Below are 144,179 nucleotides of genomic sequence, written 5' to 3'. Positions count from 1 at the left end.
GATTTGGCCCACATCTTCTTTGCCAAAACTGAGCCAAAGCAGTGCCATAAGTTTACCAAGCATGATTCAAATGTAATTTATGTGGCCCAAATATGGCACACCACTTCTTTGCCAAAACTGAACCAAAGCAATGCCATAAGTCCACCAAGCATGAGCCAAAATTTAATTTATGTGGCCCAAATATTGCACACCTTTTCTTTGAAAGAACTGAACCAAAGGAGTGCCATAACTCCACCAAACATGAGACAAATAATACAATTTAATGTGGCCCAAATATGAGCCTTATATGCAATTTTAGTATGGTTGAGTTCTGTTAAAATCTATTGGCCCATATGTGCCACACATGCAGCTGACAGTATGTAAAAGTCTTATTAACTTAAGGTAAATGAAACACTCAACAACAAATGTACTCAAAACAATTTACTTCAAAACAAGTGTTAAATAATTACAGCTTTAAGAGTAAACATAAGAATACATTTAAGAATGTATTCAACTCAGAGTATAAATCACAGAAAAAAATACAAAAAAATCAGATTAACTTGTACAGAGAACTTAAATTGAGAAATTGAGTTTTGATGTGCCTAATGAGGGTTGGCAGTGTTTTGTTGGGCCTCGTGTTTCTTCATTCGCTCCCTCCTACCCCCTTCTCGGTCTCTGCAATAAAGATGAATTTAAATAATAGCTAGCAGCAATACAACCTGGAAGTTAGAGCTGGAGGATAATGGGGAAAAAAATTCATTTAATATAAATTTCCTCCTTTAATATATTAATTGCAATAATTAACCACCTCTGATTGACCAAAAAAATATTTTCCAGTATATTTTCGAAAGGAATTGCAAATTGTATTTTTCAATATGTTGGGCCATAATAATACCATAATTTCTTATGACAAATTATTTAGATTTTCTTTTTAGAATACCAACTGGTTAAAATTTACACTGGATGTATTCTGCTTTTAAAAAAGAAATGACTTTCAGTGCATGAGACAGATTCCAAGGGACCATCTGCAAAGTGCAAATCCCGAAAAGCGAATACTGTACTGTCACCAAATTCAGCTCACACATCACTGATGTCCTGATAGTTATACTACAACACTTACTTTGGGGCAAATGTGTTTTACTTTTGGGGGAAATATTTTCATATAAAAAAAACAAAAATTATACAAAAAGACATTTCTCCCAAGTTGACTGTTTAGTATTTGCTTTTCGGGTTTTGCAATTTGCCGACGGTCCCTTGGTTCGCACATAGAGACATGTATTTTGTCCACTGCGGAGGAAAGCTGCATAGCTGCAAAGCTACATTACTACGATAGAAAAGAGGTGTAATTTGTGTAGTAACAGCATTTAGCTCAGGAGTTATTGACTCGGGAAACACCAATCTGTGAGTATGCGGCCAACTTTACTTAAGTATACTGTTGATTTATAGCCAAAACATTGGAATTTAAAATGCCAAACCAACGCAGCCCTAGCGTACATTAAACTGTATTGTTAAAATGAGGAAAATATTAGCTAATTTGACCCCTTCCTCAATTAAACTAATAACTAAACGCTTAATAACATGCAATATTGACACATAATGCTGCATATTTCAATTATATGACTGTAAAGTGCTAATCACTTACCTGAACGTAGCTTACACAGTCGTGAGGAAAGCAGAAATGCCGCCCACTGCCGAGTCTCAGTCACATTCGTGCCGTAGTCTCACTCCACCAATAAGAGGGAAGATGCATAGCAACCTGAGGTGTGGGACGGAGGATGTCTGCCGCTCTTGATTTCAGGATTCCTGTGTTTTTCCACGTATAAGCCAAAAGTTTACCACAAGTCCATGTTTCTCACTGTGTGCCATAGCTCAACCACATATGGTTCTCATGTGTTCGTTGTTATCTGGGCCATATACCTCAAAATGTGTTGTGAACCAAAAGAGCATTTCCCGCCAATTTTAAAGTTATGGCAAAACAAATATGGCCACAATTTGGCCCATATCTGTATAGCCACGCCACATCTAGGCCATATGTGGCAGGTAATACCCACATGTGGCCCAAATGTAATTGCTATCTGGGTTGACGTCACGTGACGTCAAGTAAAAATTAAAAATTTGCACAACAGGGACATGTGACATATCAAAACACTCAGCACAATGAGGAGAACTGCCCCACGGGTATTCTCGTCACGTGACGTCACGTGTAGCCCCGCCGCCAAACAAGCGAAATCAAAAATTTGCACAACATGGACATGTGACATATCAAAACACTCAGCACATTGAGGGGAACTGCCCCACGGGTATTCTGGTCACGTCATGTCACGTCACGGAATTTTCGGTTTTCCCGTAGTCGACGATTGAACATCCCATAGACTTGAATAGGGAATTCCGAAAAGTCCTCTAAGCTCTCTCACACACAATACATCCAACATTAAGAATGCAGTATAATAAGTAGAATCCCATAATGACTGCAGTATTGACATGAAATGTCCAAACCCTCAGTAGCCACTTTTTGCCAAAAGTATTGGCACCCCACCGGGTATTCTGGTGACATCACTCGACACCACGTGACGTCACGTGTAGCCCCGCCCCAAAACAAGCTAAATTAAAAAATTGCACAACAGGAACATGTGACATATCAAAACTCTCAGCACAATGAGGGGAACTGCCCCATGGGTTTTATGCTCACGAACTTTACAAATCTAGCTGTTTTTGTTGCACTTCTTTTTTTTTATACACTTACTGTACTGTTTTATTGTTACACAATTCCCTTTTTAATGATGTCCTTCCTAATGTGTATTTTAAATAAGCCACAAAGGAAACACATTCTTTCTCATAGTACTGTACTTCTCACTCATATCCTGGCTCAGTTATCCACAGCTCATTATGTAATCCACAGCTCATTATGTGACCCATTGTCTACAAAGCTGTCAGTCACACAGCCTCTTCGCATATGGCCTTTCAAAGTAGAAAGTGTCTTTTAAATTTTAAATCAATGTATTGTTTAATTTGAATGAGCAGGCAGGATGATTTTCACGATTACAAAAAAAAAACCTACATTAGCACACCTGTTCTCAAAAAGTCTTGTGAAAACATGTTTACTATAGGTTTTGTTGCCTTATTTTTATTTATTTTTTTTTTTTTTTGCTTTTTCAAAAACCATGCATGAACCTTATTTTGTCAAAAATACAAACACACACACACATAAGTGGTAGACCAGTTTGTGCTGAATACAGTGTAATATGTCTTTTGTCAATAATTTATTTGAAAGCAACTAAAAAGAACCAAAAGTAAGAGCATGTCAAAATCTCTCAAGGGGCCCAAAACACCCTCCGACTCCAGAGGGTTAAAGATGCGTATTTTTACTCTTACTCAAGTAGATTTTTTGTGGAAAAACTTTACTTTTACTTCACTACAATCAGCAGCATTCTTCAGTTACTCAAATGGTAATAAATATGAGATTTAATAAATAATAATTAGTTTATATTACAAGTCTCGGGAGATGTTGGAGAGGCTGCTTTGCGAGAGTATGCTGCGCATCTCCCGCTGAAGTTTAGCACGCCTTTAGTTGAAAGATGATGGCTGAAGTAGGGGAAGACGTTGCGCTTTATCAAAGGCTGACCTGTAAAGGCAGGATGAAGCATCAATATAAAGTGAGAGACTGTTGGACTTGGACAGGGTAGATTTTTATAGGGGTAGAACCTTTGAGAATTTTGAGAAAGTTGGAGGAAACCAAGGGTTTATTTCATTTAAGCAATTGGTGAGAGGAGTATGGAAGAGCAAAGTTTTATGGACATATAAAATACACTGAACGCAAAGATGTAAGACTTTTCCTATGTAAACAAAAAGCCTATTTCTCTCAAATACTGTTCACAAATCTGTCTAAATTTGTGTTAGTGAGCACTTCTCTTTTTGCGAGATAATCTATCCACTTCACATGTGTGGCATATCATGATGCTCATAAGACAGCATGATTATTGTACAGGTGTGCCTTAGGAAAGTCACAATGGGGGCGGGGGGGAGACGAGTCAGTATCTGGTGGAACCAGATTCCATGCAGTGCAACACTTCTTCCTCGCATAGAGTTGATCAGGTTGTTGATTGTGACCTGTGGAATGTTGGTCCACTCCTCTTCAATGGCTGTGCGTAGTTGCTGGATATTTGCAGGAACTGGAACACGCTGTTGTTATATACGCCGATCCAGAGCATCCCAAACATACTCAATGGGTGACCTGTCCGGTAAATATGCTGTCCGGTAAATATGCTGACATGTCCGGTAAATATGCAAGAACCGGGATGTTTTCAGCTTCAGGGAACTGTGTACAGATCCTTGCAACATGGGGCTGTGCATTGTCTTGTTGCAACATGAGGTGATGGTCGTGGATGAATGGCACAACAATGGGCCTCAGGATCTCGTCATGGTATCTCTGTGCATTCAAAATATCATCATTAAAATGCACCTGTGTTCATTGTCCATAATGTACGCCTACCCATACCATAACCCTACCTCAGCAAACCGCTCACCCACATGATGCCATACACGCTGTCTGGCATCTGCCCTGTACAGTAAAAACCGGGATTCATCCGTGAAGAGAACACCTCTCCTAAATGCCAGACCCCATCCAATGTGAGCATTTTTTGCCACTTAAATATGAAGGCGAACTGAGGATGACAAGCAGTTTGTGCAGAGATTATTTGGTTATGCAAACCGATTGTTGCAGCAGCTGTCCAGGTGGCTGGTCTCAGACGATATTGAAGTTGAAGATGCTGGATGTGGAGGTCCTGGGCTGGTGTGGTTACACGTGGTCTGTGGTTTTAAGTCGATTGGATTTACTGCACAATTCTCTGAAATGTCTTTGGAGACAGCTTATGGTAGTGAAATGAACATTCATTTCCCAGTCAACAGCTCTGGTAGACATGCCAATTGCATGCTTCCTCAAAACTTGCAACATCTGTCGCATTGTGCTGTGTTATTCAAAAACTGCACGTGGCCTTTTATTGTGGCAAGCCTAAAGCACACCTGTGCAATAATTATGCTGTCTAATCAGCATCTTGATATGCCACACCTGTGAGGTGGATGGATTTCTCGGCAAAGAAGTGCTCGCTAACACAGATTTAGACAGGTTTGTGAACAATATTTGAGAGAAATTGGCCTTTTGTGTACATAGAAAAAGTCTTAGATCAGCTCATAAAAAATGGGGGCAAAAACAAAAGTGTTGAATTTATAATTTTGTTCAGTGTATATATCAAACTTCCTAAAAATGTGACCTAGAGGGAGGAGGATAGATTAAGAACAGAAGGGGACAAAGGACAGTACCTTGAGGGACACCACTGCTGACAGGGAGTGACTGAGAATGGAGAATTTTTTAGTTGAACAAACTGAGTACAGTTAGAAGGGTATGAGATGAACAAAGACCAGGAGCACCAGTAATGTTTAATAAAACTGTTAATAAAATAATATGTGAAACCGTATCAAAGGCTGCACTCAAATCTAACAGGACAAGAATTGTTAAGGGTTCAGCATCAGCAACCATCAGGAGATCATTAGTGACCTTCAGTAAAGCAGTTTCCATACTGTGTTTAGTACAGAACCGAAACTGAAAGGATTCTAATAGATTATTGTCACTAAGGTAAAAATTAACATTTGTGATAAGCTCATGTCTGATTAGAAAGTGTTCATTTAGCTGAAAAATGCTCCCTTTACTGCTAATCTATAACTCCACAGGATAAGATTTTAGCTAATGTCAGTCTGATTCCTAAACAGAGTTCTCTATAGTTACTTCTGGTCAGATTATAACCAAGTGGCTCATGTTGTGGAAGCTTTGAGAGAATCACAGACAAGAGTAAAAAGATTCACAATTTACTTGTACTGCTGTACAACAGGACCCAACACTCCTCATGAAGTATGAGAGAGGAAGGACCCTGATCATTGTTACACTGAGTTTTTATAAACATGATTCAAACACAGAAACTGAAGAAAAGAAAATATTGTCAATCACTGGCTACATTACAACACATGATCATGTCCCGATCAGTAGAACATTACCAAGATCTGCCTAAGCTGATTCTGAGCCTTCAGTCTCACCATCTGTCTCCATCTCATTCTGACTGTCTAATATTTTAAAAACAACCTCTGGTAACAATTTCTAGTCACGTACAGAGAAGGTCAGTATAACAGTGGAAGTTAATACCATTTTTATTAATAATTGTACCATGAGATAGCATTGTACTGTTATACTTAAATAAAACCTTAAAGCAATAGAGAACAGATTTACTAGTAATAATATATTAAAAGTGTTTTTGTAAAGTGAAATTGTTCCTATAATGATTTGTCCAGTATTGGACGTTTGTTAAGGTCACATCACTTCAGGAATTTCTGGCCATAATGTGAGATCTTTGTCTTTTTCAATACAAGACAATCCCATATTATACAGGACAGTGGGCAACTTCACACTAGATACTAGTTAGTTATCCGTAATTAAACACCTACTTTACCCATTTTAATGACATCAGCATGTAGATGTCGACTGCAGTGTCACTTTAACCATATTGTCTAACTGGTGTTTGTACTTGCAGTATTTAAAAAATGAGAAGGTTCAGTGAAAGCTTTGAGGACGTGTTTGATAATTTGCAATGAGTTCATTATGTTTTATTTTATTTCCTTTAGTATCAGCTGTAATTCACTTGGAGTGGAAACTTTGTCATCTCTGGTCTCAGCGCTCAGATCAGATACCTCCAAACTGAGAGAACTTCATCTGACTGTGAAAACACTGAGTCTGTATGGGAATAAACTAGGAGACTCAGGAGTGAAGATTCTCTCTGCTGTACTGGAGAATCCTCACTGTAAAGTGGAGACACTGAGGTAAGATCATCTCTCTGAGACTCACAATAACTCACTAAAAGCAGCAGTTATATAGAGTGTTTTTCAACTGAAATGTTCTGTAACACAACATTCAGAACAAATAGTCATTAAGTGATAATGATTTCTCTTCAGAATCACTTATGAGTAAAGATATAAATAAATGAGTAAATAAGAGAAAAATTCCAGAAACCCTTGATAGGCAAAAATACTTATTATTTTTGCAGCTCAAGAAAAACTTAGAGAGTGTGTCATTGTGTCTCTCTACAGGTTGTGGGATTGTTGTGTCTCAGATGAAGACTGTGCTGCTCTGACTTCAGCTCTGAGATCAAACCCCTCACACCTGAGAGAACTGGAACTGTCCTGTAATAAACTAGGAGACTCTGGAGTGAAGAGTCTCTCTGCTGTACTGGAGAATCCTCACTGTAAACTGGAGACACTGAGGTAAGATCATATATTAAAACATTAATAATAAATCATGGTCTAATCTTCATCCAGGTCGTAATAATAGATAAACACATTGTGTATAAATAAAACAGCCACAGTTGTTCTTGTCAATACTGAATAAACCATTTATACTTTCACTGTCTGGGTTTAAAAAATACACCAATGGACTAACAACTTCTCCAAACACTAATTAGAGTCTGACCCTGTTTTAGGTCTGATTACTGACAGTCTGATCTTCTCAAGAAAGATCTGTTCATGTGAACTCGGATTAAAACAGAGATTTTCTTGAGATGTGCGGCAGAGAAATGTTACAGAAAACATTTACATTAATATTTTATTTCTCACATACACAACCATACACAGTATGACATGTAGTGAAATGTTTTTAAACTGTCTGTGATTTAAACATAAAATAAAATAGAATAATAAAAAAGAAAATAGAATAGAAATAGAATATATGTAACAAATAGAAATGTAAGAATCAGTTTAATGGAGAGGAAAATAAATAGAAAATAAAATAAAATAGAATAATTAAAAAAATAAAAATAGAATAGACACATCTCTACACCCTCGCCAGGTTTCTGGAGGGTTCATGGGAGTTTGCCAACCAGTCCACATGTGCTTTGTGGATCTGGAGAAGGCATTCGACTGTGTCCCTCATGGTGATCTGTGGGGGGTGCTCTGGGAGTATGGGCTCCGGGGGCCCTCTGCTTAAGGGCTGTCCGGTCCCTTTATGACCGGAGCAGGTGTTTGGTTCGCATTGCCTCTGCAGTGATGCGGTTTATATACCGGTCTGTTGTGGTGAAGAAAGAGCTGAGCTGCAAGGCGAAGCTCTATATTTACCAGTCGATCTACGTTCCTACCCTCACCTATGGTCATGAGCTTTGGGTCATGACCAAAAGGACAAGAGCCCTGATATAGGCGGCCGAAATGAGTTTCCTCCGAAGGGTGGCTGGGCGCTCCCTTAGAGATAGGGTGAGGAGCTCGGTCAATTCGGGAGGAGTTTAGAGTAGAGCCGCTGCTCCTTCACATCGGGAGGAGTCAGCTTAGGTGGCTCGGGCACCTGTTCTGGATGCCTCCTGGACATCTCCCTGGGGAGGTGTTCCGGGCATGTCCAACCGGGAGGAGGCCCCTGGGGAAGACCTAGGACAGGCTGGAGGGATTATGTCTCTCAGCTGGCATGGGAACGCCTCAGTATTCCCCCAGAAGAGCTGGGGGAAGTGTCTGGGGAGAGGGAAGTCTGGGCGTCCCTGCTTAGACTGGTGCCCCCATGACCCGGCCCCGGATAAGCAGTAGAGGATGGATGGATGAGTGGGGAGAATAGATGTAACAAATAGAAATGTAAGAATCAGTTTAATGGAGTGTAAAAATAAATGTGAATATGGATCAGTGGCAGAACAATGTGAGTGTTTTAATAAAGTTCAGATGTGTTAAATGCTGCAATATATGAAATATGTTATGTGTAAAATAAAATCTGTATGATGTATCAGTGTTGTGTATGAAAGTCCAGAAAAAGTCCAAGTTCTAGTCTTATGTGTTGTCCTGGTCTCTAAAGTGTGTGTTACTCAGTCCACAATAATACACACTGTCTACAATCAGGGTCGACACTCGAGCCCCAGTAAAATGTTCCTGATAAATCAGTGTCTGATGATGTAGATTACAGTAGATATGTCTGAAAATAGTCCAAACATTAATTCATCTTCGTCTTCATCAAACATTAATATTTATATCATGATTTAAAACATGAAGACTGATTGTAATGTTAGCTGAAGTCAAAATATCCTGTACCATTCAGTCATAAGCCGCACCCCTCACAATATATGCCCATCACTATGCTCCACACCTCACTTTGACACACCCATGACCCACCACCTTACTGTGCCCCACCCCCACGTTGTGTTCTACCCATCCTCTTCTCATTTCTAAAATCTTCTAAAATTGGATGTGATTTAGTCATCAGTGAAAGCTTTTTGACGTGATTTATTCATTTAGACGACTAGTTAACGTGCTTGCTAAAGCACATTCTTATTCTCTTGCATACTTATTATTATTAATGTGCTTATATATATATATATATATATATATATATATATATATATATATATATATATATATATATATATCTATATATATATACTTCCGGACACTTTTTCGGCGCGTAACTTGTCCCACAGCTTTTGTCCTAGACCCATAAATGAGGTGTCAAATCGACCGGCTCATTGAGGAGAGGTGTGCTATCTATTTTGTAAGCGATCAGAATTCCAGAAATCCCAGTATGGAAGTTCAAAGGGGTGATTTTCCCCATAGACTTGAATGGGGAATCTCTCTGTAGATGTGCTAACATCCAAAAGAGGGCAGCAGACACCAGTGAATCTGTCAGATCACACACTGTTGGAAGAAAAAGATCAAGGACGGAAGTACATTTTTCGGTCAGAAACGCGTTTTGGATTAAAGCGTTTTGGATTAAAAGGCTTACATATTCCAGTTCCTTAGACTCTTGGAGATTTTTTTTTACAAGCATTTGTTTTGGAAAATAAAGTGAGAGCCGAAAACAAAGGACGGAAGTGGATTGTTGTTTACAGATTTCGGCCAGAAACGCGTTTTGGATTAAAGCGTTTTGTATTAAAAGGCTTACATATTCCAGTTCCTTAGACTCTTGGGGATTTATTACAAGCATTTATTTTGGAAAATATTACCCCAGTGACGAAAGGTAAGCGCCGCCTATTTCCGGTGACTATCAACATGGATTAAATTAGTATGATGGCTATAAATCGTATTATGCTTTGTGTGTGGGCTTAATAAAATCCAGAGAGTCTAAGCTTTCAAACAATATAACATTCAACCGTGTATTTAGAGGTTTAATGCTTAAAACGAGTCGTGGCATTCCTTGGACAGCACGGAGGTCACATATGTTGTTGTTTCTGCTATTTGTATAACTTGTTGTTGTTTTCAACTATCAGTGTAGTTTTTATAATTTTTTTATTTCACTTTAAACTAATGTCCTTTTAAGAACAGCAACGGCTCTTTTAAGAGCCACCCATTAATTAAGCGCATTTTTTCTTTGTCTCCTCACATTACATAATTATTTTTTAAACATATGACACGTATATCACAAAGAATGATAAGAATGACTTTAATATAATAAAGCTTGGGTATTGTTAGACGCCATTCTTCACATTAGTGAATTAATACATAAAACCGCAAAGGCTTTCTCTTGCTCCTGGATGGCGTAGTGGATAGCGAATCCGTTGAGCATGCAAACATTCGGGGTTTGAATCCACCTTTGGACAGTTTTTTTTATAATAATGGTTCATTAGTTGACATTAGTTACCACATTACTTAACATGCGCTAATAATGAACTGCACTTCTACAGCATTTATTCATTTTGTTCATGTTAATTTCAACATTTACTAATACATTATTAACACCGTGTTAACATTACTTAATATACTGTGAACTAACATGAACAAAGAATAAACTTCATTTTAACAATGATTACTAAATACAATAATTTATTGCTCATGGTTAGTAAATGTTAGTTAATACATTACATTTGAACTAATGATCCTTATTGATCCTTATTGTAATGTGATTATATTTTTTTTATTTTTATTTTTATTTTTATTTTTTTATTTTTTTATTTTTTTTTATTATTTTTTTTTTTTACATTTGAACTAATGATCCTTATTGTAACGTGATTATATTTTTTCCCAGTAAAATGCACCTTACGAACCATATTGCAATATAAAGAAGCCATATCTCAGTTGCACAACATAAAACACTCAGCACGATTAGGGGAACTGACGCCACGTGTAGCCCCGCCCCCAAAATAAGCGAAATCAAAAATTTAGCACAACATGGACATGTCATATATCAAAACACTCAGCATGATGAGGGGAACTGATGTCACGTGCAAGCACATTCACATTTTCTTTAGGAAATGTACCGTTCTAGTTAGTTAGTTTTCTTACTAGTTGTGGATTTAAGGTTGTTTAGCTAGTTTACAGTTTAAAGTTTACATGTGTAATTGTAGCAAAGATCTTTACAGTGAAATAAAATGTAAAACTGAAATAATAAAATGATCTGCAGCGCAAAGTTACAGTCATGTTTCTTAAGTTATATGATGAAAAACAAACAAACAAAAGAATGAATGAATAAAGGTTTTCTTAATGTTTTTGCAAAAAAAAAAAAAAGTGATTAAACACTAGAAATGTCACCGTGTACAACCAGTGAAGAGTGTGTCATTGTGTCTCTATACAGGTTGTGTGAGTGTGGTGTCTCAGATGTTGGCTGTGCTGCACTGACTTCAGCTCTGAGATCAAACCCCTCACACCTGAGAGAACTGGATCTGTCCTGTAATAAACTAGGAGACTCAGGAAAAAAGCTGCTGTCTGATCTTAAGGATGATAAACATTACAAACTACAGACGCTGATGTGAGTAATGACCTGTTAATAAAAGTGTAACCTCATTATCATTACACATTGATACACATCACATTTCTCTTTAATAACTTTCACATTATCAGGTTAGAAAATGTCACTAGATTCTGTTTAATCTGAATTTTTCTAACGATTCTCTTTAATGCTGTTTAGTGTTCAGTAAAGTGTGTTGATGTAAAATTCATGTGAAGGCAGAAAACAGGGAGATGATAATGTTTCTGTTGGAGCAGAGATGATTACATGCTGTTGATCATGAAGTACCACTGTCCACTTTGTGCTGATTAATTCGTTTTTTTTTTTGTTTTGTTTTTTCATATTCAGGCTCTAATGAATATCTGTGTGTGAGGAAGACTCCAGTGTTCCTGCATTACCATGATGGAGAATAGAGAACATGTTTATTAACACATCACTCATTTAGTTCTAACACATTAAACAGACTCAGAGACGTGAGAAGTGTGTGTTCATTGTGTACAGTGAATCAGACTAAACACAATTCTACACTGAGTTTATAATGACCTCTGATCCCTGGATAAAATTCCCTGGACCTCCATCCCATAAAAACCTAAGGGATTATTTGGAACAGCAAGTGAAAACCCACATGAACTCGAGCTTGTGAATAGAAATTTTAGGAGTGGAGTAACTGCCATATTTACATTTACTTTTACATTTACAGCATTTGGCAGACGCCCTTATCCAGAGCGACGTACATAAGTGCTTATATCTCTAACACTGAATACATTAATGCTGGTTCACTAGGTTACATACTTAAGATACCATGAGTTTAAAACATATGTTCAAAGTTACAATGAAAGTTTTTTTTTTTTTTTTTTTTTTTTTTTTAAATGCAAAGGATAAGGAAAGAAGTGCTAGTTGAAGTGCTTCCTGAATAAGTAGGTCTTCAACCGCCGCTTGAAAATAGCCAGTGACTCGGCTGTCCGGACCTCTATGGGAAGTTCATTCCACCACCTTGGTGCCAGTACAGAGAAGAGTCTTGTAGTATACTTGCCTCTCACCCTGAGAGATGGTGGAACCAGTCGAGCAGTGCTGGTAGATCGGAGGTTACGGGGTGCAGTGCGAGGAATGATGAGGGCTTTGAGGTAAGAGGGGGCTGGTCCATTTTTGGCTTTGTAGGCCAGCATCAGTGTTTTGAACCAGATGCGTGCAGCTACCGGAAGCCAGTGGAGGGATCGCAGTAGCGGGGTGGTATGCGAGAACTTTGGCAGGTTGAAAACAAGCCGGGCAGCTGCATTTTGGATCATTTGCAGAGGACGGATTGCGTTCATAGGTAGACCTGCCAGCAGTGCATTGCAGTAATCCAGTCTAGAAATGACAAGAGACTGAACAAGTACCTGGGCAGTCTGTGTGGACAAAAATGGCCGAATCCTTCTAATGTTGTAGAGAAGAAACCGACATGAGCGAGTCACATTTGCAACATGAGAGGAAAAGGACAGTTGATTGTCCATGGTTACCCCAAGGTTGCGAGCTGTGGCTGAAGGGGAGATCAGATCGTTGTGCAAGGATATAGCAAGATCGTGACCTGGGGATGAATCACCTGGGATGAACAGCAGTTCAGTTTTGCTCGGATTGAGCTTTAACTGATGAGCAGTCATCCATGATGAAATTTCTGCCAGACATGCTGAGATCCGGTCAGAAGCTGTGGCATCTGAGGGTGGGAAAGAGAAGATAAGTTGTGTATCATCAGCATAGCAGTGGTAAGAGAACCCATGTGATGAAATAACTTCACCAAGAGAGTGAGTATACAAGGAGAAAAGAAGAGGACCAAGTACTGAGCCCTGTGGGACGCCAGTGGAGAGTCTGCGTGGAGCAGATGTCACTCCCCTCCATGTTACTTGATATGAGCGTCCTTCCAGGTAGGAGGCAAACCATTCCCAAGCTGATTCGCAAATCCCAAGACTCTTGAGGGAGGATAAGAGAGTCTTGTGGTTGACCGTATCAAACGCTGCTGAAAGGTCAAGGAGGATAAGGACGGATGATAGTTTGGCTGATCTAGCAGTATGTAGCTTCTCAGAGACATCCAAAAGGGCTGTCTCTGTAGAGTGAGCTGCTTTAAAGCCAGACTGTTTGGGATCTTGGAGGTTGTTCTGTGAGAGATAGACAGACAGTTGATTATAGACAATGCGTTCAAGAATTTTTGAAAGAAATGAGAGAAGTGATACCGGTCTGTAGTTACTGATGTCTGATGGATCCAGAGCAGGTTTCTTTAGGATGGGAATAACCCTTGCTCTCTTGAAAGTAGTTGGTACCTGACCAGATGCTATGGATCTATTGACGATAGTGGAAATGAAGGGCAAGAGGTCTTGTGAGATGGTCTGGAGCATAGTGGTAGGGAGTGGATCCAGTGGGCAGGTGGTAGGATTGCAGGACTGGATGAGTTGTAAAATCTCTTCTGCTGACACAGTTGAAAAATGTGACAACGAAGGTGTAGGGGAATCCATACTCTGAGATGTAAGTGCAGTCGGGGCTGAAGTGAAGGTCCGGCAGATTTCCTCAATCTTCTCCTGGTAGAAAGAAGCAAAGTCTTCTGCAGTCAGGGAGGATGAAGAAGGTGGAGCCGGGGGGTTGAGCAGAGAAGAGATGATGTTGTGGAATTTCTGAGGGTCATGTGAGGAAGCTTCAAGCTTTTCCTTGTAGAAGGAAGTCTTGGCAGAAGTCACATCTGAGGAGAACTTGACAAGAAGTGTTCTGTAAAAATCAAGATCTGCATCAAGTTGTGATTTCTTCCACTTTCTCTCTGATGATCTTAGCTCTCTTCGATTGTTGCGCAGCACATCTGAAAGCCAAGGAGCAGAAGAAGAAGTTTTCTTGGGTTTAGTGAACATAGGGCAGAGGGAGTCCATAGTTGAGGAAAGAGATGAGAGGAAAGTATCTGTGGCTGAGTCTAAGGGTAGTGAGGAAAAAGACTTAGTATCAGGAAGGGAAGAAAGAGTGCCAGAGGCTACAGATGAAGGTGAGACAGAGTGAAGGTTGCGGCGAGTAAGAGCAAGGGGGTGAGAGGTAGTTTTAGGTAAGATAGGTAGAGTGATGGTGAAGGATACCAGGTGATGATCAGAGACGTGGAGTGGGGTAGCAGTCACATCTGTAGCTGGAGAAGGACGGGTGAAAACCAGGTCCAGGACATTGCCTCCTTTGTGTGTGGGGATGTAGCTGTTGAGTGTGAGGGAGAAAGAGTCGAGAAGAGACAGGAGGGAAGAAGAATGTAGCTTGTCAGAGGGGAGGTTGAAGTCACCAAGCACTGTCAGGGGGGAGCTATCGGAAGGGAAAGCACTAAGCAGTGAGTCCATTTCTTCCAGGAAGTTTCCTAGGGGACCAGGAGGGCGGTAGACAACAATGATAACAAGGTTGATAGGAGAGGTAACTGAAATGGCATGAAATTCAAAAGAAGAGATGGTTAAATTAGAGAAGAGTAGAGGTGTAAAGCACCATTTCTTTGACAACAATAAACCTGTACCACCACCCCTGCCTGTTTCTCGTGGTGAGTGAGAGAAAGCATAGGCAGAGGATAAAGCAGCTGGTGTAGCAGTGTTCTGTGGGGATATCCAGGTTTCTGTTACAGCAAGAAAATCAAAGGAGTAATGGGAAGTTAAAGCAGAGATAAAATCAGCTTTCTTTATCGCAGACTGACAATTCCAGAGCCCACCTACCACTACTGTTTGAGACTTACACAACAGAGGAGGGTAGATGAGGTTATTGGGATTGTGACCTCTGCTTTGTGGATGAGAGCGTCTGCGAGAGTAGGCCTTGAGTACAGAGATGGGTTTAAGGCACATATTTGTAGTCAAACAAGAGTGAGAATTGAGGTATGGTAGAATATATCAAGACAGTACTAGACACTAATGTTAGAGAGAGAGAGAGATACTAACAAACCTTCAATTTAAATAGGTAAGCCCTGCCCCCAATTCACACCTTAAGGGAGACTGAAACTACTCCTGATTAATCAGCTGAGAGAACAACAAAAACCAACACTATAAAAATCAACAATGCTATAGAATATAACACGATTCAAATCACACTACTCTAGAACAAAGTGAGTTAAGCAGATAGTATACAAAAGACAGGAACCTACTTTACCAGAAGACAATATAATCAAATGTAGAGAGTTAAAGCACACTGAAGAGTAGGCTGGTTCACCTTCAATTTAAATAGGTAAGCCCTGCCCCCAATTCACACCTTAAGGGAGACTGAAACCATATCACGTGTAACTGCCATACAACGTGCACCTGGTTATCCTTAATGTATGTGACAATCTCATCCAATACAATAATGAAACAAAGTGAAATTAATGCAGCAAAAAGAGAGAAACGAAATAAAAGACAGCAGAGACAGAAAGCAAAGAAAAAGGAAGCTATGGAAAATAAACTAAAAGAAATGGGTAAATTGTTGTACATGCACCTGTAAAGAAGAGATCCGAAGGAAGCTGATTCAACAACAGGAGGAACTGACACTGTACTGTAACTAGACAGTTGGATCAAGACCCATCACCTTGCAGAAAGAAGATTATAGAATTATGTTTTCTTTTTCATTTTATAGAATGATAAGTTTCCTTTTATATTAATTTGTATAGCCATTTTGTGATTTGGAAATGATATAATGTTCAATAGTATGTTTAGATATTAGACAGAGAGTAACATTGAAAGCATTAAAAGGAAATTACAAGGTTTTGTGTCAGCAGCTTTGTGCCAGCAGAATAAGAACACACAGTCAGCCGTGCAGCCTAGGAGACTTCTCAGGATGTTTTGCAGAAGCATGAGATCATGAGAGACCTGTCGGTATGCTGACAGGGGCAGAATGACCGTTATGAGATCATACTAATAAATGGTATAAATAGAGTTTTAGAGCCAGTTATTAGTACAGTATGCATTCACCTTCAGGCAAGCTCATTGTGCTAAACTTTGTTATTGCATCAGGAGAACAAACTCAGGCTTACACTTGGAGAGTGTTTCTTGGATTGTTTTATCTTTGCATTTTACTTATTTCTATTACGCTAGAATTGTTTGACTATTTGAAGGAGATTTTTATTTGTAATTTTCTTTTCTTTTACCTTACATATATTACACACATCTATTTGTATTACATTACTTTCAATAAAAACAAGGCCTCCCATTGTGAGGATCCTGAAAAGACAAAAAGGTCTAAGCCTGACTCCTTCATCTAAAGATTCAATCAATAGAATAGGTAGAAGAACTTGGAGCAGAACCTTTGTTAGAAGACCGAGGGGCTTCGAAGGATATCTGCATTCAAGGTAAGAGCAACTCTAATTAATTGTTGATCTTGTGTTTTCAATACTAACCCGTGCAAACTAGGACACATCCTTTAGTGGGATTGTGGCAGGGTTTCCTATGCAATCCGAAAACAAGTGTCACTAGACACGTATGTCAGTATAATTAAAGTATAATATAGTATAATAACGTTGGTTCTTCACATAGAAGTATCCTGCACCTTCTAGTTCTGCCTCACACAGGCAGGGTATCTTCAACTTTCTCTCTCACCAGCAGGGTTGCTGCCCTCTGAAGCACATGTCTGCAATGGGAATTATGTCTTGTGCAGAACTGGCAACATTTATGTCTTTTATGTTGAGAAAGTTGGATCCACGGATTGTTTCCGCATTCAACACAATCTGTGACATGGAAGCTAAATGTAAAATACACAGTCACTGTGTGTGTGTGTGTGTGTGTGTGTGTGTGTGTGTGTTAGTCTCACTCTTTACCTCGTGTGTGACTTCACATGAACGTGTTCACATGATCCACTGGTTATACAACAGAATTACTGTTAACATCAACTCCTGTTTACAACATTTATTCACTGGATAATACAAGGTGCACATTGAGTTCAACCATTTTAACTCTGCAACATTTCTAGTGCAATAACCAACTCACTCACTGTGCTACATAAACAAAGAATTTCTTTTATTTAAATTAATGAGGGCATTTTTTTATGGATAAAGACAAAAATTCATAACTATAATAATTTATCTGCACATTTGTTTGTGTGTTTTCTAGGAGTGTGATCCATTCCATCAGAAGAGATCAGACTCTTCAGGACTCAGCTGTGTGTTTGTGTGTAAACTTTACTAATATTTAAAGATGGAGACTCCTGATCTGGACACAGATAATGTTTCTACACCATCAAACAACTGGTAATCTACAACATCCTTATGTTCTAGTCATTAAATATTCACATCTAAATTATTATTAGTAAATATGAAATGATTTAACCAAATGTTTTACTATTACAGTATATAACTATACACATCTAACAGACACTAATTCACAGTAAAAATGTATTTTATAATGTAAGTAAAATAAAGAGTTAATATAAATGACTAAAGGACTGTGTATAATGTTGTACAGTAAACTCAAGAGAAAGAGATCAGAATCACCAACACACAGCTGTATCTCCATGAAGATTGATCGGTCTATGAATCATCCTCCTGGGTTTAAAGATGGAGACTGATCACTTCTACACAGGTAACGTCTCCTCACTGTTAATGTCACTGCTAAAATCACACTTAAAGGGAAGTTTAACTAGATAAACAGGATGACAAACTAAATACTAAAACACTGATCATGATCTATAATGAAGCCTGTGTCTAAATTCAGTAATTAAATTTTTAATATTTAAGTATATATTTTGGGAAATTATATATTTTTTTGTCTTGAAAAGCGAGCTCGTGGTATCTTTTAAACAATAAGTAAGGCTACAAAATAGATGTGTGAAGCGCTTTTAACTGTGTGTGTGTGTGTGTGTGTGTGTGTGTGTGTGTGTGTGTGTGTGAGAGAGAGAGAGAGAGAGAGAGAGAGAGAGAGAGAGAGAGAGAGAGAGAGTGTGTGTGTGTGTGTGTGTGTGTGTGTGTGTGTGTGTGTGTCTTTGTGTGTGTGACAGAGAGAGAGAGAGAGACTTGAAACACCTTTTATTCCAATATAAAAACATAAATAATCTTACAAATTGTACAACACTCTGAGTGATACATCTTATTGTGTTTGTAGAATTTTTTGTTATTTTTTTTATTTTTTGTTTTTGGAAAAAAGATAAAAATGATAGATAAATAAACAAATAAATAAATAAGAAAAATCAGCAAATCAATAAATGAGGGGGGGGGGGGTAGATAAACACGCACCCTAAAAGAATATCAGAAAAAGAATAGCCCTGTTACAAGGCAGATGAATATACTAACAGTGTGATTAAAAAGCCAGGAGGTGAGTAGTGAGGAAAAATCCCCCATCACTGGGCTTTATACTGGGGAAAGGTACTGTTTGTGGCAACTAACATCACCATACAGTATGAAGACACTGCAACAGCACTGCCCAGAACAGGGAACAGATTCAGGTTCTCATGTAGAAACAGACTGATAGCCCTTCTGGGCCATGTAGGTTTGCATTTTGTTTTCCCATGTTGTGTTTACTTGTGTTATCTTTGACTAATATTTAATTTTTTTGATGCTCTGAAACATTAAAGTGTGACAAACATACCTTGTGTTGTTATGTGTTGTTTTAAATGCCTCAACAAAATAAGGATTCTCTCGGACTTCAGCTGTGTGCCCCACAGGAACAACACTGCTCTGAATAGTCTATATGATCTTGGCTATAACTTCATTTTTAGAAGACATACAATGGATGCTGTTGTACAGACTCCAGCTATCTGATGAGACCTAAAGATGTTATTGTTAGTTCATAAGCCTGTTCCTGCTGAACAGACACACCTAAATATTTTGCCATTGTTGTCCTTTCAAACATATTCCATATAACTAATAACAGAAATGGTGCTCAAAATAACTCATGGTGTCACCTCATCTTTAACAATCACAAAAATTCACATAGGCCTAAAAATATCCCACAGAGGGCTTTTTTTTCAACAAGAACTGCCTGAGTGACAATGACCATTAGCGACTAGATGTAGGTGTATTCAGAAAGACAAAAAAAATTTGACTTTATTTATAAGTTTAACTTTATTCTAATTTGAAGGGACTTGGTCGACCACTGGGAGTAAAGACAGATGATCACATGTGATCTGTAGCCTCCTGTGCTTGCTAGCAGAAGTATTATTATTATTGCAACAATAGCTTAGCTTATGGTCTTATTACATTCAAAGCAAAATCATCATCATCATCATCATCATCGTGAAACCACTCAGTTTTTATTGTAATTAAGCAAAATCCTGGAGTAGCTCCTTTAAGGTGCATTGAGAGGAGATAGGGGTTTATTGAGATAGAGGCTATTCTGCATTGTGGACGATTGCAACAAAAACTAAGTGTGTTACATGATTATTATTATTTTGCATTAACCTTCCTCTTGTGTTAGCTTTCTGTTACCATCTCTTATGTTAACGGGTCGGTTTTGACCCGTGTCTTAAAACAGTCATAAAATAGCCTCAAAACAATTATTTATCATCAGATTTGTTTCCTACCTTTTAGATACCATGTTAGGTTTCCTTATCCATAAAAAGATTGGTTTTAATATTTTTGGTGTGGCCCCTGGGCCTTTCTTTTGACAGCATACTTTTCGTTTTTAATTCCAAAAAGTGGTAAAATTAACCTCAAGAGAATTACATAAATAAATGAAAGATTGTTATGTTTGAGTATTAGGACACATCTCTTAAATAAATTTGTTTTATACATTTTTTGTTTTATATATTTTTTTAATTTTATTAACTATTGTAACATCTATGGTGTTACGGGTCAATTTTGACCCATATATTTTTTTAAAAAATAGAACATTAATACAAATACAAAATGAAAAGCAGAACAAGTAATGATACAAAATATAGATTTGCAAGGTCAAACACAACAACCAATCAAGCAAATCAAACCAATAGAAATCTATTACTGCTAAATCCAAAAAAGTCTTTGTGTGCAAAAACATGCATGAGTATGTGTGTTTTTAGATGCATGTGTGGTCATTCACTGGCATGTCTAGGTGGCAGTCAGCTTGTCCAGGTTGTCCACCTCTACAGTACATTGTTTTTATTATAGTCCAGGATTAATATGGGCTTTTTGTCACTTCGTGATGAGACAGCAGAATCTTTGTGAAAAGTGGACATAGTGTAAGTACAACACTCCGTTTTTTTTGGACAACATGAAACAACAGTGGTGGTGTCTGTAAAAGTGAATTTTGAAGAAAGAGGAGCTCTGTGCTTCACCTGCAAAATTTCAACGGGCAACTCAGGTTTATTCACTCACTCACTCTCATTTTCTACCGTTTACCCAACTACCTTGGGTCACGGGGAGCCTGTGCCTATTCCAGGCGTCATCGAGCATCAAGGCAGGATACACCCTGGATGGAGTGCCAATCCATCACAGGGCACACACACACACACTACGGACAATTTTCAAGAGATGCCAATCAACCTACCATGCATGTCTTTGGACCGGGGGAGGAAACCGGTGTACCCGGAGGAAACCCTGGAGGCCTGGGGAGAACATGCAAACTCCACAGGTGTGAGGCGAACGTGCTAACCACTAAGCTACCATGCCCCAACTCAGGTTTTTTTTTTTTTTTTATTGTGCCCACCATGGTAAGTTTCCTTCTAAGAAGTTCTTGTCCAAGGTCATAGCTGGTAAAAAATTGTCACACGTGATATTGTGATTCCGCAGTCCAGTAGTCATTTCAAGGACTACACATTTTCGTTGTTTTTTCTCAGGGATGCCACTCACAGTGTAAATCTGTAGATTTTTAAGACGTTTGCTGCCATGAAAATCAGGAGGTACTGAGCTTCAATATATGTTACTTCAGCACTGGCAGCCACCTCATCAGACTCATTAGATGTGTCTGTGTCTTCCGTTGATACTTTACATCATCTTCATCATCAGAAACATGCTTGTCCATATCACTATGCTGTTCTCTGTCCTCTGCCTCATTTTCAGCAAAGATATGATCCAGAGCTTGGCTTGTTGTAAATTGTCTTTTCATTTTCGCATGCTCCAAGATGGCGATGTGTACTCTGCAAGTCACTAACTCCAAACTGAATTAGTCTTATGCATGCCTTAGGTGTCTGGACGTATACGTCTTTGTTTGTTTCTTTTGTTTGTTCAGGGAAGGGGACAAACGGGCAAAGAGAGAAGCCCCTAACTAAAGCTCACAGGTTTGGAAAAGAAGATGGCTGTCAGTGGGCTGTTGGCTGACATTGTTAGTGAGCTGACAGCTTGTTTATGATTTCAGATTTGACAATATTTATAGTATTATAATATTATATTATAACTGGGTCAAAACTGACCCTAACTACACAAAGGTCATAATTTTCACCAGAGCATTTTAAAATTTAGTTAAAAAAAAAATTTTTTTTTAATTTTGTTTAAATTGAGGTTCCTGACAAAGTCAAAAAGCCTTGATGCAATTAACAAATTTATGTGGTACTTTTAAGCATTTAAAACCTAAAAACGGGTCACTGCTGACCCTAACACAAGAGGAAGGTTAAACACGCTAAGGCCATATGCTGAGCTAAGCTAATAAGAGGTTTTTAGTGTAGGTTGCCACAATGGCAAAGAGTGCACACTGTTTCTCCTTCACCTGGTGAAATTTATATACAATCACTCTCTTTCTGGAATATTTCATTTTAGCAGCAAAAAAAAAACTGATTCGTTGTCAAAAGTAAAATGTAGGCTAATAGTGCCATCATAGTACAGTGACTAGCAACATGTGATAAAATCGCTACATGTGAACATACTGTACCTACAGGATTTATTATAGTATGAAAAGTGTGTGTACGTGTAAGAGAACAAGACTTGGGTGGCCTAGTGTATTTATCTAACACTACCAACTTTGCCACTGGCCTGATAAGAGTGGAATAACCAATGGAATTATTTCATTATTACATTATTAAAAAGGACAAAGTTTTGCCCTCTGGGATCAAGTTATGAGCTAAGCACAGCATTCGCATGTGAAGAGTAAACAAACTATTTGAATTCCAATTAACTTCATGTACACAATGAAAAACTTTTGTGTTTGTGCCTATAGCATAATTTTTCACTATTAACTTTATTAAACACACTAATTTGCTGAGTTTAATGTAATTCTTTTTAAACATTTACAATTGTTAATTAATCTCTTTTTTGTTTAGATATTCATTAGTCTAAACTTAAATGTTTTTAGTCTGGGCTACATAAATTAAAGACTGGAACAAAAAATATTACTTTAGGTTGTTACAGAATATAACATAGGACATTTTTTTTTCTTACCTGATATCAACAATCTTGGCAGGACCTAAATTTACCAAATTTTACTTAAATGAGCGAACAGATCCCTCCTGACTGTTCTTCTTTGTCTTTATTCTTAGTTACTTTTGTTCTCTGTTGAGATCCCAAAAATCTAATTAAAATTTAGTAGGCAGATGTAAAATAATCCTGGTAAGACCCTTATTGCCGAGTGACCAACTAAGAAGGCACAAATAACCAGCAGCACACACCAAAACAGATATATTTTAACATTTGACTAAGGTAAGGCAGGAATAAATAAAAAATTATTTCTTTTAAAATAAAAATAATAAAAAAAGAAATCTGTCTACATGTAATCTGTTATATTTAATTCGTCAAAGGTTATTAACAGCTTGAATATGTTTTCAGGGCAATGGTTTGAATAGTTATTCCGTTCTCATGTAGGATTTTTTTTTCAGTTTGTTTTCCATCAGAACTCCAACACACTGATCCATATTGTGACAGCAGCACATGCATGCAGCAAGAGGGAGTCTCTAGCTAGTCTCTAGTCTTCGACTGCCTGCATCGCCTGTGCCACACTTCTTGGCCTTTATCTCACCGTTGCTGGCTGGACTCCCAACCACCCCTCGGCTGTGGACCTCCTGAAGGGCCTTCACTGAGGCCTAAACCCTCACCGCAAGTTTGCTACTCCAAGATTGCTGCAACTTTTGTGCCCTCTATTTGCACAGTAAATTAAGACTGTTTTGGACCCTAATCCCTACTCTGTGCTGTTTTTTTTTTTTGGTGTTCACCCTACTAGAGTGCCCTACAATATGCATTGTAGGCCCAGTGTGTACTGATGGTTATTTAAATATTATTAAGTGCCTGACTGATGAAACAATCAACAAAAAATCTCCTACAGCCACCACTGCTAGAAAACAGCTACAGAGTAAACACTGCTGTATCATATTGTTATGTCATATGCATGTAAGCCTATATATATATATATATATATATATATATATATATATATATATATATATATATATATATATATATATATATTAAAAAAAAAGCTCTTGAATTTTAACAAATCTTTCACCTTTCCTTTAGAACTTTGCACACAAGACAATGACATTTGACTTTTTATTGTGTTGCGGTGTTACATGACAAGTTAGTTTAAGGTTATACCTCTGTACAAAGCAGCATTAATTGGCCATCATAGCTATTTGGACGTGTGTTTACTTCCATGGAGTGAGTTAGTCTATTGCAAATCCATCTGTTGTCTTTATCGTTCTGCATAGCTCTGGGTTGACCAGGTCCAAGGTGTTGACTGCAGTCTTTAGGCCATTAGCCATCCCTGATATGGAACAATATAAGCAGTAATTGTTAAACTTCTCACTATAAAAAGCGACAGTCTCTAATGTATTTCAGTTAATGATGTAAGCAAAGATAATTTTTGTATAGATTTGTCAAAAGCTAGACTAAATTTGTATCCAGATTTGCAAAGTCTAAATGTAAAAGTACACATAGATATAAAATTAACAAGAGTTACCTTAAGATTACAAGGAAAAATGTTAAATTGTTAGAGTGAAAAAAGTCAAAAAAGTATACAATGAGTATCACTCAATGGTGAAAAACCAAAAGTACAAAGATCACTCCGGAGAGCAGGGGTGTGGCAGCCAATTTCAGACTTTGTATAAGATAAAATGTATGTATGCTATTTTCCTCCCAATAAAGGTTTAGACTGATTGTATCCTTAGTCTGTGACTTATTGAACCGGTATTGATCTGTTCATTGATAGACTTCAAATCACTTTTAAATAATACTCTGGATATGTCAGGACTCTGCTTCAACATTCCCTGCTGGAACTTTAGTGTTCCTTCGTGGAGCGTGTTGTGTCGTGTGTTTTACATCTGGACTCACCTGTTCCTAATAGCCTGTTAATCATCATGTAACCGCATTGTTTAGCCATGTTTCTTGTTTTTGTGATTTTTTCCCTGTCAATGTTTTTTTTTTTATTATTATTTATTTAATTATTATTTTGTTTTGGTTATCCTTGCATTTGGGTTGTTTTTTATCCTTGCCATGTCAAATGCATCTCTGACAGGATAAGGGAATCTGCCAAATGCCGTAAATGTACTTTATTCTTTTCAGAATACAGGCTTGAGCAGCTCTACAATTGAGAAAGCTTTCATCTCTTCTAATTTCCTTACATAAATAATTTAAAAGAACAATTTCACCATCTTGTTGCCAGCAATAGCCAATGCACCCATACATGTGTTTTCTGTGTACAAGAAGACTCCCAAACATTTGCATCCTACCTGGTAACTCAGGACAGAATGTTTTTGGCCAGTCTGTAAGATGCAGTGTCTTTATATCTTAAAGCAGCATTATGGATTGTTCACAGTGAGTGGACATCTCGAGGAGTTTGTGCTGCTATCAAATGCTGCTGTAACACTGAAGATTTTCCCATTTCCCATTGTGTTGATTCAACATTCATTCTCTCCATCATGGACAATTCATCTCACTCAGTAAAGATCCATTAAAGAGACAAATATTGTATCTAATGAAATACTGAAAAAAAAGAAAGAAAAAAATTATACTCAATTTGTTTTTGTTTTTTGTTTTTTATTTTATGGAATCAAACACAAATGAATAGAACAGAAACCATAAGAGTAATGAAAATGAATGAAAATCCTTGGTCTTGGGTTTGACTGAAGATCATATTCAGAATATTTGAAAATATCCTAGAATGATTTTCACACACTGTGTATACATTTTACACTATGTTTTTGCTTTCTTTGTTTAGCCACATCATTATCACAATTGTATACAGACATCCATTAAATCCAGCTCATTATGAGCTTGGATATTATATTACCCTAGGTACAATAGATTATCTGTATAGTTACACAAAATGATAGCAATGATGTCTTTTTGTGACTAATGTGAACAATCTCTTGTGTTTTATTTAAGATATTGTTCCAAGTCTTAAGTCCTGAACTTCATACCAGGTGACTGTGGATCAGCAGAACAAACATGGGGATGTTAGGATAAGAAAAAGGACAGAATAGGACTTTTATGACTAAATCATGTATTTGCATTTTTATTAAAATGTTTTCTTACGTCAGACTTAAAACCAGCAAGAATGTTAAACTGAACATAGACAGCATTTAAAAATGTTATGAATTAGAGTTATAGTGACTGTCGGTAAATTCATTATATTTGTTTATTGGTTATTGAATGTGATTTTTGTTAAATATAATAAACCCCAGACCCTATGATGATTTATGTTTATTTTAAGGGTGAAAAAAACAACAACAACAAAAAGAAATTCTCCCCAAAGGACTTCACTGTTTTATGAAAAAAAAAAAAAAAACAGTAAAGAAGCAGCGCTCCTTCCCCTGAATAATCACCATGCTCAATTACATAGAATTTGTATTAGTATCATTTACTGAAAGTGGACACTTTATTAAAACACAATTAATTATATATACTGAGGTCATATCTATTAATATAAGAGGTGAAAATCATGAAAATTTAGGAGGGGGGAAAGCAGCTATTACTTATTACTTTAGCAATCCAAATGACAAGACATTACAGACAGAACATGAGGACTCAGGACACAAAGGGACAGGGGAGCTAGACTCACAAAAGTAGGGGAACATGGACAGTGTAAAAGAATGAACAGAATTACAAACAGAGCCTCGTGTACTCTTTTTTTAAAATTTATTTTAGCTAAATATATTGACAGCAAAGAAAACCTAGCTGCATACTTTAATCTAAACTACCAAAAGTACAGTGTGTGGCACAGGACTCTTAGCTCTATACCAGGGTCATCTCTCTGCCCACTGGTGCTTTTCTCTCTTTTATTTATGAACTGATCAACAGTGCACTGTCAATTCAGTTGGATTACAGACTTTAACATGAACTGTGAGTAAAAAAATCACTAGATTTCAGTTCAGAATGAGCTCTTATATGAAACGTCACTTCAAATGTTGAAATTGAAAATTTAAGGTGAAAATTTGAAATGAATTTTTGAAAAAAAAATTATAGTCATTTTGAAGATTAATAAGAAATCTGTGAAAAGTTTATTCTTTTTATTCCTTTAATGTTGTAAATTATTTTTAACTACTTTCATGTAATTGATCACTCAAATTAATTAAATAAACAGTGTTTAATTTCTTTACCACTTCCATTCTTTTTATTCTGTTGTTAAAAAAATGAACTACTTTCATGTAATTGATCACTCAAATCAGAGGTAATAATTAATTTTAAAAAAAAGAGGAGAGCAGAGAGCGCTTGTGCCAGGCCAGAGTGTGGAAGACTAGATCATGACAATAATACAGGCACAAACAAGGGAACACAACAACAGCAACAAGTCTAAACAGAAACAAAGACACACGCAACTGGACACCCACAACTCGCTCTGTCTGTCTGTAGTATACATGTGCTTGACGCAGCACAAAAGGAGCTCCGTTACAATTATGACACACAACACTCAGTCGATACAAATACATCAGTGTCATTCACAAGGTTCTCCCGCAACTCAGTAAACACGACTTACAAGCCCCGTGCCTCTTTTTGTCTAGTTTTTACACGCCACATCGCCCCAACTGCGCTGCAAGCCGGAGCGAGTCCCAGACGCGTCATACACTTTTGTGGTCGCTGCACGACATTGTCCTTTTTCCCGAGAACCGACGTGAGCTTGTGGCGAGCAACAAAGTACGTGCTCAACAAACATGTTGCTGAACGCTCGGGATCTTGTCTGCAGCGTCGCATTATCGCCGAGAAACGCCGTGAGAAAACACACTTGTCACTGTGTCTCGGAAGCGCAGGCATTCAGCCACGGCCAGGTTGAGTCTACAACTTTCTCATGCTTACTTTTAAGCCCAGCCCCCCGGTCGAGAAGAGGAAGGTTCCTGTGTTACACAGCGTACAGCGGTACATTCGTTTATTCTACTATTAGCTCCCAGAGAGAGAGGTAGAGATGGCTGAAGTCGCTCCCGCTCCCGCCGCCGTGCCGGCCAAAGCGCCCAAGAAGAAGGCAGCTTCGAGGACCAAGAAAACAGGCCCTAGCGTCGGCGAGCTCATTGTCAAAGCGGTGTCCTCGTCCAAGGAGAGGAGCGGCGTGTCTCTTGCCGCTCTGAAGAAAGCTTTGGCTGCTGGCGGATACGACATAGAGAAGAACAACTCCCGCGTCAAGCTCGCCGTCAAGGGTCTCGTTACTAAAGGCACTCTGGTGCAGACCAAAGGGACCGGCGCGTCTGGATCTTTCAAGCTGAACAAGAAGCAGACCGAAGTTAAGAAGCCCGCAAAGAAAGCCACGCCCAAAGCGACAAAGGCGGCCGCCAAGAAGCCCGCCGCGGCTAAGAAGCCCAAGAAAGTAGCAGCCAAGAAACCCTCAGCCAAGAAGTCTCCCAAGAAGACAAAGAAGCCCGTCACTGCCGTCAAGAAAGCCACCAAAAGCCCCAAGAAGGCCAAAAAGCCGGCGACCCCCAAGAAAGCAGCCAAGAGCCCCAAGAGGGCCAAAAAGCCGGCGACCCCCAAGAAGGTAAAGGCTGTAAAGCCAAAAGCAGCGAAGGCCAAAAAGGCTCCCAAGAAGAAGTAAACTTGTTTCTTATGTATCTTAGGCTAGCGAGGCATACCTGGTCGGTCTGTTCGAGGACACCAACCTGTGCGCCATTCACGCTAAGAGATTGACCATCATGCCTAAGGACATCCAGCTGGCCCGCCGTATTCGCGGAGAGCGCGCTTAAACCTCAATTCTATCTAATGTATACAAAGGCTCTTTTAAGAGCCACCTCATTCTCTCTGATAAATCAGCACTTCTTCATATCTGTGTGTGAGCTCAGAGTTTGTTGTATACACTTTACTTTGTGTGTGTGTTTGTATTTTATATATATATATATATATATATATATATATATATATATATATATATATATATATAATCTCACTTGTATGTAAATGTGAATCTGCTTTAGAGAAATGATTTACAGACAGAGAGTACAGACTGTTTGTGTTAGGAATATAGATAAGGATGTTGTCCTCAAAAAAAAAAAAATAGATGAGGATGTTGTCCTCAAAGACCACATGTAGTCATGTACTCTTAGTATATCTGAATATTTAATGAAGCAGAGTCCAACTGGAGCTGGGAAAATAAGATTATTGCCTTACTTAGTAAAGAAACAGAAGGTTGAATAATTATTATTATTATAATTATCATAATTATTATTATTATTATCTAATTTGTAATTACATAAAATATAGTAGCATAGACAAAAAAAAGTGTTTATTCTTTGTTTTGTGTTTGTGTTTAAACAGAAAGAGAGCAAAATTCACCAGTGCTGAATATTATGAGCTAATTATGACCTCAGGTACAGAGCTCTAGAATTACGATGAATGTATGATTGCCGATTTTGCTTCTATTTGCTCCTACAATTTGCTCCTTTAAGTAGTAGTAGTAGTACTGTTGCTGCTGATATTAGTAGTAGTAGTGGTGGTGGTGGTGGTATTAGTAGTAAATTGTATTAAAAAAAAACTCACAATGGTTACAAATAGTTTCAGGTTACTATTATTAGTAGTAGTTGGTTTTTTTTGTTGTTTGTTTTTTAAGTTGAAGGTTACTATTTGCACATTTTAGAATATTGCTTCTACTACTACTTCTAACAAAAACAACAAGAAAAAACTAATATGAAAGCAATAAAGTACATAATTAAAACTTCACTGTTATGAATACTATTTGATCTTATATGTTGTTGGCCAAATTTCAAAATTGCAACAATACATTTAGTTCTTGACTGATAATCTTTAGAATTAGAGTACAATTTTCATATACAGTTAGGTCTATATATATTTGGACACATGCAAAATTTTAATTTTAGGTATTTACAAAACATATCCAAGCTATAGTTGTATATTTATAGTGTGCTGAAAGTCTCTCAGTTTAATTTGAGGATATTTAAATCCAAATTGGAAGAAGGGTTTAGGAATTACAGCTCTTGAGATTAGCCAGTGCCCTTTTTCAAGGCACCAAAAAGTAATTGGACAGTTAAATATAAAGTTGTTTCATGGGACAGGTGTAGGCTATTCCTTCATTATCTCTTCATCAATTAAGCAGGTAACAGGTCTGGAGTTGATTCTAAGTGTGGTATTTGCAATTGGAATCTGTTGCTGTGAACCTACATCATCCCTTCAAAGGAGCTCTCCATGCAAGTCAAACAGGCCATCATTCGGCTTCATAAACAAAACAAATCCATCAGAGAGATAGCAGGAACATTAGGAGTGGCCAGATCAACAGTTTGGTAGATACTGAGAATAAATAGAATGCAATGGTGAGCTCAGCAACATAAAAAGGCCTGGCCGAAAGGCAGAAAGACTCATGAACAAACATTAACTGAAGACAGCTGCAGTGAAGGCCTGGCAAAGCATCAGGAAGGAGGATGATTATAATTATTTATGATTATATTCATTTGTCCAATTACATTTGAGCCCCTGACAATGTGGAGACTGCATAAAAATGGTTGCAGTTCCTGAACCTTTTACTTGATAATTTTGTTCAACCCCTTGAATTAAAGCTAAACATCTGCTCTTCAGATGAATCTTTTCATTTTTTTTTCCATTTTCAATTTCTTCTGTGGCATACATAGTTAAGTCAATATATATTTAGACACATGCAAAACTTTCATACGTTTGGCTATGTATGCCACAGAATAAATTGATAATGAAAAAAAAAAAAAAAAGATTCATTTGAAGAGCAGATGTTCAGCTTTAATTCAAGGGGTTGAACAAAATAATTATCAAGTAAAAGGTTCAGGAATTTCTGGCCTGATTTATGAAGAGACTCGCGGTGTGCTCAAAGTCTTCTTGGAGAACGTCATCCGCGATGCCGTCACCTACACCGAGCACGCCAAAAGAAAGACCGTCACCGCCATGGATGTGGTGTACGCTCTGAAATGCCAGGGACGCACTCTGTACGGCTTCGGCGGATAAACGTTCAACACCGAACCACATCAACACAACGGCTCTTTTAAGAGCCACCCAAATATCCACAAAGACATTTTCCTGATTTAGCGCGTGTGTGTGGACGCAAATGACGTCAAAAGCCGTATATATCCAACATATTAATTTAATAGAGGCTTTTTAGTACAATATTATAAGTTAATTGATTTATATACATCTCTGTATTTCTCTTTTTTTTTATCTTGTTTGTGTATGATGCAAATGATTTTTTTTTATTGCAAAAAGCAATATCCGATATACAGTATATTTATATTCTAGATGCTCTTTACTACAATATTATAAGTTCATTGATTTATATACATCTCTATCTTTTTATTTTATATAGTGTGTGTGTGTGTGTGTGTGTGTGTGTGTGTGTGTGTGTGTGTGTGTGTGTGTGTGTGTGTGTATGAAACGCGTGTAAAGTTTGGTGGTAGAAACAGGATTTTTTTTCTTTTGTCATAAAGCACAAAGTTGAGTGTAAAACGGCGGAAGGGGAACAAAGCACGGAGGGGACAGTAGGGAGGAGTAAGTGTGTAGGAGGAGCGGGAGGAGGCGCTCCGCATCAGGAGATTTGGGATTATGACCAATAACACACGTTTGTTCTTTTGAGGCTAATTACAATGTCAGACTGTAAATAGAGGAGCCGCTAGTTTGGTGTTACTCATTCTCTCGTAGTTCACTCGAGCAGCAACACCATGCCTGAACCAGCTAAGACCGCACCCAAGAAGGGATCCAAGAAAGCCGTGACCAAGACGGCAGGGAAAGGCGGCAAGAAGCGCAGAAAGACCAGGAAGGAGAGTTACGCCATCTACGTGTACAAAGTCCTGAAGCAGGTGCACCCTGATACCGGGATCTCCTCTAAGGCCATGGGCATCATGAACTCGTTCGTCAACGACATTTTTGAGCGCATCGCCGGTGAGTCTTCTCGTCTGGCTCACTACAACAAGCGCTCCACCATCACCTCTAGGGAGATCCAGACTGCCGTGCGTCTCTTGCTTCCCGGAGAGTTGGCCAAGCACGCCGTGTCTGAGGGCACAAAGGCCGTCACCAAGTACACCAGCTCCAAGTAAAGCGCCTTACCGCCGTCTTTATCAACACAAAGGCTCTTTTAAGAGCCACCCACTTTTTCATACAAGGTGTAAATCTCTTTTCTGCGTGCGAGTCTTTGTCTATCTCTCTCGCTTTCACACGCACGCGCACAAAGGATAATCACTTTTTTTCACGTATGTATTCCATCATTGCTCCTGTATTTTAATTTGTAATTACAATTAAATTCTTTTTTACTGGTTTTGCTTTTTTCCTCCTAAAACTTTATTGAAAGATTTCATAAGGTTATATATATAATCTCTTGACCTTCCTCTGATCACAATCCCCTCAGTTATTAAGACGGAAATGTCAACAACCATGGAAAACTCAAATAATTTAAATGTAAATATAAGTCTAAAGTCACAATGAACACTTTAAATTTAAGCTTTAAATAATAATATTTACTACAAATTATTTCTAAGGTGTGAGTGACCTGCACTTGCTAAACGTGGCCACACGATGGCGGTCAAAATCCATCCACAATGCTAGTATTCTTTGAGTATTTTTTAGTTTATTAATTATTTCATCTAGGTTCTCTTCTTCTCATCATTTGACAGAGCCGATCCTGACCTCCCTTGGGCCCTAAGCAAAATTCTGCTAAGGGGCCCTCCTACCTGACCCGTGGCCTCCCTCAGATTTCTCTTTATCCATTTTCAAATATAAAATACTATTTACAGTATAATATCACTTGGCTCTTGCAATATTCAACTAGTGAATATGCAATAGCAGATATCAGAAATTATTTTTACTAGTGTAAAATGTAATTCCTGATATCAAAAATAACTTACTACTAGAAATCGCACTCTTAATATTTACATTTTAAGTATTGAAAACTGAATACCTGATATCAAAAATCCATATCATGTGAATAAATAAAAGCTAAAATGGCTTGCCATACCGTATCACTGTGTTCTATAGTATGCATGAGAGCAATACTTGATCCCTGATGGTTATTATTTACTGAGGGATGTGCATTCATATTGACCTGGCATTATGCCCATTCCAATGTAAATCCATCGGTTTCCATATTGCATTAACGTTGTTGTAACCTTTATTGAAAGACTATAAACATTGTCATTTAGGAGTGCTATCACGCTACTGTTGCCCTTGGGTGTTTATACATGCAATAAATTGTTGTGTGATGGACAGATAGACAGGTCAAGAGATGCACTGGCAGCACTGCACAGCTAATGTAGCTAGTCAGATAGAGACTAGAGACAGAATCACATCTACTTAACTTTACTGTTACAACTTTACTGTTATTGTTATCTTGCTGACATCAAACCTGAAGAGACCAAACGTTTACCTGATTGCTGTTCTGACATTTCACATTCATTTTGTTTGTTTTTTCACTTTTCATGGCCAGATGGATATCTCCGCTTCATATTGTCATCTACACAGCAGGGGCAATTCTAGGGTCAGAGCTTTAGGGGTGCTGAGCTCCTTTTTTATGGGTGCTGAAGCTAAGGATATGATCAAAAGACTCACCGAGGCCTGTCATTTTAAATGTCAATATTATTATTATTATTATTATTATTATTATTATTATTATTATTATTATTATTATTATTATTAGTGAGGGAGGTAGGTGCAGTGGTTTGGACTTGGATTGGACTCTACAATCCCATCAACAGCTGGTGCTGGTCCATTGGAAATAAACCACTGGGAAGCAGTGTTCAGATGGAGATGGAAGATGGAGTTCAGGTCAACACTACAACTTTGGTGGACATGAGGAGTGTGGTGCGCTTGCTCCCAGGGGTTTGGCGGATGTGCCCTGTACTTGGTCAATCCCTGCTGGCTGTTTAGATGGTAAGAATCTACATATTGATCACTTTCCTATTTCTCAGTAGAGAATGTTTTGTTGTAATAAAAATTCTGTACAATATATTTTTTTAATATACTCATTGGGTTGAACTGGGAAAAATATTTAACATAATTTCTTTAGGCAAATTTCAGACACTTAGTCAATAATGAATGTATATTAAAACTTGTTTTTAGTTCCAATTATAATGAAACAAAATGGTTTGACTTTTGAATTTCTCCTGATAACATCAGTTGTAAGTACTGTAGCTCTGTACACTGTAATAAGGGATGTGAGCTTTAGGGGAAGCAGACATTTTAAACTGATATTAAACACTGACAAAAAGGCAGCAAGTATTTTGACTACATATTAGTTGTGAGCAGTTCTGTTCACATCATACATTATTTTGTCATTATGTTATTTTTGTATGATGCTTTGACAATACATTGTATTATCTATTTATTATCTATCTATTATTTATTAATATTGTCATTTATCACTTTATTTATTCAATGTAATTCAAAAAAAATTTACTACATTAATCCCTCACTGATTCTGTGTCCTTGTGTTGCAAAACTGATTTGTAAAAGTGTTTGTCTTCTGTACAAGGTCAGTTATTCATTTAGATAAAAATCTTACATGTTTGGAAATGTAAATAAAAAAAATTGGATGAATGAAAATTTGAAGGAAGAAGATTGGGGGAAAATAGTAATGCTTGTGTTGCAATAAACAAACAAACAAACAAACAAACAAACAAACAAACAAAAACAAACTAAAAAAAATCCATTTGCACGCTTTTTAATTCAAGCTCAAGGTACAACACAGATTACTTCAAGGGACTCAAACTCAGTATTCATGTAATTATTGAATGTAAAACCTCAAGCAATGTTCATTTGAAGAAGGTTATTTTATTTTAAACTGTCAGAAGAACAGATGATGTCTGCACACAAGTACAGGGGAGCTTTTATTCTATCTGAAAACAAATCCAAAGGTAGATAAAACCAAAAAAAGTAAAAGACAGGTTAGTAAACAGCAGGTAATAAATCTGAACCAGACTTTGATCACACAGAGCAAAACACAGACTGTAATTTAAATTGAGAACAGGGAAGACAGGACATGAGGATTAGTAACATCACAACCAGAGAGAACACAGAACATGAGTATTAGTAACATCACAACCAGAGAGAACACAGAACAACAAATTAAACATCATAAATGATAAACTGATAATGAACTATTTATTAAACTAAAGACTGGAAATAATTTTGTGACACTGTCTGCTGTGACAGTGAAGATTTTCCTATTGTGTTGATTCAACATGCCTGCTCTCCATCATGGACAATTCATCTCACTCAGTAAAGATCCATTAAAGAGACAAATATTGTATCTACTGTAAAACTGGGAAAAATAATAATAATAATAATAATAATAATAATAATAATAATAATAATAATAATAATAGAAGAAGAAGAAATAAAAAAAGAATCTGGACTGCAGGCAGCCGATTTAGCACCCGAACTCTTCTACGATGAAGCCATGCTGTTGTAATAGCTGCAGTGTGTGGTTTTCATTGTACTGCTGAAATACACAAGGCCTTCCCTTAAATAGAAGTCATCTGTAGGGGATCACATGTGGGTTTAAAACCTTTATATACCTTTCAGCATTCATAATGTCTTCCAACACATGCAAGCTGCCCAAACCGTATGGACTTATATATCTCAAAAAATCAGAGATGCTGGCATTTAAACTGAACAATGAGGAACAATTGTATTTAAAGTATCAAACTTTTTACCTGCTCTTTCACAGATTTGAGTGTCTCTGCCCCTCTAAGACATCCCTTTTAAAGCTAATCATGTTACAGACCTGATAATTAACTACACAGATTTATTCCTGTGTGTATGTGTTTATATCCCTAAGTGTGTGTGGGTGTCTTGTTGTTTCCATATTTATGACAAACTTGTCATAAATCTATTAGGCAACTTGACTTCTGTTTTAAATCGAAGATGTACAAAGATATCTTGGTATACTTCCTTTGTGTTTAACACACCATGAACATTTCAGAACATAACACTTCTACTTCACTTAATAAGAAGCAGTAGAGCCAGATGAGGATGTTTCTCATTAACAACAGCAGCTCAGTGTGTTAGATGCAGGATAAAGACATTTGAAGCACATGTTCTGATGGCACTATAACTGAGTTTAAACGGTGTTTATTAACTACCGACCTGCTGAACAAAGAGCCGTCACATTTTATTACTTTAAAACAACACAAAAACAGTAATAATAAATTTGTAGTTTTCCACCAAATGTGTGTTTGTGTGTGTGCGTGTGTGTGTGTGTGCGTGTGTGTGTGTGTGCGTGTGTGTGCGCGTGTGTGTGCGCGCGCGCGCGCGTGTGTGTGTGTGTGTTCCTGCTCCTCATTTTCTCACTCCTCACACAACTGCTATTCTAAATAAGGATACATAATGTAAGAAGTGTTTTTAAATGTTTCTCTGTTTGTTACCAAATGACAGAGCCGATCGGCCCTATACGCAAGGCCCCGTCTCCCCTGCCTCATTTTACAGCGCGTGTTATTGTTTTCTGTGTAGCATGGGCGAGGCTTCCCTAAAAAAGGAGCTCATGGGCTTTCGCACCCCTAAAAAGGAGCTCAGGACCCCTAAAATTTTTATTAATATTTTAGTCCAGCGAGTCGCCACCGCTGTGGAGTAGCACAGGACCTGAGTGACTCGTCCATAGTTATAAACGGAGAGAAATAGCACCGGTTACAATGTTCTCCCGAATACGCATGCAGTTCTGTTTATTAACTGCTGGAGTCATTCATTCATTCATTTTCTACCGCTTATCCGAAATTCTCGGGTCACGGGGAGCCTGTGCCTATCTCAGGCGTCATCGGGCATCGAGGCAGGATACACCCTGGACGGAGTGCCAACCCATCACAGGGCACACACACTCTCTAATTCACTCACACACTCACACACTACGGACACTTTTCCAGAGATGCCAATCAACCTACCTAACTGCTGGAGTGTGAAACAAAAACAGCAGCGCGACAAATAAAGTGCGTACCTGTGTAGTGCGTATGTGTGTCTCTGTTGGTAAAGTTTATTGTTAATTTGATACTCACTTTAACAATCAGGAGTCATGTAAACATGACGTCACGTGTGTCTTTTCTGGTCAGTCGTCATGGAAACATGAAGCTCTGGCGTTTGGACCAGAGTGAAAATAAACACCATATCACCGTATACCACCAGTATGTGTGAAAACACTCACTGTGGTTTTTTTAAATGGATTGTTATTCATTCCTAGATTTAGATCTGTTATTTTTCAGTTGTGCCTGACTGTCAAACTAGTCAATAAAAGAAAGTTTAATGTTTTTCTTTTTCTGTATTTATTCATTCCTCACACACAAAGGATTTAACCTGAACCAGGCTTAACTCCTGAACTCACAGCACAGCACAGCACAGCACAGCACCTCCATCCCACACTCCCTCGCTCGCTCGCTCGCTCTCTCTCTCTCTCTCTCTCTCTCTCTCTCTCTCTCTCTCTCTCTCTCTCTCTCTCTCTCTCTCTCTCTTTCTGTGTGTGTGTGGCCTGCCAGTGAGCAATGGACATACAAAAGAAAAAAGACAGAATCAGGTGAGAGACTAGGGACAGTCCATAATGATCTTGTGAAAGGAATTTTTCATTTAATAAAAAGTTAAAACCCCAAAAATAATAATAATAATAATAATAATAATAATAATAATAATAATAATAATAATAAAGACATTTAAAATGACATGCCTCAGTGTGCCTTTTGATCATATCCTTAGCTTCAGCACCCCTAAAAAGGAGCTCAGCACCCCTGAAGCTCTGACCCTAGAATTTCCCCTGCTGTGTAAATTACAATATAAAGCAGAGTTATCCATATGGCCATGAAAAGTGAAAAACAAACAAAATGAGTGTGAAATGTCAGAACAGCAATCAGGTAAACGTTTGGTCTCTTCAGGTTTGATGTCAGCAAGATAACAATAACAGTAAAGTTGTAACAGTAAAGTTAAGTAGATGTGATTCTGTCTCTAGTCTCTATCTGACTAGCTACATTAGCTGTGCAGTGCTGCCAGTGCATCTCTTGGCCTGTCTGTCTGTCTGTCTGTCTGTCTGTCTGTCACACAACAATTTATTGCGTGAACATTCGTGTGAATAAACACCCAAGGGCAACAGTGTTTTTTTGGGGGTTTTTTTTGGTTGTTGTTTTTTTGGCAATGTGTTATAAATGGCAGCTCGATAACCGCGCTTTCCAGCAGCAACATCTGTGTGGGGACCAGTACAAAAAGTAGCATGATAGCACTCCTAAATGACAATGATTATAGTCTTTCAATCAAGGTTACAACAATGTTAATCAAATATGGAAACCAATGGATTGACATAGGAATCGGCATAATGCCAGGTCAATATGAATGCACATCCCTCAGTAAATAATAACCATCAGGGATCAAGTATTGCTCTCATGCATACTATAGAACACAGTGATACGGTATGGCAAGCCATTTTAGCTTTTATTTATTCACATGATATGGATTTTTGATATCAAGAATTCAGTTTTCAATACTTAAAATGTAAATATTAAGAGTACGATTTCTAGTACTAACCATATTTTTGATATCAGGAATTACATTTTACACTAGTAAAAGTAATTTCTGATATCAGCTATTGCATATTCACTAGTTGAATATTGCAAGAGCCAAGTGATATTATACTGTAAATAGTATTTTATATTTGAAAATGGATAAAGAGGAATCTGAGGGAGGCCACGGGTCAGGTAGGAGGGCCCCTTAGCAGAATTTTGCTTAGGGCCCAAGGGAGGTCAGGATCGGCTCTGCCAAATGATAAGAAGAAGAGAACCTAGATGAAATAATTAATAAGCTAAAAAATACCCAAAGAATACTAGCATTGTGGATGGATTTTGACCGCCATCGTGTGGCCACGTTTAGCAAGTGCAGGTCACTCACACCTTAGAAATAAATTGTAGTAAATATTATTATTATTTAAAGTTTAAATGTGTTCATTGTGACTTTAGACTTATGTTTACATTTTAATTATTTGGGTTTTCCATGGTTGTTGACATTTCTGTCTTAATATAACTGAGGGGATTGTGATCAGAGGAAGGTTAAGTTTAAAATAAAAATGTTTAAATGTAATATATTTTCTCCTGGTTCTTATTTTAAAGGAATCATAAAAAAATATCAATAATTATCTATATGGACCGATATGAAACACTGATATTGTGATACAGTTTTCAGCCATATCACCCAGCCCTATGTGTGATGTGTAGTTAAATATAGTTGTATATATAGTTCATTTACAAAAGAATGCCCTGTAAATTAACAGGGAACTTCAAAACTTTAAACCATTCTTCAAAGTTACAATGAAAAAGTTTTAAACTCATGGTATCTTAAATATGTAACTATAGTGAAAATTAAGTATAGTGAAAAAACACTAATGTATTGTAACATATTTTAATAATATACAGTAAGCCAACAAAGATGTGATGGAAGTTTACTGGCTAGTTGTTTGTATTGTCAATACAAACCAGTGCCATATTCCTGCTGAGGTAGGGTACAAACAAATTGTTTGTGAACTAAAAACACAAAAGAACATGAACCGACGATCAGAAAACAATTTAACTTGGACTTTATTAAAAATAGTTTGCTGATAGATGCTTGTAAATATGTGTAAATGTGTCTACAATTTTACAGCAGATATGACCACTCTTTATTATTTATTTATTTAAATGTATGATTGTAAAACACATGATACTTGAAAGAATGAGACATATATAAAAACCTATGAAATCTTTCAATAAAGTTTTAGGGGGAAAAAGCAAAACCAATAACAAAGCATTTAATTGTCATTACAAATTAAAATACAGAAGCACTGATGGAATACATACTTGAAAAAAGTGGTTATCCTTTGTGTGTGTGTGTGTGTGTGTGTGTGTGTTAGACAAAGAATCACGCGCAGAGAAGAGATTTGCACCTTGTATGAAAAAGTGGGTGGCTCTTAAAAGAGCCTTTGTGTTGATAAAGACGGCGGTAAGGCGCTTTACTTGGAGCTGGTGTACTTGGTGACGGCCTTTGTGCCCTCAGACACGGCGTGCTTGGCCAACTCTCCGGGAAGCAAGAGACGCACGGCAGTCTGGATCTCCCTAGAGGTGATGGTGGAGCGCTTGTTGTAGTGAGCCAGACGAGAAGACTCACCGGCGATGCGCTCGAAGATGTCGTTGACGAACGAGTTCATGATGCCCATGGCCTTAGAGGAAATCCCGGTATCAGGGTGCACCTGCTTCAGGACTTTGTACACGTAGATGGCATAACTCTCCTTCCTGGTCTTTCTGCGCTTCTTGCCGCCTTTCCCTGCCGTCTTGGTCACGGCTTTCTTGGATCCCTTCTTGGGTGCAGTCTTAGCTGGTTCAGGCATGGTGTTGCTGCTCGAGTGAACTGCGAGAGTATGCATAACACCCGCCTAGCGGCTGCTCTTTTTACAGACTGACATAGTAATTAGGCACAAGAGAGGAAACGTGTGTTATTGGTCATAATCCCAACTATCCTGACGAGAAGCGCCTCCTCCCGCTCCTCCTACACACTTACTCCTCCCTACTGTCCCCTCCGTGCTTTGTTCCCCTTCCGCCGTTTTACACTCAACTTTGTGCTTTATGACAAAAGAAAAAAAAAATCCTGTTTCTACCACCAAACTTTACACGCGTTTCATACACACACACACACACACTATGTAAAATAAAAAAGATAGAGATGTATATAAATCAATGAACTTATAATATTGTAGTAAAGAGCATCTAGAATATAAATATACTGTATATCGGATATTGCTTTTCGCGGCTTCTGACATCATTTGCATCATACACACACAAGATGAAAAAAAGAGAATTACAGAGATGTATATAAATCAATGAATTTAAAATATTGTACTAAAAAGCATCTATTATATTAACACATGTTGGAAATTGTTTTATACGGCTTTTGACGTCATTTGCGTCCACACACACGCGCGGTAAAGCAGGAAAACGTCTTTGTGGATATTTGGGTGGCTCTTAAAAGAGCCGTTGTGTTGACGTGATTCGGTGTTGAACGTTTATCCGCCGAAGCCATACAGAGTGCGTCCCTGGCGTTTCAGAGCGTACACCACATCCATGGCGGTGACGGTCTTTCTTTTGGCGTGCTCGGTGTAGGTGACGGCGTCGCGGATGACGTTCTCCAAGAAAACTTTCAGCACACCGCGAGTCTCTTCATAAATCAGGCCAGAAATACGCTTAACACCGCCACGGCGAGCCAGACGGCGAATAGCTGGCTTAGTAATTCCCTGGATGTTATCGCGAAGGACCTTACGATGACGCTTTGCGCCCCCTTTACCGAGTCCCTTACCGCCTTTACCTCTACCAGACATGATGCTGCTCTATCGAAGTGAAGCCGCTCAATAAAATACACCAAACAGAGGCCAAATATTTATCCTCCATCTCCTGGACCCAGTTGAGAACAGGCAAGGAGGCGGGTCTAAGACCAGCGCTCACACAATAGAAGCCGTTCAAAAAACAAAGAGAAAGCCACAGCTTTTAACTTACGAGTGTATTTTTCTGCTGCAACCTCTCTGTACACACAAGGATCATCATCGTCGTCATTATTATTGTTAGAAATGTTCTAAGTTTTAGAAGTAGAAGTAGTAGTAGTAGTAGTAGTAGTAGTAGTAGTAATAGTAGAATTTAACCCAAGGTTTACAAAGTGAGTATTTCATTAAAAATATACAGACCACCACCCAGCAATGTATGGAGGTTAGTAACAGCACTCTGTGGTTGTACAACATTAACCTGTTTAGATGTAAAACATCCATTTGAGCACATCTGTGGCTTGAGAACTGTATTCTATACTCCTGGGTGCACTACTTGATAGTAGATTACAAGCAACACAGAAAGGAATGTAAAGACAACATTCAGGAGTCATTTTATCAGCTGTAAAACACAAAATATTACAGAATCTATAAGGTTTATAGTCTAAATGAGCTATATTGTCTCCAACACTAATCCCATTCTAAAACTCAGTGTCATTCACAAGGAAAGCTCATTGAATATAAAATTCAAATATCAAACATGGGTCAAAACAAAACGTCACTGTTCTACTTGAAATATTTAATCAACACCGTCAAGACACAGGCCTCACTGTAAATGGGATAATGTGAACATGTTAGATTACATGTATATAAGTAGACTCTGTTTGTTATAGATAAACAAGACAACAGCTGAACAACAGAGTCTGATACACTGTACACTCTATTGGACTGAAAGCAGAGCAATGAAGTGTGATTGTGATAGTTGTGTGTGACTGCCAGAATCTGGAAATCAACATATAAACTGGTTACTAATCACTGTGACACACACACACACACACACACACACACACACACACACACACACACAGTTAAGTCCATATATATTTGGACACATGCAAAACTTTCATACGTTTGGCTATGTATGCCACAGAGTAAATTGATAATGAAAAAAAAAAAAACAAGATTCATTTGAAGAGCAGATGTTCAGCTTTAATTCAAGGGGTTGAACAAAATTATCAAGTAAAAGGTTCAGGAACTGCAACCATTTTTATGCACAGTCTCCACATTTTCAGGGGCTCAAATGTAATTGGACAAATGAATATAATCATAAATAAAATGTTGATTTTTAATATTTTGTTGAAAATCCTTTGCAGGCAATGACTGCCTGAAGTCTGGAGCCCATGGACATCACCAGAGACTGGGTTTCCTCCTTTCTGTTGCTTTGCCAGGCCTTCACTGCAGCTGTCTTCAGTTAATGATTGTTCGTTAGTCTTTCTGCCTTTCGGCCAGGCCTTTTTATGATGCTGAGCTCACCATTGCATTCTATATTTTATCAGTATCTACCAAACTGTTGATCTGGCCACTCCTAATGTTCCTGCTATCTCTCTGATGGATTTATTTTGTTTATGAAGCCTAATGATGGCCTGTTTGACTTGCATGGAGAGCTCCTTTGAATGGATGATGTAGGTTCACAGCAAGAGATTCCAAGTAAAAATACCACACTTAGAATCAACTCCAGACCTGTTATCTGCTTAATTGATGAAGAAATAATGAAGGAATAGCCTACACTGGTACATGAAACAACTTTTTATTCAACCGAATGTCCGAATACTTTTGGTCCCTTGAAAAAGGGCACTAGCTACACTAAAGAGCTGTAATTCCTAAACCCTTCCTCCAATTTAGATTTAAATATCCTCAAATTAAAGCTGAGAGACTTTCAGCACACTAAAAATATACAACTATAGCTTGGATATGTTTTGGTAAATAACTAAAAAAAAAAAAAAACTAAAATTGTGCATGTGTCCAAATATATATGGGCGTAACTGTATATGAAAATTGTACACTACTTCTAAAGATTATTAGTCAAGAACTAAATGTATGGATGCAATTTTGAAATTTAGCCAACAACATATAAGATCAAATAGTATTCATAACAGTGAAGTTTTACGCATGCAATTTATTGCTTTTATATTAGTTTTCTTCTTGTTGTTTTTGCTAGAAGTAGTAGTAGAAGCAATATTGTGCAAAAAATGTGCAAATGTAGCACTGAGTAAAAGGAAAAAACTAATAATAATAATAAACTAATTATATAAAAACTAATAATAATAACAGTAACCTTCAACTTAAAAAAAACAACAAAAAAAAAAACTACTACTACTTAAAGGAGCAAATTGTAAGATCAAATAGAAGCAAAATTGGCAATCATACATTCATCATAATTCTAGAGCTCCGTACCTGAGGTCATAATTAGCTCATAATAATCAACACTGGTGAATTTTGCTCTCTTTCTGTTTAAACACAAAACAAAGAATAAACACTTTTTTTGTCCATCCTACTATATTTTAATATGTAATTACAAATTAGATATAATAATAATAATAATAATAATAATAATAATAACAATTCAGCCTTCTGTTTCTTTACTCAATAAGGCAATAATCTTATTTTCCCAGCTCAGGTTGGACTCTGCTTCATTAAGTGTTCAGATATTCTAAGAGGACATGACGACTACATGTGGTCTTTGAGTACAACATCCTCATCATCAATACAACATTGTCAGACTGTATATTTTTAATGACACCTTCCAGTGTCACCCACATGAGGATGAGGTTCCCTCTTAAGTCCGGTTCCTCTTAAGGTTTCTCCATAAGGGTTTTTTTCCTCACTACAATCACTTGAGTCACCTCAGGCTTGTTCATTAGAAATAAATACAAACGCGTTTAAATACAAGTCTAATACTATCTTTGAGTTTTTGTTTTATATTAATCTCTAAATAACTAAATATGTTGTGTTCATGTTCTGTAAAGCTGCTTTGAGACAACATCCGTTGCTAAAACCACTATAGAAGTAAATGTGTATTTATTTATTTTCAATTACTCTTCTTATCCCTGAACACAATATTCCTAACACAGTCTGTACATCATTTCTCTAAAGTAGATTCACATTTACATACATGTGATATAAAAAAAAAAATTATAAAAAAAATTTATACACACACAAAGTGAAGTTTACACAACAAACTGAGCACACAAACAAAAAGAAGTGCTCATTTACCAGAGAGAATGTGGTGGCTCTTAAAAGAGCCTTTGTGTACATTAGACAGAATTGTGGTTTAAGCGCGCTCTCCGCGAATACGGCGGGCCAGCTGGATGTCCTTAGGCATGATGGTCACTCTCTTGGCGTGAATGGCGTACAGGTTAGTGTCCTCAAACAGACCGACCAGGTATGCCTCGCTAGCCTCCTGCAAGGCCATGACGGCCGAGCTCTGGAAACGCAAGTCGGTCTTGAAATCCTAAGCGATTTCTCTGACCAGGCGCTGAAAGGGCAGTTTGCGGATAAGCAGCTCAGTGGACTTCTGATAACGACGGATCTCCCTCAGAGCCACGGTGCCGGGCCTGTATCAGTGAGGCTTCTTCACGCCGCCGGTTGCCGGGGCGCTTTTGCGAGCAGCCTTAGTGGCGAGCTGCTTCCTGGGCGCTTTGCCACCAGTGGACTTACGGGCGGTCTGCTTGGTTCTTGCCATAGCGTCGAGCTGTGAACTTCACGAAGGAAAAAACAAAATAAACGGCGCGCCCGAACGCTGTCTATTTAAGCCCTAAAACCGCCCTTTTCTCATTGGGCGGATTGAAAGCACACGTCTGCCATTGGATAGAACACGTTACGTCACCTGATGACTATTGGACCGTTCTCTGTCACGGACACAGTTTGATACCCAAACCGCCCGCCCCTATTTTACTGGCGCTCTCAGTAGCACAGCGCTTTTGTTTTCTGTCAGCAACCTACTGTCTCTTTGTGTCATTTAGACAGCAGGCTTCATTATTTATTATTATTAATGTTGTTGTCTGTCATCTGTCTTTAAACAAGACCAGTTATTATTAGAGTTAGATTTTAACACTTATTTGGGGAAATTGTCTTTATAAGTTGACACACACAGTGTTAATAAAAAGTAGGATGAAATTGCACTTTTTCAGTAAAAGTGGGTGGCTCTTAAAAGAGCCTTTTTGGGTGGTGAGAAACGCAGCGCTGAGCGAGTTTACTTGGTCTTGACGGCTTTCTCGGTCTTCTTGGGCAGAAGCACGGCCTGAATGTTGGGCAGTACACCACCCTGAGCGATGGTCACTCCTCCGAGCAGTTTGTTCAGCTCCTCGTCGTTACGCACAGCGAGCTGCAGGTGACGGGGAATGATACGGGTCTTCTTGTTGTCACGGGCGGCATTACCGGCCAACTCGAGGATCTCAGCAGTCAAATACTCGAGCACGGCGGCCAAGTAAACCGGAGCGCCGGCACCGACGCGCTCAGCGTAATTACCTTTACGCAGAAGCCTGTGCACACGGCCCACGGGGAACTGCAGTCCAGCCCTGGATGAACGAGTCTTGGCTTTAGCCCTAGTTTTCCCGCCGGTTTTGCCTCTTCCGCTCATCTTGTAGTTCAGATACGTTGTAAGAACAACACCGAATACTTACACACAATACTTGTGACGGAAGAACCAATCCGAAACACGCCGTTGAATTCCAGGGTCAGTCCCATTCTATTGTACGTCACACGCCCCTCCCACTCCCGTGTGTGTGTGTGTGTGTGTGTGTGTGAGAGAGAGAGAGAGAGAGAGAGAGAGAGAGAGAGAGAGAGAGAGAGAGAGAGAATTCAAGTTTTCAATTCAAGTTTATTTGTATAGCTATAGTTTATTTGTTATATATTGTCTCAAAGCAGCTTTACAGAACATGAACATAGAGCAGAAGGTAAACATAAGGAATAATAAAAGAAAAAGAATTAACAGAATAAAAAAATTCAAGATTATTATTAGATATATAGTTCACAATGTGTATGTATTTATCCCCTAAGAGCAAGTCTGAGGTGAAGAAAGAAACCTTGAGAGGAGCCGGACTCAAGGGGAACCCATCCTCATATGGGTGACACTGGGGCTGTGATTATAATATACAGCCAGATAAATGTTGTATTGGTGTAAGGATCATGGACTTCAGATATCCTTAGTATCACAGAGTCTAACTGGGGATGTCTCAGGATTCTTAGTCGGCCTCGGCTCATTGGACGTCCAAAGGCTTCGTCCCTCAGAGGACGTTGGGGGCTGGTACAATGTCTGGATGCCTCGGGATGGGTACAAAGACAGAAGCAGTGGAGAGGGATTAACATATCTGCTGTTCATAAAAATGTGCAGGTTTGATGTACTGGTGCATGATACTATAGGATGTATTATAAATGAAATTTTAAAAAAGACTAAATGCATATCATTGTAGAGAAAATATTTTGTAAACTGATTTATGATCAGTATCTTGATTAGTCACTGGTTTTATATCTATAAAGCATATATTAGTACAGAAGAGAGTAAAGACAAATACACATGGATTTAAAATGTAAACTGTCCAATTGTCCCTAGTTGTTCATACGTTTATGTGAAGGTGAATGTACAAGTCTGTAGCTGCCTAAACACTCGCTACAGAATCCACTAAAGTCACCATGACATCATAATTTTGTTTATCATGTTTATCAGAATAGGAAATATTGGGAATATTATTAAATTTTAATAATATTCCCCAAACACTTGTTAATATCCATGTCCATGTTTGATATCCATGTTTTCTCTATAGATGTATTATTTTATTACACTATATATTTTTTATACTGTTTGGGTTAAATGTGGACATATAAAATATCTGAATTACTAAATCTGAATTACGAAGTATAAATTAATTGATTTTATATAAACATGTCATCTTCAAGCTACGTGCTGAATTATTAGTCTCTCTTTTTTGATTAAGTAATTTACTACAATTGACTAATATCTGACTATCTTTGAAACAGGATGCCCTCTGTGTGTGTGTGTGTGTGTGTGTGTGTGTGTGTGTGTGTGTGTGTGTGTGTGTGTGTGTGTGTGTGTGTGAACATTTAACTTGACTGTCATTGCTAGATAATCTGAATCTACTAAATATTCAGTTCTACAGGCCCACAGTGCACTTATAGTAGTAGGACAGCTGAAGCAGAAAAAGAGTGTTACATGTACCAGATCCAACAAATCATTCACGCACATAGTAGACAAAAAAAGGGCGTGTATGATTTCAGTATTATGGCAAGATCATGAAGGAAAATTAAGACCAGTAGGCAATTTTTCAAATAAACTGGATCCATTAGCAGTGGGACTGCCTACAGTATGTATACAAGATCTGTAAGAACAGATGAAAGAAATCAGCGCTTCTAGTGTACTTCCAGTTCCAGATGCAGTAACATCTCTAACAGAAAACAGCACATATGTCAGTAAACAGCACAATGGTTGAGAGATAATGTCTTACTGTACTCTAAAATGCCAAATGTGAAAGTGGAATACTGATCTGTACTAAACCCTGTGGTCACTTCTTTTGCAGAAGTTGGATGGACAACAGCACAATTGTGTAACTGTTGCAAATATTACATTTGTCAATATAATATTTAAAAATGTGTATATTTCATGTCTAAAGCACCCAACCTATATATCCATTGCATATTTGTATGTATATTATCCTGTTCATACTGTAAGTACTGAACATCTTGCACTTACTGCTTATTGCACTTCAGGTTAGATGCAAAGCTGCATTTTGTTGACTTGTATAGTACATGTATAATGACAGTAAAATTGAATCGGACACCTCTCTGCACCCAGCACAGTTAATTGCTCTAATAGAAGCATGTAAATTAGCACAAGGCAAAATTGTGTTACAATTTATACTGATAGCAGATATGCTTCCAGAATAGTACATGATTTTGAAAGGAAACGGGGTTTTCCTTTTTAGGTAAATAAAAATCACACACAATGGCCTTATTTCTGTTCTCCTGGATGAAGTCATAATAAAATCTATCGCTATTTATAAATGCGCAATGTCTTTAAATATTGGTACAGCAAGGGCTCCCAAATATGTTGTGAAAGATGCTGTGTTATAATATTAAAAGGCTTTTAAGGACAATAAGAAAGACTACAAACACTAGGACCATTGAAACAGAAAACATCAACAAACCAAAAACAAGAAATCAGCATGTCATCCATATATAAACCTGTTGTCTTGGGCCTATCATTGAAACACAACGAACAGGTGTATATACAGTATAGGATAGGATAGGGCGGTGCAACACACATAATACACAAAATCAAAAACAAAATCACACGGCACACAACAAAAACTGCCAGAATGTCCCTCCTAGTGTCCTGGCAGGGAACAGTCCAAGCCATTCCTGGCAAATAAATTGAGCATTATAACTCTTGCACATGCCTACCAGTGTGCTATTTTCTCAAAATGTTCACAATGCGTGTTGGCTACTAAAACTGTTTTGCATTGGAAATTGAGGTTTTTTTTCTTTTTCTATTAGATTTTTTTCTTGGAAAATGCAATTAAAGACAAACAAGTGTGTGAACTGGAAAGAAGTTTTATTTTTATGTTTTTGCATACAGTGATTTTTTTTTATTTATTCATTTTTTGTTATCTTTTTAATCATTCTTTAAGATTCATTACATCTCACAGTAGAACATGACTTTCATCTAAAATTTTAATACTCCTCTCCCTCTTCTTCTCCCTCACCTTCAATGGAGTCAACACCAACTTCTTCATAATCCTTCTCCAGGGCAGCCGTGTCCTCTCTGGCCTCAGAGAACTCGCCCTCCTCCATACCCTCACCCACATACCAGTGCACGAAGACACGCTTGGCATACATCAGATCAAACTTGTGATCGAGACGGGCCCAGGCCTCGGCAATGGCCGTGGTGTTGCTCAGCATGCACACGGCCCTCTGCACCTTGGCCAGGTCTCCACCTGGAACCACAGTGTGGGGCTGGTAGTTGATGCCCACCTTGAACCCAGTGGGACACCAGTCAACAAACTGGATGCTACGCTTTGTCTTTATGTTGCCGATTGCAGCATTCACATCTTTGGCATGTACTTGTCGTGACGTGGGTCACATTTTACCATCTGATTGGCGGGCTCAAAGCAGGCGTTTGTGATTTCGGCCACAGAGAGCTGCTCGTGGTAAGCCTCTGCAGAGATTACTGGAGCATAGGTGGCCAGTGGGAAATGAATACGGGGGTAGGGCACCAAGTTGGTCTGGAATTCAGTAAGATCGACATTGAGGGCACCATCGAAACGGAGAGATGCAGTGATTGAGGACACAATCTGGCTAATAAGCCTATTGAGATTGGTGTAAGTAGGACGCTCAATATCTAGGTTCCTACGGCAAATGTCATAGATGGCTTCATTGTCTACCATAAAGGCACAGTCAGAGTGCTCTAGGGTGGTGTGTGTGGTCAAGATGGAGTTGTAGGGCTCCACCACAGCTGTAGACACCTGGGGAGCTGGGTAGATAGAGAACTCCAGCTTGGACTTTTTACCGTAGTCAACAGACAGGCATTCCAACAGCAAGGAGGTGAAACCAGAACCGGTTCCACCACCAAAGCTGTGGAAAACCAGGAAACCCTGAAGCCCTGTACACTGATCAGCCTGGAGAGATGATTAGAAAGCTGGTCAGAAAGATTTTTCAAAAGAATATTGTGCACAACTAATAATTGTTAGCAACCTCACTAAGTAACTGCTAAAACAGAGCACACTAAATTTCTTCTGAACAGAATGTTCTTATATATATATATATATAATTATGTCGGTTATGTGAAAATATTACACTCGAGTAAGTCACGCTTGGAGTACATCAGATCACACTTGTGATCGAGACGAGCCCAGGCCTCAGCAATGGCCGTGGTGTTGCTCAGCATACACAAAGCCCTCTGCTCCTTAGCGGACAATTTATTTACTTTTAAAATTGTTTGTATATTTGTATTTAAATAAGTGTTATTTTATTTTATTAATTTATTTTCTGTGTTGTCGTCTCTGTGTACTGGAAGGGTTTTACACTAAAACAAATTCCTTGTTTGCACAATCATCCTTGGCAATAAATCTCCTTCTGATTCTGATTCTAAATGTCCATTATTATTTCATACAAGGAAATAATTAAGTGTGAAACCTTAGATCAAATATAAGTCAAACAGTGTAAAATGTTTTAGTAAATTCAGTATAAAGACATTATAAAAAACATTATATTGCATACATTAAGGTTTAATAAACTTTAACGATTCTACAAATGTCGCTCATAAAGTATGAATAAACTGATCGGTAGCTAACAATTTTTATGGTAGACAAATAATAAGACAGATAATACTTACCATTTTGAAGACGGTGGCTTTAATGTGTATCTAAATACAAGCTTCTTTAAAAAAAGTTGACCTTGACCTGTCACCTGACCGTGTGAGAGAGAGAGAGAGAGAGAGAGAGAGAGAGAGAGAGAGAGAGAGAGAGAGAGAGAGAGAATGAATGAAATTAAAATAAAAGACTAAATGCATATCACTGTAGAGAGAAAATATTTTGTAAACTGATTATAATCAGTAACTTGATTATTCCCTGGTTTTATATCTATAAAGCATATATTAGTATAGAAGAGAGTAAAGACAAATACACATGGATTTAAAACTGTCCAATTGTCCCTAGTTGTTCATACGTTTATGTGAAGGTGAATGTACAACTCTGTAGCTGCCTAAACACTCGCTACAGAATCCACTAAAGTCATCATTTTGTTTATCATGTTTATCATAATAGGAAACTACTCTTTAAGGGAAAACATGGGTGGCTCTTAAAAGAGCCGTTTGAGGAGTAAAAAAAACATAAGAAACAAGTTTACTTCTTCTTGGGAGCCTTTTTGGCCTTCGCTGATTTGGGCTTTACAGCCTTTACCTTCTTGGGGGTCGCCAGCTTTTTGGCCCTCTTGGGGCTCTTGGCTGCTTTCTTGGGGGTCGACGGCTTTTTGGCCTTCTTGGGGCTTTTGGTGGCTTTCTTCACGGCAGCGACGGGCTTCTTCGTCTTCTTAGGAGACTTCTTGGCTGCGGGTTTCTTGGCCGCTACTTTCTTGGGCTTCTTAGCCGCGGCGGGCTTCTTGGCGGCTGCCTTTGTCGCTTTGGGCGCGGCTTTCTTTGCGGGCTTCTTAACTTCGGTCTGCTTCTTGTTCAGCTTGAAAGATCCAGACGCGCCGGTCCCTTTGGTCTGCACCAGAGTGCCTTTAGTAACGAGGCCCTTGACGGCGAGCTTGACGCGAGAGTTGTTCTTCTCTACGTCGTATCCGCCGGCAGCCAAAGCTTTCTTCAGTGCGGCAAGAGACACGCCGCTCCTCTCCTTGGACGAGGAAACCGCTTTGACGATGAGCTCGCCGACGCTAGGGCCTGTTTTCTTGGTCCTCGAAGCTGCCTTCTTCTTGGGCGCTTTGGCCGGCGCGGCGGCGGGAACGGGAGCGACTTCAGCCATCTCTCTCTCTCTCTCTCTCTCTCTCTCTCTCTCTCTCTCTCTCTCTCTCTCTCTCTCTCTGTGAGCTAATAGTAGAATAAACGAATGTACCGCTGTACGCTGTGTAACACAGGAACCTTCCTCCTCTCGACCGGGGGGCTGGGCTTAAAAGTAAGCATGAGAACGTTGTAGACTCAACCTGGCCGTGGCTGAATGCCTGCGCTCCCGAGACACAGTGACAAGTGTGTTTTCTCACGGCGTTTCTCAGCGAAAATACGTCGCTGCAGACAAGATCCCGAGCGTTCAGCAACATGTTTGTTGAGCAGGGACATTGTTCTTTTTCCCGATACCCGACGTGAGCTCGTAGCGAGCAACAATGTCGTGCAGCGACCACAAAAGTGTACGGCGCGTCTGGGGCTCGCTCCGGCTTGCAGCGCATTTGGGGCGATGTGACGTGTAAAAACTAGACAAAAAGAGGCTCTGGGCTTATTAGTCGTGTTTACTGAGTTTCGGGAGAACCTTGTGAATGACACTGATGTATTTGTATCGACTGAGTGTTGTGTGTAATAATTGTAACGGAGCTCCGTTTTTCGCTCGGTTGTTGTGTTCCCTTGTTTGTGCTTGTATTTTTGTCATGGTCTAGTCTTCCACACTCTGGCCTGGCACTCTCTCTCTCTCTCTCTCTCTCTCTCTCTCTCTCTCTCTCTCTCTCTCTCTCTCTCTCTCTCTCTCTCTCTCTCTCTCTCTGACACCCTTCTCCCTGACAGCGCTCAATAAAACGTCAGCTAATGATAAAGAAATTAAACACTTTTTTAATTTATTTACTTAAGTATCTCTGATTGAGTGATTAATTACATGAAAGTAGTGAAAAAATAATTTTCAACATTAAAGGAATAAAAAGAATAAACTTTTCAAAAATTCCTTATTAATCTTTAAAATGAGTAGAAATTGTTTTCAAGAATTTTTTATTTAGCTTAAAAAATTAAAAAATAATAATAATAATAAATAAATTAATTAATGAACGAGCTCTTATATGAAACGTCACTTCACATGTTTACTCACAGTTCATGAAGTCTGTAATCCACCTGAATTGACAGTTCACTGTTTATTAGTTCAGTATAAATAAATGGCCAAAAGAGAGAAAAGCACCAGTGGGCAGAGAGGTGACCCTGATGTAGAGCTAAGAGTCCTGGTGCCACCCACTGTACTTTTAGGTAGTTTAGATTAGGGTACGCAGCTAGATTTTCTTTGCTGTCAATTTATTTAGCTCAAAAAAAAAAAACATTACATGAGGCTCTGTTTTTAATTCTGTTCATTTCTTTACACTGTCCATGTTCTCCTACCATTGTGAGTCTAGCTCCCCTGTCCCTTTGTGTCCTGAGTCCTCATGTTCTGTCTGTTATTTCTTGTCATTTGAATCATTAAAGTAATAATCTGTCCATAGCTGCTTTCCCCCTCCTAAATGTTCATGATTTTCACCTCCATATTTTACTTGCATTTCTTTCTCTTTGCTGCTGAAACAGAGAAATTTCCTCATTGTGTGACAAATAAAGGTATAATCTTATCTAAATTCACATTATTTTTCAACATTTAATTTTAAAAATGTATTAGTAAAAGATGTAAATTGTAAGCAACCTTTCTGCTTTCCCCCTCCTAATTTTTTTTTTTTTAATGATTTTCACCTCTTATAATACATCCTGAGGTAACTTAACATAAAGAATTTTCACCCACCATATGCAGTATATGCATATGCATTGCATATGAACATTTAAGCATTAGTACATTAGAATAACCGTTCTTTCAAGAAACTGTATTATTGTACCTGCATCAATTAAATTCAATACTCAGATTTAGTACCCATTCTCTTGAACATCAACAAGTAAACAGCAATAAGAGCCTTCTGAGTTCAAAGACAACATGTAATCACATATGCATTTCACTTCACCATAATCCTACTGTACTCTCTTATTTACTTTCGTAGTCTTTTAACCAGCTGGGTGGTTTACGTTGCCTAGCGGAACGTCTTTCTGTATTTTGTCCAGTGTCTGTATTTGTAACAGGGACTTCCACAGCCAACAGGTATGACGGCTGTTTCGGTATCTTAGGAAACAAAGATAACTGAGATGAGTGCCACGTCCGTCCGTCCGACAACTTGTATGTACAAGGACCTACACGTTTGGTTATTTCCACAGGTTTTGTGAACTTTGTGTGTCCTTTGGGAACGTGTGTTGGTTTGCGTACACGCACTTTATCCCCCACTTGAAAAGTAGGCGACCGTGCCCCACGTTTGGCATCGTAGTACCGTTTCATTTGCGTCTGTCGAGTGGATACCCGCTCTCTGACAACCTTGTCACGGAGGTTACTGGAAGACGGCGTGAACACAGTGAGTTTTGTTCTCATTTGCCTACCGTACAACAGTTCGAATGGAGAAACACCAGTCGTTGCATGTGGAGTAGAACGGTAAGTTTGCAAAAAACCCAAGACTGATTGTTTCCATTGTTGTTTTTGTAGTATGATCAGTTGCACCCAGTCTTTAAGCACTTTGTTAAATCTTTCCACCGCTCCGTTAGCATGATATACCGCCGTTCTGATGTGGACGATATTTCGTTCCTCCAGAAAGTCACCAAGAACTGAAGAAATCAGCTGAGGACCATTATCCGTCACCAGACATTCTGGGTTTCCATGTCTGCTGAAAACAGAGTTCAGAAATCCGACAACTGCTGAAGCTGTAACTGACGGTGTGAATGCAACTTCCGGCCATTTTGAGTAGTAGTCAGTAAGCGTAATAGCATATCTGCAGTCATACGCAGCGGTCTCAAATAGTCCAACTATGTCTAAGCCCACTTTTAACCAAGGAGCTGCAGGGAAAGGGACTGGTTGTAATGGAGAAGCGGAAGTCTTTGCAGTTCTGTCCGACTCTTGGCACAGTGCGCAAGTAGCAATTTGTGTCTGAACCATAAGGTCCATGCCTGGAAACCAATACAACTCTCGCAAGCGTTGTTTCGTCCGAACTATTCCTGGATGGTTCTCGTGTGCTAAAGTGACCATTGTTCTGCGTAAAGACACCGGCATTAAGAAACGTGAACCTCTAAGCACTAAATCATCCATGGCACACAATTCCTGACGCAATTTGAAGTACGGCAGCAATGTTGGACTCAGTGCTTTTGCTGAAGTAGGCCAACCTCTGTCAATCTGAGCTCGCAAGGCAGAGAGTTCAGGGCAAGCTTGTGAAGCAGCTTTAAACTCAGCAGCATTAACAGCAGTCTGTGCCGTTGAAAGTAGTGCAACAAGTTCAGGCTCAGAATCTGCATCCAAAGCGGTATCGACTGGCAATGGCAGTCTTGATAGACAGTCCGCTGTATTGTTCAAAGGACCTGCACGATAAACAACATCATAGTTAAAGCACAAGAGACGTGCAGCCCATCTCGCTATTCGCATTCCGGCTCTGTCTGCGCCCTTTGTACAAAGCAAAGTAGTTAGAGCTTGGTGATCCGTGCGAAGTGTAAATCTGTGCCCCCACAGATATGTTCTCCACTTTTCAACTGCCCATATGCAAGCTAACGCTTCTTTTTCCACCGTAGAGTACTTCCTTTCAGTTGGAGTTAAAGTTCTTGAAGCGAAAGCAACTGTGTGTTCAGTGTCATCAGGGTGTATTTGCGTGAACACTGCTCCAAGACCGTAATCCGAAGCATTGGTCGATATAACAGACGGTAAGGAAGGGTTGTAAAGGGCTAATGCTGGACTTGCAACCAACATTTTCTTCACTGCAGCGAAACAATTTTCCATCTCACTGTTCCACTGAAATGAACCTCCCTGGCGAAGACATGCACGTAACGGCTCAACTACGGTAGCGTAGTTGGGTATAAACTTGTTGTACCAAGAGAGCATGCCTAAGAATGAGCGCAAGGTAGTTGTGTCTGTGGGAGCTGGAGCCTGTACTATGGCTTGTAAGTGTTCTGTGTCAGGCTGAACACCTTGTACAGTCACTAAATGTCCCAAGAAGCGCAAGGACTTCTGTTTAAATTTACACTTTTGTGTGTTTAGTCGTAATCCAGCTGTACGCAGTCTTTTCAGCACTGTGTTAAGCACAGCATCATGTTCAGATTCAGTACGTCCAAAGCAAATGACATCATCAAGGTAGTTCTGCACATTTGATATGCCTTTAAGTATGCACTCCATCATTTTTTGAAACACTGAGGGTGCTGAAGCTAGACCATATGGTACTCTACAAAATCTAAACAGTCCATCATGTGTAATGAAAGCTGTTAGATCACGACTCTCTGGATGCAAAGGTACTTGGTGGTACGCACTCTCAAGATCAATCGTGGAAAAGACTGTGGACCCTGCTAAAGCAGTCAGTAATTCTTCCATATGGGGCAAGGGGTAAGAGTCTATTATCACCGCCTTATTCGGCTCTCTCAAGTCCACGCACATTCTTATGCCACCTGTCTTCTTCATTGTCACCACAATTGGTGAAACCCATGGTGATGCATCAATGCGTTCTATTACACCGACAGAAAGGAGTCTCTCAATTTCCACAGACACAGCTGTTCTCACTGAAAAAGGCAGGCGCCTTAACTTTTGTCAAACTTGCGTGACAGCATCTGAAATTTTCACTTTGTGCATGAATCCTGTGACACATCCAACTGCGGGCCGTTCTGCATGCGTAGATAGCTGAAATACTGACTCTGAAGAGGCGTCATTTTCAGTTGTGACAGGCTCAGAAAGAATCGTATCCCCTTTAATGCACAGTTGTAGTGCTGTTATGAGATCCATTCCCATTAATGCGGTTCCTTTGTCTACTATGTAGAAATCCACAGCGCATGTATTGCAGTCTTTTTTCACGGTTGCGTGCATGCATCCTAGCACATCAATTGGAGTACGCGAGTACGTAACCAATCTCGCTGCAGATGGTTGTAAGGGTACATTTCCAAAGTAATTCTCATAAATGGCTTTAGGTAGTACTGAAACTGAAGCACCAGTATCTACAGTCAATGTAACAGATCGCAAAATTGCACCTGTTTGTGCTTCCACTGTACACTGTAGTTTAGTATTTACATATTTTATCATGGATGCGTACTAAAATGTTTTTAGAGCATTGCAGTTAATTGAACGCGAAACTAAGTGCTTGTTAAAGAAAACTAAGTTACAAATAAACGAACACGTTATTTGCCACCAGTTTAGAAAATAAGATATGGTTAGATGGTGCGAATTTCTAGTTTATTTCGCCAGATTATACTTCTTACTAAGGGCACGTCAAGGTGTTTAACATAATAGTGATGGCCAGTTCGTGAACGAATCGTTCTTTTGAACCAGTTCTTTTTAGTGAACTGGATGAACTGGTTCACCAAATCGGACTAATTCGTTATAAACAGTTCGCGACTTGAGTCAGCGCTGATCCATAAGTTACTAGTTACTCACTTTCAGTCATGCCTGAAAGTCTGTCCGACTCTAAATAAACTAATATCCCGGAGTATATGTAACTCCTGTACACTGAACTGACATGTTGTGCTGAGAGAACTGTGAGCGCGAGCTGTTGATTCTGCGCATGCGTGAATTACTGAACCGATACAGCGAATCATCAGTACATTGAACTGAGAACTGCTTGTTTCGGACGCGTCCGAGAACTGATGAACTGGTACAGCGAATCATTAGTACACTGAACTGAGAACTGTTTCTTTCGGACGCGTCCGAGAACCGATGAACTAGTACAGCGAATCATTAGCACACTGAACTGAGAACTGTTTCGGACGCGTTCGAGAACCAATGAGCTGTTGATACTGTGCATGCTTGAATAACTGAACTGATACAGCGAATCACCAGTACACTGAACTGAGAACTGTTTCTTTCGGACGCGTCCGAGAACCGATGAACTAGTACAGCGAATCATCAGTACACTGAACTGAGAACTGTTTCGGACGCGTCCGACATACTGTTGATGCTGCGCATGCGTAAACCTTCAGAGCAAATTATACATATTGGGATATGCATAGTAACTAGTCATAAGCTATTAAACATTTTTATAAAAAAAAAAAAAATCAATATATGTCACTCAATATATGTCAGTTAATTTTACTATTGACTATTGTGCAGGTTAGTCTGTATTTTTATATGCCGCTTTTTGTAAATTGATGAAGATTAGTTTATTAACTTTATATCTTTAAGACACGTAAAACATCCACGTTTGCACATACATGCCTGTACTGCGTGTTTTAGTTGCAAAACTTAAATGTAAGAAATGTATTCAACTAAAGTTATGATTACAAAGAACTTTTCGAATGTGTTAAATTGATTGTATTAATATCTGCCGGCAGCGGGATAATGGAATTTGCGTCATTACGCCATTGTGAATGACGTCATTACGGCAGGACGTAAAAGAACTGGTGAACTGGATTTTTGAACTGGTTCATTAAATCAAACTGTCCGAAAGAACCGGTTCGCGGAAAAGAACCGAACTTCCCATCACTAGTGCTACTGAGAGCGCCAGCAAAATAGGGGCGGGCGCTTTGGGTTTCGAACTGTGTTCGTGACAGAGTACGGTCCAATAGTCATCAGGTGACGTAACGCGTTCTATCCAATGGCAGACATGTGCTTTCAATAAGATAAATAAGATTATTGCCTTACTGAGTAAAGAAACAGAAGGCTGAATTATTATTATTATTATTATTATTATTATTATTATTATTATTATCTAATTTGTAATTACATATTAAAATATAATAGCATGGACAAAAAAAGTGTTTATTCTTTGTTTTGTGTTTGCATTTAAACAGAAAGAGAGCAAAATTCACCAGGGTTGATTATTATGAGCTAATTATGACCTCATGTACAGAGCTCTAGAATTACGATGAATGTATGATTGCAAGATGCCTGAGATAGGCACAGGCTCCCCGTGGCCCGAGGTAGTCGGATAAGCGGTAGAAAATGAATGAATGAATGAGTGAGTGAGTGAGTGAGTGAGTGAGTGAGTGAGTGAGTGAGTGAGTGAGTGAGTGAGAGTGAAAGAGAGAGAGAGAGAGAGAGAGAGAGAGAGAGAGAGAGAGAGAGAGAGAGAGAGACTGCCAATTCTGCGGTATTAGTAGTAAATTGTATTTAAAAAAAAACTGACAATGGTTACAAATAGGTTCAGGTTACTATTATTAGTAGTAGTTGTAGTAGTTTTTTTTAAGTTGAAGGTTACTATTATTATTATTATTATTATTATTATTATTAGTAGTAGTAGTAGTAGTAGTAGTAGTAGTAGTAGTAGTAGTAGTACTAGTAGTAGTATTTTTTTTTTCCCTTTTACTCAGTGCTACATTTGCACATTTTTTGCACAATATTGCTTCTACTACTCCTTCTAGCAAAAACAACAAGAAGAAAACTAATATAAAAGCAATAAATTGCATGATTAAAACTTCACTGTTATGAATACTATTTGATCTTATATGTTGTTGGCCAAATTTCAAAATCGCAATCCATACATTTAGTTCTTGACTGATAATCTTTAGAAGTAGAGTACAATTCTCATAGTACAGTTAGGTCCATATATATTTGGAACAGCAATTTTAGTTTTTTTTTTTAGTTATTTACCAAAACATATCCAAGCTATAGTTGTATATTTATAGTGTGCTGAAAGTCTCTCAGCTTTAATTTGAGGATATTTAAATCCAAGTTGGAGGAAGGGTTTAGGAATTACAGCTCTTTAGTGTAGCTAGTGCCCTTTTTCAAGGGACCAAAAGTAATCGGACAGTTGAATAAAAAGTTGTTTCATGTACCAGTGTAGGCTATTCCTTCATTATTTCTTCATCAATGAAGCAGGTAACAGGTCTGGAGTTGATTCTAAGTGTGGTACTTGCACTTGGAATCTGTTGCTGTGAACCTACATCATCCCTTCAAAGGGGCTCTCCATGCAAGTCAAATAGGCCATCATTAGGCTTCATAAACAAAACAAATCCAACAGAGAGATAGCAGGAACATTAGGAGTGGCCAGATCAACAGTTTGGTACATTCTGAGAAAAAATAGAATGCAATGGTGAGCTCAGCAACATAAAAAGGCCTGGCCGAAAGGCAGATAGACTCACGAACAAACATTAACTGAAGACAGCTGCAGTGAAGGCCTGGCAAAGCATCAGAAAGGAGGAAACCCAGTCTCTGGTGATGTCCATTTCAGGCTCATTGACTTCAGGCAGTCATTGTCTGCAAAGTATTTTCAACAAAATATTAAAAATCAACATTTTATTTATGATTATATTCATTTGTCCAATTACATTTGAGCCCCTGAAAATGTGGAGACTGTGCATAAAAATGGCTGCAGTTCCTGAACCTTTTACTTGATAATTTTGTTCAACCCCTTGAATTAAAGCTGAACATCTGCTCTTCAAATGAATCATTTTATTTTTTTCCATTTTCAATTTCTTCTGTGGCATACATAGGCAAATGTATGAAAAGTTTGCATGTGTCCAAATATATATGGACTTAACTGTGTGTGTGTGTGTGTGTGTGTGTGTGTGTGTGTGTGTGTGTGTGTGTGTGTGTGTGTGTGTGTGTGTGTGTGTGTGTGTCACAGTGATTAACAACCAGTTTAGATGTTTATTTCCAGATTCTGGCAGTCACACACAACTATCACAATCATACTTCATTGCTCTGCTTTTAGTACAATAGAGTGTACAGTGTATCAGACTCTGTTGTTCAGCTGTTGTCTTGTTTATCTATAACAAACAGAGTCTACTTATATACATGTAATCTAACATGTTCACATTATCCCATTTACAGTGAGGCCTGTGTCTAGACGGTGTCGACTAAATATTTCAAGTAGAACAGTGACGTTTTGTTTTGACCCACGTTTGATATTTGAATTTTGACTTCAATGAGCTTTGTGAATGACACTGAGTTTTAGAATGAGATTAGTGTTGGAGACAATATAGCTCATTTAGACTATAAACCTTATAGATTCTGTAATATTTTGTGTTTTACAGCTGATAAAATGACTCCTGAATGTTGTCTTTACATTCCTTTCTGTGTTGCTTGTAATCTACTATCAAGTAGTGCACCCAGGAGTATAGAATACAGTTCTCAAGCCACGGATGTGCTCAAATGGATGTTTTACATCTAAACAGGTTAATGTTGTACAACCACAGAGTGCTGTTACTAACCTCCATACATTGCTGGGTGGTGGTCTGTATATTTTTAATGAAATACTCACTTTGTAAACCTTGGGTTAAATTCTACTACTACTACTACTACTACTACTACTACTACTACTTCTACTTCTAAAACTTAGAACATTTCTAACAATAATAATGACGACGATGATGATCCTTGTGTGTACAGAGAGGTTGCAGCAGAAAAATACACTCGTAAGTTAAAAGCTGTGGCTTTCTCTTTGTTTTTTGAACGGCTTCTATTGTGTGAGCGCTGGTCTTAGACCCGCCTCCTTGCCTGTTCTCAACTGGGTCCAGGAGATGGAGGATAAATATTTGGCCTCTGTGTGGCGTATTTTATTGAGCGGCTTCACTTCGATAGAGCGGCATCATGTCTGGTAGAGGTAAAGGCGGTAAGGGACTTGGTAAAGGTGGCGCAAAGCGTCATCGTAAGGTCCTTCGCGATAACATCCAGGGAATCACTAAGCCGGCTATTCGCCGTCTGGCTCGCCGTGGCGGTGTTAAGCGTATTTCTGGCCTGATTTATGAAGAGACTCGCGGTGTGCTGAAGGTCTTCTTGGAGAACGTCATCCGCGACGCCGTCACCTACACCGAGCACGCCAAAAGAAAGACCGTCACCGCCATGGATGTGGTGTACGCTCTGAAACGCCAGGGACGCACTCTGTACGGCTTCGGCGGATAAACGTTCAACACCGAATCACGTCAACACAACGGCTCTTTTAAGAGCCACCCAAATATCCACAAAGACATTTTCCTGCTTTACCGCGCGTGCGTGCGTGCGTGTGTGTGGACGGACGCAAATGACGTTAAAAGCCGTATGAAGCAATATCCATGTTAATATAATAGATGCTTTCCAGTACAATATTATAAGTGAATTGATTTATATGCATCTCTGTATTTCTTTTTTTCATCTTGTGCGTGTATGATGCAAATGATGTCAGAAGCTGCAAAAAGCAATATCCGATATACAGTATATTTATATTCTAGATGCTCTTTACTACAATATTATAAGTTCATTGATTTATATACATCTCTATCTTTTTATTTCACATTGTGTGTGTGTGTGTGTGTGTGTGTGTGTGTGTGTGTATGAAACGCGTGTAAAGTTTGGTGGTAGAAACAGGATTTTTTTTTTTCTTTTGTCATAAAGCACAAAGTTGAGTGTAAAACGGCGGAAGGGGAACAAAGCACGGAGGGGACAGTGGGGAGGAGTACGTGTGTAGGAGGAGCGGGAGGAGGCGCTCCGCATCAGGATCTTTGGGATTATGACCAATAACACACGTTTGTTCTTTTGAGGCTAATTACAATGTCAGACTGTAAATAGAGCAGCCGCTAGGCGGGTGTTACTTATTCTCTCGTAGCTCACTCGAGCAGCAACACCATGCCTGAACCAGCTAAAACTGCACCCAAGAAGGGATCCAAGAAAGCCGTGACCAAGACGGCAGGGAAAGGCGGCAAGAAGCGCAGAAAGACCAGGAAGGAGAGTTACGCCATCTACGTGTACAAAGTCCTGAAGCAGGTGCACCCTGATACCGGGATCTCCTCTAAGGCCATGGGCATCATGAACTCGTTCGTCAACGACATCTTCGAGCGCATCGCCGGTGAGTCTTCTCGTCTGGCTCACTACAACAAGCGCTCCACCATCACCTCTAGGGAGATCCAGACTGCCGTGCGTCTGTTGCTTCCCGGAGAGTTGGCCAAGCACGCCGTGTCTGAGGGCACAAAGGCCGTCACTAAGTACACCAGCTCCAAGTAAAGCGCCTTACCGCCGTCTTTATCAACACAAAGGCTCTTTTAAGAGCCACCCACTTTTTCATACAAGGTGCAAATCTCTTCTCTGCGCGTGATTCTTTGTCTAACACACACACACACAAAAACATAGTATAACCACTTTTTTCCAAGTATGTATTCCATCAGTGCTTCTGTATTTTAATTTGCACTTACAATTAAATGCTTTGTTACTGGTTATGCTTTTTTTCCCTCCTAAAATTTTGTTGAAAGATTACGTGTGTGTGTGTGTGTGTGTGTGTGTGTGTGTGTATGTATGTATGTATGTATGTATGTATGTGTGTATATATATATATATGTGTATATATATATATATATGTATATGTATATATATATATATGTATATGTATATATATATAAAATTATGAAATCATTCTTTCAAGTATCATGTGTTTTCCAATCATACTTTTTTTTTAAAACAGAAATCGTGTTGTCATATCTGCTGTAAAATTGTAGACACATTTACACTAAAGTCCAAGGTAAATTGTTTTCTGATTGTCGGTTCATGTTCTTTTGTGTTTTTAGCTCACAATTTGTTTGTACCCTACCTCAGCAGGAATATGGCACTGGTTTGTATTGACAATACAAACAATTAGCCAGTAAACTTCCATCACATCTTTGTTAGCTTACTGTATATTATTACAATATATTACAATACATTAGTGTTTTTTTCCCACTATACTAAATTTTCACTATAGTTACATATTTAAGACACCATCAGGTTAAAACTTTTTCATTGTAACTTTGAAGAATGTTTTAAAGTTTTGAAGTTCCCTGTTAATTTACAGGGCATTCTTGTAACTATACATCACACATAGGGCTGGGCGATATGGCTTAAAACTGTATCACAATATCAGTGTTTCATATCGGTCGATATAAATAATTAATTATATGTTTTTATGATTCCTTTAAAATAAGAACCAGGTGAAAAATATATTACATTTAAACATTTTTAAATTACAGAATCTATAAGGTTTATAGTCTAAATGAGCTATATTGTCTCCAACACTAATCTCATTCTAAAACTCAGTGTCATTCACAAAGCTCATTGAAGTCAAAATTCAAATATCAAACGTGGGTCAAAACAAAACGTCACTGTTCTACTTGAAATATTTAGTCGACACCGTCTAGACACAGGCCTCACTGTAAATGGGATAATGTGAACATGTTAGATTACATGTATATAAGTAGACTCTGTTTGTTATAGATAAACAAGACAACAGCTGAACAACAGAGTCTGATACACTGTACACTCTATTGTACTAAAAGCAGAGCAATGAAGTATGATTGTGATAGTTGTGTGTGACTGCCAGAATCTGGAAATAAACATCTAAACTGGTTGTTAATCACTGTGACACACACACACACACACACACACACACACACACACACACACACACACACACACAGTTAAGTCCATATATATTTGGACACATGCAAACTTTTCATACATTTGCCTATGTATGCCACAGAAGAAATTGAAAATGGAAAAAAATAAAATGATTCATTTGAAGAGCAGATGTTCAGCTTTAATTCAAGGGGTTGAACAAAATTATCAAGTAAAAGGTTCAGGAACTGCAGCCATTTTTATGCACAGTCTCCACATTTTCAGGGGCTCAAATGTAATTGGACAAATGAATATAATCATAAATAAAATGTTGATTTTTAATATTTTGTTGAAAATACTTTGCAGACAATGACTGCCTGAAGTCTGGAGCCCATGGACATCACCAGAGACTGGGTTTCCTCCTTTCTGATGCTTTGCCAGGCCTTCACTGCAGCTGTCTTCAGTTAATGTTTGTTCGTGAGTCTATCTGCCTTTCGGCCAGGCCTTTTTATGTTGCTGAGCTCACCATTGCATTCTATTTTTTCTCAGAATGTACCAAACTGTTGATCTGGCCACTCCTAATGTTCCTGCTATCTCTCTGTTGGATTTGTTTTGTTTATGAAGCCTAATGATGGCCTATTTGACTTGCATGGAGAGCCCCTTTGAAGGGATGATGTAGGTTCACAGCAACAGATTCCAAGTGCAAGTACCACACTTAGAATCAACTCCAGACCTGTTACCTGCTTCATTGATGAAGAAATAATGAAGGAATAGCCTACACCGGTACATGAAACAACTTTTTATTCAACTGTCCGATTACTTTTGGTCCCTTGAAAAGGGCGCTGGCTACACTAAAGAGCTGTAATTCCTAAACCCTTCCTTCAATTTGGATTTAAATACCCTCAAATTAAAGCTGAGAGACTTTCAGCACACTATAAATATACAACTATAGCTTGGATATGTTTTGGTAAATACCTAAAAAAAAAACTAAAATTGTGTCCAAATATGTATATACCTAACTGTACATGAGAATTGTACTCTACTTCTAAAGATTATCAGTCAAGAACTAAATGTATGGTTGCGATTTTGAAATTTGGCCAACAACATATAAGATCAAATAGTATTCATAACAGTGAAGTTTTAATTATCCAATTTATTGCTTTTATATTAGTTTTCTTCTTGTTGTTTTTGTTAGAAGGAGTAGTAGAAGCAATATTCTAAAATGTGCAAATGTAGCACTGAGTAAAAGGGAAAAAAAAAATACTACTACTAGTACTACTACTACTACTACTACTACTACTACTACTACTACTACTAATAATAATAATAATAATAGTAACCTTCAACTTAAAAAAAAAAAACTACTACAACTACTACTAATAATAGTAACCTGAACCTATTTGTAACCATTGTCAGTTTTTTTTTAAATACAATTTACTACTAATACCGCAGAATTGGCAGTCTCTCTCTCTCTCTCTCTCTCTCTCTCTCTCTCTCTCTCTCTCTCTCTCTCTCTCTCTCTCTCTCTCTCTTTCACTCTCACTCACTCACTCACTCACTCACTCACTCACTCACTCACTCACTCATTCATTCATTCATTTTCTACCGCTTATCCGACTACCTCGGGCCACGGGGAGCCTGTGCCTATCTCAGGCATCTTGCAATCATACATTCATCGTAATTCTAGAGCTCTGTACATGAGGTCATAATTAGCTCATAATAATCAACCCTGGTGAATTTTGCTCTCTTTCTGTTTAAATGCAAACACAAAACAAAGAATAAACACTTTTTTTGTCCATGCTATTATATTTTAATATGTAATTACAAATTAGATAATAATAATAATAATAATAATAATAATAATAATAATAATAATAATAATTCAGCCTTCTGTTTCTTTACTCAGTAAGGCAATAATCTTATTTATCTTATTGAAAGCACATGTCTGCCATTGGATAGAACGCGTTACGTCACCTGATGACTATTGGACCGTACTCTGTCACGAACACAGTTCGAAACCCAAAGCGCCCGCCCCTATTTTGCTGGCGCTCTCAGTAGCACTAGTGATGGGAAGTTCGGTTCTTTTCCGCGAACCGGTTCTTTCGGACAGTTTGATTTAATGAACCAGTTCAAAAATCCAGTTCACCAGTTCTTTTACGTCCTGCCGTAATGACGTCATTCACAATGGCGTAATGACGCAAATTCCATTATCCCGCTGCCGGCAGATATTAATACAATCAATTTAACACATTCGAAAAGTTCTTTGTAATCATAACTTTAGTTGAATACATTTCTTACATTTAAGTTTTGCAACTAAAACACACAGTACAGGCATGTATGTGCAAACGTGGATGTTTTACGTGTCTTAAAGATATAAAGTTAATAAACTAATCTTCATCAATTTACAAAAAGCGGCATATAAAAATACAGACTAACCTGCACAATAGTCAATAGTAAAATTAACTGACATATATTGAGTGACATATATTGATTTTTTTTTTTTTTATAAAAATGTTTAATAGCTTATGACTAGTTACTATGCATATCCCAATATGTATAATTTGCTCTGAAGGTTTACGCATGCGCAGCATCAACAGTATGTCGGACGCGTCCGAAACAGTTCTCAGTTCAGTGTACTGATGATTCGCTGTACTAGTTCATCGGTTCTCGGACGCGTCCGAAAGAAACAGTTCTCAGTTCAGTGTACTGGTGATTCGCTGTATCAGTTCAGTTATTCAAGCATGCACAGTATCAACAGCTCATTGGTTCTCGAACGCGTCCGAAACAGTTCTCAGTTCAGTGTGCTAATGATTCGCTGTACTAGTTCATCGGTTCTCGGACGCGTCCGAAAGAAACAGTTCTCAGTTCAGTGTACTAATGATTCGCTGTACCAGTTCATCAGTTCTCGGACGCGTCCGAAACAAGCAGTTCTCAGTTCAATGTACTGATGATTCGCTGTATCGGTTCAGTAATTCACGCATGCGCAGAATCAACAGCTCGCGCTCACAGTTCTCTCAGCACAACATGTCAGTTCAGTGTACAGGAGTTACATATACTCCGGGATATTAGTTTATTTAGAGTCGGACAGACTTTCAGGCATGACTGAAAGTGAGTAACTTTAGTAACTTATGGATCAGCGCTGACTCAAGTCGCGAACTGTTTATAACGAATTAGTCCGATTTGGTGAACCAGTTCATCCAGTTCACTAAAAAGAACTGGTTCAAAAGAACGATTCGTTCACGAACTGGCCATCACTATTATGTTAAACACCTTGACGTGCCCTTAGTAAGAAGTATAATCTGGCGAAATAAACTAGAAATTCGCACCATCTAACCATATCTTATTTTCTAAACTGGTGGCAAATAACGTGCGCGTTTATTTGTAACTTAGTTTTCTTTAACAAGCACTTAGTTTCGCGTTCAATTAACTGCAATGCTCTAAAAACATTTTAGCACGCATCCATGATAAAATGCACAGCATGAACAATGTTTTTACTTGTTTTTTTTTACCTTCAAGTTTGTTTAAGATTCGTCTCACCACATTGCAATCCAGCCAAGACCCGTGCTTTTTGCTGCCTCGTTCCCGCCTGAAAAAAACATTTTAAAGTTAATGACACATAACTACCAAATGTAACATTTAAAATAATGTAAACAATTGACTTTTGTATTTTGCTACATGTCTTAATGACACGCTGTTGTGAAATACAAATTAATAACATCTGTTATGTTTGAAATAGTAGTCGCTTATACCAGATATCACTATTAAAATTACCAAAATAGTGTATATTAGTTTAATATTTTACTATATTTTAATGATTTACGTGAACTTACCAACAATTTTGAATGATGACTCTTCAGTGTCCATGTCCATTTCAAACATAAATACACCCGCTCAATCCCATGATGCCATTTCACAATGAATTACTGTGAAAACACATGATATACAGTGGCAACACCTCCTGCCTGTAAATTCAATTACAGTTTAAATAAAAATATACTGTTAACAGCTGTAATACTTTGTATTACCCATAATGCATTGTGAACTACAGTAAAAACTTGTAAAATGTTAAAACAGGAAATTACTGTAAAATTTTGCTGTAAAAACTACAGCAATTTGTTACAGTGTGGACATCAGAGCTACATTTACATTTCTACTACTATGTAATGGCTTGAAGCTCAGACTTACTGTAGACAGCATCACACAGACTTGTCAAGCTCAAGAGATGCAAATGAAGACTCAGTTATAAAGGGACTGGTCCCAGGCTGTTCAAGCTTTTATTGGTCTGTTCAGAGACTCCTGGAAGGTGACAGACCAAACCAATTTTCTCTACCATCAGCTGGATTATGGGAAAACCTGATAATGCCCTGAAGAATGAAAACTGTGGTTATATAAATAATGGTCAGGCTGTTGATGCTCTGTGCTCAGACATAATGCCTTTCTTCTGTTATTCACGTGAGTTAAGGTTTTATTCAGTCTTTGTACATTTTGATTCCTGCTAGGTTTGGAGTTTAATTGTTAGATGTATATTAGCATAATATGTGTATGATATTTCCTTGCCACTGCTGCCTTAGTCACCTCAGACTTGCTCATTGAGGATAAATAAATACATACATACACACTGTGAACTATATATATCTTAATTCTTACTATATTAATTCTTTTTTCTCCTTATGTTTAACTTCTGTTCTATGTTTATGTTCTGTAAAGCTGCTTTGAGAAAAAGCCCATTGTAAAAAGTGCTATACAAATAAACTTGAATTGAATTGAATTGAATGTTAAATCACTCACTATAACTAGTAGTCAATAATGAATGTATATTAAAACTTGTTTTTAGTTCCAATTATAATGAAACAAAATGGTTTGACTTTTGAATTTCTCCTGATAACATCAGTTGTAAGTACTGTAGCTCTGTACACTGTAATAAGGGATGTGAGCTTTAGGGGGAAGCTGATATTAAACACTCACAAAAAGGCAGCAAGTCATTTGAATACATCTTAGTTGTGAGCAGTTCTGTTCACATCATACATTATTTTGTCATTATTTTATTTTTGTATGATGCTTTGACAATACATTTTATTATCTATTTATTAATATTGTTATCACTTTATTTATTCAATGTAATTCAAATAAAATTTACTACATTAATCCCTCACTGATTCTGTGTCCTTGTGTTGCAAAACTGATTTGTAGAAGTGTTTGTCTGTCTTCTGTGCAAGGTCAGTTATTCATTTAGATAAAAAAAAACTTTAAAAATCTTACATGTTTGGAAATGTAAAGAAAAAAAATGGATGAATGGAAATTTGAAGGAAGAAGATTGGTGGAAAATAGTAATAAATAAATAAATAAATAAATAAATAAATAAATAAATAAAATGGATGTTTGTGTAATGACAAGTCGTGAGACAGAGAATCCATTTGCACGCTTTTTAATGCAAGCTCAAGGTACAACATGCTTAGGTCAGAATCAGCAAACACAATATCGAAGATGAGGCAAAAATCAGAAACGGTAATACAGGCAGGAGGTCGAGGCAGGTGGCAGACAATCATAGAACGGAGCAAAATCAAAACAGAGTCAAAAACCAGGAATACACAGACAGATAAACGCTCAAACAGATAGCAGAGACAAATCGAGACATCGCAGCGAAAGGGAGTTCAAGTTCATGCTTTATAGGAAGCAGGTGATTGAAAGCAGGTGGTGGTTGTTGCTACTCGATCTGTACCAGCAACAGGTTCGGTTCCGCGCATGTGCGAAATGACGTCGCTTCCTGTCATTGCCGACGGCAGTTTCGGATATTAACGCCATCCTTACCGTTGTCATAGCACTTTATTTGCAACTCTTATTATTTGCAACTCTTATTTGTCTGCCTTTCAATAGTTTACATTTACAAAAACAGTACAAAACTGATTTATTCAACTGATTTATTCATAAATTAATTTGTTTCCTCTCTCCCTCCCTCACTCACTCACTCACTCACTCACTCACTCACTCACTCACGGAAAATAAAAAAAATAAATAAAAACTGCCCTGAACAGGGTCATGTGTGATGAATTCTCTGAGGCAAAGGATGACTTTATGTTTATTTTTCAATGTCAAGAGGACATGGAAACATTTTTGTCCTACTGCATTGATAAAAAAGGCTTAAAGATCAATGCCATGTTCAGTGAGTGAGAGAGTGTGAGGGAGGGAACAAATTAATTTATGAATAAATCAGTTGAATAAATCAGTTTAGTCCTGTGTTTTTGTAAATGTAAAAACACACATCTGTATTTCCCAAATTATGTGTAACGTAAACTATAGTTTAATTTTGCTACATTTTCTCATACGTTTTATTTTGTGTCACATATTAACCTTAAAAATTTTATACATTATTTTAGTGATTGCTTAGGACAACAATACCATAAAAACAAGCTAGAGTAAGCAAACTTGCACACAAAACAGACATTAAATGAGCAATACAAATAAAGTGCTATGACAACGGTAAGGATAGCGTTAATTTCCGAAACTGCGGTTATCGATGACAGGAAGTGACGTCATTTCGCACATGCGCGGAACCGATCGTGTTGCTGTACGGATCGAGTAGCGACAGTGGTGATAATCATGACAGAAGCGGGGGTTTGTGGGAGATGTATTGCGGAAGCTGCTAGAACTCAGGCGAAGGTTCCCTCTGGTGGCAGTTGGGAGACGAGGCAGGTGCTTCATTCATAACAGTTTGCTCGATTTTTAAGAAAAGCATGGAAAAATACAGAAAACCTATATAAATGTTTAAAATAATGATGATGGACTAGGTAATTTTTATTAGGTTTTCACTAAAAATTCATGTATTGTTTTAGAAAATTTTGTTTTTAATTTGCCTAAAGATGTGAAAGTGTATAATTTTATGGGATGTCCAGCATGTACTGTAAAACTTTAAAACTGATTAATATGTTAATATTCATTCAATTCAATAAATAAAGTAAATAAATTAAAAAAGGCAGATCTCGTCTGATCTCGGAAGCTAAGCAGAGTCAGGAATTCAATTACTTTACTGTTTGAATTCTGTAACAACAACATCTTAATATTAATACCCTGTAGATAATGTTTTGATAGCTTCAAACAGTTTAAAATCACTGTCCATTTGACCTGATTAAACTCTCTAAAACCTCCTGCCCCTGTCTACCACCCACATCTATTACAAAATGCTCCTGTATAATTGTTCAAACTGACTTCAGCAAGCTAACTACCTTTATAGTCACTATGATGTTGTGTAAATGAAATGATTAGTGAAGTTCTCTAGGTAGACAACATACATCTGTCACCAAGCCCTTTATCACCAGATCTGACTAATCACTAGTCTTAGGATTTAGTGTAAATCCAGTAGTCAGGATTGTGAAAAGTGACTTTTTAATGGACTTGAATATCAGATTGTGGAAATAAACTACAATCTCATTATCTAAGCTCATCAACTCCTTTCAGGATTTTAGTATGGAATTTAAACTGACAGCTACGGTCGCTAGCAGGTTAGCTAACGTTAGGCTAACGATTACATTTACATATATTTAAATACATTTATATTTAAATACATTTACTTCTTCTTCTTCTTCTTCTTCTTCTATTATTATTATTATTATTATTATTATTATTATTATTATTATTATTATTATTAACACACACTTTAAGACACTTATTTACTTCAGTTACACGTTTATCTTAATATATACTTAATACATTAATAATACACTTAATAATACACTGCATTTGTTACATTATTTTTAGTCTATTGCTTTATTTATTTTATTAAAACTTTGAATAAATATATTTTATTATAATAATAAAGATAATTTGCTTGGAATTTTTTCATTATATTGATTAGTTTATAAAACAGTATGTAAAGGTGAAAAATGTTCTGTAGATACACAGTTTTGTTGAGGTTTTGATGAGTTTGAACAATAGAAGAATTCATGAAGTTTGAAAGCTGAGTTTATTTAATGCTTTTCCATAATACAAAGCAGTGAAAGGTCATTCAGTCACATAGACTGTTGTTGTTCTAACTGTGTGAAGAGGTTTGTAAATGTGAACACAGTAATCATAAATACATGTCACTAACTGTAAAAGAAATTGTACATAAGAAAATACAACAATCCTTTTCCGCCATTTGCTGGTAAAACCATGTTATGACATTAAGTAATGTGTCTAATCTGTTAAACACATATTCTTCTGTAACTGTCTGAACATTTCTCCTCCTTTTATAATATAGTGTCACATTTATATACTTCCAGGTTACAACATTCACGTGTCATTGTACAAAACATGACATTTTCACTTTGTAATCTTCAAAATCTTTACTAAGAGCAAACTTAAAGATATGTTAGTCCACCCAAATTACCATATTTTCCCACCTCAGACACAAAATCCTTATTCATATTATTCTTTTTATTCAGGAAAGGGAGCTTTTTGTACCACTCTGTTACAGACAATATGTTCACCATTAAAGTAGAAAAAGAAGAAATATATTTTTAAAACCTAATGTTTTCCTTTATTGTAAAATGTCTATGGAAGCTTCTTTCTGCCTCCTTTAAAAAGTAATTAATTAATTAAATAAATAAATAAATAATACTAATAATAATAAAATAATATTTTATATCTCAGATTTCTGACTTTTTTTCTCTGCAGTTCTGCTTGTGATTCTATTCTATTGCTTCATAATATAATGCACCATATATTTTATCATTCTGAGATCATTTCATCCACTTACTGATTTCCGATCTTGACTTTCAATCTTTCGATTTTAGATCTTGCTGTATGGTCATGGATAACATTATAGAGTATTATTTTCATTGTGCTATCACAAATAGAGAGATCCTGATTTCACTGGTGGAGGCACACTACATAGCCAAAAGCCAGTGCATACAGATTTGGATGGATCATTTTGAACAACTTAAAGAAGATGTACACTTTGTTGACAGCTTTCTTGACAAATGTCTCATTCAGTTTTGCTTCCAGCATTTTATTCAGGTAACACATTTAGTATAATGTCAGAGAATCATTTGTGACCCCATCTGTGAAACCTTGGCTAAAGTCACGTGATCTAATTTAGAGCTTCAAAGAATTCATGACCAAAAAAATGACATAAATATGCAATTAGTGATTATTGCTGTAAATGATAGAATAAAAACTAAACTATCAGTATATAATACTCAAACTTTTATTTATAACATGAAAAATACTGAAATTAGTGATTTTATGGACACTACACTTTATATTTCTGTACAAATATACCTGAACTTGGCTTGTCTACATTGACATTGATCGTCTCTGTATTCATTTAAGACACAGAAACACCTGAAGATTCTTATATCATTTGTTTCAGGAACCAATTCCCTGTCATTTGAAAATGGTGACTTCTTAATTCAGAGCAGATATTTTTTGTGTCATCACCAACATTTCATCTTATCTGTTTTGTATCTCAACTTCTGACAAGATACCTCACTATTTTAAATACATTTTAAAACTGTTTAGTGTTGAAAAAATCTATTGTTTACAGAGCCCTAAAAAAAACCTAAATGGCCAAAAAACGAATTTGGCTTGGTTCACACTTTAGATAATTTATTATCTTATAAAATTTATTTATATCATAAATTAATAATTTAACCTGTAAGAAATTACAGAAATTGCCCCAAATTCCACTCCAATGTACACATCTAAAAGAGCTCATTCCTAAAAAGGTTTAAGTATCATAAGGTAAAACGTTTAGGACTCTAAACATATAAACTTGATTCAATCATAAAATTATACTACAGAATCCACTTGTAAGTAGTTTAAATTCCTTGTATACACTTTTAAGATTTCAAATTGACCATATAGTGAAATTGGTGTCATTTTTTCCTCATATAAATTTGACATCTGTACGTGTTGAACTACAGCTGTCCAACTTTTTTCCTACACAAGTAACCTCAGACCATGGAGCGAACCTCAGTACCCATAACCATAGCCTACTTGCTAAACATGAGCAATGTTTATTCTTCTGCTTTTATATATTTGGTATGGTATCTTGTATCACTATAACATTACACTGGACAATGCAAGAATGTAAAATTAACAGTTAATAGTAATGTGCAGTTCAAGTGTATAGCATCAGAAGACTTGGAATAATAACTTGAAAAAAGAAGAACAAAAAGTATTTTACTTAACAGTAAACTATATATAAACCAGGTACATATAAAAGACAGGGCTGTCAAGTATCACACATGGAGAGTGACAGTCACTCATTTAGGTCTTTTATCACGTTCTCCCACCAACTTATTTCTCACGTAGAAAAACCTTTTGACTATTTATCATATATTTAATAAGCCGCAGCACCCAAAATGTATCAGTCTGCATCGCTGTCTCTATGGAACCGGGCAGGAATCAAGCGCGTCTCCCCAGAGTTCTTAGTCGAGCTGACACTTATCAGAAAAAACAATCAGAAAAAAGAGGCTACACAATAGCCAATCAAAATCTGGGTAAGATTTAACGCAACAACCAATTAAAAAATTGGTTGTCCACCCTTCTTCCAGTCTCCTCCACAGTTCGGTGACTGTAGTGGGTTTCTTGGCCATAACTTTGTCACCAAGGATTTTCCAGAGGTTCTCTATTGGGTTGAGATCAGGTTGAGGCAGGTCATGTCATTATTTCAATGGTTTCAGTTTCAAGGGACTGCTTTCCCCATTTTGCTGTGTAATATGGATCGTTGTCCTGCATAAACACTGCGGGCTGATTGGGTGATGAATGCAGGGAAGGAACCATATATTGTTGAAGGATCTGATAAACATTTGCATTCACTCTGACATGTAGCTGTATAACAACTCCTGCTGCAGAAAACATGCCCCAAACCACGACACTTTCTCCTCCACGTTTCACTGACTTCTTTACACACTTTGGGTTCAGTCTTTCTCCAGTTTGTCGCCAAACATAATGTTTCCCATCGGACCAAAAATAAATTAAACTTGCTTTCATCACTGAAATGAACTTTGGACCAGTTCGCCTCTGTCCACACAACATGCTCCTCAGCGAAGCTTAGTCTAGCCTTTTGATTCTTTCTGCTAATGAGAGGTTTGGTCACTGCAGAGTGGGCTTTCAGTCCAAATGCTCTTAAACGTTTAGACACTGTATGACGAGACAGATCCTTACCCTGTTCAGCGCTGAACTGGTGAGCAATTCCAGCTGCAGCGTGGAAACGACTGCCCATTGAGATGCTCCGCAGTATCCTGTCCTCTCTTGTATTTGTCTTCCGTGGATGACCAGCCTTCTTGGGGGACTTGAATGAGTTTGTGATGTTGTAAAGATTCAATATTCTTGAAATCACAGATTTGGAACGACCAACTTGTCTTGCTATGGCTGATAGGGTCATCCCTTTGGCCTTCATCTGGACAACCTGCTGCTGGAGGCTTTCGGTCACTTTAGAACGGCCCACCATCTTGCAGAGTCAGTGAAGCTGGAAGTTAGTCTGCCAGTTAAATAGGGGTTGACAGATAACCAAGGAAATTAGCACCAGGTGCCAGATTAACACCAATAACTGGGAGGTATCTGAAAGTGTTCTCTGATTTTGGTCAGAAATTATTTTAAATCAGCACACACACACACACACACACACACACGCACGCACACACACACACACACACACACACACACACACACACACACACACACACACACACACACACACACACACACACACACAAACACTTCTCTCACCTGTGAAAAACAGTAGCATAAAGAGACATGTATTATAAATAGTATAAAGAGACATCCATTACTGATTTGTAGATAAACTCACTAAGGCAAAATAAATGTGATTAAAATCCCTCAGCAGTTCTGATCAGCAGTAAAACTGATAACTGTAAGTACCACATCACTACATATGGTTATAACTGAATTTAAACACAGATTAGTTCAGGGGAGGCAAAATCAGTATTCATGCATAATTATTAACTGTCAGAAGAACAGAGGATGTCTGCACACAAGTACAGGGGAGCTTTTATTATATTCATTCATTCATTTTCTACCGCTTTATCCGAACTACCTCGGGTCACGGGGAGCCTGTGCCTATCTCAGGCGTCATCAGGCATCAAGGCAGGATACACCCTGGATGGAGTGCCAACCCATCGCAGGGCACACACACTCTCATACGCAATCACACACTACGGACAATTTTCCAGAGATTTCCAGAAATCAACCTACCATGCATGTCTTTGGACCGGGGGAGGAAACCGGAGTACCCGGAGGAAACCCCCGAGGCATGGGGAGAACATGCAAACTCCGCACACACAAGGCGGAGGCGGGAATCGAACCCCGACCCTGGAGGTGTGAGGCGAACGTGCTACCCACTAAGCCACCGTGCCCCCCACTTTTATTATATCTGAAAACAAATCCAAAGGTAGATAAAACCAAACAAAAGCACAAAGTAAAAGCAGGTTAGTAAACAGCAGGTAATAAATCTGAACCAGACTTTGATCACACAGAGCAAAACACAGGCTGTAATTTAAATTGAGAACAGGGAAGACAGGACATGAGGATTAGTAACATCACAACCAGAGAGAACACAGAACATGAGGATTAGTAACATCACAACCAGAGAGAACACAGGACATGAGGATTAGTAACATCACAACCAGAGAGAACACAGAACATGAGGATTAGTAACATCACAACCAAAGAGAACACAGAACAACAAATTAAACATCATAAATGATAAACTGATAATGAACTATTTATTAAACTAAAGACTGGAAATAAGTTTGTGACACTGTCACAGCAGACAGTGTCACAAAATTATTTCCAGTCTTTAGTTTAATAAATAGATTTTCCCATTGTGTTGATTCAACATTCCTGCTTTCCATCATGGACAATTCATCTCACTCAGTAAAGATCCATTAAAGAGACAAATATTGTATCTACTATAAAAAAAAAAAAATAAAAATAAAAATAAAAAATCTGGACTGCAGGCAGCCGATTTAGCACCCGAACTCTTCTACGATGAAGCCATGCTGTTGTAATAGCTGCAGTGTGTGGTTTTCATTATACTGCTGAAATTCACAAGGCCTTCCCTTAAACAGAAGTCATCTGTAGGGGATCACATGTGGGTTGAAAACATTTATATACCTTTCAGCATTCATAATGTCTTCCAACACATGCAAGCTGCCCAGACCGTATGGACTTATACACCTCATAACATCAGAGATGCTGGCATTTAAGCTGAACAAAGAGGGACAATTGTATTTAAAGTATCAAACTTTTTGTGCTCTTTCACTGATTTGAGTGTTTCTGCCTCTCTAAGACATCCCTTTTAAAGCTAATCATGTTACAGACCTGATAATTAACTACACAGTCTTATTCCTGTGTGTATGTGTTTATATCCCTAAGTGTGTGGGTGTCTTTTCGTTTCCATATTTATGACAAACTTGTGGACAAAAAGATCTATTAGGCAACTTGACTTCTGTTTTAAATCGAAGAGGTACAAAGATATCTTGATATACTTCCTTTGTGTTTAACACACCATGAACATTTCAGAACATAACACTTCTACTTCACGTAATAAGAAGCAGTAGAGCCAGATGAGGATGTTTCTCATTAACAACAGCAGCTCAGTGTGTTATATGCAGGATAAAGACATTTGAAGCACATGTTCTGATGGCACTATAACTGAGTTTAAAAGCTGTTTATTAACTACCGACCTGCTGAACAAAGAGCAGTCACATTTTATTACTTTAAAACAAGCATGACAAATAAACTGTGTTCCTGTGTGGTGCGTACGTGTGTCTCTGTTGTTAAAGTTTATCGTTAATTTGATACTCATTTTAACAATCAGGAGTCATGTAAACATGATGTCACGTGTGTCTTTTCTGGTCAGTCGTCATGGAAACATGAAGCTCTGGCATTTGGACCAGAGTGAAAATAAACGCCATATCACTGTATACCACTAGTATGTGTGAAAACACTCACTGTGGTTTTTTCAATGAATTGTTATTCATTCCTAGATTTAGATCTGTTATTTTTCACTTGTATTTTTCAGTTCACTACACAATAAAAGAAAGTTTCATATTTTTCTTTTGCTGTATTTATTCATTCCTCACACACAGAGGATTTAACCTGAACCAGGCTTAAGTCCTGAACTCCTAGCATAGCATAGCATAGCACTGCACTCTCTCTCTCTCTCTCTCTCTCTCTCTCTCTCTCTCTCTCTCTCTCCCTCGCTCTCGCTATCGCTCTCTCTCTCGCGTGCTCTCTCTCTCTCTCTCTCTCTCTCTCTCTCTCTCTCTCTCTCTCTCTCTCTCTCTCTCTCTCTCTCTCTCTCTCTCTCTGTGACCTGCCAGTGAGCAATGGACATTCAACAGTTCTTTAAAAGAAAAAAAGGCAGAATCAGGTGAGAGACCAGGGACAGTCCATAATGACCTTGTGAAAGGAATTTGTCATTTAATAAAAAGTTAAAAGCCCAATAATAATAATAATAATAATAATAATAATAATAATAATAATAATAATAATAATAATAATAAAGACATTTAAAATGACACGCCTTGGTGAGCCTTTTGATCATATCCTTAGCTTCAGCACCCCTAAAAAGGAGCTCAGCACCCGTTAAGCTCTGACCCTAGAATTGCCCCTGCTGTGTAGATGACAATATGAAGCGGAGTTATCCATATGGCCATGAAAAGTGAAAAAACAAACAAAATGAGTGTGAAATGTCAGAACAGCAATCAGGTAAACGTTTGGTCTCTTCAGGTTTGATGTCAGCAAGATAACAATAACAGTAAAGTTGTAACAGTAAAGTTAAGTAGATGTGATTCTGTCTCTAGTCTCTATCTGACTAGCTACATTAGCTGTGCAGTGCTGCCAGTGCATCTCTTGGCCTGTCTGTCTGTCTGTCTGTCACACAACAATTTATTGCGTGAACATTCACGTGAATAAACACCCAAGGGCAACAGTGGTTTTTTTTTTTTTTGGTTGGTTGGTTGGTTTTTTTTTGGCAAAGGTGTTATAAATTGCAGCTCGATAACCGCTCTTTCCAGCAGCAACATCTGTGTGGGGACCAGTACAAAAAGTAGCGTGATAGCACTCCTATGACAATGACAATGATTATAGTCTTTCAATAAAGGTTACAACAATGTTAATGCAATATGGAAACCAATGGATTGACATGGGAATGGGCATAATGCCAGATTAATATGAATGCACATCCCTCAGTAAATAATAACCATCAGGGATCAAGTATTGCTCTCATGCATACTATAGAACACAGTGATACGGTATGGCAAGCCATTTTAGCTTTTATTTATTCACATGATATGGATTTTTGATATCAATAATTCAGTTTTCAATACTTAACATGTAAATATTAAGAGTATGATTTCTAGTAGTAACCATATTTTTGATATCAGGAATTACATTTTACACTAGTAAAAATAATTTCTGATATCAGCTATTGCATATTCACTAGTTGAATATTGCAAGAGCCAAGTCATATTATACTGTAAATAGTATTTTATATTTGAAAATGGATAAAGAGGAATCTGAGGGAGGCCACGGGTCAGGTAGGAGGGCCCCTTAGCAGAATTTTGCTTATGGCCCAAGGGAGGTCAGGATCGGCTCTGCCAAATGATAAGAAGAAGAGAACCTAGATGAGATAATTATTAAGCTAAAAAATACCCAAAGAATACTAGCATTGTGGATGGATTTTGACCGCCATCATGTGGCCACGTTTAGCAAGTGCAGGTATCTCACACCTTAGAAATAATTTGTAGTAAATATTATTATTATTTAAAGTTTAAATTTAAAGTGTTCATTGTGACTTTAGACTTATGTTTACATTTTAATTATTTGAGTTTTCCATGGTTGTTGACATTTCTGTCTTAATAACTGAGGGGATTGTGATCAGAGGAAGGTTAAGTTTAAAATAAAAATGTTTAAATGTAACATATTTTTCTCCTAGTTTTTATTTTAAAGGACTCATAAAAAAATCAATAATTATCAATATGGACCGATATGAAACAATGATATCATGATACAGTTTTCAGCCATATTGCCCATCCATATGTGTGATGCGTAGTTAAATATAGTTGCATATATATATATATATATATATATATATATATATATATATATATATATATATATAGTTGTAGTTGTGTTCATTTACAAAAGAATGCACTGTAAATTAACAGGGAACTTCAAAACTTTAAAACATTGTTCAAAGCTACAATGAAAAAGTTTTAAACTGATGGTTAAGTATGTAACTGTAGTGAAAATTAGGTATAGTGAAAAAACACTAATGTATTGTAACATATTGTAATAATATACAGTAAGCTAAGAAAGATGTGATGGAAGTTTACTGGCTAAAGGTTTGTATTGTCAATACAAACCAGTGCCATATTCCTGCTGAGGTAGGGTACAAACAAATTGTGAGCTAAAAACACAGAAGAACATGAACAGACGATCAGAAAACAATTTACCTTGGACTTTAATAAAAATAGTTTTCTGATAGATGCTTGTAAATCTGTGTAAATGTGTCTACAATTTTACAGCAGATATGACCATTCAATTTCTGTTTTTTATTTTTATGTATGATTGTAAGACTCATGATACTTGAAAGAATGAGATTATATACAGACTGTGTGTGTGTGTGCGTCACACGCAGAAAGGAGATTTGCACCTTGTATGAAAAAGTGGGTGGCTCTTAAAAGAGCCTTTGTGTTGATAAAGACGGCGGTAAGGCGCTTTACTTGGAGCTGGTGTACTTGGTGACGGCCTTTGTGCCCTCAGACACGGCGTGCTTGGCCAACTCTCCGGGAAGCAACAGACGCACGGCAGTCTGGATCTCCCTAGAGGTGATGGTGGAGCGCTTGTTGTAGTGAGCCAGACGAGAAGACTCACCGGCGATGCGCTCGAAGATGTCGTTGACGAACGAGTTCATGATGCCCATGGCCTTAGAGGAGATCCCGGTATCAGGGTGCACCTGCTTCAGGACTTTGTACACGTAGATGGCGTAACTCTCCTTCCTGGTCTTTCTGCGCTTCTTGCCGCCTTTCCCTGCCGTCTTGGTCACGGCTTTCTTGGATCCCTTCTTGGGTGCGGTCTTAGCTGGTTCAGGCATGGTATTGCTGCTCGAGTGAACTGCGAGAGTATGCATAACACTCGCCTAGCACCTGCTCTATTTACAGTCTGACATTGTAATTAGGCACAAGAGAGGAAACGTGTGTTATTGGTCATAATCCCAACTATCCTGACGAGGAGCGCCTCCTCCCGCTCCTCCTACACACTTACTCCTCCCCACTGTCCCCTCCGTGCTTTGTTCCCCTTCCGCCGTTTTACACTCAACTTTGTGCTTTATGACCAAAAAAAAAAAAAAAAAATCCTGTTTCTACCACCAAACTTTACACGCGTTTCATATACACACACACACACACACACACACACACACACACACACACACACACACACACAATGTAAAATAAAAAGACAGAGACGTATATAAATCAATGAACTTATAATATTGTAGTAAAGAGCATCTAGAATATAAATATACTGTATATCAGATATTGCTTTTTGCGGCTTCTGACATCATTTGCATCATACACACACAAGATGAAAAAAAAGAGAATTACAGAGACGTATATAAATCAATGAATTTATAATATTGTACTAAAAAGCATCTATTACATTGACATATGATGGATATTGCTTTATACGGCTTTTGACGTCATTTGCGTCCACACACACGCGCGGTAAAGCAGGAAAATGTCTTTGTGGATATTTGGGTGGCTCTTAAAAGAGCCGTTGTGTTGACGTGGTTCGGTTTTGAACGTTTATCCGCCGAAGCCGTACAGAGTGCGTCCCTGGCGTTTCAGAGCGTACACCACATCCATGGCGGTGACAGTCTTTCTTTTGGCATGCTCGGTGTAGGTGACGGCGTCGCGGATGACGTTCTCCAAGAAGACCTTCAGCACACCGCGAGTCTCTTCATAAATCAGGCCAGAAATACGCTTAACACCGCCACGGCGAGCCAGACGGCGAATAGCCGGCTTAGTGATTCCCTGGATGTTATCGCGAAGGACCTTACGATGACGCTTTGCGCCACCTTTACCGAGTCCCTTACCGCCTTTACCTCTACCAGACATGATGCTGCTCTATCGAAGTGAAGCCGCTCAATAAAATACAGTACACAGAGGCCAAATATTTATCCTCCATCTCCTGGACCCAGTTGAGAACAGGCAAGGAGGCGGGTCTAAGACCAGCGCTCACACAATAGAAGCCGTTCAAAAAACAAAGAGAAAGCCACAGCTTTTAACTTACTAGTGTATTTTTCTGCTGCAACCTCTCTGTACACACAAGGATCATCATCGTCGTCATTATTATTATTAGAGTTGTTCTAAGTCTTAGAAGTAGAAGTAGTAGTAGTAGTAGTAGTAGTAGTAGTAGTAGTATTTAACCCAAGGTTTACAAAGTGAGTATTTCATTAAAAATATACAGACCACCACCCAGCAATGTATGGAGGTTAGTAACAGCACTCTGTGGTTGTACAACATTAACCTGTTTAGATGTAAAACATCCATTTGAGCACATCTGTGGCTTGAGAACTGTATTCTATACTCCTGGGTGCACTACTTGATAGTAGATTACAAGCAACACAGAAAGGAATGTAAAGACAACATTCAGGAGTCATTTTATCAGCTGTAAAACACAAAATATTACAGAATCTATAAGGTTTATAGTCTAAATGAGCTATATTGTCTCCAACACTAATCTCATTCTAAAACTCAGTGTCATTCACAAGGAAAGCTCATTGAATATAAAATTCAAATATCAAACATGGGTCAAAACAAAACGTCACTGTTCTACTTGAAATATTTAGTCGACACCGTCTAGACACAGGCCTCACTGTAAATGGGATAATGTGAACATGTTAGATTACATGTATATAAGTAGACTCTGTTTGTTATAGATAAACAAGACAACAGCTGAACAACAGAGTCTGATACACTGTACACTCTATTGTACTAAAAGCAGAGCAATGAAGTGTGATTGTGATAGTTGTGTGTGACTGCCAGAATCTGGAAATCAAAATATAAACTGGTTACTAATCACTGTGACACACACACACACACACACACACACACACACACACACACACACACACACACACACACAGTTAAGTCCATATATATTTGGACACATGCAAAACTTTCATACGTTTGGCTATGTATGCCACAGAATAAATTGAAAATGAAAAAAAAAAAAAAAGATTCATTTGAAGAGCAGATGTTCAGCTTTAATTCAAGGGGTTGAACAAAATTATCAAGTAAAAGGTTCAGGAACTGCAACCATTTTTATGCACAGTCTCCACATTTTCAGGGGCTCAAATGTAATTGGACAAATGAATATAATCATAAATGAAATGTTGATTTTTAATATTTTGTTGAAAATCCTTTGCAGGCAATGACTGCCTGAAGTCTGGAGCCCATGGACATCACCAGAGACTGGGTTTCCTCCTTTCTGATGCTTTGCCAGGCCTTCACTGCAGCTGTCTTCAGTTAATGATTGTTCATTAGTCTTTCTGCCTTTCTGCTCCTTTGAATGGATGATGTAGGTTCACAGCAAGAGATTCCAAGTGAAAATACCACACTTAGAATCAACTCCAGACCTGTTACCTGCTTAATTGATGAAGAAATAATGAAGGAATAGCCTACACTGGTACATGAAACAACTTTTTATTCAACTGTCCAATTACTTTTGGTCCCTTGAAAAAGGGCACTAGCTACACTAAAGAGCTGTAATTCCTAAACCCTTCCTCCAACTTGGATTTAAATATCCTCAAATTAAAGCTGAGAGACTTTCAGCACACTATAAATATACAACTATAGCTTGGATATGTTTTGGTAAATAACTAAAAAAAAAAAAAAAACTAAAATTGTGCATGTGTCCAAATATATATGGGCCTAACTGTATATGAAAATTGTACACTACTTCTAAAGATTATTAGTCAAGAACTAAATGTATGGATGCAATTTTGAAATTTAGCCAACAACATATAAGATCAAATAGTATTCATAACAGTGAAGTTTTAATCATGCAATTTATTGCTTTTATATTAGTTTTCTTCTTGTTGTTTTTGCTAGAAGGAGTAGTAGAAGCAATATTGTGCAAAAAATGTGCAAATGTAGCACTGAGTAAAAGGAAAAAACTAATAATAATAATAAACTAATTATATAAAAACTAATAATAATAACAGTAACCTTCAACTTAAAAAAAAAAACAAAAAAAAAAAAAACTACTACTACTTAAAGGAGCAAATTGTAAGATCAAATAGAAGCAAAATTGGCAATCATACATTCATCATAATTCTAGAGCTCCGTACCTGAGGTCATAATTAGCTCATAATAATCAACACTGGTGAATTTTGCTCTCTTTCTTTTTAAACACAAAACAAAGAATAAACACTTTTTTTGTCCATCCTACTATATTTTTATATGTAATTACAAATTAGATATAATAATAATAATAATAATAATAATAATAATAATAATAATAATAATAATAATAATAATAATAATTCAGCCTTCTGTTTCTTTACTCAATAAGGCAATAATCTTATTTTCCCAGCTCAGGTTGGACTCTGCTTCATTAAGTGTTCAGATATTCTAAGAGGACATGACGACTACATGTGGTCTTTGAGTACAGCATCCTCATCATCAATACAACATTGTCAGACTGTATATTTACAATCACACCTTCCAGTGTCACCCACATGAGGATGAGATTCCCTCTTAAGTCCGGTTCCTCTTAAGGTTTCTCCATAAGGGTGTTTTTCCTCTCTACAATCACTTGAGTCACCTCAGGCTTGTTCATTACAAATAAATACAAACGCGTTTAAATACAAGTCTAATACTATCTTTGAGTTTTTGTTTTATAGTAATCTCTAAATAACCAAATATGTTGTGTTCATGTTCTGTAAAGCTGCTTTGAGACAACATCCGTTGCTAAAAGCACTATAGAAGTAAATGTGTATTTATTTACTTTCAATTACTCTTCTTATCCCTGAACACAATATTCCTAACACAGTCTGTACATCATTTCTCTAAAGTAGATTCACATTTACATACATGTGATATTAAAAAAACATATATATAAAAATTTATACACACACACAAAGTGAAGTTTACACAACAAACTGAGCACACAAACAAAAAGAAGTGCTCATTTACCAGAGAGAATGTGGTGGCTCTTAAAAGAGCCTTTGTGTACATTAGACAGAATTGAGATTTAAGCGCGCTCTCCGCGAATACGGCGGGCCAGCTGGATGTCCTTAGGCATGATGGTCACTCTCTTGGCGTGAATGGCGCACAGGTTGGTGTCCTCGAACAGTCCGACCAGGTATGCCTCGCTAGCCTCCTGCAAGGCCATGACGGCCGAACTCTGGAAACGCAAGTCGGTCTTGAAATCCTGAGCGATTTCTCTGACCAGGCGCTGGAAGGGCAGCTTGCGGATAAGCAGCTCAGTAGACTTCTGATAACGGCGGATCTCCCTCAGAGCCACGGTCCCGGGCCTGTAACGGTGAGGCTTCTTCACGCCGCCAGTAGCCGGGGCGCTCTTACGAGCAGCCTTAGTGGCGAGCTGCTTCCTGGGCGCTTTGCCACCAGTGGACTTACGGGCAGTCTGCTTGGTTCTTTCCATAGCGTCGAGCTGTGAACTTCACGGAGGAGAAAGTACAATAAACGGCGCTGGCGAATGCTGTCTTTTTAAGCCCTAACACCGCCCTGTTCTCATTGGGCGGATTGAAAGCACACGTCTGCCATTGGATAGAACGCGTTACGTCACCTGATGACTATTGGACCGTTCTCTGTCACGGACACAGTTCGAAACCCAAACCGCCCGCCCCTATTTTGCTGGCGCTCTCAGTAGCACAGTGCTTTTGTTTTCTGTCAGCAACCTACTGTGTCTTTCTGTCATTTAGAGAGGCTCCATTATTTATTATTATTATTATCAAAATCATCATCATCAAAATCATCATCTGTTATCCGTCTTTAAAACAAGATCAGTTATTATTAGTGTTAGACACTTATTTGGGGGAATTGTCTTTATAAAATTCACACTCACAGTATTAATAAAAAGTAGGATAAAATTGCACTTTGTCATTAAAAGTGGGTGGCTCTTAAAAGAGCCTTTTTGGATGGTGAGAAACGCAGCGCTGAGCGAGTTTACTTGGACTTGACGGCTTTCTCGGTCTTCTTGGGCAGCAGCACGGCCTGAATGTTGGGCAGTACACCTCCCTGAGCGATGGTCACTCCTCCGAGCAGTTTGTTCAGCTCCTCGTCGTTACGCACGGCGAGCTGCAGGTGGCGGGGAATGATACGGGTCTTCTTGTTGTCACGGGCGGCGTTGCCGGCCAACTCGAGGATCTCAGCGGTCAGATACTCGAGCACGGCGGCCAAGTAAACCGGAGCGCCGGCACCGACGCGCTGGGCGTAATTACCTTTACGCAGAAGCCTGTGCACACGGCCCACGGGAAACTGCAGTCCGGCCCTGGATGAACGAGTCTTGGCCTTAGCTCTAGTTTTACCGCCGGTTTTACCTCTTCCGCTCATCTTGTAGCTCAGATACGTTCTAAAAGCAACAACGAAATAACAGCGCTGTCCTTCTAGCACTTTGTCATATAACCATCACGTCATCTCTCTTATTGGCTAAGATCCTTGTGAAGGAAGAACCAATCAGAAACACGCCGTCGAATTCCAGGGTCAGTCCATCATTCTATTGTACGCCACACGCCCCTCCCACTCGCGTGTGTGTGTGTGTGTGAGAGAGAGAGAGAATGAATGAATGAAATTAAAATAAAAAAGACTAAATGCATATCACTGTAGAGAGAAAATATTTTGTAAACTGATTATAATCAGTATCTTGATTATTCACTGGTTATATATCTATAAAGCATATATTAGTATAGAAGAGAGTAAAGACAAATGTACATGGATTTAAAACTGTCCAATTCTCCCTAGTTGTTCATACGTTTATGTGAAGGTGAATGTACAATTCTGTAGCTGCCTAAACACTCGCTACAGAATCCACTAAATTCACCATGACGTCATCATTATGTTTATCATGTTTATCAGAATAGGAAACTACTCTTTAAAAGAAAACATGGGTGGCTCTTAAAAGAGCCGTTTGAGGAGTAAAAAAAAACATAAACAAGTTTACTTCTTCTTGGGAGCCTTTTTGGCCTTCGCTGATTTGGGCTTTACAGCCTTTACCTTCTTGGGGGTCGCCGGCTTTTTGGCCCTCTTAGGGCTCATTGCTGCTTTCTTGGGGGTCGCCGGCTTTTTGGCCTTCTGGGGGCTTTTGGTGGCTTTCTTGACGGCAGCGACGGGCTTCTTTGTCTTCTTGGGAGACTTCTTGGCTGCAGGTTTCTTGGCCGCTACTTTCTTGGGCTTCTTAGCCGCGCTAAAGGAATAAAAAGAATAAACGTTTCCAAAAATTCTTATTAATCTTCAAAATGAGTAGAAATTGTTTTCAAGAATTCATTTCAAATTTTCACCTTCTAACATTCACTTTAAACATTTGAAGTGATGTTTCATATAAGAGCTCGTTCTGAGCTGAGATCTAGTGATTTTTTTTACTCACAGTTCATGTTAAAGTCTGTAATTCACCCGAATTGACAGTTCACTGTTTATCAGTTCATTCATATAAATAAATGGACAAAAGAGAGAAAAGCACCAGTGGGCAGAGAGATGACCCTGATATAGAGCTAAGAGTCCTGGTGCCACACACTGTACTTTTGGTAGTTTAGATTAGGGTATGCAGCTAGTTTTTCTTTGCTGTCAATTTATTTAGCTCAACAACAACAAAAAAAAAAAAGACTACACGAGGCTCTGTTTTTAATTCTGTTCATTTCTTTACACTTTCTATGTTCTCCTACCTTTGTGAGTCTAGCTCCCCTGTCCCTTTGTGTCCTGAGTCCTCATGTTCTGTCTGTAATTTCTTGTCATTTGGATCATTAAAGTAATAAGCTAAAGTAATAAGTAATAGCTGCTTTCCCCCCTCCTGAAATTTCATGATTTTCACCTCTTATATTAATAGATATGACATCAGTATATATAATTAATTGTGTATTAATAAAGTGTCCACTTTCAGTAAATTATACTAATACAAATTCTATGTAATTGAACATGGTGATTATTCTGGGGAAGGAACAGATTGATCTTTTGTCCTTTACCTGGCCTCTACTCAGGAGCGCTGCTTCTTTAGTGTCACCCTTAAAATAAACAAAGCATCATAGGGTCTGGGGTTTATTATATTTAATAAAAATCACATTCAATAACCAATAAACAAAATTAATTTACCGACAGTCACTATAACTCTAATTCATAACATTTTTAAATGCTGTCTATGTTCAGTTTAACATTCTTGCTGGTTTTAAGTCTGATGTAAGAAAACATTTTATTAAAAATGCAAATACATGAATTAGTCATAAAAGTCTTATTCTGTCCTTCTTCTTATCCTAACATCCCCATGTTTGTTCTGCTGATCCACAGTCACCTGGTATGAAGTTCAGGACTTAAGACTTGGAATAATAACTTAAATAAGACACAAGAGATTATTCACATTAGTCACAAAAAGACATCATTGCTATCATTTTGTGTAACTACACAGATAACCTATTGTACCTAGGGTAATATAATATCCAAGCTCATACTGAGCTGGATTTAATGGATGTCTGTATACAATTGTGATAATGATGTGGCTAAACAAAGAAAGCTAAAAACATAGTGTAAAATGTATACACAGTGTGTGAAAATCATTTTAGGATATTTAAAATATTCTGAATATGATCTTCAGTCAAACCCAAGACCAAGGATTTTTATTCATTTTCTGAAATACATCTACAGTAAGGGGAACTTTTTGGTGGACCCAGAGTTTTAGTGATACAGTGTAAAGAAACCAAGTGAAAAGGAACTGAGTGAATAGGTTTAATCAAGTTAAAATGAAACATAATTAGAATAGTGATAAAGAGCATGTCGAACCATGTAGACATTGTACATCTCCAGTTTGCATGGTCTCCCGTGCCTCGGGGGTTTGTCCAAAGACATGCATGGTAGGTTGATTGGCATCTCTGGAAAATTGTCCGTAGTGTGTGATTGCATGAGTGAATGAGAGTGTGTGCGTGCCCTGCGATGGGTTGACACTCCGTCCAGGGTGTATCCTGTCTTGATGCCCGATGACGCCTGAGATAGGCACAGGCTCCCCGTGACCCGAGTAGTTCGGATAAGCGGTAGAAAATGAGAGAGTGTGTGAGAGAGAGAGTTATTAATGTTGTTGTTGGTTTGTTTGTTTGCTTAACCCTGTGCTACTTTTGCACATTTTAGATTATTGCTTCTACTACATTGGTAGATTAAAGGATTAAGTCTGTGCTTTAATGCCCAGTACATGATTTAAGAAAAAAAAAAACAGTATTATAGTATTGTATTATCACTAAAACTTTGTAGTATAATATAAATATAATAACTATCAAAACTGCAGCTAATGACTGTGTAAATAAAATGTAACACTGAGTGTATTAAACATCCCTGTTCATGTCTTACAGTAATCACACAATGGCTCTGTAGATTTCCTGATTGTATTCTGGTGTAACTCTAGAAGATTCTTATGGCTGGGTATAATGTCACTGAATAAATGATGCTAAGTGGTGGTCTAGTCTGCAATGACCAAACATACAGTGGACCAAAAAAGTATTTGTACATTTAAGGTATACTTACAAACATGAAATCCACTGCATTAAAAAACAACACATCAAACTAAGTGTCATTTATTTTAAAAGATACCACAAGCTTACTTTTCAAGAAAAAAAGTTAATAATTTCCCAAAAAATAGACTTAAATATTAAGAATTTAATTACTGAATTTAGACACAGGCTTCATTATAGATCATAATCAGTGTTTTAGTATTTAGTTTGTCATCCTGTTTATCTAGTTAAATTTCCCTTTAATTGTGACTTTAGCAGTGACATTAACAGTGCGGAGACGTTACCTGTGTAGAAGTGATGAGTCTCCATCTTTAAAGTTCAGAGGAGGATCCATAGACCAATCCACTCTTCATGGAGATACAGCTGTGTGTTGGTGATTCTGATCTCTTTCTCTGGAGTTTACTGTACAACATTATACACAGTCCTTTATATAAACTCTTTATTTTACTTACATTAAACAATACATTTTCACTGTGGATTAGTGACTGTTAGATGTGTATAGTTATATACTGTAATAGTAAAACATTTGGTTACATCATTACATATTTACTAATAATAATTTAGATGTGAATATTTAATGACTAGAACACAAGGATGTTGTAGATTACCAGTTGTTTGATGGTGTAGAAACATTATCTGTGTCCAGATCAGGAGTCACCATCTTTATATATTAGTAAAGTTTACACAAACACACAGCGGAGTCCTGAAGAGTCTGATCACACTCCTAGAAAACACACAAACAAATGTGCTTTGTGTAATGTGATTTAATAAAAATAAATTATTTGTTTATGTATCACAGTGAGTGAGGTGGTTATTGCACTAGAAATGTTGCAGAGTTAAAATGGTTGAACTCAAAGTGCACCTTGTATTATCCAGTGAATAAGTGTTGTAAACAGGAGTTGATGATAACAGTAATTCTGTTGTATAACCAGTGGATCATGTGAACGCGTTCATGTGAAGTTTCACACGAGGTAAAGAGTGAGACTCTCTCACACACACACACACACACACACACACACACACACACACACACACACACACACACACACACACACACACACACACACACACACACACACAGCGACTGTGTATTTTACATTTAGCTTCCATGTCCCAGATTGTATTAAATGTGGAAACAATCCGTGGATCCAACTTTCTCAACATAAAAGACATACATGTTGCCAGTTCTACACAAGACATAATTCCCATGCAGGCATGTGCCTGTGAGAGAGAAAAGTGAAGATACCCTGCCTGTGTGAGGCAGAACTAGAAGGTGCACGATCCATCTACATGAAGAACTACTGTACCAAGTGATTGAGAATCTCTACAAAAAGTGACTAAAAGAACATAAATAAATCTACATAAAATGTTAATTAATAGGCCTTTATAATTAAGCTTGTTTTTAAGGTTATTGGACATATCAGATAAATTAAATGTTTTGTTAGTTTAATAGGGTTAGTTTATTATTAATGTGTGATGCAGTATGTTTGGCACTTCACTATGACTGAATAATTGATCAATTTTATCAGCATGTGGCTTGACTGCAGTGAGATAGTTTTTCCTATGGACACTTTGCACCTCCAAATAAAACTTTAACAAACCTCAAAACCTGTTACGGGGGGATGACCCAGAAACAAGCTTCATTTCATCTTTAAAGCATCAAATCCTCTAAAAACATGAAAAAACCTATTTACCTAGTAAAGATTATACTCTCAATAATTTTTTAAGCCCACACACAAAGCATAATATGATTCACAGCCTTCATACTATTAGAAATTTTTTTTTTGGAGAAAACTGACCTAGGTGGCGCTAGACCGGTTTTTCCCTTACCTTTAGACGCTTCCCTTTCTTCACTGGGGTAATATATTCCAAAACAAATATTCCACAAAAATCCACACAGGTCCAAGGAATTGAAATCTGTAAGCCTTTTAATCCAAAACGTTTTGGTCGCGCCGCAAATTTTCCGTTTGTGTTCCGAAAACTGGAAACAGAAGTGCGCCATCATCTGGTTTTGCCGCTCTAACTTCTCATTGGGGTATTCAAAAATTCTAAATTTAGGTCATATTTATAGCCCAGGTACTGACGAATCAAACAAGCCCTCACTTGAGCCAATCGGTGCTTGTATTGCAGAGATAGACGGCTGGGAAGCCAATGATGTCATGACATCATTTTTGGGAACCCGCATTTGACTGACAATTACTCCTTCCAATAGTAATGAAATGGGCCGGGACCTATACAGCTCTTTAGCCAATAAGCAGGTAAACAACCCAGGCGGAAATGAAAACCTTCCATTCTAACCTCTGTAACTTTGTGCCAGTAAGGCCTAGAATCAATCTGAAACTAGTTTCTGAAACTAGAGAATCTCTTCTTTCCAATGAGACCAGGTATCAAAGTATGTGGGAGCTGTACCACTTTTTGTTGGGTAGGTCATGTAGGCGAAAAACCTGCAAAAAGGGGGCGAGGTCCTGAAGAGGTTAAAATAAGCAAGATTTTTTTTTACTATAATGTGTTGTGATCTTAATTTTAATAGATGTGTGCTTAAAGGGAACAGAATTGTATCTTAATTTAAATGCTTTATTGTTTTGCAAAAAAAGTTACATATTATTGTCTGAGAAATTAATATTTTATTTTAACATAACTTTTCCTAATGAAACATGTGACTTGAACTCATAGGTACATTTACCCTAATATCACCATTTAGGACTATTTAGAACTATTTTTGTTTTATTTTATAACCAAAAAAACTCCTGGAAGGGAGTAGCAACCTAAAGAGACCCTACACAGAATGATATCTCGTTGTTATTTTATTTTATTTTTTTTTGTATTATTGGTCGGTTACTCATGTACATAAACATAGCGATACAGTCTCAAGTATACAATAAAAAACAATTAAAAGTGGACGATCAGGTGAAAAAGATAGCACATTCAGGCAAATAACAAAACATACACTGTAGCACAGAGGATCAAGAGAGGTTTTTAATGTGACACCAGAGAGGTGTCCATATCTGCCAAAAGTCATTAGACCTTTGGTGTATGTCATAAGTGAGCTTCTCAAGTGGAAGTAATATGGACATTTGAGACAACCACATTTTTAACAGAAGGTACCTGAGGAGAAGACCACAATAACAATATACATTTCTTTGCCAGGTAAACCAAATTTAAAAACAGTTGCCTTGTGTAGAAGTCAAACACAGTCTCAATTCCACAATACAGCAAATACAATTCCAACGAGAAACAAAATTTCAACTTAAGGAGCCTTTGTAAAAATGATGTACTTTAGTCCAAAAAGAAAAGATACCAGATCTTTCTTAGACAAGAAGGTGTAAGGTAAACTCTGTTAAAAAACCTGTAGTTGAGTTTGTGAATCCCAAAGAAGTAAATTTAGGGAACGCATTGTTACATATGGTGGCCCAGTCCATATCGGTAATTCCGTGGCCTAGGTCTTTTTCCCCACACTTTTTTCAAGCTCTATAAGGAGGAAGTACACAAATCAACCAAGGCATTATATATTTTAGATATTAACCCCTTAGAGAGATTGTTTTTTATTATAACTTGTTCTATGTCAGTAAGTTCACGTCTCAGCTTACCATTATCAGACAGAGGTTTTATGAAATGACGTAGCTGAAGGTATTTGAAGAAATGGGACTGTGGTATACTATATTGGTGCGATATTTCTTGGAAGGATTTTAATGCCTCGCCTGAAAAGAGACAAGATAATTGCGAGATCCCTAACTTAGACCAGACTGAAAGGCCGATATTTTGCAGAGATATAGGGAAGTCAGGATTAAAAGCAATAGGTGAGAACAGTGTGAGTTCAGCTGGAATCTTAAGATACAGTTTAACGTCTCTCCATATCCAAAGGGTGTTTGAAATGGTGAGACTTGTTGAGGCACATTTAAGCTATTTGGTATTTGCAATAAAAGGCAGAAATTTTATTGGGAGAGGAGCACAAGCCCTTGCTTCCAGATTAAGCCATCTAGAGTCGGTCCTTTCATTATACCAACTAACCATGCGTTTCACCTGTGCATACCAGTAGTACAGACAAAAGTTCGGTAAGGCGACCCCTCCCTTATCCTTTGGTTTCATTAATTTGTTAAAACTAATTAGGGCCATTTTATGGTTCCAGATTAATTTAGAAAAGTGCTTATTGATGTCTTTAAAGAAAATATTTGGTAAATGGCAAGGTAGGAATTGAAATAAATATAGAAACTTAGGTAGAATATTCATTCTGATCACGTTAATCCTGCCCAGAAAAAGAAATAGGGAGTGTCCGCCAGGTGTTAAGGTCTTTTTTAATGGAATCCAGAAGAGGGGCGGCGTGCCGTCCATGGCACAACACGGAAAATGACCACTAGGGGATGAGTCTGCATCAACTTCGTTGTAGCTTTTAAGCATTAAATCCTCTAAATACACGGTTAAACTTATTTTTGTATCAAAGCTTAGACTCTCAAGATTTTATTAAGCCCACACACAAAGCATAATATGATTTATAGCCGTCATACGATTTGAATCAAAATTGGTAGTGAACTGAACTAGGCGGCGCTAGACCAGTTGTTCCCTTACTTTTAGACGCTTCCCTTTCTTCACTGGGGTAATATTTTCCAAAACAAATGCTTGTCAAAAATCCCCAAGAGTCCAAGGAACTGGAATCTGTAAGCCTTTTAATTCGCCTCGCAAATATTCCGTTTCTGACCGAAAACAGCAGCCCAGATAGCAATTACATTTGGGCCACATGTGGGTATTATCTGGCACATATGGCCTAGATGTGGCGTGGCTATACAGATATGGGCCAAATTGTGGCCATATTTGTTTTGCCATAACTTTAAAATCGGCGGGAAATGCTCTCTTGGTTCACAACTCATTTTGAGGTATATGGCCCAGATAACAATGAACACATGAGAACCATATGTGGTTGAGCTATGGCACACAGTGAGAAACACGGACTTGTGGTAAACCTTTGGCTTATACGTGGAAAAACACAGGAATCCTAAAATCAAGTGCGGCAGACATCCTCCGTCCCACACCTCAGGTTGCTATGCATCTTCACTCCTATTGGTGGAGTGAGACTACGGCGCGAATGTGACGGAGACTCGGGCGGCATTTCTGCTTTCCTCACGACTGTGTAGGCTACATTCAGGTAAGTGATTGCCACTTTACAGTCATATAATGCTGCATATTTCAATTATGTGTCAATATTGCATGTTATTAAGTGTTTAGTTATTAGTTTAATTAAGGAAGGGGTCAAATTAGCTAATATTTTCCTCAGTTTAACAATACAGTTTAATGTACGCTAGGGCTCCGCTGGTTTGGTGTTTGAAATTCCGATGTTTTTGGCTATCAATAAATAGTATTTAAGTAAAGTTGGCCACATATTCACAGATTGGAGTTTCCCAAGTCAATAACTCCTGAGCTAAACGCTGTTACTACACAAATAACACCTCTTTTCTATTGTAGTAATGTAGAGAGGCAGCTACAACCCAATTTTCCTCAAAATCAACTTTCCTCCACGGTGGACAAAATACATGTCTCTATGTGCGAACCAAGGGACCGTCTGCAAAGTGCAAAACCCGAAAAGCGAATACTAAAAACAGTCAGCTTGGGAGGAATGTCTTTTTGTATAATTTTTATGTTTTTTTTATATGAAAAAATTTCCCCCAAGTAAGTGTTGTAGTATAACTATCAGCACATCAGTGATGTGTGAGCTGAATTTGGTGACAGTACAGTATTCGCTTTTCGGGATTTGCACTATGCAGACGGTCCCTTGGAATCTCTCTTATGCACTGAAAGTCATGCATGTCTTTTTTAAAGCAGAATACATCCAGTGTAAATTTTAACCAGTTGGTGAAAAAGTATTCTAAAAATATATTCTAAAAACAAAATCTAAATAATTTGTCATAAGAAATTATGGTATTATTATGGCCCACATATTGAAAAATACAATTTGCAATTCCTTTCGAAAATATACTGGAAATTTTTTTTTGGTCAATCAGAGGTGGTTAATTATTGCAATTAAAATATTAAAGGAGGAAATTTATATTGAATGATTTTTTTCCCCATTATCCTCCAGCTCCAGGTTGTATTGCTGCTAGCATTATTTAAATTCATCTTTATTGCAGAGACCGAGAGGGGGGTAGGAGGAGTGGATGAAGAAACACGAGGCCCAACAAAACACTGCCGACCCTCATTAGGCACATCAAAACTCAATTTCTCAATTTAAGTCCTCTGTACAAGTTAATCTGATTTTTTTGTATTTTTTTCTGTGATTTTTATTACTCTGAGTTGAATACATACTTAAATGTATTCTTATGTTTACTCTTAAAGCTGTAATTATTTAAACACTTGTTTTGAAGTAAATTGTTTTATGTACATCTGTTGTTGAGTGTTTCATTTACCTTTAAGTTAATAAGACTTTTACATGTGTGGCACATATGGGCTGTTAGATTTTAACAGAACTCAACCATACTAAAATTGCATATAAGGCTCATATTTGGACCACATTAAATTGTATTATTTGTCTCATGTTTGGTGGAGTTATGGCACTCCTTTGGTTCAGTTCTTTCAAAGAAGAGGTGCACCATATTTGGGCCACATAAAATTACATTTGGCTCATGCTTGGTGGACTTATGGCACTGCTTTGGTGCAGTTTTGGCAAAGAAGAGGTGTGCCATATTTGGGCCACATAAATTACATTTGGCTCATGCATGGTAAACTTATGGCGCTGCTTTGGTTCAGTTTTGGCACCACATGGGCCATATCTGGACCGACAACCACAAACTAATCTGGGCCACAGTTTAGCTGTTTATCTGGCCCAAATCTGGGCCAAAGGAAATTTGCTGACTGGGAGTTCACCTCCGTCCATTGTTTCGGCTCTCACTTCTCCCATGAGGCTTCTAAAACTACACTGTTGTGTCAGATTTGTAGTCCAGGGCCTAACGAATCAAACAAGCCCTCACTTGAGCCAATCGGCGCCTGTAGTGCAGAGATAGACGGCAGAGAAGCCAATGATGTCTCTCCATCCTAGGTGGGACACCCTCCCTTTGACTGACAATTGCTCCCTCCAATACCAATTTCATGATCCAGGACCTTTACAGCTCTTTAGCCAATAAGGAGAAGATTCCAACGGTATGCAACATGACACGTCTCTGAGACCTGAGCCACGCAGAAAAAGTTGCGCAATAGGTTTATTGCGCAATTCTCGACTTTTTCACACTCTCACAGCTCAGGGTGTCAGGTTACAGGCCTTTTTACACAGCAGACTTCTAGACAGAGTGGTTCTCTTTGTTTTAGGCCTTTTAAACTGAGCATGCAGTCTTTTAATTCAAAGTTATACAGTAAACAAGTAAACAAGAAAAACATGAACAGACGGACATGTCCGTAGAAAAATATTTTTATAGAATCCATTTTTGGGTCTTTTGACTTGAATTTTTTTTTGGTGAAAGCCAAGACATGTGGCTATGACCTTCAGTTGTTATTTAGCTCCTAACATGTTTCAGAACAATAAGATTAATCAGTTTGTCAGGTAAACAACTCAGACGGAATTCAAAACCCTCCATTCTAGCCTCTGTAACTTTGTGTCAGTAAGGCCTAGAATCAAGCTGAAACTAGTTTCTGAAACTAGAGACTCTCTTCTTTCCAATGAGACCAGGCTCACCCCTGTGAAAGTATGTGGAAGCTGTACCACTTTTAATGTGGGTAGGTCATGTAGGCGAAAAACCTGCAAATAGGGGCGAGTGCCTTAAATAAATCCGTAAATAGTGGTGTGATGAATATGCCGAGATATTTAAAACCAACAGTAGTTATTTTGAAGGGTGAGAGAGATGAAAGATCATTTGGAGCAGAAATTTTAAGAGAAAGCACCATGGATTTTGACAAATTAATTTTACATCCAGATAAGCTACTATACTCAGAAATACACTTTAATATTGCTGGAACTGACTTCTCTGGTTCAGAAATATACCGCAGTACGTCATCTGCATATAAAGAAATCTGCTGTTCCTTATCTCCCACCGCTATACCAGAAAGGTGTTGGCATTGCCTTATAGATTCAGCCAGTGGTTCGATAAAGAGGGCGAAAAGCAGGGGTGAAAGAAGACACCCCTGCCTCGTACCTCTTTCTATGCCAAAGGGTTTTGAGATCAAACCATTCGTAGTGACCGTAGCTCGTGGATTACTGTAAAGCAATTTTAACAAATCGATGAATTTAGGACCTGAATTAAATTTCTTGAGAGTGGCAAAAAGAAATTCCGATTCGACTCTATTGAAGGCTTTTTCTGCATCCAGGGAGATAATAAGGGCTGGGAGTTTACGTGCTTGTATTGAATCTGTGATGTTCGAGAGTCGGTGAATGTTATCTGTTCCAAAGCACGATTTTATGAATCCTGTCTGGTCCGGCTTAATGATATATGGCAATACTGTTTCGAGTCTGCGAGCAAGGAGCTTAGCACGTATTTTATAATCGGTATTCAGGAGACTTATTGGCCTGTAAGAGGCACATTCTTGAAGGTCTTTTCCTTTTTTTGGAATTAAACAAATTGATGCCATTTTCCATGACTCGGGGGCCACTCCATGGTCTAGTAAATCTTGGAGAGCGGGCATTGAGATAGGAGAGAGTTCTGGCCAAAACTTTTTGTAAAACTCACAGGGGAATCCGTCAGGGCCTGAAGATTTGTTGGCAGGCATAGATTGGATTGCACTGAAGATTTCTTCCAGTGACAGGGGTGAATCCAAAAATACTCTATCATCATATGAAATAGTCATAAGAGGGATTCCGTCTGTGGAAAAATAATTTTTTTAAGTCATTGTTTTATTTCCTTTTAGTTCTAGCATATTTCTGTGGATAATATAGAAGCCCAATCAAGTGACAAGGCTAGTTAAATTCAAACTTTACATTAGACTTGTGGTTTCTGTATCTCATAAATATCGAAGGAAAGGGGCAAGGTAACTCAGGGTATCATCTGTCTCTTTGAGCCATTTGTCCTATTGTTATGTTAATGGGATTAAGGGTGGGTGAAATTCCAGGATCTGGTGTGGGGGCTGTTACATCCTTTCATGTTTTGATGGTCACCCGAGTGTTTGTCGCTATCTGAATGGACTGCCCCCTAAAATGTGTATATTTACAATGTATTACAACTTTAAGTCAGACTTGATGACTGCAGCACCCGTGCCAGTACGCTCTGACTTGCAGACTCGTTTCATCGTGTATCTACAATAAAGACTACTGCACAAGGATATCTAAGTCTCCTGGTCTTCTCTGGAAAAAGTTTACAACAGATGGTGCCGTGACCCGGATAGAGCTTCTCATCTCACTAAACTTCTTCAAAACTTCAAGCTCCAGAATCTTCAGATTTTTTCCAACTCAACTTTGGTTTGGTGAGTGTCACTCTATCCAAAGAACCTACAGACCAGTGTCGGAAATTTTCTTGGAGAGCCACCCTCCAAGTGGACATATGCCAGGGGTGAATTACAGCCGAATTAATAATCACTTAATAATCAATAATAGATAATATTCAATACGATTCACACTTAATACTAAAATAAGTAAAATAAGTAATAATATTTATTACTACTTAATACTGATCAATTAATCACACTTTAATCTTTATACTTAGTACTATTTGAATTTGAATAATAAGAAAACTTTCCAGACCTGGATGAGAATGAGCAAAACTCTTTATTGATGCTGATCGGCCCCTGCTTCCATTGAGCTCAAGGAGGAAAACTTCTAAGTTCAAAGTATCAAAGAAAAGAAAAAACCCCAAACAGCGTGTCCCAGTGCCACCCAAAAAAGTCCCCCCCCCCCTTTCAGAAAATCCCTTCTATATACCATGGCACTCTTAGGTGCCGTCATACCTTCGTGCGTCATTATCCACCTGACCTGTCTGGCTCTTCTCCTGACACTACAGAATCGCAGAATCGCCCGTGGCCCCCCTGCTTCATTTCCCCGAAAAACAAGTCTGCTCTTTCACCGTAAATTAAGTTTGGCCTGTTTTTGCTCCCGCCGAACTTCTGCATTATTATTAAAAGTATGCTGCGTTGACAAAACTATTGTCAAGGCTGTGCCCCCAAGAACATCTTGTCCTGCTCCCTGTCACGTATCACCCGTATCACCCAGACGAAACGCACGTCTTGAGGACCAATTTCACCAATCAATCACCAATTCTCCAGCTGCAATGGGTGAGTTTTCCCCTATCTGCTTTTATGTTATGACGATTTGATATGATATGATTCTTCTTGATTGTACGCCTTTATATAAAATATGTAGTTAAGATGATTACCTGTATTGTGAACCTATACTATATGATTACCTGTGTTAGTACTATGTTTATCTGTACTGTACGCCTATACTATGTATGGTTATCATAACGATCACCTATAACTATGCGCCCTACACTGAATTACTCACTTCTCTCCATTTAACCTAAAGATAATAAAGATATAACTAATCAGCACAGTGATAATACTCAATTCCGCAATCACCTACCCTCCCTATGATATAGGAGTTCTGATTTATGATATGATTAATATGATTATGACATTCGACGGTATTTGATCAATTATGTTAGGATATGAGTTCCTTGATTACAGTAACATACGGTTCCAAATCAACTGGATTATAGATTATATATTAGCCGTAGTTGACTTACTTTTTATCTGGTTAGTAAACATATTGCATTATTCCTTAAGCTAAGCTTTTGCATTTTATAATGTTGTTTTGCATATATGTGGAGATCTGTTTATGCTGACTCCGTAAATTTGCTAGACTTATGATCTCAGTCTGTCGTGTTTGTCCAGACTGGGCCTGCACATGCATTCTAATTTTAAGCCTTAGTTCCTCTGTTCTCGCCTAAAGGACAGGTTCCCTTTTTCTTGTTTGTCACAGATGCTCAGAGTCAGCAAGATCGTCCAGCTGGCCGACCTATGAGGCCTTCTCGCCGTTATATGAGATCTTATATGATACCTTATGCGAGACCTGTGCCCACCGAACTTCTGGTCCGCTACCGCCGCTACCAGCTGGACCATATAACCCGTGAACTTATCACGTTCATGGAACAACTCAGTTCTCCCAACCTCCCCGAGCATCCCTTCACACCATCCTACATTGTGAAAAGGCCTTAGGCCCGCACTTCCTCTACCCAGACCGATGGCTGTCCTCATGCTGTTCCTGAGCGTTGCTGCTCTGCGCTGGAACCCCCTGCCTCTCCTTCTTCTCCTTCAACCTCCTCCTCCCCACCTCCTGGATCTCCTGACTACTCTCCTACGTCTCCTGTGCCTGGGCCTAGCTCTGCCTATTGAGTTCTATGACTTCAATAAACCAACTACACCCCTTATCTCTGCCTCACGCGTCATCTATTCAGATATCTTATATATAGAAATGAAATATTATACATAATATATATATATATATATATATATATATATATATATAAAATTATATTATTATATCATAGTCCATATAGCTCTTATACTCCCTATAACTCGTACACGACCTAATGCCGATATACAATATTATAGCTCAACACTATTACAACATCCGGCCTACCCTCATATAGTGGTAATAGTTCATAGAATAAGAGCACACACACCCAAATTTTCCCACACCAGTATACATGTGGTTATCCTCTGCTTTGTCAGGGAAGAGTTAACAAACAGCTGCAGGGTTTGGTTTAACTACAATTTTGGTTTATCCTCTGTTTATGCAGGGACGAATTTTGGGTTATCCTCTGTTCAGGCAGGGAAGAATTTTTTGGCTTATCCTCTGTTGATCAGAGAAGAATTTTGGTTTATCCTCTGTTGATCAGAGAAGAATTTTGGTTTATCCTCTGTTTAGGCAGGGAAGAATTTTTTGGCTTATCGTCTGTTGATCAGAGAAGAATTTTGGTTTATCCTCTGTTGATCAGAGAAGAATTTACAGAGGGTAAATCAAATTTCTTCCCTGATAAACAGAGGATAAACCAATTTTTTTTCCTGATCAACAGAGGATAAACCACAAAATCTTCCCTGGTAAACAGAGGATAAACCAAAATTCTTCTCTGATCAACAGAGGATAAGCCAAAAAATTCTTCCCTGTTTAGGCAGGGAAGAATTTTTTGGTTTATCCTCTGTTTATCAGGGAAGAAAATTGATTTACCCTCTGTTTATTGGGGAAGAGTTTTGGTTTATCCCCTGTACATCAGGGAAGAATTGTGTGTTATCATCTAGAAATCAGAAACAGTTATGGGTTATTCCCTACTTTAGAGAAACTAACAGTAGATTGTCTAAAAAGAGAAATCCCTAGCAATCAAAATGTTTCAAAAGAATGCAAGACTGATCCCCACTACTGAAAAAGGTGGATTAGCTACCCCTTTGTGGACTAGTGGAGAGTTCAAATCACTGTTAGATGAGCAAATGAATGTTATAGTAACAGACTCAGTCAAACAGAATTTGACAAAGAAATATGGCATTCATTCAGGCAAAGTATGGTCTATTGAAGAGTGCAAAAAGGTGCTAGGTGCTTGTATCAGAAAGAAAAATGTCAAAGGAATTATCTGTTGCCACATGGAATTTTGTGTTACCTCAGCACAAGAGCATGCCCAACGTATTGCAGAGCTAGAAGAGCAAAACAAAGAATTACATGAACGAGTATCTTCCATCACTAATGTATATACTGACTTGCATTTCTTGTCTAACCAAGAGGGAGATAATGTGTCCTTTAGTGACCTTACTGATCAGCCAGTCAATGCCCTTGTGTGTGGAGCTCGAAAAAGAGTTCAAAGTAGAATAGAAGAGGCAGAAAATTCTCCTTGCCCAGCTCCAGTATTACAAGTGCAAACTGTCATTAAAGCTTTAGGGCCTGAAGCAATAGAGAGACTTTCTCAAAGTTTGCCATCAGCACATTCAAAATTTTTTGAATTTAGGAGAGCATTAGCAAAAAAACTGCGTCTCTATGACATGTCTCTAGTGGAAGTCACTCAACTCATGTCTCAGGTGTTAACAGAATCAGAATTTAAGTGTTTTGAAAGTACGGTGTATACTTCTGATTTTAAACGTGCCAGCAAAGATGAGTTCTTAGGATACTGAAGGATATTATTGGGCCAAAGATTGACTGGGCCAGAGTCACTAGCTGTGTGCAGAAAAAGGAAGAAACTGTAAGTGAATACACTGAAAGATTTTGTCAATCTGCAGTTGCATACAGTGGAATAGCCAACAGTCCAGATGATGTGTTAGATGATAAGGGACCATTAGTCAGGGCATGGTTTGATGGCCTTTCATCAGAGTACAGGAATGCTCTTCCTTTCTTAGACCTTACTTGGTCTATTCAAACACTGAAAAGCAACTGGGACAGGTTAGCGATCTGGGAAAGGGATTCTGTTGTTAAGATAAAAGTCAGAACAGCCGCAGAATCGCTAAATAATTCCTATACAGAGACTAGGCAAGAACCCGGATTCCCTAAGAGAGAGGGAACATGTAACTATTGTGGAAAATCAGGGCACTGGGTAAAAGATTGTAGGAAAAAGCAGCAAGATAACAGAAGAAATTTACATAACCCCTCACCCACCCAGCCTGCTTATAACCCAGAGGTAGTCCATCCTCTTTCTAGTGAAACCATAGGACAGCTTGTTCAGGCCTGTACAAATGCAGTTTTAGACCAAACAATAAAAGTCAGGTGCCCAAATTCAGTATCCACATCAGAGAATCAAGCTAAAATCACCTCCTCCTGTTGGGGAAATTGGTTAACTACTCTCACAGCTCTCAACTTGGTTTTGGACCATGCCCCTGTCACTAACCCATCCTCTTGTGTGATGTCTGCAATGACTGATGTTCCTTTAGAGGATGAAGAAATGACTCATGATTGTGTTGTGCTTACACACTCATCTTCAAATGCTATTGCAGAGAGTCCGCTAAATAATGCTGATTTTGAATTGTTTGTTGATGGTTCAGCTCAGGTCATTGGAGGGAATAGAAGAGCAGGAAATGCAATGACCTCTGTATTTGATGTAGCAGCTTCTAACCGTCTCCCAGATTCCAAACCTAACACTGCAGAATCTCAGGGTAAAGTTCTTGCAGACGTTGCTGCTAAAAAAGCCTGTTCATACGGTACAGTGCAAGTTGGTACTAGAATGACAACAAGCAGTGTCATTATGCCTCCAGACTCTCTAACAGACCTCTACAAAGATGTTCGAATGTATGAAGCATGGAAATGGTTAGATAAGGAGCCATGGTTGATTTAACAGGCTGCTGGACCAAAGGGGGAAATTATATGGGAACAGAATCACTTCTGCCATATTTGGCTCAGCAGTTACTTAACTTAAGTCACATTAGTCCAGCAGGAATGATTCAACCTTTGTCAAATCACTGGTGGAATCCTGGAATCCGGCTTGTAGAGGTATAGCCACAGAGACAGCTAAACGCTGTGTTGTATGCCAACAGAGTCAGGTCGAGTAGAGAGAGAAAACAGGACGTATTTTACAGGAGAAGTAGTGAAGAAAGTTGCCAGAATGCTACTATGTAAAAGAAAAAGGTGGATTCATGTCTCATACTGTAAAGTAATTTCATCACCTGCAGGGATAGACTAGGACACACAGACCAGTAAGGAGCCCAGGGAGGAACCGAAGGCAGTAGGCCTCGGGGGTCAACCCGGTGGTGAAGACTTCCTTATAGAATTCCCCTTTTATTAGCTTATCCCTACCTAACTGGTCCTTAGGTGTCATAACACTGCAGATTAGGGAAAGTAAACAACAACAACAAAAAAAAACTATACGATCACAGAGATTCTGAAAACTAAAAACTATACGATCCTACAATAGATTCTGAATATAAACTGTAGTATGGAAATATTGCTCTCCTGCTTCTCTCTTGCTCGCCTTCTTATGTTTGTGTTACAGATACAAGGACTGAAAAGCACTGCGACAACCAAGGCAACAGAAGCACCAAAGTACTGACATTTGAAGACATCTGCAGAACCACTGCTCAGGACTGGCAGACAACATTCTTCATTTACCTGATGACAAAAGGGAAATCATATATCAAGCTACAATGTGCACTGCAAAAGCTTCGGACTCCAGGAAACAACAAATAACTATTACCCTTAAAAAGTTTTCTTTTGCCTACATCTTAGAGTTGCAAGAATGTCTATGTTAAAGCACTCATGCCAGATATATATTTTTTGTAAATAGAAAACTGAGCGTGACTTTAATTTATTTTTTATTATTGACTTAAATCTATTGTGAGAGTTATTAGAACTCTCAAAGGGGGAATTGTGGGAAAATAATTTTTTTTAAGTCATTGTTTTATTTCCTTTTAGTTCTAGCATATTTCTGTGGATAATATAGAAGCCCAATCAAGTGACAAGGCTAGTTAAATTCAAACTTTACATTAGACTTGTGGTTTCTGTATCTCATAAATATCGAAGGAAAGGGGCAAGGTAACTCAGGGTATCATCTGTCTCTTTGCGCCATTTGTCCTATTGTTATGTTAATGGGATTAAGGGTGGGTGAAATTCCAGGATCTGGTGTGGGGGCTGTTACATCCTTTCATGTTTTGATGGTCACCAGAGTGTTTGTCGCTATCTGATTGGACTGCCCCCTAAAATGTGTATATTTACAATGTATTACAACTTTAAGTCAGACTTGATGACTGCAGCACCCGTGCCAGTACGCTCTGACTAGCAGACTTGTTTCATCGTGTATCTACAATAAAGACTACTGCACAGGGATATCCAAGTCTCCTGGTCTTCTCTGGAAAAAGTTTACAATACGTCTAAAAATTTGGTAATATCAAATTGTTTAGCCGTGACTTGCGATTTATATAACGTTTTGTAGAAATCTCTAGATGAATTGTTAATCAAGGTTGCATTGTATAGTATGTGATTGAGCCATCCGGGGACTTCATTGACTTAATTGTTCTTTCACTTTGTGTTTTTTTATTTGGTGGGCCAGTAATCTGTTAGGTTTATTTGCAAATTCATAATACTTTTGTTTAGAAAGAAATATAAGCTTTTTAATATGATTTGTGTGATCCAGATTAAGTTCAGCTCTGACTCGATATAGTTGGGCCCAATTTGTCTGAGTAGGGACTGTACTGTGTAGACACTCCAATCTTTTTACTTCTCTTTCAAGGTTCTGTCTTTTTTTGGACCAATCCTGTCTGCGTGCCGAATTATAAGATATAATATGCAATCTAATTGTAGCCTTCGCAGCGTCCCAAATAGTTGCAGATGATACAGGTGAGATCTCATTATCTGTCCAATAGTTTTTTAATCCATCCCGAACTAATTCATAAAATGCCAAATTGTTCAGCGTGGAGGAATTTAATCTCCAGACCTTTGTAGTCCTGTGTTCGCTTAGCGTCATATCCAGCTGGACTGGAGCATGATCAGACAGAATGATTGGACCAATTTGGCAGGCAGACACTGCGTGAAGATATTGGGTATGAATCAGAATGTAGTCTAATCTTGAATAGGATATGTGGGGGTTAGAGTAAAAAGTGTATTCTTTACTCTCCCAGTTAAATTATCTCCAGACATTGATAATGCCAGACTCATTGCAAAGTTCTCTAAGGACCAGGGATGATCTAAGATTAGTGGCTGAGTCTAAAGTAGACTTATCCATTTTTTGGTCCATAACACAGTTAAAATCCCCGGCGCAAACTCCCAAGCCCTTACAGTACTGGTTAAACAAAAGTATGGATTTGACATGAATTCAGGTGAGTCTTCATTCGGAGTGTAAACATTCAGTATGACAATAGGTTGACCATACACTGTACCTGTAATTAAAACATATCTTCCGTCCGGGTCGTTAATCTGTTGGTCTAAAATAAAGGGGAAGTGTTTACTAATTAAAATAATTGTGCCATCTTCCTGGTATTTGCTTTACAGGATGAAAAAAATATTTGTCCTACCCAATCTTGTTTTAGTTTTAAATGTTTTCTGCTTTTTAAGATAGGTTAGTATCTTTCTCCTCTTAATCACATGTCCTAGTGCATGACCTCACCAAAAGCGATTTTCTTGTAGTAATTATAAAATAAAGATGTCAGTAAGATAAAGAAATAAAGTCCTAATAACAAAATAACTTCTCATCTCAGCCACGTTTCCACTTCAAAATAAGTGATCCATGGGTTACTAAAAGTCAATACAGTAAGATACTCGAGTGTGCTGAGAAACAAGTTTCAGCTTAAAAAACGTATGCCTATGTTGCAGTATCCGAACTTTACTTATCCTCTAAAGCCTTCAGAAACTCTGTGACATCCGCTGGGGAGGAAAAAAGATGCATCTGTGTTCCGTGAAGGCAGCGAAGTTTAGCAGGATAAGCGAAGCCTCTCAACATATCACAGGCGGATATCGTTCTCCTAACATCATCAAACTCCTGACGTTTCCTCAGCACCTCAGCAGATACATCCTGAAAGAAACACAGCTGCGACCCTTCATGGCTGATGCTGCGTTTTTTCCGCGCTGCTTGCAGTATTATCTCCTTATCCGCATAACCTAAGAAGCGAACCAGAACACTTTGTGGAGCGCGGTTTGCTCCCGAGGCAAAGCCGAGAGATCTATGAGCTCTTTCGATCTCAAAATGTAGATCGGCTGTGAGGTCTAGCCACTTTGGCAAAATCCTGGTAAGAAACTGCGTGATAGTTTCAGAGCCCTCAGCCTTCTCAGGGAGGCCGACTACTCTCAAGTTTTAACGCCTGCCTCAGTTCTCCAGGTCGTCTACTTTAGCTCGGAGTAATGCTAATTCTTTGTCTTGACATGTGATTTTTCTCTCATGTGTTAGCATACTCTCCTCAGCGGCGGAGATTCTCGCTTCAGCCTCGGTTAAACGCGACTCGTTTGACGCCACCCTGCCGGATAAGTTAGAAAGGGCTTCCTGTATTGAGGTAACTGAGGTAGAAATATTGTCCAAACGGTTGTCAGTTGTACTTAGTCTACCGTCAATATTGTCCAAACTGGTTCCCAGCTTGCGAATTTCGGCCAACATGGCATCCATTGGGTCTGACAAGGCCTCCTCCGGCTCAGCTTGTTTTTTCTTAACACTTCTGGAGGGCCGGGAGGACGTGAAAAGTGGAAAATCACGCATTTCTTCGTTCTTCGACATTAATGTTCGATGTTGGTACAACACACATTGTGCATAAAATGGATTAACCAAAGATAAATAAAAAAGAAAAGGGAACCAGCACAGAGCTACTGAATTAAGTGGCCATCTTCAGTGAGGTCCCCTCTAGTTGTTATTTTTAGATTTTTTAAATATTAGTATTTTTATACAGGAATTCAGCATTAACAGTGCAATACTATACTCATTTTTATTTTTATTTAACATTTTTCAAATTGCAAAATGGAAAATAATGCATTTCATAAAAAGCATTTCACTGCTACTTAGTCACAGTTAAAATAAAGTTTTACTTCAATTTGTGTCCAAATAATTATTCATAAACATATCTACAGTAAGAAGAATCAATCTAATTAACTAAGCAAAGCTCAATGACTCTAATAAATGTTAGCTAAAGCAAATTAGCTCTTAGTTAATCTCTTTATTTTTAATGCATTTTTTCTTGGGTCTGGAAACCAAAAATTATTATCCAGGACTTAAGTCAGCTAATTTCACCTGGTGAAGGAGAAAACCCCCAAAAACAAAAGTGAAGGAAGCTGTGTTCAGTAGTTTCCTGCTTTGTTCAGTATTTTATTTATAACACTAATTTTATCCTTTTTTTTAATTTTCTTTACAATTACAATTTTCTTTAAAAGCTTTATTTATTTATTTATTTATTATCCTGATGATATTTGTTGTTGGTTCTCCTTCCTGGAATATGAAACCAGACACAAAGATGATTTTACACGATACTATAACTCACTGCTAGTAAAGTCCTTGTTCTGAGACATTAATGTCACCGTTTCTGCCGCATTAAAAGATGTTTAACTTGTCTCAACGATTCCTAAAATGGAGTCGAGACATAGAGAGAGAGACCGACTTTTACTTTCGAAATAAATGTATATTGAGTCATGTGTCGTTTCGGGGTGAGTCGACTCTTTGAGTCAGCTCTTTTGGTGAGTCGGATGGAACTGAAAAACTAACGATGAGTAAAATAGTTCTTTCACAAAATTACTGATATGAATTCAATACAAAATATCTACTGAAAAACTGAAAGCACAATGTGTTGTTAGTAAATATATCATTGTTATTTTTATTTTTTTAGATATGTCCAACAATGGTCTATAACTGTTTAAATTTTAATATAGAAATTATTTATTAGTAATTGATGTTAGTTAGTAATTGACGTGACATACGGCTAAGTACGGTGACCCATACTCAGAATTCGTTCTCTGCATTTGACCCATCCAAAGTGCACACACACAGCAGTGAACACACACACACACCGTGAACACACACCCGGAGCAGTGGGCAGCCATTTATGCTGCGGGGCCCGGGGAGCAGTAGGGGGGTTCGGTGCCTTGCTCATACATTTTGTACAATTTTATTATGAAAAATTAAACTCACAAAGTATCATTAAAGCACACACATTTTGTTTTCTTATATAACTTGGAATTAGTTTTAAAAAAAATCATACAAAAATTATATCTGTCACGGCTGGAGCACCTGCCTCGCTCCGCGCGCATCAACTCAGAAGCGTCTCCGGAGTACTAGCCACTTCCGGACTGCAGTTCCCACAATGCCCGCACCGGTATGGGGTCAGAATTGTTTCGTTATTCTGAATAAATATACTGTGACCCAAAAATAAATATAAAGAGTTTCACAAATATTTTTTAAAATCAACAAATGCACAATAAGCTAACCGTAAATGTGTTACAAATTTCACAAAAATAAATGAAATTCACAAATAAATAAAATGGGATTTGCAAATAAAAACAATATTTATAAATATATATTTAAATGTATTTATTTGTGAATGGCTTCCTGCAGATTAGTGAATCGCGTTCTGCGCATCTGTGAATCACTGCACGCATTTGTGGATTTGAAACATTTCTAACATCAAGACGTGCACAAGAATCCACAAATAGGTGGACTCCGCCCACCGTCTACTCCAGCCAATCGGACAACGGTCTCATAGCGCTGACCAATCGTGGCACGGTCTACCTCCAACCAATCACGTTCTGATTTACTCACTTTTCACACTCCATCACAGTAGTGTCATCATCATCTTTCTTATGTCCTCCTCACAAACATTAACTCTCATGGTCAGTTTCGGTTCTGTAGCCATCTGTGGAAGAAACATTGACAGTTTTAGCAAATAACAAATCACTTGAGAGTTACCATAAGCTTCCATTCAACTTTGTATGCTGAGAGTGGGAAGACATCCTTTAAATCAGACAACTTAACCATACATATAGAAGGGGCCATCAGTGTAAAAAGCTGGTAGGACCAAACATGCTCTTAGTACCATGCTGTCATTTTTTGCATACAAACATAATGTCTGGGTTAGCTGCAACAATATGCACAATCTGACCAAATTCAGGGAGACCTGAACAGGAACCAACACAGAGCATCATGTCTGTGTTATACTTGATTCCTTCGATACAGACAGACGATGCAACAAGTACTGACCCAGGAGTGGTTAGGTTTTGAGAGAGTACTCTCTGAACATCACTAGGAAAAGATGTGACCAAAACCATTGCTACCTTTGTCATCTCAACTGCTGGCCTAGTTCAGGTAAACTGCTGGCTTAGGTTTGGTTCTTTTATCACCTCTTGCACATGCTTGCAATGACAGGTTTTATCTCTGAGTTGGAAGAAGCCAGAATGTACCTCTTGAATCCGGACTTCACTTCTGGATTCCATACAGACTCTGCAAATTTTGTTCACTGTGTTTCTCTGATGGAATCCTGCCAGTAGATGGGCAGCAAGGTTATCAGCTGCTACAAACAAGACTGTTCCTTTCACACTTTCACCTAGCTGTTCTACATAAATTCCATGTTGTTCTAATGAGCCAAGTTCATGGATAAGAGATTGCAAAACTTTTTCATAATTACTCTGTTTGATTGTAGAGTAGCTTGCAGAGTAAAGCAAGCTAGATAGAGTTTAGTGATGACTCAATACCCTGCACACATTTTATGTTCCTGCTTTAATGTTCCCAAAGGATTGGCTACTTCAAAGTCATCCACATAAAGTATGAGTGCAATTGTAAACTTATCCACCGAAAGAAGGCGATTTTCCTTGAAGTGCTCAGCATCGGATCTGTGTTCATGTGGAACATGCAACTTTTCTGACATTGCTTAATCTTAAATGTCAGGGTTTTTTTTAACAGTTTTGTTAAAGTGGAGTATACACTGCTCTGAAAGTTGCAGTCTTTATATGGACAATCAACTTTGTACTTTACTTTTAAGTGTGTATGATGAGCAAAATATTTTGTTTCAGTGCAGGGCTCAAGAAACAACTATGTAAAACCTTTATTATGGATATCAGTAAGAGTCTAAACCTAGATTTTGGTATAGAGTCAGTAGACCTTGAAAAGACTTTTGACCGAGCACATATATTTATGGAATGTACTTTTGGTTATTCCCTAAATACATGTGCTCTACTCGGTCAAAAGTCTTTTCGAGGTCTACTGACTCTAGACCAAAATCTAGGTTAAGACTCTTACTGATATCCAAAATATCCCTGATAACAGAAATATGATCAAAAATCCATCTTCCTGGGACACAATCTCTCTGATCAGGATAAGTGACTTGTTCTAAAACAAGTCAATCAGTTGCCCAAAACCTTGGAGAAAAATTTGTTATCTCCAAATAACAAATTCACCAGTCTGGCACACATCTAGATCACTCTAACTTATCTCATGCAAGCATCAGTGGATCAGCTTCTGGTAGAGCTTGTGCTGCACCACAAGCCATCATATGGAGACTGTAGCAGATCATTGAACAAAGATCACATATATCTGATAATGCTTGTTATTTTAGCTATTTGCCAAAAACCCATTGAAGATACAGTTAAATAATGAAAATGGGCATAAAGTGCATATTGGGGTGTAGAATTTATAGCTCTTTAATATGTTGCCCCTTTTTTCAAGGGACAAATTGAACAATTGTTATTAGACAATTTAAAGGAGCTCTCCATACAATTAGAACCGGCTTGTGAAGCTTCAAAAATGAAACAAATTAATTGTTTACATTTACAGCATTTGGTGGACAATCTTATCCAGAGCAGCAAACTTATTTCTATCTAAAGTTCCCCAACCAGTTGAGGGTTCAGGACCTTCCTCAAAGGTTCTGAGGTGAGAGCGCTGTATGTGGGGAAAAAACAAAAACAAAAACAAAAAAAAGAAAGAAAGAAAGAATATAAAAAATTATATATACTGTAATAATGACGAGAATTTGCATTCTACAGTACGTCTGAGAAATGGGTTTTCATTTCGATTCATCCCAGTGACTGAAATGATTTAATTCTGTTCACCTAAAAGATTCGTTCAGATTCTGTTCACTGACCCTTTTAGTAGGTTATATCATCACACCACTAGATGGCGGCAGTGAATGTAATTATAAATATCAGGAAGCAAGAGACAAGTTTTTAGTATTATGAAAGATTAAACCTGGCGTGTCCAATCCACAAAATTAAGGTCTGGTGAATTTTAAATATTAAAAGTAATATATAAATATGGATTTTGACATATTTTTTTAAGTATGTAATGATAATTTATTTTGTTGAGGTCAATACATGAAATATATGTAAGTAATCTTTACTGTATGAATAATGTTTTGAACATATTTTAAATTTCATAAGTATATTCTTTTTGTAACGGAACATCCAAAGGACCTGCTGCTAAGAAACTGTGTTCATTCTAATGTTACTGCACGAAATATTGTTTGAACATTCAGTATATACACACAGTACTGTATACACACAGTATACACACAGTATTCACACACTGTATATACACTGGTCGGTCGGCGCTGTTTCTGTTACTGTTTATTGTCTTTTGTGTATTGCAGTTTTTGTACTTTTTGTATTGTCTTGTAACTTTATGTCTGCACTGTTTTTTGTCCTGCACTGTTTGCACCAGGTTGCACAGTTGCACTTTATGTGGCTAAGACTTCTTACTAAGTCTCAGCCCTGTCTTTGTTTTATGTAACACCTTGATCCTGGAGAAACGTTGTCTCATTTCACTGTGTACTGTGTACACATGGGCGTAAATCCCGGGGCGGGGCGGGACATCCCCCCCCCCCCCCAATGCGTGGTTTGCCCCCCCCCCCCCATGCGAGGTTTGCCCCCCCCCCAATGCGAGGTTTGCCCCCCCCAATGCGAGGTTTGCCCCCCCCCCAATGCGAGGTCCCCCCCCCTTCCAAAAAAAAAAATATTTAAAAAATATCACACTCTCTATTGTGAAAAATATATGTATACCTAAATAATTGTGTAAGTAGAAAAAAAAAACAAACGCAAAAATGCATTTAGAAACAGTTGAGTCCCCCTCCCCTTCCTCACAGTGGTTTGACCCACTGCCTGTTTTCCCAGGTCATCTCACCTACTCTGTACACAGGAGTCAGGTGTGTGGCTGCGGCTCAGTTAACTCCATTAAGTAGGGGATTTTATTCACTTTAAATAAAGTGATTCTCTTTAATGTAGTTGATGCAGATTCATTCATAATTTAGTTGCGCCAAAAATGCTGATTACGGATGTAATTTTACATGAATCTGCTATATTAGCGATTACAATATTACTTAGTTAACGTTAGCTTGTTTACTTGCTTGTTACACAGTGCACTGTAACTAACACGCCAAAGCCGTTTCCCATGCATTGTTTTATTTTGGACGACTTGGCATAATGTTAACTTAACATTAATGGCCACAATTAGCATATTGTTTAGCTGTTTAGCATATTTACTAAATGAGCACTGTGCTACGTCCGAACTGACCACACTGTATTTTTTTGTATAATCAATTTCTACGGTTATTAAGTGTCTTGATTAATTTTAAAGAAAATTTAAAACCTTTTTTTAATTCCTTGCTTTTATTGTTGTGATTATTTTTATGTTTTACTTTCTTTGAATAAAAACTTTGAAAATACCCATAATGACGCGTCTCCATGCTACAATAATAATCTTTATAAGTACAATTAGAGCATTATTGGTGTCCCCCCTTCAAAAATTGCTCATGAGAAATTTTATATTTATTGTCCCCCCTACTGTTAAATGAAATTTACGCCCATGTGTGTACAGTGACTTGACTTGAACATGTGAGAACAATATATGTTCATATACAGTATATATGTGAGAACAAATTGAGAACATGTTGCTAATTTATATAAAACCTTTAATAGTCTTTTATATTGAAACTTTTAAACAGTTACTCGGTAACACACTGTGATTTTAGACATACATCATATGATCACATATGTTACGTTTTTTTTAAACACATATTTGTTGTTTGTATCTCAGTATGTTTCTTCCACCCCGTGACCCGAGAAGTTCGGATAAGCGGTATAAAATGAATGAATGAATTTTTCTTCCAACACATTGTATTAAGAGTGTGTGAACTCTAAAGGAAAGAGCCGACACGGAATCGACTCATTTAGGAACGACTCATGACTCGTAATGAATCCTCCTTCCGAAACTTAGTGTTCAGCCTGAAGCCATGACTCTATTCGGCGGAGCGAAGTTAAAAAAACTACATCATCAGGCAGAAACGGTAATATTAATGTCACACGAGGAGTGTTAACGACAGGTGAGTCAATTCTTTTAAATTTATAAAAGAAAAAAGAGGATATATTGTACATTAATCCCAGGTAAAATCTCTTACGGGTCGAGAAGTCAAAGTGGCCACTAGGGGATGACCCAGAAACAAGCTTCAATTCAACTTTAAAGCATCAAATCCTCCAAAAACACGAAAAAACCTATTTACCTAGTAAAGTTTATACTCTCAATAATTTTTTAAGCCCACACACAAAGCATAATATGATTCACAGCCTTCATACAATTAGAAAAAAATTTGGACAAAACTGACCTATGTGGCGCTAGACCGGTGTGACACCGAAATCTGTGACCTATCGTATGTTGTGACCTTAGAGGGCGCTGTTGCTAAAATGCAGCTTAAAATAGGTCGTCTAGAGAAGTTCGCAACGTAAACAGCGTAAATGCAAAATCTTGCGTAAATCTTTGTTGCGAGAACGCGCCAAGCGCCGTGCACATTACATTCAACGCGCGTGCTGCGTCGTGCTGCAAAGAAACAGTTGCATGCGCTTTGAACTAAAGACTCATTTACAGTACTTAAAAAAACAAAGTTACTCAAATGCTTTTGCATTCTGTTTTCATGACTGCTTTTTTTTTTAACTACCCTGAAAGTCATTTATTAATTAAGGCTAAAAAAAATTTAGTCAGATGCTGATGCTTTAGACTGTTAATTATATATATTAATTATAATTAAATAATTAATTATATAAATTAAATATATAACAACAATAAGATTATTATTATTATTATTATTATTATTATTATTATTATTATTATTATTATTATTCCAAATTTGAATTAAACAAATTTTAATACATTCGAATTATTGTTATCCAGTAATACAGTGCAGAATAAAATACTGGAATTCGTTATTGTTCTCCAAAAAGGATTTGGGTCTCATGTCAACAGAAACAAACTTACAGCACGGTCACAAAATATGATAAGGTGCTATTACAGGTTATCAGAATCCGTTACCTCCGTCTATTTCACACCAAATTGAATTGAATGTTCTCCACAAAGCCATAAAAAAATGACCATACTGTTATGTGGTTGATAATGTCTAACACACCAGATTACTTAAATCTGATTAAGTGTCCTCAAGTGTCTCATGAATGTAACTAATAATTTTAACCACAAATGTAAATCATATATCCCATTTAATACTGTTGTTAAGTGTAAAATACATGTAATCTTTCAAAGATTTTTTTATATGTCTAATTCATGCTAAAAATAATAATCATAAAAAAGACACATTTTTACAACTTATTTGTTTTAATGGTAACTTTAATACTAAAATATAAATAGTAAATAATAACAGGGGAATGGAGGAGATTCTTAAAATGCGCATGCCGCACAGCTGTAGGACTTGATGGGATCGGGCTCTTGAACACACTGTGTATGAAACCAACGGTCACACACGTCACACTGAATCTGTAAAAACAAAGGAAACATTTCAAGGTAAATATCTGAAACATCTGAGCTGGGATCCACATACAACATATTCTATTTCAAGACAGATGCCATGTACAAGGGGTTCAGAATGGACAGAACACTGTCATTAACTGCCTTAACAGCATTTTACCCATGATGTACATGATGGCGGTTGTTCATTTTTTTCCCTCACTGTCTTTGCTTGCCCATTGCTCTTCTCCCCACAGTTGTGGCACAGCTCAGATAGGTTATCTGGTCACCATTAAAAACAATACAACTTGTCAATAATTGCATGAATGTGTTAATCATTTAAAAAATGTATTACATAAGTTAAAACCACAGAATTGATCAAATGTACCAGTCTCATTTAGCAGGGTCACTGCAATCTGTCTCCGATACAGATTTACTGCAGCAGTGTTGTTAGGAAACGTCAGAGGCTCCTCTGACAGTAGTTTCTCTGCATACTAATATGGCAAATTTATAACGATTTATTATTGTTTAGAAGATAATTAAAATATAGACCACCAAACTGTTAATACAATAGAAACCAAAATATTTTGTGACATCAAAACGTTGTTTAAATAACAACAATAATAAATAATTCATTCATTCATTCATTTTCTACCGCTTTATCCGAACTTCTCGGGTCACGGGGAGCCTGTGCCTATCTCAGGCGTCATCGGGCATCAAGGCAGGATACACCCTGGACGGAGTGCCAACCCATCGCAGGGCACACACACTCTCTCATTCACTCACGCAATCACACACTACGGACAATTTTTCCAGAGATGCCAATCAACCTACCATGCATGTCTTTGGACCGGGGGAGGAAACCGGAGTACCCGGAGGAAACCCCCGAGGCACGGGGAGAACATGCAAACTCCGCACACACAAGGCGGAGGCGGGAATCGAACCCCGACCCTGGCGGTGTGAGGCGAACATGCTACCCACTAAGCCACCGTGCCCCCCAATAATAAATAATCGCAATAATAATAAAGCAGACATAAAATGGCTGATACAACAAATGAAATGACAAAAACCTACTTTCAGGACAAATATCCCACATGAGGTGGCATCTTCCTGACAACTGTGTGCATCTGTGCTGGATGCCCACCTCGATATATGGCAGCCTTGTTTTCTGATGAAGGCCCTAAAAGGTATAAGAAATAAGGTATAAGAATATGCCAATTACATGTTTATACATACTGTATTGGTCCCCCTTTTGCTGCTAAAACAGTTTTGACCTGTCGAGCATGAACAGCATGAACTTCTTCAGCAATTTGAGTTACAGTAACACGTCTGTTGGATTGGACCATACAGGCCAGTTTTTAATCAAGGAGCCAACGAGTCTTGGCCACCCATGAGCCTGTCACAAGTTCACCACTGTTCCTTTGTTGGACCAGGAAACCCCCCCAAGAACTGTAGTTTTGGAGATGCTCTGACCAAATCATCTAACCCTCACAATTTGGCCCGTCCAACACAACAACTTTGTGGACAAAATGTCCAATTGCTGCCTAATAAAGTATATCCCACCCACAAACAAGTGCCATGATGAAGAGCTATTCAGTGCAGTTCATTCACCGATGACAATGTTTCAATGTCATTGTTATGCCTGTCTGTTTGTATGGATTAAATGGTTACCTTGTGGACTGCAAACACTGATGGAGTTTCTTTGAATCATTTCCCAGGGGATCCAAAATAAGGCTTCTTCTTTCCGAAGGAAATATTGCCTATAGAAATTATTACTCATATATTCCTTTACATCTATTAGTTATATTTCAATTCCTATCAAAGGTTACCAAAAATAAATAAATAAATTAGTAGTCATCTTACAGCCAATATCCAGTGCCCGGGCTCATGGACAGCTCCCAAAATAATATTGTATTTTGTTGGATCACACTAAAAAATAAAAAAATAAATAAATTGAAATTTTTTTTTAATATGATACACTTAAAAAGGCTTTACAGAGAAATAACCATGCCTACCTTCAATCTTGAGCCCCTTCTCTCCCATATGCGTGTCATTTCAAAGGAATCAATGTGAAGTGCTTTCTTTTCTCGTATCTGATTGTTGCTCTTTACAGTGTGGGCCATGTATGCATTGATCACCTGAGGCAGGTTAATAATGAGTACATAAATGTTACCAAGTTAAGGATAGTATCACCTTTGATAAAACTTACATACAGTGCAAATATATAATTCTGTCATTAAAATCAGCTCACCTCACTCTCCAGCTCTTGATTGGGAGCAGTTCTGGCAATGTCCCAATAAAAAAGTTTATACGGCCCTATTCTTGACAGGAGGACATGTGACTTGTTGCCTCCCCATGCATCTTGTATGCCTTTGTGTGACAAAAATATATACATTTAAATAACTTGTATGTAGTTTATCAAAATGTGGGTTAATTTTTATTTACTATATATAGACAAAAGTAAAACCTGCATATCAAATCTTTTTTCATGTGAAAAGAATTTCAAAATTTATGTGAAGTACAAGAGACTGAATAAACAGAAATGTTTTGCAGAGTTAGTTTATCCAAGATACTTACACTTTTCATGAAAGGAGGTTTGAGCAGATACATGAAGAGAGCAGTGAGCAGCTGGAGAAGGAGAGGGGTCAGCAGTTGCAGGAGGACTGTGGTCTGCAGCTGGAGGAGGAAGAGGAGAGGAGTCTGTAGGTGGAAGAGGAGAAGAGTCTACAGTTGGAAGAGGAGAGGAGTCTGTAGGTGGAAGAGGAGAAGAGTCTACAGTTGGAAGAGGAGAGGAGTCTGAAAGTGGAGGAGGAGAGAAGCGTGAAGGTGGAGGAAGAGATGAGGTTTTGGGTGGCTGAGAGGGGACAAATTGTTGATGCCTTCTCAACTTGTAAGGTATTGTCAGGACTCAACCCGGACTTTTGGCCACGTGCTGTTTTTGTTTACCTTCTTCGTCACGTGTCTGCCCCGCCTTCGTCTGCCCCTCCCTGACTGCACACCTGATCCGTATTGTCATCATTTGTCTTTTCCTATTTAAGTGTGCCGCGTTGCCGAGTGCAGCGCGGATCATTAGTTACGTTTCCCCTCGTCATGTCTAGTCTACGTTACGTGTCTTCATTTGTATTGCTTTTATTATCGTCTTTATGTCGTTGTCTTTATTATTTATTAAACCCCCTTCCTTTGAAGCTATCCTGCATACGGGTCTGTCTCCTTCCGCTTCCGGTTGTGACAGGTATCCTTGGAGTCTCCTCATGATGCTTTTTCAGATGGTCAATGTTGACCTTGCATGTTGGCCGGCCATCTGAATCAACAAGGTCAACACTTTTCCCCTCTATTTTGGTGACCATAAATGGACCAAAATAATCGGGGTCAAGTTTTCCTCCTTTTCGCTGTTCACTGCGCACGTTACGTCGCCACACCATGTCTCCCACCTGAAGGCTTTGTTGTTTTTGATATGATAGCCTTCTTTGTCTAATGTTGATTGTTTTTTCAACATTGAAATCAACAATGTCCATAATTTTTTTATGGCGTTCAATGTCAATTCCAACTGTTTCCTGTTCACAGTCAATTTCGAAGGAACCATCAACCTTTGGAAACATGTTAATAATGATAACAATTTTATCTAAATTTCATACAATATTCTATATTCTTTTTAAATGATGTACACTGACCAGGCATAATTTTAAGAGATAATCAGTGTTATTCACTTCACTGCTCAGATTGTTAGGTCATATTGTTATGCTTAGTCGGTGTACCTAAATATTTACAAGAAATATGAGGCATAAAACTATTTATCTTCACCTCATAATGTTCTGGAACCTCAGACGGGTATCGTGCTTCTCTACCAAACATCAGATAATATGGAGAGAACTTGGTTGTGAGCTGTTTTTTTGTCCGCAGCCCAAACATGACTGCTTCCAAATATTGGTCCCAGGTATTGGGTTTGTCCTCAACTAGTTTAGCAAGGGCTCTAAAAATGTGTTCAAAATATAACAGGAACAAATATACATGTGTCAAACATATTCCTGTAAAACATGTTCCTGCATGTTCCCTTTTCTTTCTATACGACAAACAAGGTAATATAACGTTATGAAGATTTACTTTGTCCAAACAACAAAAAATTTCAGATATACAATATTTTTATATCTTTCATATCACATTGTCTTTTTTTTTCTACTATTATTATATTATTATTATTAGTATTATATCTCTTGTTCTCTGACTTACATAACATACATCTGTTAGCGGCAAAAAATCTCACATTTGGACTATTCTGTCTACAGAACATGCTTTCAGCGATTCACTGTGAAATACTTTTGTGTTTGTGTCGTTCACCTCTTCTATTGTATTTACACAGAAGGAACATGCATTGATCTAAAAAAACATCACAGACTAGATGTTTCCCAAATTTAAACAGGTACGATGTATATAAAAACAAATGAAAAGGTTCTTCTGTAATTATGTTTATTAACTGTTGTGGATGCATTCTTCACCTCTGTAATGTGCCATTGATCCTCTCCACCAATCCGTTGGTCTGAGGGTGGTATGGGGCACAAAGACTTCTTTTTATACCAAGGATTTTGCAGACCTCAGTGTTGATCTACAGAAGATGTGTATTTATATTTATATAATATGTTAATAACATTGTTTTTTTGTAATTTCACATAAAACTGTTTATAAACAAAGAACATTCCATAAAGTAAAAATATTTGTGAAGCAGAATATACTTCTTCTTGACAAACTCTCTGCCTTGATCTGTTAAAACTCGTTTCGGCACTTCAAATTGGTAAACAAATTTTATTATGGACAGCGTAACCTCTTTAGCAGACTTTGTTTTAAGGGGATATGCCTGTGCCCATCTTGTGCAATAGTCTACTATTACACATATATACTGATTTTCTTGGTCAGATTTGGCCAACTTTCCAATTAAGTCCATTCCAACCAGTTCGAATGGAGTCTTGACCTGCAAAAACAGACATGAAAAGAAAAATTTTATAATTATTAAGATATTAATATTTTACATACTTATGTAAATATGTACACAAAACATGTTATGTAAATATATATTATCAAGAAATAAAGTGGAAAAATTATATTATTATATTATAGTTTAATATATAAATTTGCTCTTGTTACCTTGATCGGTTTGAGGTCTGTCTTCAGCTTTATATCTTTCGTATTTTTCTGGCACACTGTACACTGTGATACCTGGACATTTTAATTATATGAATTTGTTATTATTATCTAATTAAAAAGGTACTGAATTTATGAAGTTAATGAGGGAAATGTTAATACAGTGCATAAGCCTACCCATTTCTCTATGTCTGCTGACATGCCAGGCCAGTAGTACCGCTGAGAAATGGCATCTCTAGTTTTAAGCTGGCCAAAATGTGCACCTATGTTGCTGCAATGAAACTCCTGAAACAGCGTGTCAGCCTCTTCTGCACCGCAAACAACTTTACATTTTTTCACAAGGCTGGATCCCTTGTGTCGAATGTAAAACAAATTGTTATCTGGAAAAAATTAAATAAAAAATTATATAAATTATCAGAATCATAAGATACTTTTAAAAAATAGTATGAACTGTCAAACTTAATCAAATCCTTGCACTTGCTGATTTATTTATTTCTTTTAATACATCAAATATGATTACAAAATGTTCACTTGCTCCCTAATAATATTCTAATACTAATAATATCCTAATAATACAAAAGATAATCAGTGTTATTCACTTCACCGCTCATAATGTTCTAATGTCACAATGTTATGCCTGATCAGTGTGCATGTATATGTATAGATGCAGACAAAATTGTTGGTACTCTTTCCTTCCAAAAAAAAAGAAACACAGAAATGTCACTGAAATTAATTGAAACTGACAAAACTAATAAACAAATACACATTTACTAACAAATTGATTAATAAAAATCAGAAATTGCATGATTTGATGTTCAATAGAAGCATTTATAAAAAAAATAAAATTAAATTAATGAAACTGGCCTGGACAAAAATTATGATATCCCTGGAAAAGTTTCAAAATAATTTGACTACAGGGACATGCAGTCCCTGTAAAAGTGTGCCCTTTAGTTAGCATCACATATAATGGTTAATCAGTCACACAAAAGTAATTCAAATAAATATGGATTCAGTGTGATTAGGCCGATATTTTTAAAGTATATAAATGAGGGTGCAAATGAACATAATTTACTGGCATTTGCAAAGTCAAATTTTTAGGCAGCATAACTTTTATATTAATTGAATTAGGCCTATTTTATAGACATACTAATGTCCTTACCAACCTTTACATTTTGCTCCTCTGCTAATTACTTACCGACCATGCAGAAATTCGAGGCTTTCCGTTTCAGGATGTAACGCTGATGCTTATCAGCGTCCTTGGAATATTTTCCCTCTAAAAGAAACTTTTTAAGATTCATAACCATTTGAATATCCATTGTGAACAGATATCACTTGTAGCTTACAGGGCTCTCAAGTTCTGAAGACAGGCAAGAGTGACATCTCTAACCCCACAGTGACCCCACCCCACAACACCCCCCCCAACCCCACCCACACACAAACCACCCAAAAAAAAAAAACCCCACAAAAAAACACTGTGTTTCACCAAGATCACTAACCACATTTTAAGCAAATACAAAGTATTTGTTCTATTTCCATTTATTAAATTGTGTGTGTGTGTGTGTGTGTGTGTGTGTGAGAGAGAGAGAGAGAGAGAGAGAGAGAGAGAGAGAGAGAGAGAGAGAGAGAGAGAGAGAGAGATTATGATTGGTGTTGTTTATTGTAAGTGTCTGTTGCCTTTTTGGACTCCTTTATCATTTGTCAGGGCTCTCAAATTCTGAAGACAGGTAAGAGTGACATCTCTAACCCTACAGTGACCTTACCCCAACCCCCACAGCCACCAAAAAAAAAAAAAAAAACAAGAAGAAAAAAACACTGTTTCAGCAGGATCACTAACCACATTTCAACCAAATACAAGGTATCTGTTCAATTTCCATTTATTAATTTGTGTGTGTGTGTGTGTGTGTGTGTGATGTTGCTCCCATATAAAACAGTTCAGCACAAGCCCAGCCATTTTTAGGGTCATGATTGAGGACAATGTCCCGTCCAGAGACAAGCTGTTTTGTGTTGATGTTTTGTTCAAACCGACCATCGAAAATACCCTCACTAATGAATGTTTTTTTTTTTCATAGTTTATTGCGTTAAATCTTACCCAGATACAATAGTGCTATTTATTGATTAGCTACTGTGTAGCCTCTTTTTTTGATTGGCTGATAAGTGTCAGGCTCGACTAAGAACTCCAGGGGAGACGCGCTTGATTCCTGCCCAGTTCCATAGAGACAGCGGTGCGGACAGATACATTTTGGGCGCTGCGGCATATAAAATATATGATAAATGGTCAAAAAGTTTTGTTTGGCGGGAGAGCGTGACAATGTTTGGTGGGAGAGTGTGACAAAAGACTGAAATGAGTGACTGTCATGATCAATGTGTGACACTTGATAGCCCTGAGAACATTCAATTCAATTTGGTGTGAAATAGAGGGAGGTAACGGATTCTGATAACCTGTAATAGCACCTTATCATATTTTGTGACCGTGCTGTAAGTTTGTTTCTGTTGACATGAGACCCAAATCCTTTTCAGGATATACTGTAGAGGGTGTTAGGCATCACCAGAGTGAATATGGAGAACATTCAATTCAATTTGGTGTGAAATAGAGGGAGGTAACGGATTCTGATAACCTGTAATGCCTTATCATATTTTGTGACCGTGCTGTAAGTTTGTTTCTGTTGACATGAGACCTAAATCCTTTTTGGAGAACAATAACGAATTCCAGTATTTTATTCTGCACTGTATTACTGGATAACAATAATTTGAATGTATTAAAATTTGTTTAATTCAAATTTGGAATAATAATAATAATAATAATAATAATAATAATAATAATAATAATAATAATAATAATCTTATTGTTGTTATATATTTAATTTATATAATTAATTATTTAATTATAATTAATATATATAATTAACAGTCTAAAGCATCAGCATCTGACAAAATTTTTTTTTAGCCTTAATTAATAAATGACTTTCAGGGTAGTTAAAAAAAAAAAGCAGTCATGAAAACAGAATGCAAAAGCATTTGAGTAACTTTGTTTTTTTAAGTACTGTAAATGAGTCTTTAGTTCAAAGCGCATGCAACTGTTTCTTTGCAGCACGACGGCACGCGCGTTGAATGTAATGTGCACGGCGCTTGGCGCGTTCTCGCAACAAAGATTTACGCAAGATTTTGCATTTACGCTGTTTACGTTGCGAACTTCTCTAGACGACCTATTTTAAGCTGCATTTTAGCAACAGCGCCCTCTAAGGTCACAACATACGATAGGTCACAGATTTCGGTGTCACACCGGTTTTTCCCTTACCTTTAGACGCGTCTCTTTCTTCACTGGGGTAATATATTCCAACACAAATAATCCACAAAAATCCACACAGGTCCAAGGAATTGAAATCTGTAAACCTTTTAATCCAAAACGCTCTGGTCGCGCCGCAAATATTCCGTTAGTGTTCTGAAAACTGGAAACAGAAGTGCGCCATCATCTCGTTTTGCTGCTCTAACTCCTAATTGGGATATTCAAAAATTCAACGTCTACGTCATATTTATAGCCCAGGTCCTAACGAATCAAATAAGCCCTCATTTGAGCCAATCGGCGCTTGTATGGCAGAGATAGACGGCTGGGAAGCCAATGATGGCATGACCTCATTTTTGGGAACCCGCCTTTGACTGGCAATTACTCCTTCCAATAGCAATGAAATGGGCCGGGACCTATACAGCCGTTTAGCCAATAAGCAGACGATTCCAACGGTATGCGACATGCAGTATGTTCTTTGACTGTGTCTGCGTGAACTGGATGCGCAGAAGAATTCTTGCGTAATCCCTGACCTTTTGTCCCTCTCACAGCTCAGGGTGTCAAGTTACAGGCCTGTTTTCACACCAGAGTGATAGAGAGAGAGTCTAGGCTTGTTTATGGCCTTTCAGACTGAGCCTGCAGCCTTTTATTTCAAAGTTATATAGTAAACAAGTACACAAAAACACTGCACCCGACGACCAGGGCCGTAGAAAAATATTTTTATTGAAGCCATTTTTGGGTCTTTTGACTTGAAATTTTTTTTGGTGAAAGCCAAGACATGTGGCTATGACCCTCAGTTGTTATTTGGTCCCTAACATATAAAAATAGAAAAATAAGATTAATCAGTTTATCAGAAAAACAACCCAGGCGGACAGGAAAATCTGCATTCAAACCCCAGTAACTTTATGCCAGTAAGGCCTAGAATCAAGCTGAAACTAGAGAATCCTAGAGAAACCCCTGTGTGTTAAAGTATGTGGGAGCTGTACCACTTTTTGTTGGGCAATGCATACAGGCGGAGGTCCATAAGAGGTTAAAGCTGAGTTTGTGTACGTTTGTTATAGGGATACGTTCAAAATAAAACAGGAACTTAATTTGTTTGGGTCAGTTTATATATATATATATATATATATATATATATATATATATATATATATATATATATATATATATATATATATTTTATTATTATTATCAGAAATCACAGATCCAAAATGTAAAAGTAACTTAAACTTACCGGAAACTGAACAAACCGAACACACGAGGAAACCAGCAACTTCTAACGGTTTCATTTTAGAGGTTTTCTCCCATCAGTCTCCTTCTCAGCAGATGAGATGGTGCTCAGATGGGTCAGATCTGGCCCAGCTAATACTGTTTGGTTCTCAGACCGTTCCCAGAACATGTCTTTTTTTTTTTTTTGCTAGCCAGGAAAGTGTTACTTTACAGAATTAGAACTTTGTTTTTATTTATTTGACATATTCATACATTTAAGCATCACTTATGAACAACCCTGTACTGCATAAGCTGTACTCTTATAAAAACATGCAATAATGTGTAGTATTTATATATGGTATAAGGCTTTACCCTCATGTGGTGTGCAGTACTTCATATATTGTTTACATGATTTGTTTAAAATGTGAATGAATACACAATTGTTACACAATATTGCTCTAAGCAATGTATTAATACAATTAATTTTAAAATGTTCTTTTGTAGTGTAAGGAAGGGTCAGAGGTCTCCATGACAATCTATGTGTTGCTTTTTCTTGATACAAAATCAAATTAAATTACAGTGAAACTTGTTAAATCATCTGTCATTATGAGATACAAGAAACTGCTTGATTTTTAGCAGACTTATTTTTTATCAGCAAACCTAGCCATGTGTAAGATCAGAACCACATGCAGTAGAAATCCAAGAGACAAGCTTTTTTCTCTTCAAATATTTCTTTTCAGTTTTGTGCCTAAGATGATTTTAATAAAAACAGATTAAAATTGATTCAGTTGGCCAGATTACAGCATTTATCATGAAGGTTGAAGCACATGGGCTGTATGTGTAAGATAATGCTGTATCTATTTTGTTGAGTTATTGAACAGGGTACTTAAGGTACATTGTAAAGATGGGTTGTTGTATGGACTTAAGCAGGGCTCCAGACTAACTCTGTAAAAGCATTCCAAACACAGAAATACCTATTCAGCTGAATGCAAAATGCCTAGTCATTTTTGTGTGTTATTACTCGATTAGTCTGAGAATGAATGAATGAATGAATGAATGAATGAATGAATTGGAGATGAGAATGTGAGAGGCCAGTAACTGTGTTTAGACTGTTCACTCATCACTCAATACTGTCAACACATGATTTTGTTAAGCAAAAGAAGCAGTATTTCTGAGGATTGCATAATATTGTTTTCTAGGAGTGTGACCCATTCCATCAGAAGAGATCAGACTCTACAGGACTCAGCTTTGTGTTTATGCAAACTTACTAATATTCAAAGATGCAGACTCCTTATCTGGACACAGATAACGTTTCCCCACCCTCAAACAACTGGTAACCTGCAATGTTCTTGTATTCACGCCATTAAATATTTGTCTGAATTATTTAGTTTGTACATATGAAAATATTAGCTTAAAATTAAAGTTTTAAAAAGTAGTAATAATAATAAAAAAATTTAATAGTAATAAAAATGTAACAGTCATCACAAAAATGTCAGATTCTTTTCATTGTAATTAAAATCAGACTTCGTTAAATTAAGAAGAGATTAAGAAATTAAGAAAAACAGTAAAGAATCAAAATATAAATGACTAAAGGACTGTGTATAATGTGCAGTAATCTCCAGGGAAAGAGATCAGAATCACCAACACCCAGCTGTATCTCCATGAAGAGCGAACAGTCTGTGGGGGTTCCTCCAAAGTTTAAAGATGAAGAGTCCTCTCTTCTACACAGGTAACCTCCTCACTGTTGATGTCACTGCTAAAGTCACACTTAAAAGGGAAATAAATTAATAAACAGGATGGAAACCCGAATACAAAAAATCTCATGTTTTTTATGTCTTATTTAAAGCGCATATTAAAAAAAAATGTTTTGCTTCTGCTTGTAGCTACTTTAAAATAAATGCCACTTGGTTTGAAATGTTTTGTAATGCAGTTGGCCAACACAGCATCATTTAGCCAGTGACAGGATACCAAGCCATTAGAATCTTCTAGAGTTACAGCAGAATTTAATCACGAAATCTACAGAGCTGCTGTGTGATCGCTGCAAGTTCCAGGTTGTTGTTTAAAACATTTAAAACATTAAGTGGACAAAATGATTATTTTGTGTGCAGTGTTGCTTTAAAGGGCATGCTACACAGTCTTTAGCACCAATTTTGATACTTATGATATTTATATTATACTATATTAGTTTCAATATATTATATGAAGGTTTGGGTATCAAAATAAATTTTCCTGTTCCATTTCTACCTTACGATTCCCGGTTCTGATTCCGATTCCATAATAAAAGAAATGTGAAAAATAATGCACAATACTTAAACAATTCCATTTGTGTTTATTAATCTCTCTTTAAATATTTTAAACAAAGCATTTCAATTCATATCAATTTAAATTGAAATAAATCCAACATCAAATTTAACATACTTAGCAAAACATTTAGCAATTTTTCTGAAGAAAAAATAACGTCTGCTTTCTCTGGGAGAAGACGAGACCTTTCCTGGCTTATTGTATCTCCAGCTGTGGAGAAAACCCTCTCAGAGGGAGTAGATATGCTTCATTGTTGTAGCTTTGGAAATGAATCCACACTTTAGACTTTTATTAGACATGTTTAACACAAAGCGTACCTCAGCACAGCAGCGCGAGTGACTGATTTCTGTGGTAAGCTGCGTTAATTTGGTTGCGTGACGTTAAACAGTGTAAACAATTAATATTCATGAGGTAAGTCATGGCTATTTAAAGTGACCGCTCCCAGCGCTTTGCCCATCATCGCATCGGAACCGCGTTTGGAACCGTAACTTAAATATTCTGCGTGGTTCCGGTTCTCGGTTCCCAACCCTAATTATATGATAGTGTTCTTTTATTATTAAATAAATAAAATATTTCATTAAAAATGTTTGTTGCCTATAGCTCCAGGGTCTACAGTGGTTGTAGGTGTGGCATTTTACATGTTACTGTTTCCCACCTCCCAAACACATGCCAGAAGGTGGATTAGTGAACATAAATTGCCCTTAAAGTGGGATGTTTAAAATACATTACCTGTTCATTTAGAGTGATGTATTCAGCAAGATCCATCATAGATAAATAAATCTAGAATAACTAAAATGAATATAGGACCAGAGTTTCCGTAGTTTCATACAGTAATGTTCCTTAGTTACATGGTATATTGTTTATGGTGGGGTCTCCGATTTTTGAAAGCCAAAGTTGATATTTGAAATCACCAAAACAAACACTTCCCTAACCCAAATGGGTCCCACCCCTGTACTGATAGCTCCGCCCACACATACATACGTAACCCAGGCAAATAATGGAAAAAAATGTGTCTTTATCATAGCTGTGTCACGGTCGGTGCACCTGCCTCGCCTCCTGAACGTCAACATAGGGAAGCATCTCCGGTATACTAGTCACTTCCAGACTACACCTCCCATCATCCATCACGGAGACTGATTGCTCCGCCACCTGTTTCCTATCAGCCATTTCCTATATATATGAACTTGACTCCAGTGCGAAGTCTCGATCTGTCATAGCATTCATTCTGAGTATTTCTCGTATGTTTCTAGTTCCGGTTTCTGATCTAGTTTCTGTATTCTGGTTTTCTGATTGTCTGCTGGCCTGCCCTGACCTTCTGCCTGTCTCTCCGTTTTTGATTTCTGCCTGCCCTACGTTGTTGTGTTTGCCGGTCCTGACCCTGTCTGTTTGTTTGCGAGATCGTTATTAAAAGCTGCAAATGGATCATCAGCCTTAGGACTCCTCATTACAAGCTGAAGGGAAGAACAATACGATTGCAGATAAACAAACAAGCAAAAATGACACACAAGCATAATCATGTAAAGGACAAAGGCATATATTAGTTCTGTGTAACAAAGCAAAACCAACGTTACTCGCCTATCGAGAAGGAAAAAAGCGCCTCGGCGTCTAAAGTAAAGTCGGCCACATATTCACAGGTCGGAGTTTCCCGAGTCAATAACTCCTGAGCTAAATGCTGTTACTATACAAAACGCGGTTGTAGCTGCCTCTCTACATTACTACGATAGAAAAGAGGTATTATTTGTGTAGTAACAGCGTTTAGCTCAGGAGTTATTCATTCATTCATTCATTTTCTACCGCTTATCTGAACTACCTCGGGTCACGGGGAGCCTGTGCCTATCTCGGGCATCAAGGCAGGATACACCCTGGACAGAGTGCCAACCCATCGCAGGGCACACACACACACTCATGCAATCACACACTACGGACAATTTTCCAGAGATACCATGCATGTCTTTGGACCGGGGGAGGAAACCAGGGTACCCGGAGGAAACCCCTGAGGCACGGGGAGAACATGCAAACTTCACACACACAAGGCGGTGGCGGGAATCGAACCCCGACCCTGGTGGTGTGAGGCGATCATGCTAACCACTAAGGCACCGTGCCCCACCTCAGGAGTTATTGACTCGGGAAACTCCAACCTGTGAATATGTGGCCAACTTCAAGCTCCTTCAGTTCTCTCCAGCGCTGGAAAGCTGATCCTATATTAACACGTCCTACTTCTTGCTTATCGTAAGTCTTTCTTCTCTTTCTTTCTTTGTTTTTATCCTCCATGTCAATGTTAAAACTGCTTTCTACTAATGTCACATATGTGCACTGAACCCTCTCTCCACCCATATTGACAAGACCCACCCCTTCCTGCTCATTGGCTACACGTTTTTTTTTTTTTGTTAGTTTGTTTGTTTTTGTTGTTTATTATTTGGCTCACTCAGTTTTCTGAAGCATTTCTCAAAAATCGGAGACCCCACCTTTAATGTCTAAAGCTAAGGCTAAAGTTTAGACTGCAGTTTTTATGTGAAGAAAATTAACAGCTACATTTTTTGTATAGTTTTCTACAAAAGGCAGAAGACAAAAGAGAAACAAACATCAAAGAAACATGGTAAGATCGAAACCAACATAACTATGACTGACAAAAATGATTCGATTATAGAAAAGGTTATTGAATTCTAATATAAAAAAGTAGATAAATGCAAACACATACTAAGAACACCATAAAGATCTATCTGTTGTAAACAGTCAAAAAAAGTGATCATAAAGTCTAATAATTGAAGCCCAAATCTCATTCTCCTGCTTTACAGGCACGACTCAGAATCTGCTGCTGGATATGAATTCCAGAAAAAGTTCAAATTAAATCTGATGAAAAAGTTTCAGTGTTTGAATGGAGTGGTAATAAACCTGAAGAAGTCAAGTAATGAACATGAGGTGAGGCAGATCGAGGCAGCATCCAGGAGAAGAACAACAAAGGAAACACCAATCAAATGCAATGACATCTTTAAGCCTTTATCTGAACAAGACAAACCCATCAGATCTGTGCTGACAAAAGGAGTCGCTGGCTTCGGAAAAACCGTCTCTGTGCAGAAGTTCATTCTGGACTGGGCTGAAGGGAAAGTAAATCAGGACGTCCACCTCATATTTCCACTTCCTTTCAGAGAGCTGAACTTGATGAAGGACCAGAAACTGAGTCTGTTGGAGCTCCTTCATGTCTTTTTTAAGGAAACAAAAGAAACAGAAATGTTCAGTTTGGAAAAGGTTCTGTTCATTTTTGACGTATTGGACGAGTGTCGTTTTCCTCTAGATTTCCAGAACACAGTGAGAGTGTGTGATGTAACTGAATCAGCATCAGTGCCTGTGCTGCTGATAAACCTGATCAAAGGGAATCTGCTTCCCTCTGCTCTCATCTGGATCACCTCCAGACCTGCAGCAGCTGATCAAATCCCCTCTGAGTGTGTGGATCGAGTCACAGAGGTACGAGGGTTCAATGACCCACAGAAGGAGGAGTACTTCAGGAAGAGGATCAGTGATCAGAGCCTGGCCAATAACATCATCACACACCTGAAGTCATTAAGAAGCCTCTACATCATGTGTCACATCCCAGTCTTCTGCTGGATTTCAGCCACGGTTCTAGAGAGAATGTTGGGTGAAGCAGAGAGTGGAGAGATCCCCAAGACTCTGACTCAAATGTACACACACTTCCTCATCATTCAGACAAACATCATCAGAGAAAAATACTCAAAGAAGCAGGAGAGTGATGAAGAAATGCTTCTTAAACTGGGACAACTGGCTTTTCATCAGCTGAAGAAAGGGAACCTGATCTTCTATGATGAAGACCTGAGAGAGTGTGGTATTGATGTGAGAGAAGCAGCAGTGTACTCAGGTGTGTGTACTCAGATCTTCAGAGAGGAGTTTGGGCTTCACCACAGTAAAGTGTACTGCTTTGTTCATCTGAGCATTCAGGAGCATCTCGCAGCTCTGTATGTGCACCTGACCTTCATGAAGGAGAAGAGAAATGTTCTTAAACAGAATCAAGATGATAAATGTTGGATGAAAGAAAATACAATCTCAGTTGTACACAAGATTGCTGTAGATCAGACTTTAGAAAGTCAGACTGGACATCTGGATCTTTTCCTTCGCTTTCTTCTGGGTCTCTAACTGGAGTCCAATCATAAACTCTTACATGTTTTAGTAACACAGACAGGAAGTAGCTCCCAGAGCATAAAGGAAACAGTTCAGTACATTAACAAGAAGATAAGTGAACGTCTTCCTACAGAGAAATCCATCAATCTGTTCCACTGTCTGAATGAACTGGGTGATAATTCTCTAGTGGAGGAAATCCAAAACTACCTGAAATCTGGAAAACAAAGTAAACTTTCTTCTTCACAGTGGTCTGCTCTGGTGTTTGTGTTACTGACATCAGCACAGGAGCTGGATGAGTTTGACCTGAGTAAATATTTCAGTACAGATAAGATAACAGAAGATGTTGTTCTGAAGATGATGCCTGTGATTGAAGCATCCAGTAAAGCAATGTAAGTAAATGTGAATATAACTGTTCTACTGTTACAGTGTTAGAGAGAAACTGAACACACTCTAATATGGACTTTGGGATGTTCTGACCTGAAGGTGATACAGAGTGGAGTTCATGTAAATAGATAAATTAGGGAATAAAAACTGCATTAATAAATGAATGATACTGAAGGGCAGCTATTAAACATGTAGAAGCAGGTGATTACATTTGAGGGAGTTTTTAATATTTGTAGTTGTGACTTATCTTTACCTTAAAATAATGATGAATTTAATGCAGGTTTTATGTTGGATGTTTGATGTATATTAAACACACCTGTGTACCAGACATAAAGAACCATGTTTACTGCAGTAATGACAAATTCTAATCCCCAAAAGGTTTTCTTTATTATTAGGTTTTATTTGTGATGTGGAAATGGTCTTTCATAGAAAGCTGACTATGCAATGACTTCTACTCATTAGATATAATAATAATAATAATAATAATAATAATAATAATAATAATAATAATAATAATAATAATAATAATTAGAGGCAGAGAAGGAAGACTCTAGAGGCAGGAGGAAGCACCAATATAAAGTGAGAGGCTGTTGGACTTGGACAGGGTAGATTTTAAACTTTTAAGGAGAACCTTTGAGAATTTTGAAAAAGTCGGATGAAACCGAGGTCTTTTACTGCTGCACATGATGTAATAGAAAGACCATCCAGAGTTACTCTGTAATCAGAAAGCTTACTTCTGGCTGTCTGTGGTCCTGGTACAAGAACTTCTGTGTGTCAGAGTTAAACAGGAGGAAGTTAGTAAGTGTCCACTGTCTGATGTCCTTCACACAATCTTCAGTCTTATTAAATTGGTATCTCACATCTGACTGAGCTGAAACATATAGCTGTGTGTCATCAGCGTAACAGTGGAAGGTAATACCATGTTTATTAATAATTGTACCAAGAGATAGTATTGTTTTGTTATACTTAAGTAAAACCTTAAAGTAATAGAGAACAGATTTACTAGTAAAAATTAGGGTTGTAAAATTCTGTAAAATTTTCAAGGCTAGAAACTTTCCATGGGAATTAATGGGAGTATATGTAAAAATCTGGGAATTTAAAAAAAAAATGCAGAGTTGCCTATAACAAGGAACTTAAATGTAGTTTAAAATAATCTTGCAGCAAAATTTTGTTTAGAACAACAAGATTTAATGCAATTTATGTTGAATTTGTACCCTGCGTTCCTCGGTCACTTGCATACAGCACGCTGCTTACTGGAGGGCCATTGAGGCCACACCCCCTCTTCCGTAAAATGCACAGTAACACTTTATTTTAGGTCATTTAACTACTTGCTTATTAGCATGAATATTAATAGAATATTGGCTATTTATTATTACTTATTAAGCACATCTTTGCTGTTCGGCGGAAGCCTCCTATGTCCAAATTTTGTCAATTTCATATTTTTTCACATATCGATGCTATTGGTCAGTCCCCACGTGGGTCTGTTATTTTTACAAGTTATTAACCAATCTAAAGACTTGAAAATAGCTTGAGCGCAAATCTCTTAACTACATTGGACACTTCAACTGTCCACTTCTTCTTCACTCCGCGGGAGAGCTTCGCAGCTTATCCTCAAGATTAAGAGTCGCAATGAATCAACACGTCTTCTGAGGTAAATGTCTTCAAAACACTGGGCTCAAAGAAAAAAAAAATCTTGACCCCCGCTAGTTCTGGTGTTCGTCTGAAGACAGGAATTTAGCGCAAGACAATCCACTGCAACGTGGACTAAACCCTGTGCATTGCAGATAAGATACAGTGGGTTTTTTTTTCATTTCCTGAAAAATTATGGTTTTGGAGATACAAGGATTCCGCCCGACAGTGGTGATATATTAATGCCTTATTCTGCGTTACCTTTTTCTACATTATTAATTGTACCCAATACCTAAACTTAATAACTACCTTACTAATTAGACTAGATTACAGCAATCATAGGTAAATATGTTTATTACAATTATTAAGTTTATTATGTTTATTACAAGCATAATAATTTTTATTATGCTTTTGTGTTACTGAATGAAAGAATCAAAGTTCTAACTTACAATTAATTCAGTCAAGACGTCATTTTTAAAATTTGTATTACCTTGCATGCATGTCTGCTGGACATCCCGTGCATGCCGTGGAAAGTTTCCAAAAATTTCCTGGAACCTTTCCACCCCTTTCCAATTAATGTGTTAAAGATGTTGTTTTAAAGTGAATTTGTTCCTATAATAATTAATCCGGATTCGATCGTTTGTTAAGGTCACATCACTTCTTGAATTTCTAGCCATAGTCCGCTGCTCATGACCTATAAATAAGAAGTAAAAGAAAACAAGTTTCAAGAGCACATGGTTTTACTGTCTGAGTGATCACTAGTTCACTAGTTTTCATTACATACATCATACACATTTGGTCAATTTCCTCTTCTACGATGTTGAATTATTGTTTGAATGTCAGTGTTACATTCTGTAATGTTTAATGTGAGATCTTTGTCTTTTTCAGTACAGGACAATCTCATATTATACAGGACAGGGGAAACTCTACACTATATGCTAGCTAGTTAGCTGTAGTTAAATACTAACTTTACCCATTTTAGATGTAGATGTGGACTGCAGTGTCACTTTAACCATATTGTCTAACTGGTGTTTGTACTTTCAGTATTTATAAAAATGAGAAGGTTCAGTGAAAGCTTTGAGGACGTGTTTGATCATTAGTGTGAGTTCATTATGTTTTATTTTATTCCCTTTAGTATCAGCTGTGATTCACTTGGAGTAAAAAGTTGGTCATCTCTGGTCTCAGCGCTCAGATCAGAAACCTCCAATCTGAGAGAACTTCATCTGACTGTGAAAACACTGCATCTGTCTGATAATAAACTAGGAGACTCGAGTGAAAATTCTCTCTGCTGGACTGGAGAATCCTCACTGTAAAGTGGAGACACTGAGGTAAGATCATCTCTCTGAGAGTCACAATAACTCACTAAAAGCAGCAGTTATATACAGTGTTGTTTTTCACCTGAAATGTTCTGTAACACTACAACATTCAGAACAAATAGATTAGTCATTAAGTGATAATGATTTCTCTTCAGAATCACTCATGTAGTAAAGATATAAATAAATGAGTAAATAAGAGAACATTTATAAAACTCCTGAGTCATTAATTTTAACACCAGCAAAACTTTTGCAGCTCAAGAAAAACTTAATATCAATAATTGTAAATAATATAATAATATAACAGGTGAAGCTCCAGGGTCCTGGTCCCACCCATTTGGAGTCCTGGCCCACCTACATAAACTCTGTTATAATGTTAGAATTATTAATAAACCCCAGTTGTCACTCACTAGGAGCTGCTGCTTTAAGAAGCTTCATTGAGTGACGTTGCTCAGTAACATTTCTGTGTGGTGTTTAGTCGTGTAACAGACTAGTTTAATAAAGAGTTTATCTTCTCTGAAACAGACACCACACTGTGTCTTTACCCCTGAAACTCCTACACTGTAATCAGAGGATATAATAAGATGAAATGTGTTACAGTTTGTGTTTACACTGGAGAACAGTGTCAGAGTGGAGATTGGACTCATCTGAGAGCTGAAGAACAGAACTGCAGTTGGTTTAGGAGTACATGGGGCAACACCAACACAAAGTCATTTTAACTCCAATTAAAACACTCAATGCATTTATTTAATAATATATGATGTGGTGGTGGTTCATTCTGACTATTCTGTTAAAATCACTTTTATTTATTTATTTATTTATTTATTTATTTATTTATTTATTTTAAAAATCACCAAACTAAATAATAATAAGACAAATATAATGGATCTCCTTATAGACTGAAAATAAATAGACAGCTAACACAATTTGCTTGATTTCTCAGTTATTTTAAAACAATAATGTATCTAATATCATGAGTTAGATTTTCCTTCATGATTTAACATCATAGCCAATATGACTGTAATGATTTCAGTGTTAATTATACTTACTCACTCACTCACACTCATTTTCTACTGCTTATCCGAACCTCGGGTCACTGGGAGCCTGTGTCTATCTCAGGCGTCATCGGGCATCAAGGCAGGATACACCCTGGATGGAGTGCCAACCCATCGCAGGGCACACACACACTCTCCCATTCACTCACGCAATCAGACACTAGGGACAATTTTCCGGAGATAAAATCAGCCTACCATGCATGTCTTTGGACCGGGGGAGGAAACCGGAGTACCCGGAGGAAACCCCCGAGGCACGAAGGTGTGAGGCGAACGTGCTAACCACTAAGCCACCGTGTCCCCCGGTTAATTACACTATATATATTAAAAATCTGTTGATGATGAGTGTGTCAATGTGTCTCTCTACTGGTTGTGTAAGTGTGGTGTCTCGGATGAAGACTGTGCTACTCTGACTTCAGCTCTGAGATCAAACCCCTCACACCTGAGAGACCTGGATCTGTCCTATAATAAATTAGGAGACTCAGGAGTGAAGAGTCTCTCTGCTGTACTGGAGAATCCTCACTGTAAACTGGAGACACTGTCGTAAGATCATCTCTCTGAGCATCACATGACCTTCTCCTCAGTAAGACACATTCTCTAATAGTGAGACTGAAGCAGAAGTTTTAGGTTCATCATCAATGTCCTGAGGAGAAAGATTGTTTCTTTTCACTGCACACTGATGATTTCTCACAGACTCTGAGGTAACTGCAATGTGTCTGAAATTACTGTGAAATTTACTAAAACACTGGAACTAATCACACAAACTGGAGCTGGGACACAAACTAAATGTACTGTGTGAGCTGCAGGGTTTAAAAGCTTGGAGAACTAAAATTAGAATAAGAACTTGGAGACTAAAATTACACACGAGTCTCTGATCAACTCTCACTATCAGAATATAGAATAGATGGATTTACCCTCCATCGGGGCAGAAGGGCTGCATGATGAAGGTTAAAATGATCATCAAGAGTCAGTTATCTGTCAGCTATCAGCTTTTTTTATTTCAATTATTTTCACTTCTGAATTTTTTACAGTCAAATCAGTAAAACCTATTATAAACAGAACAAGATGTCGGCGCAGCAGTTGCACGCAGCGGCCACTCTGGATTCAATACGGTGCTATTTACCTTTTTTAAGGATTTATTTACGGTTTTTAGCCCGACTATTGCTAGTGCATGGACACCAGAGACAATGGTGTTCATGTATACAACCCCCAGGACCTAATAAAGTACAGAAATCGTGCAACAGCCAACCTGCACAATGATGTACTGGATAGGCTTTGTGACCTCGGCTTGCTGAGGAGACCGGGCCTCCATTCGTTGGTGTCACCGGATACTGGAGACCAATAGAGGGGACACCGAAAGCGGTTCGCGAGGAAGCGGAAGTGCGGTAAGTTGGCGGATGTCCACGCTAGGCTAAAAACAAACCCTTGCCGGCCGGCTCCCGTCCATTCAACTAGCCAATGTTTGCTCCCTGAACAATAAACTGGACTACAAACGACTCGAACGCTCTACACGGCGGTAGATCAGAAACTGCTGCGTGTTTGTTTTCACTGAGATGTGGCTCAGCGACAGAGTTTCGGATGCCGCCATTCACCTCGACGGACTCACCTCACTTAGAACCGACAGAAATGCAGCTCTGTGCGGTAAGACTCATGGTGGTGGTGTGTGTGTTTACATCAACACGGAATGCTGCAAGAACTCTGTACTTGTTTTCTAATTACTGCTCATCTTCAGTGGAGTTTGTGACTGTTAGATGCAGACCATTTTATTTACCATGGGAATTCACCACTGTTTACATTATAACGCTACATTTCCCCCAGTGCTAATGCCAAAGAGGCGTTAAGTGAGCTATACGGAGCTATTGGTGTCCTGCCTCAATGACCATCGTCCCGTCGCACTCACACCCATCATTATGAAATGCTATGAGAAGCTCGTCATGAGGCACATCAAGTCCCATTTACCACCCTCAATGGACCCCCTACAGTTCGTATATCCTCCAAACCGCTCCAGAGAGACGATGCCATTGCCAAAGCCCTCCATTTATCCCTCACCCACCTGGACAATAAAGACACTTATGTACGAATGCTGTTCATAGACTTTAGTTCAGCATTCAATACAATCATCCCTCAGCACCTGATTGGGAAGCTGAGCCTGCTGGGACTGAACACCTACCTCTGCAAACGGATCCTGGACAGGGACCTGCTGCTAAGAACCTGTGTTCATTCTAGTATTAATGTCAAATATTATTTGACCATACAGTACTCACACTGGTCGGAGCTGTTTCTGTTTACAGTTTTTTGTGTATTGACTTTTTTGTATTTTTTGTATTGTCTTGTAACTTTTTGTCTGTACTGTCTTTTGTTCTGCATTGTGTTGTCTGTCTTGTTTGACTTGTCCTGCACTGTTTGCACCAGGTTGCACAGTTGCACTTTATGTGGCTAAGACTACTTACATGTCCTTAGCCTTTACTTTGTTTTATGTAGCACCACAATCCTGGAGAATCGTTGTCTCATTTCACCGTGTACTGCGGCAGCTATATATGGTTGAAATGACAATAAAAGCTTCTTCTTGACTACTACTTCTTCAGAGCTGAATGAACTAAACCTACACTATACATGTCAGTATTTGTACTATACATTTGTATTGTCAAGGTTTTTGTTAGAAACACAAGTCTATGAACAATATCCAGCTTTAGTGAGGACCACAAGAGAGGAACAATATTCCCCCAGTACTAAAAGCCCTCTCTGAAGGGGAACCTACACCTGACCTAAATGATATTAAAAACTGGACACTGCTGAGTTTGTTATTCAGAGATTATAAATTACTCTCCAAGGTTTTGGCCAACAGACTGAGTGAAGTCTTAGAACAAGTCATCCATCATGATCAGACAGATTGTGTCCCAGGAAGATGAATTTTTATAATATTTCTGTTATCTGGGATATTTTAGATATCAGTAAGAGACTTAACCAGATTTTGGTCTAGTGTCAGTAGACCTAGAAAAGACTTTTGACCGAGTCGAACACAACTATTTATGAATGTGTTCACAGCATTTAGTTTTAGTCCTGATTTTGTTTCCATGATAAAGGTTTTGTACAGTGATGTTGAAAGTCTACTGAAAGTTAATGGTGACTTATGTGGTTCCTTATAAAGTTTATAGAGGTGTTATAAAGGTTGTGTCTTGTCTGGTGTGTTGTATACTTTAGTAATAGAAACACTTTTAAACAAGTTAAGAACAGATTTGTACTGATGATATATTCTGAAGTTCACAAACCTGTTTATAACCTGATGATGAAGATGATGATGATGATGTTTTAATTAGTGATCAGAGAAAGGTTTAATGTTGGAAATATTAAAAGAATTTAAAAACATCTCTGCTACAAAAGTAAACTGATATAAATGTAAATCCATGGATGTCCATATTGTTTACAGAGTTAAACTGGTTCATGCCTTTCTGCAGTGTAATACATGAACATTTATTGTGTTCTAGTCTATTTGAAGTGAGGAAATGCACTAGAAATATTTATTTGTGGTTTGGTTCCGTTTCTGTCAATAGTATTTATTGAATATATCTGACAATGTTTTTGTAATTGTAATAAAGGGTTTAAAAATCTGTTGATGAAGAGTGTGTCATTGTGTCTCTCTACAGGTTGTGTAAGTGTGGTGTCTCAGATGAAGGCTGTGCTGCTCTGACTTCAGCTCTGAGATCAAACCCCTCACACCTGAGAGTCCTGGATCTGACTAATAATAATCTAGGAGACTCAGGAGAGAAGAATCTCTCTGCTGTACTGGAGAATCCTCACTGTAAACTGAAGACACTATGGTAAGATCATATATTAAAACATTAATGATAAATCATGGTCTAATCTTCATCCAGGTCGTAATAATAGATAAACACATTGTGTATAAATAAAACACAGTCACAGTTGTTCTTGTCAATACTGAATAAACCATTTACACTTTCACTGTCTGGGGTTAAAAAATACACCAATGAACTAACAACTTCTCCAAAAACTAATTAGAGTCTGACCCTGTTTTAGGTCTGATTACTGACAGTCTGATCTTCTCAAGAAAGATCTGTTCATGTGAACTCGGATTAAAACAGAGATTTTGTTGAGATGTGAAGCAGAGAAAAGTTACAGAAAACATTTACATTAATATTTTATTTCCCACATACACAACCATACACAGTACGACACGTAGTGAAATGTTTTTAAACTGTCTGTGATTTAAACATAAAATAAAATAGAATAATAAAAAAGAAAATAGAATAAACATAGAATAGATGTAACAAATAGAAATGTAAGAATCAGTTTAATGGAGTGGAAAAATAAATGTGAATATGGATCAGTGGCAACACTGATGTATCAGTGTTGTGTATGAAAGTCCAGAAAAAGCCCAAGTTCTGGTCTTATGTGTTGTCCTGTTCTCTAAAGTGCGTGTTACTCAGTCCACAATAATACACACTGTGTTCTGTGATCAAAGTGATTAAACACTAGAAACGTCCCTGTGTACAACCAGTGATGAGTGTGTCATTGTGTCTCTATACAGGTTGTGGGATTGTGGTGTCTCAGATGAAGGCTGTGCTGCTCTGACTTCAGCTCTGAGATCAAACCCCTCACACCTGAGAGAACTGAATCTGTCCTGTAATAAACTAGGAGACTCAGTAAAGAAGCTGCTGTCTGATCTTAAGGATGATAAACATTACAAACTACAGACACTGAGGTGAGTAATGACCTTTTAATAAAAGTATACCCTCATTATCATTACACATTGATACACATCACATTTCTCTTCAATAACCTTCAGATTATCAGGTTAGAAAATGTCACTATATTCTGTTTAATCAGAATTTTTCTAACGATTCTCTTTAATGCTGTTTTGTGTTCAGTAAAGTGTGTTGATGTAAAATTCATGTGAAGGCAGAAAACAGGGATTCAGACAGTCTACAAAAAGTCACCAACGAGTTGATGAGTGATTGTTAATGAACATTGTGTCTTCTGTCTTTCCTGTAAAATTCACCTGAGTTTGTTCTTAAAGTCTGCACTTAAATATAAATGTAGTAGAAGATCTAAATGACACAGTAGTGTTTGTTATATAAAGTTCCTGTGATTGGATAAGAGCAGTGATGTGATGGGTAAAGATCTGCTCATTACCCTGTTAGAACTTGTGGAAGTTCTCATTTGTTCTAGTTAAATGTTAGAACACAGTTGTTAGTAAGAATGAAGAAATGTTGAATGATTCATTATAAACAGGAGATGATCATGTTTCTGTTGGAGCAGAGATGATTACATGCTGTTGGTCATGAAGTACCACAGTCCACTTTGTGCTGATTAATTCACATGTTTTTCTTTCATATTCAGGTTCTAATGAATATCTGTGTGTGAGGAAGACTCCAGTGTTCCTGCATTACCATGATGGAGAATAGAGAACATGTTTATTGTTAGGGTTGTTGATTGGAGGATCGGGGTTCAAGGCCCAGCACAGCCAAGCTGCCACTACTGGGCCCTTGAGCAAGGCCCTCAACCCTCCCTGTTCCAGGGGCGCTGTATAATAGCTGCCCCTGCACTCAGACCCCAACCTCCATAGTTGGGGTATGTGAAGAAAAGAATTCCACTGTGCTGTAATGTATATGTGGCGATAATAAAGGCTTCTATGCCCCATTCTATTCTATTCTATTCTATTCTAACACATCACTCATTTAGTTCTAACACATTAAACACACACAGAGACGTGAGAAGTGTGTGTTCATCGTGTACAGTGAATCAGACTAAACACAATTCTACACTGAGTTTATAATGACACCTGATCCCTGGATAAAATTTCCTGGACCTCAATCCCATAAAAACCTGAGGGATTATTTGTAACAGCAGGTGAAAATCCACATGAACTTGAGCTGAACCCTGTTCATTTTACTGTTTGTGTGATTTATTATTTGTTTATTATTGTGATATAATTTACAATTTTTATACATGTATACTTATAGCTATATTACTGGATACATAACTAAAATTATATTGCATAAAGGTACTTAAAATGTCTTGTAGAAATATAAAGCAGGAATGCCAAACTTCACAAAAAATATGAACTGTTAGGGGTTGTCGAAGTGCCTTCAATTGGACCTTCATGCTGTGGGCTAAGGCCTACTCCGGTGTCACAAGTTAATTATAGGCACGTAAAATGCACCAGTGACGTTACAGTAACAACACAAAATGCAGTTTAAAAAGCACTGTTCATTGAACCACATTTCACTTACTTACAGTGCACGGCTGCTCCCCCCAGTTTAACATCTTTGCCTTTTCAGAGCCACACTGGAGTGTTTCCTGCCTGACACCACAGTACTTTCTAATATTTTGTGACTTTACAAAAAGAAATATAAAACATGAATCATTTTTATTTTCAACATCAACTTGCAGTAAATGTTGGAAAATATTTAGATGGTAATGAAATTAAACGGCCATCATCATTAAAGACCTAAATTTGTGTTAATATTATTATAGTTATAGTTATTTGTAATGTTGCTCCCATTTAAAACAGTTCGCCTTAAGCCCAGATATTTTTAGGGTCATGATTGAGGACAATGTCCCGTCCAGAGACAAGCTGTTTTGTGTTGAGGTTTTGTTCAAACCAACCATTGAAAATACCCTCTCTAATGAATGTTTTTTCTTTTTCATTTGTTGCGTTAAATCTTACCCAGATACAATAGTGCTATTTTCTTATTGGCTATTGTGTAGCCTCTTTTTATGATTGGCTGATAAGTGTCAAGCTCGACTAAGAACTCCAGGGGAGACGCGCTTGATTCCTGCCCGGTTCCATAGAGACAGCGGTGTGGACATGTACATTTTGGGGGCTGTGGCATATTAAAAACCTCTTACGGGTCGAAGTAGAAGTGGCCACTAGGGGATGACCCAGAAACAAGCTTCAATTCAACTTTAAAGCATCAAAAACACGAAAAAACCTATTTACCTAGTAAAGTTTATACTCTCAATAATTTTTTTAAGCCCACACACAAAGCATAATATGATTCACAGCCTTCATACAATTAGAAAAATAATTTGGACAAAACTGACCTAGGTGGCGCTAGACCGGTTTTTCCCTTACCTTTAGACGCATCTCTTTCTTCACTGGGGTAATATATTCCAACACAAATAATCCACAAAAATCCACACAGGTCCAAGGAATTGAAATCTGTAAGCCTTTTAATCCAAAACGCTCTGTTCGCGCCGCAAATATTCCGTTAGTGTTCTGAAAACTGGAAACAGAAGTGCGCCATCATCTGGTTTTGCTGCTCTAACTCCTAATTGGGATATTCAAGCCTACGTCATATTTATAGCCCAGGTCCTAACGAATCAAATAAGCCCTCATTTGAGCCAATCGGCGCTTGTATGGCAGAGATAGACGGCTGGGAAGCCAATCGTGGCATGACATCATTTTTGGGAACCCGCTTTTGACTGACAATTACTCCTTCCAATAGCAATGAAATGGGCTGGACCGATACAGCCGTTTAGCCAATAAGCAGACGATTCCAACGGTATATGACATGCCGTATGTTCTTTGCCTGTGTCTGCGTGAACTGGATGCGCAGAAGAATTCTTGCGTAATCCCTGACCTTTTGTCCCTCTCACAGCTCAGGGTGTCAAGTTACAGGCCTGTTTTCACACCAGAGTGATAGAGAGAGAGTCTAGGCTTATTTATGGCCTTTCAGACTGAGCCTGCAGCCTTTTATTTCAAAGTTATATAGTAAACAAGTACACAAAAACGCTGCACCCGACGACCAGGGCCGTAGAAAAATATTTTTATTGAAGCCATTTTTGGGTCTTTTGACTTGAATTTTTTTTTGGTGAAAGCCAAGACATGTGGCTATGACTCTCAGTTGTTATTTGGTCCCTAACATGTTCCAGAAAAATAAGATTAATCAGTTTATCAGGTAAACAACCCAGGCGGAAATGAAAACCTGCATTCAAACCCCTCTAACTTTGTGCCAGTAAGGCCTAGAATCAACCTAAAACTAGTTTCTGAAACTAGAGAATCTCTTCTTTCCAGGCTCACCCC

General features: G+C 38.0%; 12 protein-coding genes, 2 long non-coding RNA genes and 3 pseudogenes across 17 annotated transcripts; 5 read left to right on the top strand and 12 right to left on the bottom strand.

Moving 5' to 3' along the window:
* Nucleotides 1-27,188: 27,188 nt before the first annotated feature.
* On the top strand, nucleotides 27,189-28,482 carry LOC113645438 (histone H1-like). Its single transcript, XM_027151042.2, has one exon. The coding sequence runs from the start codon at nucleotides 27,862-27,864 to the stop codon at nucleotides 28,480-28,482; it is 621 nt and encodes a 206-aa protein (XP_027006843.2). The 5' UTR covers nucleotides 27,189-27,861.
* Nucleotides 28,483-31,537: 3,055 nt separating this feature from the next.
* On the top strand, nucleotides 31,538-31,998 carry LOC113645452 (histone H2B). The gene has a single exon (XM_027151056.1). The coding sequence runs from the start codon at nucleotides 31,574-31,576 to the stop codon at nucleotides 31,946-31,948; it is 375 nt and encodes a 124-aa protein (XP_027006857.1). The 5' UTR covers nucleotides 31,538-31,573; the 3' UTR covers nucleotides 31,949-31,998.
* Nucleotides 31,999-39,799: 7,801 nt separating this feature from the next.
* Nucleotides 39,800-40,271, bottom strand: LOC113645441 (histone H2B-like). Its single transcript, XM_047803897.1, has one exon. It carries the CDS (start codon nucleotides 40,258-40,260, stop codon nucleotides 39,850-39,852), a length of 411 nt encoding a protein of 136 aa, XP_047659853.1. The 5' UTR covers nucleotides 40,261-40,271; the 3' UTR covers nucleotides 39,800-39,849.
* A 576-nt stretch (nucleotides 40,272-40,847) lies between these two features.
* LOC113645448 (histone H4) lies at nucleotides 40,848-41,392 on the bottom strand. The gene has a single exon (XM_027151051.2). The coding sequence runs from the start codon at nucleotides 41,206-41,208 to the stop codon at nucleotides 40,897-40,899; it is 312 nt and encodes a 103-aa protein (XP_027006852.1). The 5' UTR covers nucleotides 41,209-41,392; the 3' UTR covers nucleotides 40,848-40,896.
* Nucleotides 41,393-44,429: 3,037 nt separating this feature from the next.
* On the bottom strand, nucleotides 44,430-45,011 carry LOC113645494 (annotated as a pseudogene).
* LOC113645495 (histone H2A-like) lies at nucleotides 44,430-45,826 on the bottom strand. Its single transcript, XM_047803899.1, has one exon. The coding sequence runs from the start codon at nucleotides 45,782-45,784 to the stop codon at nucleotides 45,398-45,400; it is 387 nt and encodes a 128-aa protein (XP_047659855.1). The 5' UTR covers nucleotides 45,785-45,826; the 3' UTR covers nucleotides 44,430-45,397.
* Nucleotides 45,827-48,755: 2,929 nt separating this feature from the next.
* LOC125139547 lies at nucleotides 48,756-50,573 on the bottom strand (annotated as a pseudogene).
* LOC113645480 (histone H1-like) lies at nucleotides 50,559-52,089 on the bottom strand. Its single transcript, XM_047803894.1, has 2 exons — nucleotides 51,064-52,089; nucleotides 50,559-50,625 (listed from the first exon to the last, which is right to left on the bottom strand). Exons 1-2 carry the CDS (start codon nucleotides 51,678-51,680, stop codon nucleotides 50,622-50,624), a joined length of 621 nt encoding a protein of 206 aa, XP_047659850.1. The 5' UTR covers nucleotides 51,681-52,089; the 3' UTR covers nucleotides 50,559-50,621.
* An 8,876-nt stretch (nucleotides 52,090-60,965) lies between these two features.
* Nucleotides 60,966-61,533, top strand: LOC113635296 (histone H4). Its single transcript, XM_027134626.2, has one exon. The coding sequence runs from the start codon at nucleotides 61,173-61,175 to the stop codon at nucleotides 61,482-61,484; it is 312 nt and encodes a 103-aa protein (XP_026990427.1). The 5' UTR covers nucleotides 60,966-61,172; the 3' UTR covers nucleotides 61,485-61,533.
* A 520-nt stretch (nucleotides 61,534-62,053) lies between these two features.
* Nucleotides 62,054-62,608, top strand: LOC113635295 (histone H2B). The gene has a single exon (XM_027134625.2). It carries the CDS (start codon nucleotides 62,184-62,186, stop codon nucleotides 62,556-62,558), a length of 375 nt encoding a protein of 124 aa, XP_026990426.2. The 5' UTR covers nucleotides 62,054-62,183; the 3' UTR covers nucleotides 62,559-62,608.
* Nucleotides 62,609-80,596: 17,988 nt separating this feature from the next.
* On the bottom strand, nucleotides 80,597-81,060 carry LOC113635291 (histone H2B-like). Its single transcript, XM_027134621.2, has one exon. The coding sequence runs from the start codon at nucleotides 81,055-81,057 to the stop codon at nucleotides 80,647-80,649; it is 411 nt and encodes a 136-aa protein (XP_026990422.1). The 5' UTR covers nucleotides 81,058-81,060; the 3' UTR covers nucleotides 80,597-80,646.
* A 481-nt stretch (nucleotides 81,061-81,541) lies between these two features.
* On the bottom strand, nucleotides 81,542-82,076 carry LOC113635298 (histone H4). The gene has a single exon (XM_027134628.2). It carries the CDS (start codon nucleotides 82,043-82,045, stop codon nucleotides 81,734-81,736), a length of 312 nt encoding a protein of 103 aa, XP_026990429.1. The 5' UTR covers nucleotides 82,046-82,076; the 3' UTR covers nucleotides 81,542-81,733.
* A 3,064-nt stretch (nucleotides 82,077-85,140) lies between these two features.
* Nucleotides 85,141-85,899, bottom strand: LOC125139549 (histone H3-like). Its single transcript, XM_047803896.1, has one exon. The coding sequence runs from the start codon at nucleotides 85,596-85,598 to the stop codon at nucleotides 85,188-85,190; it is 411 nt and encodes a 136-aa protein (XP_047659852.1). The 5' UTR covers nucleotides 85,599-85,899; the 3' UTR covers nucleotides 85,141-85,187.
* A 169-nt stretch (nucleotides 85,900-86,068) lies between these two features.
* On the bottom strand, nucleotides 86,069-86,655 carry LOC125139550 (histone H2A-like). Its single transcript, XM_047803898.1, has one exon. It carries the CDS (start codon nucleotides 86,507-86,509, stop codon nucleotides 86,123-86,125), a length of 387 nt encoding a protein of 128 aa, XP_047659854.1. The 5' UTR covers nucleotides 86,510-86,655; the 3' UTR covers nucleotides 86,069-86,122.
* Nucleotides 86,656-89,178: 2,523 nt separating this feature from the next.
* LOC113663790 lies at nucleotides 89,179-111,046 on the bottom strand. Of its 3 annotated transcripts, none has more exons than XR_007138585.1 (3): nucleotides 109,749-111,046; nucleotides 90,267-90,382; nucleotides 89,179-90,060 (listed from the first exon to the last, which is right to left on the bottom strand). It is a non-coding gene; the product is annotated as an uncharacterized LOC113663790 (long non-coding RNA). The 3 variants fall into 3 exon arrangements; XR_007138586.1 differs by lacking the exon at nucleotides 109,749-111,046 and adding an exon at nucleotides 108,478-108,550; XR_003445543.2 differs by lacking the exon at nucleotides 109,749-111,046 and adding an exon at nucleotides 91,489-91,547.
* A 15,483-nt stretch (nucleotides 111,047-126,529) lies between these two features.
* LOC113635301 lies at nucleotides 126,530-141,081 on the top strand (annotated as a pseudogene).
* On the bottom strand, nucleotides 126,591-143,392 carry LOC125139561. Of its 2 annotated transcripts, XR_007138593.1 has the most exons (4): nucleotides 143,229-143,392; nucleotides 134,258-134,461; nucleotides 132,770-132,905; nucleotides 126,591-127,089 (listed from the first exon to the last, which is right to left on the bottom strand). It is a non-coding gene; the product is annotated as an uncharacterized LOC125139561 (long non-coding RNA). The 2 variants fall into 2 exon arrangements; XR_007138592.1 differs by lacking the exon at nucleotides 143,229-143,392 and having other exon boundaries at nucleotides 134,258-134,909.
* Between the last annotated feature and the right edge of the window lie 787 nt (nucleotides 143,393-144,179).

The sequence above is a fragment of the Tachysurus fulvidraco genome, chromosome 19, assembly GCF_022655615.1.
Source record: "Tachysurus fulvidraco isolate hzauxx_2018 chromosome 19, HZAU_PFXX_2.0, whole genome shotgun sequence".
Lineage (NCBI taxonomy): Eukaryota > Metazoa > Chordata > Actinopteri > Siluriformes > Bagridae > Tachysurus > Tachysurus fulvidraco.
Note: the sequence above shows the minus strand (reverse complement) of the source record. Positions and strands in the feature narration are given on the sequence as shown.

What these genes read in the sequence shown, in the direction of transcription:
- LOC113645438 (XM_027151042.2), top strand. Translation starts at nt 27,862, where the DNA reads ATGGCTGAAGTCGCTCCCGCTCCCGCCGCCGTGCCGGCCAAAGCGCCC.
- LOC113645452 (XM_027151056.1), top strand. Translation starts at nt 31,574, where the DNA reads ATGCCTGAACCAGCTAAGACCGCACCCAAGAAGGGATCCAAGAAAGCC.
- LOC113645441 (XM_047803897.1), bottom strand. Translation starts at nt 40,260, where the DNA reads ATGCATACTCTCGCAGTTCACTCGAGCAGCAACACCATGCCTGAACCA.
- LOC113645448 (XM_027151051.2), bottom strand. Translation starts at nt 41,208, where the DNA reads ATGTCTGGTAGAGGTAAAGGCGGTAAGGGACTCGGTAAAGGGGGCGCA.
- LOC113645495 (XM_047803899.1), bottom strand. Translation starts at nt 45,784, where the DNA reads ATGAGCGGAAGAGGCAAAACCGGCGGGAAAACTAGGGCTAAAGCCAAG.
- LOC113645480 (XM_047803894.1), bottom strand. Translation starts at nt 51,680, where the DNA reads ATGGCTGAAGTCGCTCCCGTTCCCGCCGCCGCGCCGGCCAAAGCGCCC.
- LOC113635296 (XM_027134626.2), top strand. Translation starts at nt 61,173, where the DNA reads ATGTCTGGTAGAGGTAAAGGCGGTAAGGGACTTGGTAAAGGTGGCGCA.
- LOC113635295 (XM_027134625.2), top strand. Translation starts at nt 62,184, where the DNA reads ATGCCTGAACCAGCTAAAACTGCACCCAAGAAGGGATCCAAGAAAGCC.
- LOC113635291 (XM_027134621.2), bottom strand. Translation starts at nt 81,057, where the DNA reads ATGCATACTCTCGCAGTTCACTCGAGCAGCAATACCATGCCTGAACCA.
- LOC113635298 (XM_027134628.2), bottom strand. Translation starts at nt 82,045, where the DNA reads ATGTCTGGTAGAGGTAAAGGCGGTAAGGGACTCGGTAAAGGTGGCGCA.
- LOC125139549 (XM_047803896.1), bottom strand. Translation starts at nt 85,598, where the DNA reads ATGGAAAGAACCAAGCAGACTGCCCGTAAGTCCACTGGTGGCAAAGCG.
- LOC125139550 (XM_047803898.1), bottom strand. Translation starts at nt 86,509, where the DNA reads ATGAGCGGAAGAGGTAAAACCGGCGGTAAAACTAGAGCTAAGGCCAAG.